This window comes from Carassius auratus, chromosome 41 (assembly GCF_003368295.1).
Source record: "Carassius auratus strain Wakin chromosome 41, ASM336829v1, whole genome shotgun sequence".
In the NCBI taxonomy this organism is placed as follows: Eukaryota; Metazoa; Chordata; class Actinopteri; order Cypriniformes; family Cyprinidae; genus Carassius; species Carassius auratus.
Window position 1 is genome coordinate 9,140,798 of NC_039283.1, and position 144,179 is coordinate 9,284,976.

General features: G+C 38.1%; 3 protein-coding genes and 2 long non-coding RNA genes across 9 annotated transcripts; 1 reads left to right on the forward strand and 4 right to left on the reverse strand.

Moving 5' to 3' along the window:
* Nucleotides 1–32,789: 32,789 nt before the first annotated feature.
* LOC113060043 (E3 ubiquitin-protein ligase HACE1-like) lies at nucleotides 32,790–58,587 on the reverse strand. Of its 3 annotated transcripts, XM_026228831.1 has the most exons (25): nucleotides 58,284–58,587; nucleotides 57,333–57,387; nucleotides 56,954–57,043; nucleotides 56,654–56,758; nucleotides 54,831–54,906; nucleotides 54,054–54,185; nucleotides 53,869–53,951; nucleotides 51,999–52,112; nucleotides 51,737–51,833; nucleotides 51,558–51,659; nucleotides 51,367–51,473; nucleotides 51,131–51,281; nucleotides 49,572–49,879; nucleotides 49,023–49,091; nucleotides 47,019–47,106; nucleotides 45,716–45,827; nucleotides 45,529–45,626; nucleotides 44,079–44,166; nucleotides 42,976–43,125; nucleotides 42,412–42,608; nucleotides 39,712–39,843; nucleotides 36,709–36,807; nucleotides 36,433–36,503; nucleotides 34,380–34,493; nucleotides 32,790–34,168 (listed from the first exon to the last, which is right to left on the reverse strand). In XM_026228831.1, exons 1-25 carry the CDS (start codon nucleotides 58,372–58,374, stop codon nucleotides 34,066–34,068), a joined length of 2,832 nt encoding a protein of 943 aa, XP_026084616.1. In that variant the 5' UTR covers nucleotides 58,375–58,587; the 3' UTR covers nucleotides 32,790–34,065. The 3 variants fall into 3 exon arrangements, with proteins under 3 accessions (XP_026084616.1, XP_026084617.1, XP_026084618.1); XM_026228832.1 differs by lacking the exon at nucleotides 51,999–52,112 and having other exon boundaries at nucleotides 58,284–58,586; XM_026228833.1 differs by lacking the exons at nucleotides 51,999–52,112; nucleotides 53,869–53,951; nucleotides 54,831–54,906; ... (2 more) ...; nucleotides 57,333–57,387; nucleotides 58,284–58,587 and having other exon boundaries at nucleotides 54,054–54,166.
* A 1,436-nt stretch (nucleotides 58,588–60,023) lies between these two features.
* On the forward strand, nucleotides 60,024–64,487 carry LOC113059634 (uncharacterized). The gene is made up of 3 exons (XR_003278113.1): nucleotides 60,024–60,303; nucleotides 63,717–63,862; nucleotides 64,355–64,487. It is a non-coding gene; the product is annotated as an uncharacterized LOC113059634 (long non-coding RNA).
* Nucleotides 63,845–64,832, reverse strand: LOC113059635 (uncharacterized). The gene is made up of 3 exons (XR_003278114.1): nucleotides 64,753–64,832; nucleotides 64,084–64,496; nucleotides 63,845–63,930 (listed from the first exon to the last, which is right to left on the reverse strand). It is a non-coding gene; the product is annotated as an uncharacterized LOC113059635 (long non-coding RNA).
* A 7,332-nt stretch (nucleotides 64,833–72,164) lies between these two features.
* Nucleotides 72,165–79,306, reverse strand: LOC113059497 (major histocompatibility complex class I-related gene protein-like). The gene is made up of 7 exons (XM_026228021.1): nucleotides 78,580–79,306; nucleotides 76,575–76,832; nucleotides 75,094–75,366; nucleotides 72,703–72,993; nucleotides 72,476–72,604; nucleotides 72,266–72,310; nucleotides 72,165–72,178 (listed from the first exon to the last, which is right to left on the reverse strand). The coding sequence occupies exons 1-7, from the start codon at nucleotides 78,626–78,628 to the stop codon at nucleotides 72,165–72,167; spliced, it is 1,059 nt and encodes a 352-aa protein (XP_026083806.1). The 5' UTR covers nucleotides 78,629–79,306.
* Nucleotides 79,307–94,533: 15,227 nt separating this feature from the next.
* LOC113060044 (granulocyte colony-stimulating factor receptor) lies at nucleotides 94,534–109,505 on the reverse strand. 3 transcript variants are annotated; one of them, XM_026228834.1, is made up of 16 exons: nucleotides 109,288–109,505; nucleotides 108,785–108,853; nucleotides 108,126–108,431; nucleotides 107,646–107,775; nucleotides 107,130–107,299; nucleotides 105,652–105,806; nucleotides 105,389–105,545; nucleotides 104,591–104,655; nucleotides 103,316–103,514; nucleotides 103,025–103,213; nucleotides 101,610–101,708; nucleotides 101,328–101,474; nucleotides 101,087–101,221; nucleotides 96,297–96,393; nucleotides 96,135–96,216; nucleotides 94,534–95,996 (listed from the first exon to the last, which is right to left on the reverse strand). In XM_026228834.1, exons 2-16 carry the CDS (start codon nucleotides 108,840–108,842, stop codon nucleotides 95,514–95,516), a joined length of 2,472 nt encoding a protein of 823 aa, XP_026084619.1. In that variant the 5' UTR covers nucleotides 108,843–108,853; nucleotides 109,288–109,505; the 3' UTR covers nucleotides 94,534–95,513. The 3 variants fall into 3 exon arrangements, with proteins under 3 accessions (XP_026084619.1, XP_026084620.1, XP_026084621.1); XM_026228835.1 differs by having other exon boundaries at nucleotides 109,275–109,505; XM_026228836.1 differs by lacking the exon at nucleotides 108,126–108,431 and having other exon boundaries at nucleotides 109,288–109,504.
* Nucleotides 109,506–144,179: the final 34,674 nt, after the last annotated feature.

Genomic DNA, 144,179 nt, shown 5'->3' on the forward strand with positions numbered 1-144,179 from the left:
CGTTGTTAATTACTACCATAGTTGTGGTAATTGACGATCAGATTTAATTTATCCCTTGCCTGAGCTGCAGGCGTAAATCAGAAACCAGTCGTAAACTTATTTTGCATATTTCAACAATCACTTTATACTTTATATTAAGTTGTTCCTTGTGTAGAAGGGCTGCATTTCTCAAAAGCATTATGAGATAAATTGATTGTAGAGACCATTGGTGGCAATTGATCTAAGAACAATTTAGGCTTATGCTTTTGGGAAATGCAGCCAAGATATGTTCTGAAGGATGGTAGTGAATTTGATGAAGAGCAATGGCTAGCACCAATAAAGCCTTTTTAAGACCGTTTAGTCCATATTCGGGTTTTGTGCATATCTGATTGAAATCCGTATTTAGCAAGTGTGGATAGAAAAAAGAAAAATCACATGAAATTTGCTTTAAGCTGCATTTTGAAAGCCTGTAAAGCCTATATAGTCTATATGTCTGTGCAATAGTCTAATTCCAGCTATATAAAAAGTGTCCATCATTTGCTTAAGATTTCAATTTTTCTTAGAGAACTTAAAAAAAAAAAAAAAAAAATATATATATATATATATATATATATATATATATATATATATATATATATATATATATATATATATATAATTTATTAATCTTATAATATATTTTATCATATTAGTACCTCTTTTCTTACAGTGTCTGGAATGATTAGTTCATGGATCCATTCTATCTAAATCCTTCTTTTCTAAGAGCCTAATCTGCTCTGATTGGTCAGATGTGGCACTCATGGCTTAATGGTTAGAGAGTTGGATTTGTAATCCAAAGGTCACAGGTTTGAGTCTCATTACCAGCAGGAATTGTAGGTGAGGGAGTGAACCACGTCTGAGTTGAGACCCTTGAGCAAGGCACCAAGCCCCCAACTGCTCCCTGGGCACCACAGCAAAAAATGGCCGCCCAGTGCTCTAGGTGTGTGTTCACTACTACTTTCAACAGAATTCAGAGCTTGGTGTCAATTTTTTTTTTAGGTAATGAATTATTTGGTAATAATGGGCCCACAGGTAATATGCGAAAAAGCATAATAGGGGCACTTTAAGTCAGCTTGTAGATTCCATGTGGACCAGCTACAACAAAATGACTGACTGTTAATTTGTTGGTGCATTAGCAAGTGATGTGTGCATAACTAACTTACATAGAGCACATACTATCAGTGTTAGTAAAAACCCATTTAACCCATTTTATATGCAATAAATTTGTTACTGAATATATCCTATTATCATTTGATAATCCATTGCCTGCTACATGGCCTGTGGAAATGCCTCTGGTCAGAGGGGGTCAAAGTGGTGTAAACTATCACTGTGAATTCAATCATTCTCTGCAGTTTGCTGAGCTACATGGCAACTTAATTAAAAGAACAGATTCAGATCCTCTGTAGAAAAACATGTTTACAGAATTGATCTCCTTACAAGGGCAGCACTAGGGCTTACAAAGACATCGCTCTAATAAAAACCTGACTATCTGGGGAAAGGAAAAAGCACTGAAATGGCGAGACTTATTGACGGTGTATTGATGACCTGGGTTATGAGGTCACAATGATTTCCACATGGGAAGACAGAGCTAAAGGTTAAACTATTCCTATTAATTGCTCTATCGGGGCATTTATCGAGCTGTGTAAATAAAGGTGTTTATATGGACGTGTGAAGAGGAAGGTATTATGATGGCGGTGGGAGTTACTAGAACAAAGAACTTGTTTGGCACTACTGTGCAGCTGAAAGGTCCATGAATATCCCAGAAGGCAGAGAGAGGCAACAGCCGGTAGAAACCTCAGTAGATTTGGTTCTCAAAGAATAATATCACTGTGGGACTTTGCAATAGCATAAGCAATGCATTTGCACATAAATGCACATCTCTTATGAGAACCCTTACACAACCCAGCAAGTGTAAGGCATCCTGAGTTTGTTTACTTCCAAAGATAGATGACCACCTACGGCCAGTGATCATGGAATTATATATATATATATATATATATATACACAGACCACACACATAATTGTGCATGTGTAATATCCCTGCAGAGACATAGAGGTAGATATATAGGTGTATGAGGAAAACAGATAGAGCAGATGAGAAATTCCTGCTCCCCAGGTAGAGCACGACCTTCAATTTATACACTTATAAAGATAATGGGGATTGTGTGTGTGTGTGTGTGTGAAGATAATAAAACACACAATCAAGGGTAAAATATTTTTTATAACAAGTAGTAGTCAAGAAATGCAGAAAACTATGTAAGTGTTTAATTAAAAAGAAAGATTTAGTATATTATTTGTAAAATGCTATATTGCTGATTAATTTTGTGTATATCCATAAATTAAAATTTTTTAGTTTGAAAATTAAAAATGTTGACCAAAAGCAGGCAATTCATTAATCAGAAACACATTTATTTAATTGCTTACTTATTTTATGTAGTTTAGTCGACATGAAAAATCACATTTTATCTTTGTGTGCAATTTAAATGCATATTACAATTCTTTAGCCACAACTTTGAAGTCAACTCCGATTATTTTCAAACACAATGGAGCATATATATATATATATATATATATATATATATATATATATATATATATATATATATATATATATATATATATATGCTCCATTGTGTTTGAAAATAATGTACCAGCTAAAATAAGCATTGTCCTATACCTAACCGAAAAGGTGTTAACAAAAGCAAAGTGAAATTTAAAAAAAGAAATTTTTGCCAAAGCAGTCCTTCAATTTTAGCTTAGTCCTGTGAAGAATGACTCGAATTTTCGAAGTTTTCCACATTGTAAATGCAGTGCTGTACCAGGTGAGCTACCAAACAAGTTTACTACATTAAATAAATAAATAAATACAAAAAAGCCATACCTATGGAGCTGGTTTTGGGATGCAAATGTTACAATTCATTATTTTACTAGTCATACACTGTGGTAAAATAGTTTCATAATAAGTCATAATAGGTCATAATAAGTATTGTACAAGGAACTTTGTGAAAATAAGTTTTAAGATGATAATCTGACCCTGTAATTATAATTTGTGGGAAAGGGAATAAAAGTCATTGCCATTTTACTGCTTATACTGTAGTGTTAATTTCATGTGAAAACTGTAGTGAATTGTACATACAAATTTATTTTCTTTTTATTTTGTTTTTTACATGACCGTAAAACTGTAATGGGTTACAATTAAATAATGTATTTGACAAATCACTGTAAAAGTTTTGCATGATCTAGTACCCATAAGCCATGAATGCACATGAATGCTTTGTTTATGCTTGCTCAGTGCATTTAGGACTACATCTAGTTCAGTTTCCTCAAAAAGTTTTGTAATCCCATTAAACAAGACACATATGTATTAGGGTTGAGGTATTGGGCCTGGGCTTATAAATGGAATACTAATGGGTAGCTCCCTCCAGGTATTTTAATACTTTACTAATAAACACCTCCATGGCTCATGCCTCAGTGGTTGGTCCCTCTGTGCCTGGTCCCTCCATGGCTCGTGTCTCAGTGAATGGTCCCTCCAAGTAAGTGCTTATGCTAACCAATCAAACCTTGACCTTCTTGATAGGTATTAATTATACACCTTAGGCCTTATTCATAAAACACAAGCAGGTCCAGTTCCTGTGTAAGTTAACCAAAATCTGACCTTGAAGTAGTGATGGCCTCTACTGTACGCTGTACTGTACTGTACTTTGTACATTTTCAATATCAGACAAAACTGCCACATACTGTATATTGGCTTCACAGTCAATTAGGTATTTATCTTGCTGCGTTTGTGTCGAAACCTATTTGTTTGACGCCCCTCACCTCTTGTATCCTTCCTTTCCTCTAACCTCTCCTTCACTATTATCAGTCTGTTTCACTCTGTATTTTACTACTAAGCACATGCAAGTCCTTGACTATTTTCTATGGGAATAATACGTTTTCAAATTCAGAACAAATTTCTTTCATTTCCCTCTCAAGGACGAGGCACAATCTGCCACTGGCTCCATACCCTCCCTTCTCTGTGTTTCTGAAAGCAGCTCATGTTTGCTGCTTTACTCAATCTTGTGTTTGATTGTCAACAGCGGCAGGTCTATTCTCCATTCTCAGATGTAAGACATCAAAAACAAATCTGTGCTCATTCATATGCTTCCAGTCTGCTACCATTTTGTTAGCCATGTGGTACAAATGTGAAAAGAATACCAAAAGGCTGCAGAGTTTCTCAGTAGTGTGTTTCTCAGAGCAGATTTACATTTAGACACTTATTTGGACAAGTGGTAGAGCATTGCGTTAGCAAGCGCAAGGTTGGGGGTTTGAATCCCAGGAATCCCTAACACATGTTAGGAAATATTGTTAGACTGAATGTGATGTAAGTCGCTTTGGACAAAAGAGTCTGCTAAATGCATACATTTAATTTAAAATTTATTTCACAGTATGTTCTTACTGTAACTGCAAAAAAAAAAAAAAAATTCTCACATCAAACTAACAATAAAATCTAATTATATCCTGCCATTTATTCCTAAATGTATTTTTGCTAAAATTCAAACGTCACCACCAGAAATGGTTGATGGAGAAAATCCTCCTTGATTCTGCCACCTTATCATGTTGGAGGTGTTTGAGTTCCCAAATGATCCTAAGAGCTATGTTGTCCGGGACTATATGCCCCCGGTAGTGTCTTCCAAAACAAACAGGTCCTAGGTGATTAGTCAAACTAAGAGCGGCTCAGAAGCCCTTTATGAAGCCTTTAAAAACAAGGACTGTGACATCGCCTGGCATGGTGTAGCTGGGGCCCCACCGTGAAGCCAGGTCCAGGGTTTGGGCTCGAATGCGAGCACCTATTGGCTGACCTCTCCTCACGGGGCCCGACCGGGCTTAGTTTGAAAGAGCAACCAAACGAACTACTGTGGACACACCATCTGCGGGAAGAACTGTAAGGGTCTGGTGATTTGTGGATCGAAGGAAGGGGCCCCAACGACCTGATCTCTGGACACGGAAACTGGCCTTAGGGACATGTAATGTCACCTCGCTGGCAGGGAAGGAGCCTGAGCTTGTGTGGGAGCTTGAGAGGTACCGACTGGAGATAGTCGGGTTCACCTCCACGCACAGCTTAGATTCTGGAACCACGGCCCTTGAGAGAGTGTCTATTTCCTCCCTAGCGGGCTGGTGTGGAGTTGCTCATAGCTCCATAGCTCAGCCGCCATGTGTTGGAGTTTACCCCAGTGAAAGAGAGTCACTTCCCTGCACCTTTGGGTCGGGGATAGGTCTCTCATTGTCACCTGTGCTTACGGGCCAAATGGCAGTGTAGAGTACCCGGCCTTCTTGGGGTCTCTGGGAGGGGTGCTGGAAAGTGCTCCAAACCGGGGACTCTGTCATTCTACTGGAGCAACACTCACGTGGGCAATGACAGTGACACCTGGAGGAGCGTGATTGGGAGCCCCCTGATCTGAACCAGAGTGGTGTTATGTTATTGGACTTCTATGCAAGTCACAGTTTGTCCATAACGAACACCATGTTCAAGCATAAGCATGTCCATCAGTGCACGAGGCTCCAGCACATTCTAAGCCAGAGGTCGATGATTGACTTTGTGGTCGTTTCGTCTGACCTCTGACCATATGTCTTGGACACTTGGGTAAAGAGAGGGGCAGAGCTGCCAACTGATCACCACCTGGTGATGAGTTAGATTCAATAGCGGTGCAGGAAGCTGGACAGACTTGGTGGACCCAAACATATTGTGAGTGTCTGTCCGGAACGTTTGGCTGAGTCCCCTGTCAGAGAGATCTTCAACTCCCACATGCAGCAGAGCTCGACCAGATCCCGAGGGAGGCTGGAGACATTGAGTCCGAGTGGACCATGTTCTCCACCATGGTCTCCGGTGCCTATCTAGATGGCACACCCTAAACCCGGTGGTGGACACCGAAAGTAAAGCATGCCGTCAAGCTGAAGAAGGAGTCCTACCAGGCCTGGCTGGCTTGTGGGACTCCTGAGGAAGCTGACGGGTACCAGGTGATTGTTGAGGCAAAAAACTTGTGTCTGGGAGGAGTTTGGTGAGTCCATGGAGAAAGACTGTCGGTTTCCCTCGAAGAGATTCTGGCAACCGTACGGCGCCTCAGGAGGGGGAAGTAATGCCCTGGCAACACTTTTTACATTGGAGGTGGGCAGCTGTTGACCTCAACATATTGTTGGATGGTGGAAGGAATACTTAGAGGATTTATGTCCATCACCCAAGCTGAAGTCACCAAGGAAGTTAAGAAGCTTCACAGTGGCAAGGCACCAGGGGTGGATGAGATCTGCCCTGAGTGCCTCAAGTCCCTGGATGTTGTGGGGCTGCTTTGGTTGACATGCTTCTGCAGCATCGCGTGGGAGTCCGGGACAGTGCCTCTGGAATGGTAGACCGGGGTGGTTGCCCCTCTTTTCAAAAGAGAGACCGGAGTGTGTGTTCCAACTACCGGGGGATTACACTCCTCAGCCTCCCTGGGAAAGTCTATGCCAGGTTACTGGAAAGGAAAATGTGTCCGATAGTCAAACCTTGGATTCAGGAGGAACAATGTGGTTTTCGCCCCGGTCGTGGAACACTGGACCAGCTCTATACCCTCTCCAGGGTGCTGAAGGGGGTTAATAGGAGTTTGCCCAACCAATCCACATGTGCTTTGTGGATTTGGTTCACATTGCCGGCAGTAAGTCAGACTTGTTCCCGGTGCATGTTGGACTTCACCAGGGCTGCCCTTTATCATCAGTCCTGTTCATTATTTTTATGGACATAATTTTTAGATGCAGCCAGGGGCCAGGGGTATCCGGTTTGGGTGATTTCATCTTTGATTTTGCAGATGATGTTGTCATGATGGCTTCATTAAGCCAGGACCTTCAGCATTCGCTGGGACGGTTTGAAGTGTGAAGCAGCTGGGATTAGAATCAGCCCCTCCAATCCAAAGCCATGGTTCTCAGCTGGAAAAGTGTGGTTTGTCCTCTTCAGGTTGGTGAAGAGCTCCTGCTTCAAGTGGAGGAGTTTAAGTATCTTGGGGTCTTGTGCTCTTGTGCTAATTAATTCCCTTGTATTTATCTCCCACGATTTAACTAAAATGAGGGAATTAATTGATAAAACATGACCATGAATTAACAAGCCTATGTATAAAAATGTGTGTGTGTTTCTTCCACATTTTCCTTGTTGGGCTCTGTATATAGTGCTAGAAACAGGACATTAGGAAAAACAAGGGATGTTTTTTTTTTTTTTACCATCTGGCCCTCTTCGGTCATTTTTCACCTAAGAAGATTATATTTTTGTCACATTAGCAATATGAACAAAAATAAATTTAACAGATATGTTAAAGTGTCAAAAAATTAAATAGTCACACTTGACTTCTTCGCGGTCAGAAATTACAGACATAGGAAATGAATGGGGAATACGAAAAATGTGAATCCTTTGGTGGTACAAACTACAAATCAGCCATTGTTCAGAATAGAAGTATGCAGCAAGCAAGGGGTGACCCTCTTGGTCCCTCTCCACGACTCGTGCCTCAATTGCTGGTCCCTCCATGGCTCGTGCCTAAACGGCTGGTCCCTCCATGGCTCGTGACTCAATGGGTGGTCCCTTCACGGCTCATTATGTTTGCTCATGTCTTACCCATAATGCTTATGTCTTACCCAAGAGGGCCCCATATTAGTGATTGGAAGTTTGGATAATTTTACTGACTCTCTCCTTTGATCTCGTTCATCAAAATAAACAAATCTTCAAGTTTATTTCCATCATTTAAGTGGCATTAAACATGGTTGCTGTGTGGGCATGGGCTTTGACTGGATGAAATCAGCAGGTCCCATGTAGGTTTGTATTATGAGTCCCGCATAGGAAGCCCATATGAGCTGATTACATGGGCCCCATAAAGGACAGGCATGGGTCAACTAGGCATGGGTTTGAACTGATAACACATATATGGGTCCTGCATAGCATATTTATGAGCCAAGTGGGCATGGGTTTGATCTGGGAACACATATATGGGTCTTGAATGGCATATTAATGGTCCAAATGGGCATGTGTTTGAACTGGGAATGCATATATGGGTCCTGCATAGAATTTTTATGGGCCAAGTGGCCATGTGTTTGAACTGGGAACACATATATGGGTTCTGCATGGCATATTTATGGTCCAAGTGGGCATTTGTTTGAACTGGGAAAGCATTTTTTTTTTTTTTTTTTTTTTTTTTTTTTTTTTTTTAACGCTGGCGCCGATACAGGATGGCTGCCTCCGTGACGAGCTCCGCATATGTTTTTGTGTTTTTGTTAGTTTGTCCTGTCTTTAGTTATATTCCTGCCATCAGTTACTGCTGAACATTCGGCAGAACACACCACAGGATATTTTACCGGATTTCAATTATTCAGACGTTTTACTGAACGTTGTTATCGGAGGAGCGGCGGCGCTGATCAAGCGCTTCAGGACGCGCAGACGGGGGAAGCGAGCGGGAGCGCTCGTCAGACTCAGGAAGCGCGGATTTCGAACGCCGTTGCCTAGCATCCATCTGGCAAATCTCCGCTCTCTACCCAACAAAACGGACGAACTCCTTCTGCTTTCTCGGACAAATAAGGATTTCACACACTCTGCTGCTCTGTGTTTCACGGAAACCTGGCTGAATGACACCATACCGGACAGCGCGCTCCATCTGCCGGGCTTTCAGCTGTTTAGAGCGGATCGTGACACAGAATCAACGGGGAAATCGCGTGGTGGCGGGACATGCTTTTACATCAATGAACGGTGGTGTACAGATGTAACTGTGTTAAAGAAGACGTGCTGCTCAAATCTCGAAACACTCTTCATTAACTGCAAGCCGTTCTATTCGCCGCGGGAGTTTCACTCGTTCATTCTGGTCAGTGTTTACATCCCTCCGCAAGCTCATGTGAGCTCAGCTTTACAGAAACTCGCTGATCAGATCACAGAGACAGAACAACAACACCCGGACTCTGTTTTAATCATTCTCGGGGACTTTAATAAAGCCAATCTGTCCCGTGAACTGCCAAAATACAGACAGCATGTTACTTGTCCCACAAGAGACAGTAATATATTGGATCACTGTTACACCACAATAAAGGATGCATTTCACTCTGTTCCACGAGCAGCTTTGGGACGCTCTGATCACCTTCTGGTTCATCTTATACCATCCTACAGGCAGAAACTAAAATCAGCTAAACCTGTATCAAGGACTGTTAAAAGATGGACTAATGAAGCAGAGCAGGATTTACAATCTTGTTTTGACCTCACTGATTGGAGTGTTTTTGAAGCTGCTGCCACCGATCTGGATGAACTCACAGAGACCGTAACATCATATATCAGTTTCTGTGAGGATATGTGTATTCCTACAAAGACTCAACTAATTTACAATAATGACAAACCGTGGTTCACTGCAAAACTCAGACAGCTCCGTCAGGCCAAAGAAGATGCTTACGTGAAGGGGGACAATGTCTTGTATAAACAGGCTAAATACACACTGGAAAAAGAGATCAAAGTGGCAAAGAGGAATTATTCTGAAAAAATAAGGACTCAGTTCACTTCCAACGACTCCGCATCAGTGTGGAAAAGTCTAAAGAAGATCACCAATTACAAGACACCACCCCCCAGCACTGTAGAGAATCAACGACTGGCAGACGATCTGAACGAGTTTTACTGCAGGTTTGAAAGAACACCCATCACCTGCCCTGAACGCCTCCCCACACAACCATTCACACCCTTCACAACTCCTGCAACCAGCCCTGAATGCCTCTCCAAACTACCGTTCACACCATTAACAGCTCCTGCAACCCATCCTGAACACCTCTCCAATCAAGCACTCTCACCATTCTCACCTCCTGCATCCCCCCTCTCCCCCACACCTGCAATTCAGATCAGCGAGGATGCGGTGCGCCAGGTCTTCCGGAAGCAGAAAAGGAAAAAAGCACCAGGCCCAGATTGTGTTACACCAGCCTGTCTGAAATCCTGTGCTGACCAGCTGGCCCCCATCTTCACACGGATCTTCAACAGATCGCTGGAGCTGTGCGAAGTCCCTTCATGCCTCAAACGTTCCACCATCATCCCCATCCCTAAGAAACCCAAAATTACAGGACTAAATGACTACAGGCCTGTGGCTCTAACGTCTGTAGTCATGAAGTCATTTGAAAAACTGGTGCTGGGCCACCTGAAGGACATCACTGGACACTTGCTGGATCCTCTTCAGTTTGCCTACAGAGCAAACAGGTCTGTGGACGATGCAGTAAACATTGGACTGCATTATGTTCTGCAACACCTAGACAGACCGGGGACTTATGTGAGGATCCTGTTTGTGGACTTCAGCTCGGCCTTCAACACGATCATCCCAAACCTCCTCCTGCCCAAACTAAATCAGCTCTCCGTGCCCACCTCCGTCTGTCAGTGGATCAACAGCTTCCTGACAGACAGGCAGCAGCTAGTGAGGCTGGGAAAATACACATCCAGCACCCGTACAATCAGCACCGGAGCTCCCCAGGGCTGCGTTCTCTCCCCACTGCTCTTCTCCCTGTACACTAATGATTGCACATCTAAGGACTCCTCTGTCAAGCTCCTGAAGTTTGCAGACGACACCACACTCATCGGCCTCATTCAGGACGGTGACGAGTCTGCTTACAGACAGGAGGTAAAAGAGCTGGCTGTCTGGTGCACTCTCAACAACCTGGAGCTTAACACGCTCAAAACAGTGGAGATGATCGTGGACTTCAGGAGAAACCCCCTTGCACTCCCCCCACTCACCATCATGAACAGCACTGTGACTGCAGTGGAGTCATTCAGGTTCCTGGGCACCACTATCTCTCAGGACCTGAAGTGGGACATTCACATTGACTCCATTGTGAAAAAGGCCCAGCAGAGGTTGTACTTTCTTCGCCAGCTGAGGAAGTTTAACCTGCCACAGGAGCTGCTGAAACAGTTCTACTCCACCATCATTGAATCCATCCTCTGCACTTCAGTAACTGTCTGGTTCAGCTCAGCTTCTAAATCTGACCTCAGAAGACTACAGAGGGTAGTCCGGACTGCTGAGCGAATCATCGGTTCAACTCTCCCTTCTATTCAAGAACTGTACTTATCCAGAGTGAGAAAAAGGGCTGTCAAAATCACTCTGGACCCCTCACACCCAGCACACTCCCTCTTTGAACTGTTGCCATCTGGTCGACGCTACAGAGCACTGAGCACTAGAACGACCAGACACAGGACCAGTTTCTTCCCTCAGGCAATCCATCTTATGAACAGCTTATAATAACGGCGGACACACTACACTTTATATTTATATACACACACACTTTATTTATCTAACACACATACTTAGTATACACTTACATTTTGCACACAATATATATGTACATACATAACTTCATTTTGTAATATACCTGCCTACAATTGTCATTTGTATATTGTTATTCACTATCTACTTATTTGTATTTTTTATTCTTTTATTATGTGTTTTATGTTCTGTCGCTGTCATTCTGTTGTACTGCGGAGCTTTTGTCACGAAAACAAATTCCTCGTATGTGTAAACATACCTGGCAATAAAGCTCATTCTGATTCTGATTCTGATTCTGATATATGGGCCAAGTGGCCATGGGTTTGAACCATAAACATTCCATAAACATTCCATATATGTACATCTTTTGCCAAAACAATCCACCAGTCATTTGTGTTAGTCGTGCAGAAAATGAAAAAATGTAATTTCCCAAAAATGTAAACAAAACAAAAACATCAAAATAGGTCAAAGTTTATGCTGTGTTGAATTATGCTAATTAATGGACTCTCAGAAAGGTTGCAGGCCTACCGTAACACTTCAAATAATAGTCCAGTTCCAGACACCTGTCCCTTGGGGCAGAAACACATATTTAGACAACTAGGGATGCTCGATATTATCGGCCGATATTGGCTTTAAGATTCAAGAAGTCGTGGTCTAGTGGTTAGAGAGTTTGACTCCTAACCCTAGGGTTGTGGTTTTCGAATCTCAGGCTGGCAATACCACAACTTAGATACCCTTGAGCAAAGCATCGAATGCCCAACTGCTCCCCGCGCGCTGCAGCATAAATGGGGCAGCAAAAACAGTGTGTGTGTTCACTGCTCTGTGTGTGTGCACTTTGGATGGGTTAAATGCAGAGCATGAATTCTGAGTATGGGTCACCATACTTGGCTGAATGTCACTTCACTTTTTTTTATCAGTTTAAAGTTCCTTACAGAGCCCACTTTAAGCCCATAGGGACATTCACGGTTGAATTCTGGTGCAAGCCCACTTTAAACCCATTTAGGCAGGTAGGGCCCAAATTGGTCTGACATGAATTGCCCAATTAAGACCCATGCAGTACCCTTACAGGTCCCACTTTTAGTACGTCTGGGCTTCCACGGCTTGCCCCAATATGGATCCTGGATGCAAGCCCATAATGGGGCCCACATTTGTCGCCCATGAAGCCCTCATATGGGCCCCACATGTCATTGCTGGCTGGGATAATAATGCAGCCAAAAATAATTTATAGGGAACACAAATAATTACTTTACCTTTATAGTCTTTCATTCATTTGTCACGTGACAGATGCAATGAATAGATCATTCATGAATGACCCATCACTACCTCATATGTATTTTCCCATTCACAAACCATACAGAGATTACCCATGTGGGTACTACCACTTTGACCAAGAGGGACCCAAATGTGTTTCCCCATTTCAAACCCATATAGAGGTTGCCTTTGTGTGTACTAACTTGGGCCAGTGTAGGCAGCCCATATCTGCAGTTCTGGAGGGAACATGACACCGTACTCATTGAGAGTGACCCCTGCAGGCCAGGATGAAAACTGCAATGCAGATACGATGCATTACACTAAAAGTGAGCTTTGAGCTAAAATTATTTGAAAGTCTTTAAAGGTCACATTTTTCGTGTTTTTTTAAGCTTTGATTGTGTTTACAGTGTGCAATATAACGTGTTTATGTTTCGTGTGTAAAAAAACAGTATTTTTCACACAATTCACCTATCTGTATACTGCTGTTTTCACTGTCATAAAAATGGGCTGATGTCTTCCTTGTTCTATAAAGTCCCTCCTTCAGAAATAGGTAACGAGTTCTGATTGTGCCAGCAGTTCCTGTGTTGTGATTCGACACCAGCTTAGCACAGGCTGCCCTCCTGGAAACGCGACTGGCATCCTGATCTGAACGCACGTGCTGGAGATGTACTTATAATCACAGGAGCGTTTTTACAGACGAGATGCGCATGAAAATAACAGCGTTTCCTGTGGGCGGAGGTAAGTCAAAAAATGGTTCTAGTGACGTCATTAATGAAGGAAGTAGAGGGATGTAGTTCGTTCGATGTAGGCGAATTCTGTTAAATAAAATATCTCGCTTGGCATTCACTTTAGAATTAATTTTAAATAAAGAATTTTAAATTCTTTAGAATTTAGAGCTTTAGAATTTTACAGATATTATTTATACTCTAACAAAAACAATACACACTAACTAAAGTTTGAGACATGGGATCATGAAGAATGGGAGTCTTTGGGACCTTTAATGCTGATGTTGGGAAGCACCAATGAGGCACGATCAAGCCCTGGAAGTGACAGTGGAAATGTAACTGGCCATGGAATTCACAAGCACGCATGCGAATGCGAAACTGTAGAGGGTGGAAGGAGTCGGGTGAGCCCAGGTAAAGCAGCTGTACAGACTGCTGATGGCTGGAGGTTTAAATCTCCATTAGGGAGCATAATGCCTCCATTCAGGGTTGATTTGATTTGACGTGCTTAATGACTTACTCCTTCCTGCATCAGTCCCCTGCCCACATCCAGAGGTGAGCGGTGACATTACCCCCTGCCATTTTTAAACTATAATTTACTATAAATCTGTAATAATGCCTTTCTGCTGTCAAAAGCACAATGCAGTGAACTCAACAAGAGGTCTTCTCAAATCTGGAGGAGATATTTCTTTATCATTATATACTAGCAGAAATATTTATTACCTGTGTTTACCTGAGTAGTCTTTCATATTTGTATTATTTCATGCATCATCCACTAAGCATTAAACGGATTCTTTTAGCTGAGACTTGAATTGTTAATTTATTTTAATATAAAATTTTTGTAAAAAAAATTTGCAATGTGATTTGCTAAGGGTCGGTGGGTGCCCAAACTCGGTCCTGGAGGGCCAGTGTCCTGCAGAGTTTAGATCTATCTCCAATTAGACCCACCTGAACCAGCTAATCAAGCTCTTACTAGGCATACCAGAAACCTCCAGGCAGGTGTGCTGAGTCAGGCTGGAGCTAAACTCTAAAGGACACTGGCCCTCCAGGACCGAGTTTGGGCACCCACTGACCCTTGACAAATCATAATGCAAAAAAAAAAAAGAAGAATTCATATAAAAATAAATAAACAAATATTCATAATGTAATAATTTTCTCAAAACTAATAAAATATTATATTTTTTTTAATATTTTTTTCAATGTAATATTTTTTACATAAAGTAATAGGCATTTATTACATTATAAAAACACTGTGGCAACTAATAATGTATTATCCCGGCACAAAATGTGCAACATAATTGTTTACAATAATGTAAATATCTTTAAATAAAAAAATAAAAATAAAAAAGAGAGCAAAATGTAAAAATACATTTATGTAAAAACAAGATAATCCATTAAAAGAAAATTAGGCTTATTAACATACATTGGGAACCCAACATTTTTATAAAAATCGTACTAATTGTACGATTATGATGTGCTCCATCATTATGAGTTTCTTTAACCCAGAAACATATTGTAAGTTTTAAGTAAAAAAAAAAAAAAGATTTCCACTAGTTATGTGTATATATATTTGTTCTTTTTCTGTTCTGAATACAATTACATTAAAATGGTTTGTTGTGGAGTGAGGGGAACTAAAATAGCTTATGTTTACAGTTTTTATAACATTTGTACATTACCTGACTTTTTTTTCCCCTCTCTCTTTCAAAAACTGTATTGTAATTATTATTTGGTTATAATGCATATAATACATTTCTCACAATGTAAAAATGAATATTACATTATTTTATTAAATATTTTATGTTTTGACAAAATTATAAGATTATGAACCTTTAATTGCATTAATAATGCAATACTTATTACATTACATGCAGTTATTACAGTATGTGCTTAGTTATTACAGTACATTAGAAGTTGCTACATTTGCCCTTTTTATAAGAATACAAAACTGTAATGCCATGTGCTCATATGTGTGCTTTTCTACTTTAGGACATTAATTATACATTGCGCTGAGTCAAAAATAATGCTCTTAAGGAGCTGTATTTTGTCAACCCGCATTTTGTGTCCTCTGTCAGGTGAAATCATCATCAGAGTTCTACCTGCAGTTCTAGAAGGGGGAGATGTGAATAATAATGAGAAGTCTACAGAAACTGCTTGCTGGTTTCTGTCAAAACCAGCAGCAACCCCAGCAGAAGACTGGATTGCACTGACAGCACATGCTGGTGCAGGCTTTACTTTCTCTAGATATGTGCACAGACTGGAAAATATGTTTTGCTGAATTATAGTGGCCAGCATGTTTGCTGCATTGTGATCTGCTGGGAGGGGATTTACACAAGTCCATGTATTACCAAGACAATGATTTGATGTAGCTACAGTATGTTCTCATGAAGCAGTAGAGGAACAGATTTATATAAGAGGGCATTTTCTAAAAATGAAATACAAATTCTAACTCATTTTGAATACTGTGAGTTACTGTGAGGTCTGTTCACACCAGAAATGATAACTACAAGGACAGCTAAGACAATAACTATATTAGTGCCCATACCAAAGCACGATACATTCTATTTAATTTAAGTTTGCACTGCAGTTGTTTTATTCCGCTTTAAATGCTCAAGTGCTTTAAAGTCAGATGGATTCTGATTGACATTTAGGTGTTCATTTAGCACTTAATCATTTTGCAAGAAAAACAAAATCTCCATTGTCATATTCCCAATATTCATTCTGTAAACCTTGACATATGAATTGTAATAATTTTTTTTTTTTTATTAAATGGAACAATTTATTGAACTTTTAGACAAAATGTAAAATAAATAGAAAAAAATAAATAAAGTTTGCATATGTTTTGTAGGATATACTATTTGATACATTAGGCTTCTATGGCTCACGATATAGGGGAGCTCACACACAAGAGGAAAAAAACAAACAAGCAATGCAATGGGTCCTAGTTGGGTCACAAATGGGAAATGAGTGCATGGGTTTTAAATGGGCGACACAAATGGGGCCCATATTGGTTTAACAAATGGGTAAGACGGAGAAAATAAAGTTAATCCAATATAGGCTTCCTACACTGCCACAAGGAAGTACCCACATAGGCAACCTCTATATGGGTTCTGAATGGGGAAACATGTACATGACCCACTTTGCCAAACCATACTGGCTCAACATGGGCAAACAGAATCAGTCCTTGCCCTATGAACTCTAGCCCTATGGTCTCTCCGCTCCTCCAGAGGGCGTCATCGCCCCGTACCATGTTCAGTGCTCTGCTCGTCAGTGTTGATTCCTCAAACCTGTGTTTAACCCTTTATAAGTCTGTTTGTTCCCTGCTATTGTGTTCAGGCTTGAGCCTATGCTTCCTGTGTATCCAGTTGCTAAGTTAAGTTTGATTCTTCTTGTGTCTTTTTTTTTGTTTAATGGTAGCTAAGTTTGCTACGTTTATTTTGTACTTTGTTTTCTCTAGTAAAGATTATTGTTACTTTTTGAAGATTCAAGCCCCTTGGCCTTTTTGCTCTTCCGCTCTTGGGTTTAACTCCGTGAGTGAATTCACCCTCTTAGAGCACCAGAGACCCGGGTTCAATCCCAGCTTGAGGCAGCCTCGTTACATTTAGACAGCAATGAGTGTTTAAAATAATTCTGTTTGAAATGTGGATCACCATACAAGGCAGAAATATATATATATATATATATATATATATATATATATAAGCGGTGCAAGGGAGTATGCACACGGCATTACCATATAAACATAGTTAATATGACTGCTTAAAGAAATCAAACATCAGCCTCTCGTTCTCTATCACAATCGTGCATTTATTTAGTAGCACATTTTATCTGTCATGAGTCTCGTCTTGAGACTTAAGCTCTGCGTGTGTCATATTATATATAATGTTTTTTGTTCGGGAGCACTTTGTTGGTGAAATGATGGGGTTGTGTGATGTTGTTCCATAGAAGCATGTAAAAGTTTGGGCTTTAGTGAAGCACAGCTGAGCTTCTGGCCCGATGTTGGAAACGCATTGTGACTTTGGGCTTGGTGCTACAGATCCGAGGCTATTAGCCCCGTCCAGTCCGTTTAAAGCACTGGCTCGCACTGGCCCAACAATGGAATAGTGGCTAATAAGGTTCTGCTCTAGTGCCCTGCACCTCCCTCAAATACCCACATTTGTTTATTTAGTGTTTTTCAGTCTGTACCAACTCTCCTAGCTAAAAAGAAAACAATTGTTCTGAAAGAAAATAATTTGCCCTTTTGATAGATCATACTTTGAACTGATGATTTAAGGAATTGTTTTCTTGATAATCTTATCATGAACCTCAAATGTTTAGCATCCCCAAAGAATCCACTTCTAAACCTCTGTAGATCAAACTATTCATTGTCTTCTAAAAAAACATGAACAAAGCTAATATTCTTACTTTTCAATAATTTGTTTGCGAATGTGGCATGTTAAAATATTAATAAGATACAAAGAGCCAAGCAAGCAGTTGTTTTAAAGAGTCTGTATTGTGTCTTATTGGAAGCTCATCAGAATGGTAATTTAGCACGTGTTTGGAATATCATTACATAAGAGGGCATAACAAACTAAAACTCTTCCTAGAGACTCATATAACCATCAGTTTTTTTTTTTTTTAGTCAAACCAAGCTCATTGCTATGCATAAATCTAAAAACAAAATCTAATCCAGTTTATTGATTTGTTCTTTTTTCTTTAAATTTTCCTCTGTTGTCATAGTCCCTTATTCTAATCATCATCACCTTCATCTGCCTTGGATTGACAATTGAAAGCTCTCTAATTATCACACTGTGCCACGCATCAATCATGTTTCCCACAGATCTTGTGAAGCTACTGTAATGACGATGAGGAGAATCCATTTGACCTGTCTAAGAGAGAATTAATTATCCAATTACTTTTCTCTATCCGACTGCGCTGCCTTGATAACTTCAAAGCTGTTTACACCTGACTATCTCCTCCAAGATAACAAAAGACCTCTCTGCTTCATAATCACCCAGCAGACTGGCCAGCCTGCTTCAGATCTTTTGCTTTTTTCAGAGTAGTACTCTGGGCATCAAAGATGAAAGAGAAATTGCAGACATTTTTTAAAGGAATAGTTTACCCCAAAAAATGTAATGCCTGTCATCATTTACTCACTGTGATGTTGCTGAAATGTAAGACTTTCTCTCTCTTATTTGAAATTGAAAAGGACTTTTAGCAGGGTGTTCCGGTTATTTTTGTGTTCAGTGAAAGTGAGAGGGTATTAAGACTACTGGACTCCAACAATCACCATAGAAATAGTATAAGTAGTTTGTACTGCACATGTGCTGTTCATTTCAAGTCTTCTGATAGATTGGAGAAACAGATGCAATTTAAACTGTTTCTTGTGTACAGAACTTTGCCTCTACAAATCTAATGCAAGATCACACAAACCGCTTAAAATGCATTGGTCAATCATTCATGTCGCTTTTTTTCTTATTTCTTCTTATTTTTTAGTTTACAAAAGTATACTATAAGCACAACAAATGTAAACTCTGATTACACATCTAGCTTATATCTTTTGTATTGCTACTATATTTTGCTTACCTTCGTTTGCACTATATCAAGCCTGAATTGGACGGGACTAGTTTTCTAAGGAGAAACACAACATGTAAGATTCATAAACTTTTGTCGGCAACGGAGCTTTTTTTCCGCAATAATACAAAAGACAACTGATAAAAACTATTTGGTTTTTGAGGGGAAACTAAGGTGATGAACTTTCAGTTTGGCCAACGAAAAATATGTTGGTCTACAAAAATGCAGCACTCTATTGACAGGGGCGCGCCAAGGGGTGGCCATGGCCACAACTGAATAAAGTCTGGCCACCCCTGTGGCCAACCCAGGATGATTTGCAGTGGGTACTATTCATTTTAATGCAGAATGTAAATTCACAATAGTTCAAGAAGTGAAAAAAAATAAAAATGCCGCACCAGCTGCAGCCACCAAAAAAGACTGCAGATTGGCTCCACCAGAGGAGCTGCCTTTATAGTGTTTCGTTCCTGAGTGAATCAACGTTTAAATGATTCAGTTCAATCGGAATAACTACTTTTTAACAATGACTCACTGCCACCTACTGGTGGTTTTAGTTTCACATTTAAGGTACCACATTTAAGGATTTCAATTTTTTATCCAATAGTATGTTCCTGCACAACCGGAGGCTGCAGATTCAGGACCGCAGATCTAAGACCGCAGTTCTAGGACCCTAGTTTTCCGTGACAGTGCCACCTACCGTACTGGACGATATAGCGATGGCTGCAGTTTCAGGATAGCAGTTCTAGTACCCTGTTGGTTTAGTTTGCAGTCACGTTACTTTGTATATAGCATTAATAAATTAATCTCAGTAGTATTTGTTTTTAAATGTGATTTTTGATTTAAAATGCAGCAGAGGTTAATTACTAAGTGTGTTTTGAGTCACAATTTTAAATTTAAACATGAATTTACACAAAATATAAATGAAATATCAATTTTGTCAAATTTATCTATATCAATTTTAAAACAATTGTAAAAAAAAAATAAGAACCTTAGTCTTAGTCTCTTGAATTATACAGTATATTGATTAACCTCCTTAAGGTGAATTAGCTCATTATCAGGTAAGTTAAAGTTGGAATCAGCGTATGGAGTCACTAAATTACAGCCGATATTTTAAAAGTTGTTGAGAGGGAAGACGAGACAAGAATGATTCAAGAATGTTTATTTATATATAAATATACAGTACAGACCAAAAGTTTCGGCACACCTTCTCATTCAAAGAGTTTTCTTTATTTTAATGACTATGAAAATTGTAGAGTCACACTGAAGGCATCAAGGGCTATTTGACAAAGAAGGAGAGTGATGGGGTGCTGCGCCAGATGACCTGCCCTCCACAGTCACCGGACCTGAACCCAATAGAGATGGTTTAGGGGTGAGCTGGACCGCAGAGTGAAGGCAAAATGGCCAAGAATATATATATAGGGCTATATATATATTGTGACGAGTCAGCTGCCTCCTCCCTGATTGTCACCGGCATCCCGTCCTAAATCGCCGCCCTTCACCAGGCTCCCGACTGGAGTGGGTGTGTGGGAGGAGGGGGCTGGCGGCGTGTGATGGGGCACACCTGAAGGAAATGGAGCCTCATCACAGCTGCTGTTTAAAAGCCCAACGCACCTCTCCTCGAGAGAGCGGTCTCTTCCCCGTGCATGCACACTGGTTTCCTCGTGGGTCCAGGAAGGGTGCGTATTGAGAATGAGAAGTTGTCGTCATAGCACAAAGCCCCTCCCTCGATATCACAGTCTCCGCCATGTTGGAAGTTAAAAACTGCTGCAGTACCTCACACGATACATATGGAAAACATAGGAACAATGGAATACAGTTTTTTTAGGTTAAACCACGCGCAAAACAGCGGTATTTGGAGAAGCTCTCAAGCGGCACAGAGACCTGGACCATTTACCTCCATGCACACATATGGACATTGGGAATTATATATTTTTTTTGGTTTAGGTTACTACACAATGCAGGAGTTTAAAAGCCACAAGTCTTTGGAAAGTTACGAGGCTTTCTGCTGTGGCTGAGTCCAGTTTTTTTTTTTTTGTTGGGGGCTGCAAAGTGGACAAACCAGTTCTGGGTTAGCTAGGGTAGTTAAATGTGTGATTGCGAGATGTAAATGTCCGGGTTAGATTAAAGCCATTAACAGTGTGAATGCAAAGTGACTTACATTGTAAAAAATATAATTCCCAATGTCTATATGTGTGCACTGAGGTAAATTGTTCAGGTCTCTGTGCCGCTGCAGGGAGCTGCCTGAGAGCTTCTCCAAACACCGCTGTTTTGCGCTTGGTGTGAGCTTGTTCCTTTAAGGTCCCCTTTCTTTCGCCTTATGTTCTAGGAGGAGAACTGCACCCGCTTTAACGGCCGACGGGCCAGGACGCCGGGCCGTCCATCCCCTTCCGGCACCGCAGCCAACGAGAGTGATGCGGCTGCTCGAGTAAGCCGCCGCCCCTCGCTCCCCAGACAGAAGAGGGGAGCGCATGCGGCTGCCGGACTCCGCCCCTTACCTGGACCCTTTCTCCATGAACACTGCCCGACCCACATGAACCCTGCAGCACGACGAGGACACCAGATCCCCTGTTTGTTTTGGACACTCTTCCGCCTTGGCCACCTTTATCCCCTGTTTTATATTTTCTGTTAATAAAAGCCTCTCCGAGGCCTGACGCCACGCCCACTGTGTCTGTCTTGTGCTCCTGCCGTGACTATATATATATATATATATATATATATATATATATATATATATATATATATATATATATATATATATATATATATGTGTGTGTCATTTTTGCGACAACATCTCAACAGCACCAAAGTGAACCCCTTTTCCATCAGTTGCTGCATGGATAGAATGGCTGTAGGCTTCAACTATAGAGAAATAGAGCGCGAGAGACAGAGAGAGATAATTAAGAAACATTTGTTTAACATATTCAACTGGAATATATATATATATATATATATATATATATATATATATATATATATATATATATATATATATATATAAAAAGTGAAAGTCCTTGCAGCATGTGGTGCATCTCTTCAATTCGGCAGGGATCTCCCCTTTTGGATTGTTATATGTATCTTGAAAAAGAGAGAACCTACTTGTTAGAATATATCACTCTATATGGGCAGAACAACAAGCTGAAGCTTCCCATGAGCAGCCTGAGCGAGGAGTTCATGGTGACGCGGTCCAGGGAGGTTCTACAGTATCTGGATTCCAGTGATCCAAAGGTTGCCCAGGCTGGGATTGAGGTCAAGACAGGGCGGAAGTGGAGGGCTACCATGGCAGTGGATGACGCAGAGTCAAGGCTACGGCAAAAGGTGTTGGTGGGCTCAGTAGCACAGGGGAGAGCTGGCCTGGGCAGCAGAAGAACTCCTCGCTATGACAAGGCGGAAGGGAAAGAGAGGAGGTCTCTGATTCTGAAGGAGGTGCGTGCAGGAGTTGAGGAGAAGCGAGCTTGCCAGATGGCTGGGATGCGGCAACAGGGCACCTGGACAAGATGGGAGCAAACAGTGGAGCGCAAAGTCACATGGACTAAGCTTTGGAAGGCTGAACCCTACAGGATAAAATTCCTGATCCAGGCAGTCTATGACGTGTTGCCAAGTCCATCCAACCTCTTCTCCTGGGGAAAGGTGGATACACCAGCATGCTCCCTCTGCCAGAAGAGAGGAACGTTGGAACACATCTTGAGGTGCTGTCCAAAAGCCCTGGTTGAAGGGCGTTACCGCTGGCGGCATGACCAGGTCCTAAAAGCCGTAGCGGATTCTATCTGCAGTGGAATTAGCCACAGCAAGAGCCTCCACCCAGTGAAGACCACAGCTTTTGTCAGAGCTGGGGAGAAGTCAACACCAGCTGCCCGGGGCACCTCCTCTGGCCTGTTGGCAACAGCGCGTGACTGGGAGCTGTCAGTTGATCTGGGCAAGCAGCTGAAGTTCCTTGAGGCAGTTGCCATAACAACATTAAGGCCAGACGTTGTGCTTACCTCAGAAGCCTCCAAGCAGGTAATTCTCTTGGAGCTCAAAGGGCCTTGGGAGGACCGTATGGAGGAGGCCAATGAAAGAAAGAGGGCAAAGTACTCCCAGCTTGTGGAGGATTGCCAGAGCAATGGGTGGCGGGCAATATGCCAACCTGTCGAAGTGGGATGTTGTGGATTTGTGGGCCAATCCCTTTGCAGGGCCTTGCAGGGCCTTGGCATCACAGGGGCGAGCCAGCGAAGGGCCATCAAGTTGGCCACTGATGCTGCAGAAGTAGCATCAAGGTGGCTGTGGATCAGGAGAGGAGAGGCATGGCGTGTAGGGTAGTAGCGCTGCCTGGACATAAGCTGGGACCTGATCACCCCGCCTGGGTCGCCTAGGGGAGGGGGTCTGATTGTTGAAAGACCCGAAACCCCCCGTGATCCTAGGTTACATCACTGATGATATGTCCAGGTGCACCAGACGGTGTATCTAAAATCTTGAGATCATGAAAATATCCCTAGTGCCTTTTTTAATCATCTGTCCTACAATGAGCCTAACCAAATCCATAAAATCACTTAATATTGGCCATGCAGAACATGTAAGAAACTAACACATGATATCAATGGACTGTATGTGGAGTAGACCTGCAGATCAGGCCAAATTGTAACAAGCTATTAAAATTGCCAAATGCCTCATTTATCATTGCAAAACAATGCAAAAACAACAGACTAACACATACTGCAACTAGGCAGTCAGTGCAGTTTAATTTTGAAAGATATTTTATACATAAATATGGTAAAACAATGACTATTGAACCAGTATTCACACTAATACATTAAGCTGAAGGTAAATCTTACAAACCTTACATCAACCATGCTCTTGTCATCTGATAAGTTTAATTAATGTGCAGGCTAGATTCACTTATAATACTTTGTCATTAAAACATGAAATCATGGCCACGAATTAACGTCGTAGTAATTAATAAAACTAGCTCACAAATTCTTAATTTGGTGGGAATTATTAATCCATAGTTAGCAGTTCTCATTATGTAAACTTTGCACCGTTTAACCGTTATAAAATAAAACTTAATTAAATATCGATACTCACCGTCTGAATGCTGTCCACGTTGTCCATCTTTAATTAGTGTTGATCCAGTACGGTAGCTGGCGCTGTCACAAAAAAACTAGGGTCCTAAAGCTGCGGCCCAAGAGTTGCGGTCCTGAAACTGCAGCCTCTTGTTGTGCAGGAATACCCTTCTCGTTTTATCTTTAAAATATCAAAACATTATTTATTCATTTGTAACTGCAGGTTAAAATATTCCACGTCCCACAGAGGTGCATTAACAGTGTGTAAAAACATCTAAATGGCACTTCAGATGTAGCTTCTGTTTTCTCTGCATTGCAAGATCAATTTTGTTGATACTGACTGCATTTGCTTGTTAACAGCCCAAATGCAAGTATTTGACCTAAAAGATGGTGCACACTTTCAGAAAAAAAATGCCATAAAGGTAAAAATATAAATATCTGGAGTCAGCTGTCAGCACAATTAGAAATAAGATGTCAGCACAATAACCCACTCAGCAAAATATTGTCTAATTATCATTATTGATAAAATCCCAGAAATTACAGAGATTTCATTTTTGTCAATATTGCAAACACTTTTTTATTTTATTTGTATTTATTTTTTAATTTTTTTATATGCCACCCCAAGATTTACTGTCTCCTCATCTGGCCAACCCTGTGTAAATATTCAGGGGGCACCACTGTCTATTGAAAGAAATTATGATAGAAAATAGATGATAGAAATAGAAATAAATGGCATCAAGTAAAAAGATTAAAGACACTTTAAACCAGTTTTTACATGTTAGGGTTATCAGTCATACAAAATAATAATAATAATAATATATTTATATATGTTGCTGCACTGTGGGATAATAGGGAAAAGGTGCTTTCATTTAAAGTTATCGAATCATGATTTGTGTTCTATTTGACAGACAACTTGGACCTTATTTGTTGTTAATTCATTTTATAGCCAATGTAATACTGAAGAAAATAAGGTAAGCATAAAAACAAGTTACTTACGATTTATGAAACGCGTTATAAAAATGCTATGCTGTTTAGTTCAGAAATTCAACAATATTTTATGAATAATTAAAAGATTGTTGGAATAAACCTGCTGTAGGGTGTGTGTCCTCTTCAATCGCAATTTACTATAATGCTTCTCTGACCCATTCTGCTTCTCTGGCTGCTGTGTGACCCTTGACCTCAATACAGTCGAAGTGTTCAGGCAGACATATCTTTCAGTGGTTTATTTCAGTGCATCAGTGTCTTTCATACAACATTTTGTCTGCACAGCACAACTCTCTGTTTCTCTGTAAAAATGGCAAGAGAGAAAGTAAATGTTTTATAAGAATACAATGCATATTTTGACACCGCTTTATGGACAGCAACAATAGAACATTTTGAGGAATATTCATACAGATTATACAATGCAAGATTAGTGGCCACATCTGTCAATTGCTCTCTCTCAAATTAAAATGAACGGATGTTCTTCTGCTTCATAGAGGTTTGTATCTAGTCAGCTATAGGGATGACATAGGTAAAAGTTCCCTTTCAAGGGAACTTCAAACTGCGTCCTCTAGGGGTTGATATGGGGAACACCTCATCGTGACTCGTGTCTGAAGCATACATTGAAAAAACTGCAACAAGCTGGCCGGCAACAGACCCTGAAGTCACTGCCGGCGCGACTATGGATAAATAGGCGCCGGTCATTCTCGTCTTCGTCTTCACTGTTCTGTTTGAAGCGTGCATCTGAAAGAACCGGTAACAGCGATCTTTCTCTGTCTATCGTGGCAACTACTAGCAAGCGTTTAGACAACGTTTGCATCCGTGTCTGCATTATTTGACACCTGATGACACACACAATCTTTGCGTCATTTGTTTGGATGAAGAGCATGCACACAATGACTTTGAGGAGGCAATCTGTGTGCATTGTGAGCGTTTTTAACCAGGAAGAGCAGGAGATGTTTGAGGATGGTGAAGAAACTGAGGCTGAGCCTTCTCAATCCTCCTGCCCTGCGTATGTGGGGCTGTTGGAGGTTATGGATCGCGCCACGGCAAAGTTGGACTTGCCATGGAAGTGCTCTAACAAGGTGACACTGTGAGGCCCCCTCAATGAGCATTATCTTTCTGACCGCAGCCCTCCAGCTAAGGTGAGCCTTCCATTTCTGCCTAATCTCCATACAGAGATAAAAAATGAATGGAAGAGGCCGTTTTCTTCTCACATCCATTGGTTTCAGCATAAAAGTTATGCCGACATTGAGGCGGCTTATGAGAGGATGCATCCTGTAGAAAGAGCTCTCTTTCTGTAGGGGAGACGTCCTCTCTTAATCTCCCTCCTTGCCATCTAAGCTCTTTCAGGAAATACATCTCGCTTAAATGGCAAGGCATACCCAGCAGCAGGTCAGGCTGTGGCTTCATTACAGTTGAAGGAGTTGGTCTCACTTTATTATTTTAAATGCTTGTTAAAGGATCTTGCAGAAAGGCAATCTGACTGTCATTGTTTTAGGACCCAGGTATGTGTGTGTATATATATATATATATATATATATATATATATTTATGTTACAAATTAAAACTCCATGATCACGGGAAGAAGGAGGCGGGAACCGGCGGACAATCAAATATAAACTTTAATTACAAAATAAAGACTAAACAGCGCGTTAGCCCCTCATGGACGACTGATGTGCACAAATAAAAACCAAACACAGACTAAAACCCAGGCCTGGTCCTCCCTCGTCCTTCACTGTCGTCGCTCCAGTTTTATATCCTTCCATCTCCTCCGTGGGACTCGAGACTCGTAGGTCGAGCAGGTGTCGCTCATTTCCAATCACTCCACCGGCCTCGCTCCTGATCCCACGGCTCTCGGCCACGCCCCACTCGTCACAATATTGTTGTTTGAATATGATGAGTGTGTTTATGTATGTATTTACTTGTTATTATCTTTATTTTTGTACCATGCTGTTGCCACTTGGCACGACACTCTTGTAAAAGATATTTTTAATCTCAATGAGTTTTTTTATTCTATTTAAATAAAGGTTTGAAAATTAAACACGATGACGGTGCTTCAAGCATATCAGGCTGATCTGCTAAAAGATTGGATAAAGGTGAGGGCCTTTCTACTGATCAGGTAAGCGAGCTGCGCTGCAGCACAGATACATCTGTGTGTGAACCTGGGAGACATGGGGAAGAAAGAAAAGGCTTTCTTCTCGATGATCAGGTTTTGTCTTCAAACTTTTCGGTATCTCCATTGAGACGGTAATCGAGAAGTCCAGGGAGGCGAACTTTGGATAAATAGGCGCCGGAAGAACACGTCATTCTCTTCTTTGTCTTCACTGTTCTGTTTGAAGAGTGCATCTGAAAGAACCAGTAAGAGCGATCTTTCTCTGTCTATCTTGGCAACTACTAACAAGCGTTTAGACAACGTTTGCATCCGTGTCTGCGTTATTTGACACCCGATAACACACACAATCTTTGCATCTGTTGTTTGGGTGAAGAGCATGCACACAATGTCTTTGAGCAGGCAATCTGTGTGCATTGTGAGCATTTTTAACCAGGAAGAGAAGGAGATGTTTAAGGATGGTGAAGAAGCTGAGGCTGTGAGGCGCCATCAATGAGCATTATCTTTCTGACCGCAGTCCTTCAGCTCAGGTGAGCCTTCCATTTCTGCCTAATCTCCATACAGAGATAAAAAAATGAATGGAAGAGGCCGTTTTCTTCTCACATCCATTGATTTCGGCATAAAAGTTATGCCGACATTGGGGCGGCTATAAGAGGATGCACCCTGTAGAAAGAGCTCTCTTTCTGTAGGGGAGACGTCCTCTCTTAATCTCCCTTGTGAGATTGAGTTCTCTGTTCTTTCCACAGAGCACTCCAGCATTATTTCCACAGGTCGAGTTGATGACTCTCATACATATTGTTTTGGGATGCACCAATCCATCTATGAGCTACTCTATGAGAGTGCCATGAGAGCCCCCTCCTTAGAACACTATTTAAAACCCATGTTACCGAAGTGTGCATGTGAAGTCTTTGCATACTTTCTGAAATCCACACAGTAGTAAGTTCGCACACGAGTTCTTTGTGTTCTTTCTAAAATCCTATATGGTAAAGGGACTTCACATAGTTGTTTCATGACCTTTCTTGAGTTGGTAAAAGCCCCATTCATCTTGGCCGCCACTCCACCTATGTATCCTCGGATACCTATCTAAACAGGGTGTTGCTACTAGGGATGTGTTGAGACAGCTCCTTCAGCAAGCTTATGCAAGAGCAAGCTGTAGCCCCTGTGTGACAGGAAAGACTTAGTATAAAATGCTAGGTTCTTAGCCATATCCCTTTAAAGGAATCTTTCTTGATTCCAAGCCTTCAGCTCTTCCCCGGGCTGATGCCCTAACAAATAAGTTGGGTATGCAGCCTATGCCTTTGGCCGTAAGGGGTAATGTTATGGACAGCAGTCTAAAATTCCCAGGGGCAACTCCCATGGAAATGGCAAAGTTGGTACTTAGTGTATCAGAATCTTCAGCTGTTGTGGCCACCATGCCACAGTCTCCAGCTATCATGTCTATAACGTTAGAGTCTCCCGCCATCAGGACTGTCATGTCAGAGTCTCCTGTTGTTACTGTCATCATGCCAGAACCTGTAACCATTATGGTCGATACTCTGGACCTGGGGGAAACTATCCATGGGTGTTTGGGGCTGATTACCAGTTTGGCAGACCTTCTGCTAAAGTCAGTATGGGTGACTAGCATCCCCAGCTAGACAGTCTCAAGTGAAGTGGTTTCATAGCTTTCAAGTCATGCCGTCTCAATCCTGCCAAGTCCTGTGGTTTCATTGCTCCTTTTTTCCAGTGGTCCCAAGTTTATGGATCCCAGAGATCCTGCTGCTATTGGCTGTGCTTCCTGTGATGGACACTGCCATCCTGTGTGTTTGGGCCACAGATCATCCCAAGGTGGTGGCGTCCACTCTGGATATTCCTGAGGTGACAGTGTTCATTCCAGATCGTTCTGAACCCTCCTGTCATGACCTCAAAGGATGACCATGAATTTTCAGTCTGTCTTGTTACAACCACAGAGGTAATCCTTAAACCCCTGAATACTCAGACACATCCACAGAGTGCTTTCCCAAATTTAGACCCTGTCCTGTAATGGCTATCGATGCCATCAAAGTCTCTGTGTTCATTGTCCCAGCTCTGTCCTGGTGGTTTCCAGGCTCAGCTGGCTCCAGCGTGACTTTCTGCTCTACCTTGGTGGTCTCCACCTCCGCTTGCTCTGCCGTAGTGTTTGTCAACTCCATCTGTTCTGCCATGGTGGTCTTCAGCTTTGACTACTCAGCCATGATCATCTTCAACTCCATATGCTTCGCTATTGAGGAATTCAGTCCCATCTGCTCTAGCTCAGTGGTCTAAAGCTCTGTGTTTGTCTTTAGATCTGCCTGCTCTGTTGAGGGGGTCTTCAGTCCCATCTGCATCGCGCTGGGGGATCCCAGCTCTGCCCTGGGTTCTGCTGTCTTTCCTTTGTTTCCAGACTCACCTCTCGCACTTGGCGTCCCTCCCCTGTTTTGCCTCCACCTCCCTCCTGCTTTGTGTTTGGAGCGTCAGGAAGCTGCTCCTTTGAGGAGAGGGCACCAAATCAGCACATAAGAATGTTTCTGAAGGATAATGTGACACTGAGGACTGACAACTGTTTTTTTTTTCACAATTTAATTTTACTGTATTTATGACACAAAAAAAGAGTAATAAAGACATATAAAAAAAAAATCTGAATTATTCCAGACTTTGGACCTGTTCCTTATAGCTAATATTATATTTGTAACTAATCACACAGTGTAACATAGGCTTCTGCAACAACAAAATGTATATTTGTACAGGGATTCATGCATCATTGCCCTTTATTTCAAATATGTTTACAGTGATATATGTTTGTAAAAAAAGTAAATGTTAGTAAATGGTTGCAGAATTTTCATTTTTGGGTAACATATTCCTTTAAACTTTAAAAGTCCCAGAACATTCATTCTACACAATACAATTCAAAACAGTTGTAACACTGAGAGTTCAAAGGGAAGCAAGATTCTTTGACATCGGGTTGGAGGTATGGACTGACATGATCAATATGTGGAGCAAACGGCAAAGCACTTCAGAGGAATTCACAGCACAATATAAAGTCCAGTGCATCTAAGCCAATGTCAAACAGAGGTGAAGCGAATTCATACTCGCAAACACATTTAACTCTTTGACATGATGACCTGTAGACTCTGTGAAGCACTGATGTGTATTTATGAGTGATAGCAAGCAAGAGTTAGGATAGCTAGGAGAAAAATATAACACGTGTACATATATATATATATATATATATATATATATATATATATGCTCGCAAACATGGAGACTGAAATAGCAGTGAACAATTTCAATCATTTTATTGAAGTAGAAGAAAAATATGTAAATTTCTACACACAGACAATAAACACTTTTTAAATGTACATATTAAGAGCATATGTTCATTTACATCACTGTTAACTTATTTTGCGTGGGTTGATTGTGAATCTCTGCCCTCGGCTCTGCATTTTACTTTGATCTAAAGCCCACTGGTCAACATGAATACAGTATACACCCACAGAAAATCTCACCTCTGCTTTTCAGTGGCATCTAAACCAGTGGTTTTCAAATGGTTTTGGTATGAAGTGGTCACCCAACACAGTACCCATATGATTATCATATAAAATGTTCTACTTTCATCCTCTTGGCTGCCAATGTTTATAACCACTGAAAGTGCACCAGTGTGGGAGTTGGGGACAATCTGATACCTTGGTAGGGATTTTTTTTTCTTTCGTTCACGTGGAGCATAATGTCAGCTTTACTGAGTTTGGCAAGATGAATATAAGCATATTTAAAAATGCATATTAGCATAATTTGTCCCTTTTAATAGTTAGTGTGAGGGGTATGCTCCAAATCCTAAGTATGAGAAATAACAACATTGATTTTTGTTTTAGTGCAAAACTTAAACATTCACAAAAATAAGCGGCAGTTTTTTTAGGATTGGGAGTATTGAATATTACAGGCATATAGACAGCTTTGTTTTTTATATATATATATATATATATATATATATATATATTTGAATAATATCATAAAATATGAAAGTTGAAGCCTTACCGTTAACTGAATATTAAAATGGTAATTTTCTCACATGGGCTTAGCCTCCCACAGTAAAGTAAGGTCATGGACAAATCTTTCAGCGTGACTGATATAAACCTGATCAAATAGAATATAGCTGTGAAATTTTGTTGTGTGAAGTGACCCTTGTTCAATTAAAAGTCTGATCATGTAAATTACTGGATGGCAGCAGAAGTATGACTAAACAGTCTAACAGCATGTCAAAAGCAATTCATATAAGAGAACACACTCTGCATAATTAACGTTCTTTAAAACTATACAATCTGGCAATGCTTACTCACGGCACCCATTATCCTCCCAGCCGCATACGGGGAGCAGGCAAGAAAAATATAAAGAGCGAGAGCAGCTCCTTTAACAAGAATACCAGAACATGTTAAGACTGTTGTCTGATCATGGTAAGCGTCTGGGAGCACTGCAGTATGTGTCCTTTGGGGCGTCTACATAAGGGGAGCTTGTGTACCTGCTGGCTTCTTGATTGTGGATATTTGCTTTTGCATGAACATTACAAATCAAGTGGCAACCTTAATATGTAACTGATGCAGACGCTTTTATCCAAAGCGACTTACAGTGCATTCAGACTAACATTTTTTACCTAACATGTGTTCCCTGGGAATCAAACATAACCTAGTGCTGCTAATGCAATACTCTATCTAGTATGTGTATTGTGCACTAATGACTAGGGCAATATTAAGCACAGAGTGTCAGCTGTCACCAAAAGGGTTTCATTGAAGTGCTCTCCATTCCAGTGAAATCACAAAATGAAATGCAAACAAATACGCTACTGACAAAAAGATACTATTTTGATTTGGTAATAAAAACAAATAAAAAAAAAGTGTGACATCTGTCAGTCAAGAGTTCCTTCCCCTGTATTCGTCAGCGTGAAAGTGCCATTCTGGTGTGATCCAGGACCGCGATTTGTACCGAGGGGTCACACAAGAGGGTATGGAGAGCCAGAATTTTTTTGAAAAGCACAATAACATGAAAAGTACAATCTTTTTCTGTTCCATCTGTCCATTGGGGCACATGATGAATCGCACGCTTATACACCGTAAGTCTGAATATATACTCTATTTTGTCAAGCTTATTCTAGTTCCCCCTGCTTTTCTGAGTCTTTCAATCTTGTTTTTGCTTGGCTGTCATGGTGACATATGTTTAGTTCGCATCTGTCCCAGCTTCGGACGAGCCCCCATGCTGATTCGCTCTAGCTCTGGATGCTGCGTTGCCATGGAGAGCAGCTTGCAATTACAATAGCACTGTGGTAATGGGCAGGTGATATCAAAACTGCACTTTCGGCCAAGGGCCAAGGGCCTCATGCACACTGGTAATATTGGGCAGAAAGTGATGCGCAGCATATTGTAACATGCTTGGTCGCGTTCGTCTCCCGATAAAATGCTGAGCTTAAGCAGAATAAATGAAATCTGGAATTTTTGAGTGAAATCAGTGTAATATGTACTTATTAAAGAGAGCTGTTTATTATAGTGGCATTGATTATGTACCACTGCAATGGAGTGCTGTATGTTTGTAGGCCAAAACATTTTCGGTTCCATTGTCCTGAAGTCATTGGCTTTTCATTTTATCATTTACCCATTGTTTTTTTAATGGGTTTTTACTAATTGCCTGAAATAAGGTCTGTGGAAAACAAAAGATATTTTCTCTTTTTATTCTACAACATAAAATACATCACTATTACGTGAAGTAAAATTTTGAATAAATGTTTATATATATGTGTGTGTGTGTGTGTAAAATTTGTCAGAAGCTTAATGGTGGTCATGTTTAATTCATGTGACCGTGGCAACACAAAACAACAACAGTTAGCTTTGTTTGAAATAAAAAGCATTCTTTAATATTTATGTCCACCTGTGAAATCCAAAGATTGTGCAGTGTGCAGTTTACTCTGTTATTACAAGTACAAAAAAAAATCTGAATCAAAAATCATAATGATAAATCAGAATAAATTGATTTAAAGATCTACATTTGGACCTCAACCATTAGTAAAGATATGGTACATTCCTAAAATGATGTGTCTTCCCTTTTCAAAATCATTTCATGACATGTCCTTGTTTTACAAGAAATTATATGATTTGTTGGTGAGAATTTTTGGCACACCTATAACATTTCATACTTTATACTGAATAACTACACATAAACAATTTAGACAAATATGAAATCAATAATTATTTGACTATACTGACAACCCCATATAAAACTAAATACATCCAAGTACATGAATATATATATTGCACAGTAGTCATGAGAGATTAAGGAACTTTCTAGACAACAAAAAGTGTGCCACAAGAGATCAATACAACAGTGTAACAGAAAAAAAAAAATATTTAATTTAATTAAACTGCTCAAAATGACCATTTTCAATAATGTGTTGACAGTTGTGTTATGATAAAAGCTCTCTCTCTCTCTCTCTATATATAGAAAAGTCTCACATGCATCTGCACACACATACAGTTCAAACACAGTGTGAATTGAACAGCATCAAATAGTTTACATAATACAGCCTGGAGTACACTTATTAATGTCAAAGAAGACTAACATTTATAACAGGCCATTTGGATTCAGTCATTGTCCAATTTATTATTAAGAGTGAACCACAAGAGACCAGTCAAGGTAATATTTCACCCCCCCCCCCCCCCCCAAAAAAGTAAATATTTTAATGCGTAATCTATTTTTATGATGAATTAGAAAACAAAATAATTTTATTTTAGTAAATAATAATAATAATAATTAGAACATTTACTGTAAAATAGTAGTGTACTTGATGTAATACAGAAAAAAAGAGACTACTGTAGCAATGGAAATAACAAGCAAAATAAATAAATTCTTTAAGCAAAATAATCATTCTTATTTTGACTTTATTGTTTAATGTGACCTGGATATAATTTTCACATATGCAGAACCGCTTCAGTGCCTGAAGTATCTTTAATTCATTACATTATTCACTGATGTCCTTGTCATAGATTTCATGTGAAAAAAAATAAAATAAAGGCTTTTGAATTGAAGTGTTGAAGAATGCCTGAACTGAGCCATGTGTGCGTCGTGTGTCCACAGAGCAGAATTCTCAGCAAACGCAAAAGCCAGTGTCATGCCATGGTGTATCCGTAACTCCCACAATGCAGTGCAACCAGCAAACGATCACGCAGGACATCCTTGCTGGGATATTCTGGTAGTTTCAGCATGTTGATACTAGGAGAGCAAAGAGATCAATGATGCTACACTGTGAGAGTCAAACCAGTTTCAATACATGCACTTTTTTTTCTATTTGTTATTCTTAGTCACTCTTTCAATTCTTCAATGCTATGTTCTAAAGCTCTTTGTTTACAGCTCAGAAATATCAGAAGAGCCACATTGCCCTCTAGTGCTTCTATCTGAACAACACTATCCATAAGTCTCTCACCATGTGCTAGAGGTAGGCAGTAGGTTTGATGTGTAGGGCACAGCGGCAATAGTAAACTTTTGCAGACCACTGCCGCCCATCAGAAAAGCAAATCCTCCATGAGGAACTCTTGAACTGTTCGAAAAAAAGATATTACTAAAAAGAGAGGCACAAATCTCATTTTTGGCAGTGACAAATATAAGACATGGCAGATAATTTCCGTAACAGAAACACTAAACCAGGGTTTCTCTGTGTTTTAAAAATTATCTAAAATGTTCTCAATAAAAAAATAAAAAAATAAAAATAAATAAATAAATAAATATATATATATATTTATTTAAATATATATTTATTCCTATAAGGAAAAAGAAATGGAGAGGGGAAAAAAATAGGGAAAAGTTTCAAAGGAAAAAATATCAGGATGATATTGAAGCCGGTTTCACTGTGAAATAAATAAATGGGTACATGTGACTTTTTGTCACAATTTAGACTATTCCTTGCAATTCTGAGAAGCTTTAATCTGATTGGCTGACAAACTTTCTAAGATTTGCAAGTATTTTACACACGGCCAAAGCAGTTCCAAACATATCGCAACCACATTACAGTTCCATATCACTACTCCAAACGATTTCAGTCATTTCAAATGTCCTTACAGCCTAAAACAGCAAAAACCAAACCCCACAATGATACTGATGCAATAATGACACTGCTTTTGAGGAAAATTTACTTGTAGTTTTGATATTAGTAAAGACACACAAAAAAAAAAAAAAAAAAAAAAAAAAATATATATAATTGTGACAAAAGATACTAATTCATTTTCTTCACCTTCAATCTGTATTTTCATGTTACAGTTCAGGATTTGTGTATTAAATATTTATTTTTTAAAGAAAAAGGCATGTTTTTAGAAAAACGAAAATATAATTAAAAGGTACAAATTTGTAAGATATTTGCAGTAAAATATCCAAAAACCACTAGGCTAGTGTTATATATTTTGTTCCAGCTGATTACGAAGAATATCTCTAATATTTTCAACTACTTGTAAATCATGAGAAAATACCCATTCTAAACAGTGGCACGGGGCAGTGCGGTCGCCTGTCAATGACGTCAGTTACTCTTTGTTACCACCTTTACTGACGTAGAAACCACATGACAACAGTGTCGTGGACAAATACGGAAGTAGTGTCTAGCGTCAAGCAAAACACTAGCTTGCATCAAGCAGTTCCTTATTTACTACTACTTGCACGTTTCATGGTGGAGTGTGTTACTTATTTATGGAACATAATTACTGTTTACCGTCTGTCGCTGGTTCTGTCAACAAGGACAGCTCCTATAAACATAAGCGTATGGGCGAACCAAACGAACCAAGAAGAGTTTGGGACAAGAGGAGAAAGACCGAGGATCAATATCAGTGTTGCATTTTCTAGATGGAGAGAGCTTTGCGACAAACTTCAACTAGAAAGAGATGCCGATCTCGCGTGTGTTTTAGTCTGCAGGAGAGTTGTTTTGATTTGTATCTTTACAGAAAACGTATGCTATTATAATGATCAACAAGATTAGTATTATGGGGCTTACACGCCAAACGCAGGGCATCGCATCACTAGACCCGCGCGAAGACACGTCTGATCCATAGTCTGATCGCGTCTTTGCATTGACTTTGTATGTAATCTACTTGCGCAAGTCGTTAAACTCGCGCTTGCTATGTATGCACAATTATTGTGTTTGAATGTGCACAAGTATATGTATTTGTTGAAAAAATATGTATTTGTTGAACAAGTGGTAATCGTTTTCATATTGTCTGATTGATGGCCGTCAGCGGTTAGGTAGAAGACAACAAATCCCATCATTTCATGCTCCTCCTTAGCATCATCAAACCACGCGATTGTTATTGTTTTGTTAGTGCGCCCTCTAGTGGCAGGTCCTACAATCTGTACCTTTAATTTTACTTTTTTTTAAAAGCCTATTTTGTACCTTGTCATAAAAATATAAATGGTCAGTAGGTCATTTCTTACATTATTTATACAGCAATTAAAGTGATAGAGAATACAGAAAAAGGAAACAACTACAGTATACATACCTTCCTGTAACAAACTGTAAAAGAAGGACTCTTTCTTCTTGAGTGAGATTTTCAACCACTTCCCAAAACCACTGCGAGAAATATACACAGAAGTCTCTAATCACAGCTTGGTAGATACATGTAAACTGGTATATATTTTCCTGTATTATTTGAATCACCATTATAACAAACACTGCAGCCGTCGTGCAGTTTACTCCTGCTAAGCTACTGTTCTTAACCGTCTCTGTTAAGCAGGATAATTGTTTTGTATGTGCTGGAGCTGATGAGATACTGTACCTGTATAACAGGCTCCTGCAGGTCGTAGCCACTAGTGTACTCTGTGTTCTTCTTCCAGTCCATCACATCAATTTCAGGCATACCTGACAACAGCAGTTCCTGCTCACAGAAACATAAAAACATACCATGCCATTAAAACACTCATGCCAAGGTTCCAACATTCTTAAAATGTCACATACTCACACGTGCATGCGTGCGTGTATATATAAATATATATATATATACACATTATATATATATATATATATATATACATACACACACACACATATATATATATATATATATATATATATATATATATATATATACACAGTGGGGATCGAAAGTTTGGGCACCCCTTGCAGAATCTGTGAAAATATGAGTAATTTTCAAAAAATAAGAGAGATCATACTAAATGCATGTTATTTTTTATTTAGTACTGTCCTGAGTAAGATATTGTACATAAAATATTTTAACATTTATTCCACAAGACAAAAAAAATGCTGAAATTATTAAAATAACCACACTCAAAAGTTTGGAACCCTTGGTTCTTAGTACTGTGTTCTGTTACCTGATGATCCTTTTAATAGTTGTGTTTGAGTCCCTCAAATGTCCTCAGTCTGAAAAAATGCTTCTCAGAATCATACAGTCACTGCTGGAAAGGGTTCAAATATGCAAAGATGCTGGAAAACTGAAGAATCTGCAGGACCTTAAAGATTTTTCTGAAGAACGCTGCTCAGCTTAACTGTTCAGAACAAACAAGGGACTCATGCACAACCATCACAAAACAGAAAGACAGTCGAGGATCATCAGGTAACAGAACACAGTATTAAGAACCAAGGATTCCCAAACTTTTGAGTGGGGTTATTTTAATAATTTCAGCAATTCTTTTGTCTTGTGGACTAAATGTTAATATCTTTTATGCACAATATCTTACTCAGGACAGTACTAAATAAAATATAACATGCATTTAGAATGATCTCTCTTATTTTTTTTTAATTACTCATATTTTCACAGATTCTGCAAGGGGTGCCCAAACTTTCGATCCCCACTGTGTATATATATATATATATCTCGCCAAGCGTCAAATGCAAGTAAAAATAATTGTTGGCGAGGCAATGCAACAGTGTCAGCCACCAGTTGGCAGGTAACACTTTTATGAATTATAACAATGCAATAAAAGCAACAGCCAGTTTTTAAAGAGATTCACTGTTTCTGACATAAGCTAATAAAATTATATTTTCTGAAGACAAGATCATTGTGATTAGCTGTTCCGTCATAAGCGAAAAGAGCGAATCAAATAACAGTAGGATAAAAATGGACTGAAAATGTCAGAGAAGTGATGGCCAGCTTGTCCCAAGACACGCTTCAAGTAACTTGTACCTGATAAGATATTGATGCTTCATTTCGGAAGATTAACTTTTCCCTTCTTTACTCTTTATAAACAGATAATGGGCGACACATATATGGGGTTACGCCTCCTAAATGGTGGAGTGAAGTATAATTTGAAAGGCTGTGCATTGGGCTGTATTCTGAGCCGCTTCAACAGACGAAAACACACACAATTATATCAAAATGCGCGGTTTTGGCGAGTTACCTTGCCCTGCCTTAAATTAGTTATAAAGTCTTAAATGACGGATGTGTGTCAGATCTGTGTCTGTGTGATCTGTGTATGTTTCAGGTTTTAAAGAGACAGCGCTGATTGCTGAAGTGGAACCTGCTGTATCATTGATGTAAATTAAAGAACAAAAGAAGAAGGGAAATCCTTGGACTGTTCTAGTTGCTGATTATTTGTTTAGCTTGAATAAATATCAATATGTATAGTTTATATATTTATGTAGAATATACATATATATATATTTTTTTTTTTTTTTTTTTTTTTTAAGGGTGTGACGAGACAAGACGTATCCCACGAGACTAGACAGGCATCACAAGAACAAGACAAGATTTTTTTTTTTTTGAAATCCTCAATGATGAAATAGTTAGTGGAAAAGAGTCTTCTAATCAACTGAAAAACACAAAATGCAAAAAATGTAGGAGCATTTTGAAATCAACTTGTGCTTTATGAAAATAAACGTCTATTATATGTATATATATATATATATATATATATATATATATATATATATATATATATATATATATATATATATATATATATAACCTTTCTAATCTTTTTGTATTCCATTTTCTTTTCATTTATTATGCAATTGTATATGTATGTGTGTGTGTGTGTGTGTGTGTGTGTGTATAAAGACCTCTAACTAGCTTGCTCTATTCTTTTATATTCTGTTTTCTTTTTATTTATTATATTAGTTAAAATCCCATGCTACGTAAACTGTGTTAACCTAACTGAGACTTGTTATAGCACTTATATATCATTGCTCTTTTTGTTGCTTTTGGTTGCTTCCACTGTCTTCATCTGTAAGTCGCTTTGGATAAAAGCGTCTGCTAAATGAATAAATGTAAATGTAAATATATATATATTGAATTGGAGAATCATGATTATTGGAGATCATGATTATCTCACAATTCTTAAGAAATTCTTAAGCCACAGCCGCTCCCAAACTGTTGGTATTGAAATTGTTTGAATTCGTGCACACATTCTTTTTAGCTTTCGATTTTGCGAGGACCAGTGGTGTTGAGCGTGCATTGCATTTTTACAGGATTTGTCAGACACTTACAGTGTGTGTCCACAAACGCTTTTAATTCATTTATATGGAAGTACAGCATCAGAGAACACTCAGCTCTGTTGTTGCCATCTCCACCATCATCTCGCCTTAAGGTCACACTACAGTTCGGACACTGCAACGATTGCTAATTAAGAGTGATCTCATTATTATGGTCTTCAGGTCTTCATATATACTATGTTTTTTTTTTCGCCCCACAATTCAATTTTTTCTTCTTCAGTGAGCACAGGAGAGAAAATAGTAGCGTGAAACTCCAAATGAAAAATGCAACATAAGAGCATAAAGAGAGAGAAGGAGTCTCATGCAGAGATGAGAGGAGGAATCTACTGACCAGCTCATATTCATCAAAGAGCTGGATGAGCGAGGGGAGGATGAAAGTGTGGAAGCCCTGCAGGAAGGCATTGATCTGCGGCTGAATCGCTCGGGTCATCCTGAGCTCCGTCACCAGCTGTACGTACTCGGCCTGTTACACACAGAAACATGACAAATCAGACAAAAAACCCACCATCATTCACTTCTTCACAATCATGGAGAGAATGCTTTGAACTCAGTAGTCTGAGTGACTAAAATGAAGGTAATTTTCCCAAATAAAACGATACTTCATTCCATGCTAGTGTAAATGTTTAAAAAAAAAATATAATACTGAATGTACTTGTACTTGATTTCATGAGTAAATTATTATTTAATTTTTTTTTACATTTTGTTTAAAATACTACTTTGATTTCAAATGTATACATTTTATTCTATTTTAATAATAAATTAATAAATAAATAAATACAGTAAATACTAGTGGTGGGCATAGATTAATTTTTAAAATCTAGATTAATCTCACTGTTGAAATTAATCTAGATTAATCCAGATTAAATTCAGAATATGTGTGTTACCCAAATAAAATTGACAAACAGTAAGTCTTTGAGAAGGGGTTTATCAAGCTAGGTGGTGCATTAGAAAAGAGGCTCATCTCCTGTTTCCAAAATGCATCACAAAGGGCTTGAAAAAGCTGTAAACTAATTCCATAATTGTACAAGGTGCAAACAACCTTACGCCTGTTTCACACATACTCCGTCTGCAGTGTGTATGCGTTTGCATATTTTTTTACGCACCCATGTTAACGGATTCCAGTTGCGTTCCAGTTGCGTTGCGTGTGCAGCAGTGCAGCAATCATTTACGTACTGAGTAGTGGACTGCAAGGCATCCTGTGTGAAAGCACATCGAGTCCATGCTGCACCACATACGTAACGCACATGGACTGCATACGCACTGCAGACGGAGTATGTGTGAAACAACCGTGAGCAGGGCCGTAGCTGGGGTCAGCGGGGCCCCGGTGAAGGTTGTACCAGTGGGCCCTGTTTGAAATTGTTTTATGTGTATGTTCGTTTATTTTTATTTGTGCCATTTACACAATGTTTAAGTTTTTTCAAGTTTGTAGGTGTCAAGGTACAGAAACCAAATAATTAAATAAAGTAAATAAAGTAAAATAGCACTGGATAGTCTTCAATGTAAAAATGAAATATACAATCAAACCTACATTTATTCAGACACCTTCAACATTTCTCACATTATTACAGTTTTGCTATATATATATATATATATATATATATATATATATATATATATAAAATTATATCTGGTGTCTGAATAATTTTTGGTTTGACTGTTAAAACTACAAAGTAATTTCAGTCGAGAGCAGTGAGTGATTTATATTTTCATTTTCTTGGATTAACATTACAGCAGCCAGTAGCTAAATTAGGCGCGGTCACTTTAAGAGACGATGAACACATCCAATATAATACACATCACATTTTTTGTTAACTTACAGCATAAATTCCAAGGTGGATATTTTGACATATTTTGTATGTATTTGTCGGTACAAGAGCAAAAATAAGCAAATTCGATGTTCAAGTGTTTTGAGACTCCTTTCTCTGCGTGAGCCCTGAACACCAGAACACCGCGAGTACTGAATTGGGCTCTTTCACATCTTTTTTTTTGTTCAAACGGCGATTTGTATTTGTTCGTTCAGGTGCTGGAGGTACTTCAAGGGGAACTTTGCAGAAGAGAGCTCGGTTTAGTGTCGCTGTCCGTGATATGCGGCTCTCGGTCTCTCTCATTCGCACCGAACACAGCACGCGAGTAACCAGCTGCTCTGTTCAGCTTTTCCGCGTCTTGTGTTTGGATGCTTTAATGTTTAAATCGACAAGCGGTAAGGCTTAAAAACACATGAAAAAGATAAGCTTTCATGACGATGCGCAGCAGTGGCCCGTCAACTGTCCTGAGCATCTTTTTAGGCTGGCCTCAGTCAGTCGGTTAAAATATCAAGGTGAAAGTCATCATAGCTTGCTTAGTATAGACCCAGCTCTCAACCCAACTTTGAGAATAGATTAACGGCAATTTTTTTTTTTTTAATCACCCGATAAGAGTCTCCCGTTAACGCAGCACGTTAACGCTGATGACGGCCCACCACTAGTAAATACATAAATTAAGTAACTGGCTCATTTAACCTAGGTTTTCTGTAAAGTTGATTCCAATACTGTGATTTTAGAATGTTGCTAAATTAATATTGAAATAAAACCACAAAAATAAAGTATAACTTCAGAAAGATTTTTTAAATGTTACAAATCTCTTATGCTCACCGATGTTTTAGCTAATTATTTATTGATATATTTATTCATTTAAAATACAACAAAACCAGTAATACAGTGTAATGTTATTACAGTGAAAAAGTTCTATTTGACTTTTTTGAATTTTAAAAAAAAATTTTTTTTTTTTATTATTTCATCATTACTCCTTCAGTGTTACCCGATCTTTCAGAAATCTGCAGATGTGCTGCTCAAGAAACATTCCTTATTTATCAGTGTTGAAAACAATTGTGCTGCTCAGAAGTTTTGTGGAAATCGTGACCGTTTTTCCTGGAATCTTTCATGAGTAGAATCCCACTGTTGCCTACTGTTTGCATTACATGAAGAAAAAAAAAACTGAAACACGTCTAAATATAAGTAAATAAACAAACAAAAACAAAACATCTATAAGTCACCTTGTTGTCTTGGGTGACCTGAATGGCAGTTCCTCCTGGTTTGAGAGGAACCTCTTCCATGGTTCCAAACACATCTGTTTCTACAGAGAACGTGAGCTCAAGGCCAAGGTCACTGATGTCATTGTCCAGAATCCACTGCAGATTTTTTGCATACTCTGGGTCAATGGATGACACATCCTGATAGCTCACTGGGATGCCTGAAACACAGAAACACACTTTTACACATAAAGCATGTAGCAGACTCTACTGTTGATGACTGTGTTTACCAGAATATGGCTTTAATCAAGTTGTTACAGTTGGGTTAACATGTTGACATGATGCATATGAGATTTTCTGATTTACAAATGACTTTACTATTCTTGTGATTGCAAACATGATCAGTGATACCAATTTTATGGACTACACTTAATTAAAACATCAACTGTGCGTCTTTACAAGTTGTAATCAGTATGAATGCATGCAAAAAGTAGTATTACAAACAGATGTAATCAATGTAAATTAAAAAAATAAAATAAAATGCAGATACAGAATTAATATAAACACAATGTGAATGGAGTGGGTTACCCAGTATGTGCTTGTAAAAGGAGCGTGTGAAGTAGATGTTCACCAGCTGTCGGTGATAGAGAGCCAGACCCAGGATTTGACCAGCAAATCCAAAGTAGTTCAGATGATCTGGGTTTACAGAAGAATTGCTGTTGGGTTGAAACGTGGTACCTGTTATAAAAACAAAAAGAAAAATAATGCACACATAAGCATGCAAAACATAAATATAAACACTTCAAAAACACAGTGTAGCTGCATTAATGTATTAATCCCAGAGGAGATGTTTTATCTAAAGGCAGAGACCCACTATTTGATTTATTTCCAACTTTTCAGTCATGAGCTTCATTTACATAGTCAAGAGTCAGATGCAATGAGCACATCTCTCAGCAGGAGGATGTTAATAGCCCAGGCGACTCCATGTTGAGCTCATAGCCCTGCAGCCCCTCAGCCAACATCAAGCTTCCCCTTGGCAGTGACCAAAGAGCTTCATTACACACTGATCATTTGAAAAGCCATTGTCTGGCTCAGATTGTCACATGGAAAAAGCGTTCCATGGTGGGCTCTCCTGCACTTCTGTTGTTAAAAAAAAAAAGTAGATTTTTTTTCCTGTTAAATATGCACATGTAATTTGCATTGTAATGGTAAAATTACATTTACTGTTGTTCAGCGACTTTTCATGTGTGAAATCCAGTCACTTCAATAGGGAATCACAGAACTTTGTGTGGGAGTGAAAAGATTTCCCCACGCAGATTTCCAAATGGGATCAAGTTCACCACAAAATGGTTTAAATGTGATTGCACCTATAGTATGTAAACACTTTGAAACAATGCGACTTTTAAAGGCATGGACACATTAACGCTGTTCAGGAAATTTTCAGCTTAATATGAATCCACAAGATCAGGAATTTCATGGTAGGGTTAACATTCCCAGAAAGACACACACACACACACCCACCCACACAAAAAACACCTACTCAGGGCATTACATGAATTATATCCTTATCTGTCCATTTCCATATTAACCGATGAGTGTGACAGATCATTAACAGAAAAGAGAGGCATTTTAATAAGGAAATCTGATAGGTGCAGCACCACGACCCGTATTGTACATGAAATTGAATTTACCATCAGCTGATTGTGTAAACAGTGCATAGTCCGGGTTGATGATCTCATTGGACAGAATGTCAAACCACTCTCTGACCACCCCCTGACCCTAAGAAAAGAACAGAATAAAGGCAATCATGGCATTAGTCCTAGATCTACTCCACTGCAGCAAAATCTAAAAAAAAAAACCTGGTAAAATAGCCATTATATGCATAGTATGCACAAATATGAAGCTATCACAAATACACTCTAGACACAAAGGCACTTGGTGCCTTCTAAGATACCTCCTTTTGGTCAGATGATAGCCAAAGTTACTGGTTTAGATTTTAAAATATTTCCCTGTAGAAAATATTCTTATATTTTATTGAATAGTAGAGTTTTATTTAAAAAAACGAAAAAAAAAAACGTTTTGCATCATTGCTCTGCATCAGCCGCGCCACGTTCAAATCCAAGCACAAACAACGTAGAAAACGTATCCCCGTGGCGCAACTGACACCGAACAACATACGCTTTTTGCGATCAGAGGCAATTATTATTTTACTTCTTTTGTGAACAAAAAGTTTGAACCTCTGATGTCACATGGATTATTTTACCGATCTTGTTGCTACATTTCTGGACATTGATCGTGGTAATACCCTTGCTGTCTATAGAAGGGTCCGAGAGCTTTCAGAATGCATCATAAATCTCTTAATTTGTGTTCCGAAGATAAACAGAGGCTTACAGTAATTGATGACATAATTTTCAATGTTGGGTGAACTAACCAATTAACAGTTGATTTGGATCACATGTGCCTCACAAACCACATTATAGTCTTTATGGAAATCTTTTGAGGTAATGAAGCTGTTTTCTGATAGCACAGAACCAGTTCTGTAAACTACCTTACAGTCAGATTGTCAATTCATTAAGCAATAAGCTGCTTCCTCACAAAAGTAGTTCATGCAGTATACTGAAGCCTCTACTCCATTGACATCCATTCATAAACCGTTTGTCTCCTTGCTAGTGTACTGCTGTATTGCTACTTTTATTTATTTTTTATCTATTTCTTTTTATATCTTATTTATTTCTTGACGACTTTCATGATGTTGTTCATGTGTGGTTTATTAGGGTTGGAACTAATATCTGTGGGAGGCGCCTTAAAATATGATACATCCAAAATCGAACTCTTCCCTACTACATATAGCAGCTGAAAACAGGCTGCAAAAACAGTAATGTCCAAATTCATAGTTTTCGAAAAACAGTAGGCGAAAACTTCCATCCGGACTCTTAAGTGTGGCGTCGTTGGACACTTTACTATCCCATGAGGCCACAGGAGAGGATTTATGAATGACAGATAACTGACAATGGTAGGTCACACGAAAGAAACAACTTGGCAGATGCAGTACATCCTAATTTCATTCATACTACTTATATTCATATACCATACAGAATGTACTTTTTTGAAGAGATTCCCGGGTGAAATATTCAAGCTTACCATTCCCTCTTCACCATGGAACCGCACTGCAATGCCCTGTTTGAGTTTCTTATTGGAGGACTTGGATACAACCTCACAGCTGCTTCGGAATAATGAGTCTGAAAGGCAATGATTAAAAAATAAACGAAGGGTGTGAAGGCTGAAAGATGAAGGCTCTTTTAAACAGATAATCCAGAAAATGTCCTACCTCTGTGAACAAGAAGAATATCATTTTCATTAACTGGCCGGTGCACCATATCTGAGTCCAGCTGTCCAGCCAGAAGATGTTCATAAAACCACTCACACCTGTCTTTAAATGGCTGAGAAAAGGGAGGTAAACAAAGATCTATTAAAACATAATTACATTGATTAAACCCTGTTGCACAGCACTTACATCCCAGATGAACAGGCCAGAAACATATTTTAGACAAGGAGGCTGAATGCTCACAAGCACACAGCCCCAATGATCTTCAACTACAGTAGCTCAATCTAAATATTATACCAGCCATTTTCTTTTCTTTTATGAGGTTTGCAATTTATGCGATCATATTAGCATGTCAGCAGTTTTTACACACTGATTTGTGTGATTTTGTGATTTCTTTCAAATGAAAATTACATACATTATTAAAACTAATACATAAAATCACTTCACCAGGGTTGAAAACTGAATTCACATTTTGAGCAATACAAAAGTTATTAGTAATATTATTGTTCATAATAAAATACTTTTTGTAATAAGTGAAAAATTATCTGGCAACAGAGCTGTGCAAAAAAAAACAAAAACAAAAAAAATTGGTGGGGGCTTAAATATTTCATTTCTGACAAAATATTTTGACAGTATTACTAATCAATTCTGTTAGCATGTCTACTGATTTTTATCAAATAAAAATGTAATTTACAACATTAATAAATAAAATAAAACCTACACTAATATTGTTTTTAATAATGTTGTTCATATAAATAATAATAATAACAGATGGGGAAAAATCTAACAACAGAGCTGTGCTCTGTTTTAACTAAATATTATATTTTTGACAATTAAGTTCAGTTAAACAAACATTTTATACTCTTTTTATTTTTATATTTTAAATATAAATATTTAACATTTTAAATATACATTTAAAATTGTACAGCAGTGCCATAATTTGAATTGATAAAACCTTGAAAACATAAGAGATGGGACAGCAGAACCAGGACCACCATTTAAAGAAGAGGGATGCAGATGTGTTGTATTAAAAAATAATTGAAAATATTATTTTCATGCAATGTTAATTTTAAGTTAGATGCCAGTTTATCAGACACACAGTATACATACATCTTATATATTTAGATGAAATATTATGAAGACAAATATTCTACTCCTGAAAATAACATGTGATTTTCAATTCCATCGAGACTCCTTGTTTTTATGGGCCATGTGGAAACTGTGGGGCCCTGATGATGTCCACATCTGTGACAGGATCTAATGAGCAAACTGTACATCAGCTATTTCAGTGTCTCGTCATGCTTACCTGTCCTTTAATAATATGCATGAAGCGGGACATGAGCTCAGGGCACTCCAGCAGGAAGTGGAAATGGTTGAAGATGATTGTGGGATTCCTGGGAACAATAAATTATTTTGAGAAACTGTTTTGTAAGCAAAGGCCTAAACATGTATATGTGCATAGCACCCATACATACACACCACAAGCCTTAAACTTAAAGAGGTCTTATTATGCTCTTTTACAAAGTCTTGATTTTGTTTTGGGGGTGTACTAGAACAGGCTGTCAGACTAAGTTACTAAAAAACCTTATTACAACACCTCTCTCCCCAGTCTGACATGAACAGCTTGAATAGTTCCTGTATTAAATGAAGGCTCTCCTTCTGAAATACGAAATGTGCTGTGATTGGTTAGCTGGGCCAGAGTGTGTTGTGATTGGCAGCACTCTGTGCCCTTACCATAGGCACCTGCGAGCTTCAGGGTGCTTTCACACTAGCACTTTTGGTGCGCGTGGGTTCGATTGACGTCAGAGTTTGGTTTGTTTGGATGATGTGAACGCCGTCTTCCAAACTCAGGTGCGCACCCGCAAACTGTACCTGAGTCTGCTTAAAAAGGGTGAGGTTCATGTGAACTCCAGAACGATTCGCTGCTGATGTGAATGTAATCGTACCAAATCGCGCAAGTGAACTACAATTAATGACATTGATTTATAAAAATGTGTTTCACTCACTGTTCTCACAAGCGTGACTGATGTGCTGCAAGCAGAAAGCTATAAGTCTCATTTCTGTTCCCCTTCAACGTTCTTTAGAGCATTTGCAGTACATTCGCAAGACACAATTAAGTGCCGTTATGTACCAAAGCTTTGTAAACTAAACAAACGGTTCAAAATTGTGAAGAGAGCAACATTATACATTTGCCACCTTCTCCTGCACCGTCATTACTAACCAACGGGGTAAACAGCTGCTAGCTTGATGACATAAACAACCACAGTTCAGACCCAAATAAAATAATATGAACGCAGTCTAGCGGAGGCAGGAGGAAGGGGAGCAATTGAACTCGGACAAGGTAAGCGAACCAAGTGTGAAAGAACACTCAGTGTAAATATTGCGTCAGAGGATATAAACCCGGATGATTGTAACAGCTCTAAGTTTCTTTCTCTAGTGCAGCTCAGCCAGGTCTACACCAATTCGTCGATATTTGTGAGATCACAAATCCCGGACAATATGTGTGTAATCCAAACAAGTAATTCGTTGTGGTTTTTAAAAGTGATTTCTGTTAAGTAAAATATCACCTTTTGAAGTGGTCTTCGAGCTTTGTAACTTTGTTTTTATTTTCAAACAGCAACATAACAGACTAACTAAAGTTGAAAAAGTGAAAAAGCATAATAGGACCCCTTTAAGATTATAGAAGAGGTCTACTTGAAATTTCAACTCTATCATTATCTACTATTGTACTATTACTAATCCTTGTGTCATTCCAAAACGCATGCATGTTTTGTCATTTTTAGTAGACATTTTAAAATAATTTGAATGCAGCTCTTTCGTGGTGCATCTCGTCCAGAATTGGTGTGTTTCGTTACTATGGGATTATGAGATGCCATAAAAATAAAAATAAAAATTGCACATGAACACCTAAGCTTCCATGGAGGAGAATATTTAAGTTAATAAAATTTATTTTAGGTTAATTTTGTTTATCACATACACTGCTGTTCAAACGTTTGGAGTCATGAAGACTTTTTGGCAACACTTTAGAATAGGGAACACATATTCACTATTAACTAAGAGTTCTACCTGAACAAACTCCATAACTGCTGCATATTAATAATTAATAAGCTAGTTGTTAAGTTTAGGTATGGAGTCGGATTAAGGGATCTAAAACATGCAGAAAAATGCATTAATATGTTTAATATCTTACTGACCCAAAAACTTCTCAGTGCTAGTGTACATCATGTACATCTACAGCTAACGTACAGATAGTATCCTTTTTTACTCTCTTAATAAATAAATGCATTGAAATAAATCGCTCTCGACTTACCTCGTCACAAAACACTTGAGCACTTCATCATGTTTACAGACAAACTCAATGAATCGAGGGGAGGTCATGCTAGATATCAGGGAAGAAAAAAGAAAAGTCATGACAGTCTATTTATCATGCATTAATTAAAGAGTGATTAAATGGTCTAATAACATTATCATTAGAAAGGCAGAGGGGTCAGGGTAAGGAGACATTATGAACACTCACACCGAATGAGCTCATGAGCAGATGTCTATTAAAACACTATTCTTGGATCTCCTGTACTTCCCATAAACTTTACAGGGCAAGTGAAGCCACTTCACCACTTTTAAAGTTCACATACTTTTATTGATGCTTTTATCCAAAGTGGCCCACAGTGCATTTAAACTATACATTTTGTCACTATGCATGTTCCCGCTGGGAATCAAACCCATGACATTAGCAATGCCAGCACCATGGACAAGATCTCATTACTATTGAGATGTACGAACAAGCTGTTCTCTGCAGTTTAGTTTCTAAAATTGTCCGTGTGAAGTGGAAAGAAACTTTAAAGTTTGAGGTCAGTCTTACCCATGTGGCATCTGACAGGAACAGCACATGTAGAAGGCCTGGATCACAGCACTCAGGCGATTGGCTATCATAGAGATGACATCCTGACCATCAGCACAACCCTCCGGAGTCTTCATCATCGACTTGGCCTCCAGCAACAGTGGGGGATTTTCGCTGGCAACGGAGGGGTCGACCTCCTGGTTTTTCAGGAAGAGTGACGCAATGTCATTTCCCGAGGATGAGGTTGTTGCGTCTGTGCTCTCCTTATCCATCTCAGTGGAGATGAGGACCAGCCATTCTTCAAGAGAGTGCCACAGCAGCTCCAGAGGCTAGACAGCAACACGAGAGAACATCACTTCAACAAAGATGTGCTGTACAAGACCAGAGCAGGAGAGACAGCTTTGGTATTTCCAATTGTGAGAAACGATTTCATTCTACAGCAGCCTGCATGTTCATCTATGCAGTTTTCGATGATAGGGTGATGTGATATATTGATATTTACAGTATATGCTATATGACACTGTGAATATCGGTCTGATCTTATTAGAATTCTTGTGTTGGGACTTCCATGAAAACATTAAGACAGATATTTGGTAACACTTTAGAATAAGGTTCCATTAGTTAATGTTAGTTAACTACTTTCGTTAACATGAACTAAGCAAGAACAATCCTTCTACAGCATTTATAAATCTTAGTTCATGTTAATTTCAACATTTACTAATGCATTATTTAAATCAAAAGTTGTGCTTGTTAACATTAGTTAATGCACTGTGAATTACCATGAATAACTGTATTTTCATTAACTAACATTAACGAAGATGAATAAATACAGTAATAAATGTATTATTCATTGTTTGTTCATGTTAATTAATACATTAACTAACATTAACTAATGGAACCTTATTCTAAAGTGTTACCAGATATTTTAATAATATCTCAGGCTAAAACATCAACTTTAAATATGTCAACAAATTCGGCAGTTTTGATTCATTTTTATGAATCAATTCTTATATATAGTCTCTTTTTGACACGGACTCAGTCAAAAATGTTCACTGAAGTCTCTGCATGGTAGTTGTTTTAAAACGGTTTAGTAAATATGAGAGATGAGAGAAAGGCGCAGCCGCGGGGCGACCCTCCTGCCTATGACTGTGCCCCGTGCGAGCCTCTTCACACGGGTCGTGGCAAGCGGCGGAACTGAGACGGTGCCAGCGCCAAAGTCCCGTTTAAAGTAAGACATTACCACAAAAGCCCAGTTGAAGGCAAACTTCAGCTTTGTACACTGAAACATAAACTGTGACAGCCTCTTTCAGCCTCCATTACTAGCAACGAACTACATTAACGCTAACATTAGTGGCGTGCTCTAATGCTAGTATTTTCTGTCACTCAGGATTTGTTCAGAGATGAACACCGCCATCTAGCAGTCGGGAAATAAACTCAAAATGAAACAACTGCCATTAATCTTATATGATTATTCATTGTTTTTTTATAAATATCGATATACCATTTTTGAGAATCGATATTATATCGCCAAACTAAATATTGTGATACTCGCGTGTATCGATATTTTCTTGCACCCCTACCTTAAACACCTGGTTACGTGGTGTCTTGTTTCCGTTGTAACCCATGTCTTTCCCGTTGTTTGGGGAGGACGGCCCAAGACAGAACACATGACAGAAGATCCGGATAATTCGGAGCAAACTCTTTGTTTGGACCTCAAAGTTACTGGACAAGCTGAATGGAAACAGAGTGAGAAATACATTTGCTTAAAGGAAGTACTTAGTAATAAAATTCCTCAAGAATTGTGGATAACACACACCTCAGAAGTTTGTGTCCATTTGTGGTTGCCACCTCAGCCAAGCTGGTCAACATCATTTGGTAGCTGGAGTCACTCTGCTGTGAAACATGTTCTAGGACCTGCCTTAACTTAAAAATCATATTCAAAATGTAAAAAGACACTTATGTACATAAACTCATCAAGAAACATAGATGGGGGGAAAAGAGACATACCATGTTCTCTTTAATGTCATCATCCTGGGTCATCTGTATCAGTGTCTGAAACAGTCTGCTATGGTGCTGGATGAGAATTTCACATGTTTCACCATATCCACCCTAAAAGTAGTTACACATTAGTAACCTGCGTATGAATACCTGAGTGTGTGGATATTATGTACACATGCTGCATTCACCTGCACACACAGGTCAAGTGGTGTAACCCCATTCTTGTCTGGCAAATACTTGGCTCCCCTGAGGAGCAGTATCTGTGCGGTGTCCCTCTGACCATGACTGCAATACAATGACAAAATCTTGTAAATTGCATGAATATCAATATCTTTCATCCCGGGGAACAAGTTTATATCCTAGTTCTTGAGTGCATCAAGAACACGGCAGATTTGAATGAATGAAGTGAATGATGACTATGTTAATGACAAACTTTCTTCTGATCCTCACATAAAGCTATCAAAATGGCTTGGAAGACTTGAGTTCGAGGTCTGGCTCAAGGTCTTTCCACAGTCTGGTGTCCCTCTATACTCTTCTGTTGCTTCCTGCCTCTCTCCATTATTCCTATTAAGGCAAGAGTGCTGAAAGAACTAAAATTGGTCCTGGATGTAGCACATAAGTCATATGGATTAATGCCAGAAAGTATGCAAATATGCATAACATGCACTCATCTATGGAGTAGGTGAAGAGCTACCTTACCTAGCTGTAAACATGTTAAGAGTTAACCAACTAGCTCAGCAACATTCTCTTTATATCAGCAGTTGTCAATGTTTCTAACTACAATAGCCAAAGAACCCCTAGACCTAGTTTTGTCTTATCTGTCGAAACACAACACTTGAATTAGGGATGCACAATATTATATTTTTACAGATATCCAATATATTTCAACTAATATATATGTCACATTTTATTATTAGGTCTTTCGACACATATATTTTTTACCAAATAAAAAGGACCGCACTTTTAGAGTTCATCCCACTATCTGATGTGAGAATAAGTATTGGAACAGTTGAATTTAAGGCAGATGCAAAAGATTAAAGCTAATATTTAGTTTCAGATCCCTTGCATGCAATCAGAGCAGTGAGTCTGCAACACATAGACATCACCAGACTCTTGGTCTTATGCTTTGAAATGCTTTTCTCCAGCCTTTATTGCAGCCAATTCCAACTTTTGCTTGTTTGGCGGGAGGTTCTGTCTTTAGTGTCCTCTTCAGATGGTGAAATTAATGTTTAATCAGATTTAAATTGGGAGCTTGATTTGGGGAATCTAAGACTTTACATTTATTTGCCCTGATAAAGTCCTTGACTGCACTGGTAGGGTGCTTTGGGTCATTGTCCCAATCCAATTTGAAGTGCTTTCTAATGAGTTTGATGCCATTTCTTGAATATTGGTAGCCAAGATGATTTTGTACCCTTCCAAATTCATTCTGCAACTGCCATCATTCATTAAGTCATCATTCAAATAAAGAGGTCATGTTCTAGAGACAGCCAAGCATGCTTATGCCATGACACCACCTCCACCAAGCTTTACAGATGAGGTTGTGTGCCAAGGATCATTTGCAGTTCCCTTTGTTTCCACACTTTTGTTCTGTTCCAATACTTCTGCTCACATCAGATAGGGAGATGAAACTCTAAAAGTGCTGATCTTCTTAGCTGCTAAAACACCTTTGTGGTGAATCACCCAATAATAAATGTGACATTCTGTAGTTTTGTATCATATTCATATTTTGACTCCACAGCAAACAGAACAATTCTGTCTTTACTGTTCCAATACATATGAAGCATCCTTAACGTGAAACAAATATGCATAGCTAGACATATTGCACTTATATATTTGCATACTTCTTAGGTCAGAACAAGCCCAGATTTCCTGTTTTAAAAACCTATTAAGCTCATGTTTAATTACTCTATTTAATTATCTGTTGTGAGGCATGTTAGTGTTGATCATCATCATCAGTCTTGAGTGGACTGATATCAGTGGCAAAATGCTAAATTCTCATTAGCCTGTCCTTTCAGCAAAGAAAGTTGAATTTCCTTGTTATTCTCGTCAAACTCACAAGAAAGCTTTGTGTTTAAAGGATATAAGCTAAAAAAAAACATCTGTACAAACCCCTAATTTTCCTAATTATGCTTCTTGTGTAGTCAGAAAGCATCCAGATTCAGTCACTGAATGGAAGTTAATTTTCTTAAAGGGTCACATTCTAATTGTTGACCACACACTTCCAGTTCAGGCGGCTTGAAATAAACAGTAATCATGGTAAACATTATACATTTGCATTGGCAGCTGGTAGTGCTGGGGTTGAAGATGCTTAGCTGCTCACCTGCAGGCGAAATAGAGTGGAGTCGCTCCAGAGACATTGGGCCTGTTGATGTCCGCTCCACTGTCCAGGAGACACTGCACTGTCTATGAGAAACACAAATCATCACATTAACCTTCTTTTGAACTTCTCTGGCTGGAAATCCTGTAATCAAGTCTGCAAGTTATGTAGTCAGAGAGTTTCCGTACAGTCTTGTGTCCGTTCTGGCAGGCCACATGTAAGGCTGTCTGGCCCATGGCGTCCTCCACGTCCACATTAGACACATGCTGCACCAGGTCATGAAGAAGCTCTGTCCTTCCATTCACTGCCAGCCAATGAATCTAATGGCATGAGATAATGAGATAATTAAATTTTAGTAAAAACAGTACTACATTAATACAAAAAAATAAAAATACTTATAATATATATTAGAGATTTGGTTGTACCTGGTGTAATAATGAACATAATCCACATATGTATTCTAATTTATTTATTTATTTGCAGTAGCCATTGCTGTGCTGTAACCCAAATACTTGAATTAAGTTTAATTAGAATAATTTAGTTTATACCTTTATATTAGTTTCTTTATTAAAATGATTAATAAATGTCAATAAAAAAAAAGTTTTAAAATGGGTTCAGCAGGAGTGAATAAAAAGCTGGTTTCCAGAATACATATCTGTAATAATTGTTTACAAATAAAATGAACTGGCAACTTTTGTGTGTGTGTTATTTCACAGCTTTGATGACTTTACTATTATTTTAAAATACAGACAAAATGCAGTATAAAAAAAAAAACATTAGAAAAAAAAAATAATTAAAATAATAATAATAATAATAATAATTATTATTATTATTATTATTATTACTATTATTGTTATTTTATATATACACATATATACATACATACATGCACACACATATATAAACCAATTTCAGAATCATAACTATGCAAATGTGTTGTTATTATTATAGTACAGCATACTCACAGCAGTGAGACCTTCATTATTACAAATATTAACATCAGCATTGTACTCTAACAGTCTGCCCATACACTTCTTCTGTCTGTGAAAATATAAGACAACATGGGATCATGGGACATCATGGGACTCAGCACAGATGCATTTCTAGGTTACAATTTTTGCATGCAATACACACAAATGCTTAGGCTATGTAAACAAAGCATGCATAGGGAAGTCCTAAGAGTTTTGTTAGGTAAATTTTTTTTTTTTTAAATAAAAAAAAAAATTTTTTTTTTTACAATGATTGTTTGATTTTTAAAACACAATGTGACGTGAGTCTTCTGTTTCTATAATACGAACACAAGTTTGACGCGTATTAGATCGACAGATATACCATGCGCTCTTATACTGTATTCTGTCGATATTTTAGCTAAATCTGCTTCAGTAAGTAATAACGTCTACATTCAATAAAGTGAAGTGAGTGAAGTGACATTCAGCCAAGTATGGTGACCCATACTCAGAATTTGTGCTCTGCATTTAACCCATCCGAAATGCACACACACAGAGCAGTGAACACACACACACTGTGAACACACACCTGGAGCAGTGGGCAGCCATTTATGCTGCGGCGCCCGGGGAGCATTTGGGGGTTCGATGCCTTGCTCAAGGGCACCTAAGTCATGGTATTGAAGGTGGAGAGAGAGCTGTTCATGCACTACCCCCACCCACAATTCCGTCCGGCCCGAGACTAGAACTCACAACCCTTCGATTGGGAGTCTGACTCTCTAACCATTAGGCCACGACTTCCCCTGATAATATATAAATAGATATAATAGATAAATACTGGATAACAAATCACTGAAGATTTATTTATTATTTATTTTCAAGAGACAGTACGTTTAACATGTTGTTTGTGTAATTAACATGCTTAAATGGTCTAACAACAAAGCATTCAACACTACAAACACGGGCCTTCAGAAGGATGCCAAGAACTAAAATCTTTAAGAGCTGCTTGGATTCAACTCACTGTATTTTCCTCATTTGCTTGAAATAAAATTATATATAATTCGTTATTTTTAGCCATGTAGGATATGCTGTGATATGCTGTAGCCATATCTTCAAATGTGTGTGTGTGTGTGTGGTCTACAAAGAAATGTAGAAAATACAAAAGATTACAACACTGTAGAACATCACCTAATTAAATTAGCCTATATATACACATAATATATAAATACATGCATACATATATATATATATATATATATATACACACACACACACACACATTATAGCTCAGATAATGTAACATATATATAATATAACAGAACTAAAATTCATGCAGAAACAAAGATATAAGTGCAAACTGAAAACTATACAGTGACGTCAACCTTGGTTTTACTAAGAAATAAGTTTAGTATCACAGCGAATGCTACAGCGTCATCTAGCCATAAGAACGTAACCATAACAGATACGCTTTCAAGTAAAATAATCATATGCCTTTAAGCATTTAATAAGTTAATTAGATGTCAGTAATGAACAATAAGGCACAAATTATAGCGATCATGAGTAAGGTCTTTATTCTGTTTCAAAGTGTAGAGTGAAGTGGATATACAGTATACAACACCCAATCAGTTATATTAAGGTGTATACTGCCACCTGTTGGCGCAGTTGTGTAACTTGGAGAACAACTTTAATGCCAAGATCATAAGAAAAAAAAAAGTCATGATAACGAGAAAACAAGAATGAAAAATTTGAATAATCCATAACCTCTAGGACTTCCGTACACGCGGGATTAGGACTAAGAAATGTGGTCTGTTATGCTCCCAGCAGGTGGTAGCACTGGAGTTTACCCGTTTCTTGCAGCCAGATGCAGAGGTGTGCAGCCGGAGATATCCTGATAGTTTGGATTTGCTCCACGCCTCAGCAGCAGGACGAGACACTCTATTGATCCACAGCTGAAACAACAACGACATCTTCAGAGAACCGGGTCATCAGAATATTACAAATGATCTGTTTATTTAGGAAACACCAGGAAAACACTTTATCAGGAGTTTAGGAATCTTAAAAGAACAATTAGGGAATAGATTTCAAAAGAGGAATGCACCATTTCTGTAGTTTTGTGAGAATGTGAAAAGAACTAATTCTCTTACTTGGCAGCGATATGTAGAAGGCTTCTTTTAACACGTCCAAATGCGTAGTTGACATCAAACTTCGAGTTTAAAAGCAATTCAGAAACTGATCTATGAGCAAAAAAAAAAAAAAATTATAAAATGCCAGTAAACATAACACACTTATTACATTTAGCTGTGTGGCCCAAGAGAAGTTTAAAGCAGTCGACCGCCACCAAACGTTACATCCTCTTCTTTAGCTTGCATTAAATTTACAGCTGTTGATCAGTGAGCCGCAAACACATTCTGTACTGGAATTGTTGTACTGAGGAAGCTGCAGGAGTGGGTGGTGTTTTGTGTTTTACTGTGTGTCTGCTTCTCTTGGCCGTCTGTTATGTCACAGGACAACGGTGACACTCACCTGTGCTGGTCAGCCATGACCATTGGCATGAGGGTGTACACGGCTGTTTCACTGTCTAGAAGAAAACAAAAATACACATATTATATAACATTTTCTTCCAAACTACTTGCAAACTGCTTTGGAAAATGGAAAATCTTGTTTTTAATGTGAAATATAGCACAATAGTATGTATACCAGATAATAATAAATAAAAATGACAAGTTTTACAATAAAGAAAATTAATCGAGAATCACGATAGCGACAAAAGTACAATTTCCAGATATATTAAAGCCATTCATGAGTGTCATTCTACAATTCTGGCCATTGATGTTAATTATATTACTTAGTTCTGACACTTTTCTTCAGAAATAGTATCATACATCCACTAAGAGAACATAAACAATCTTACACAAATAATTGCACACCCTATTGTTCAATTTGTTTGAAATTACCTTATAATTATACCTAATAACCATATCTGCAAAGCAAATATTACTCTTAAAATTGATTTAAAACAAACATTGTATATTATATTTAAATAATAATACAATACACTAAAATGTAGCACGTCAGTCTGTAGTGACACACAGTAGCAATAAACATTTTATTTGGAAACCCCCTTTATTTTTTGTAATTTAAAAACGTCACTATTGTTTTTCTTTATCTATGACCTGACCGGAAGTGACTTCATGCGAATCAGAGAAATACAACAAAGTCCTTTCTCTGAATACAATCTCAAGAATTAAGTAGTCATTGACCATATATGGATAGAACGGGATGAACGTGTATGGCCGTTGACAGAAATTTTTCTCGGAAAACGACATGATTAGAATGTAACAAGAGTCTCCCTGACAACCTGAGTAGTCCTCAGAAACAAGGATTTGAGATAGATAGATAGATAGATAGATAGATAGATAGATAGATAGATAGATAGATAGATAGATAGATAGATAGTTTGGCGTGACGTCTCACCTTCGGGGAGTTCCACAGTCCTCGCACGGCGCAGGGACCGCGTCAGTCGACTCAGCTGTACGTTTAATTGCTCCATCGCCCGTTCCATCATATGGGATTCAGCTCATTGAAAACACGTACTCACTCTTTCTCTCTCTATGAAAAGACAAATCCTCGTTCTCTTCCATCTGCTGTTGGCTAATGCGCCATGATCACGACTCATTCCACCGCACAATATCCCTCCATCGCGCTCTGATTCATTTTGGGAAAATATTTCCTCCTGGTGTCTTTCTTCCTGTTTTCATTGCAATGCCGTATGGGAAGTGTATTCTTTGGACAGATACACATGTAGGAGTCCGTGACGTGACGCCAGAGACGTGACGCCAACCGGTCACAAAAGTGACCTTAATTTTATTTATTTTATTTATTTTTTCATTTATAAAGCTCTAAAAAACCTTACTGCCTGATGTTTAAGTGCACTTCCTTCAAATTTGGGTTTAAATTCTACATGTGCAGTTTCACATGATTAGTGCAAATTGTCACATGACCAGAGCACCTTATTTCCCGTTTGCACTTTGAGAGGATCAAAGCTGCGTCAAGGCTCCAAAACTAGAGGCTAGTGAAGTGTCTTAACATAAATATATGACAAAGATTTTTGGTGCACATAAACTTTAGGGTGTATAGTATAAAAATATGCATTCGCATATATTTAGTTTTGTTTGGTGTGGTCAGTGCTTAATTTGTAATATGTAAGGTCCTGGAACATATGGCAAATGTCTTTATGGTCTTTTATGACTCTTAAAATGTTTTTTTTTTTTTTTTTTACTTCTAAAATGCTTGTTAAAACAGTTTAAATAAGAAAACTAAATAAGAAATGTTGTACTGAGAACGGTACTGTAGGACATTTAATGAAAACCAAGGCTATTTTCCGCAATTTACAATTATTATATAATTATTATTATAACCATAATTCAGGATTACACCAACTTGTTCCCTCCTATTTTTTTTTTTTTTTTTTAGCCCAGTAGAAAATAATGAAAACACAAATTAACAATGTATTTAACACTGCAGAGACACAGAAAAGTAGTATAATGTCATTCTTACCATTAAAGTTGTTTAAAATGGACCATAAAACAGGCATCAATTTCCCCTCGGTCTCTCTAGATTGTTCTTTGCTTCTGGAGTCATTTGCAGTCCTGTGTCCCTTTTGAAATCCATGACCTCACTTATGGAATGGGGTTAAACTGAGGTAATGGTGGTCCAACAAGGCAGAGAAATAAAAGCAACTAAATTGTGGAGGTGTGGAAGTTATTATCGGTTGGCACTGCAAATTAAGTTAAGTGAGAAAAACCCATCTCACACTCTGCACTTGAAATTGGAACCGTGGTAACAGCAGTCAAAAAGTCTTTTGATCCTGCTGGGATGAGCTGACCACCGTTCTCTCGATATTCTCTCAAAGCCCAAATGGCATTTCGAGGGCTGTCACTGCCAAACTGTTTGCTAAGAGATTAATTTTCTTTATCACCATACGTTGCTCTGGCATCCTGAGGCCAGTATTCAGGAAAAATCACTTTTGAAACCTATCTTTCGAGTTGAAAATCCCAGTGAATGAACATGTAGATAAATAGTGTAGGAGCTCAATTTGCGTGAATAAATTAATCATAAATGTGCATTAAAAACGTTTTTTAAAAGAAATTGTGAGTAAAATTATTTCCGCTGTCAAAAAACAAACAATACAGTGGAATATCAGCCAACAGGACATGCAATATTTACAACTGGAATTGTTTACTATGAAAAAATGGTATGATCAAAATGTAATTATGTCCCAATCTCCACCACAGGCAGTTCCGATACACATCATACAGGCAGGTTGTCCGCTGGGCGTACGGAATACTAGGCAGGAACATTAGGAAAGCCATATCTTCAAATGTTGTGTCAGCAATAAGGAGGCAGTTTGCAAAGGAGGGACAAACATACAAAGGTTTCCAGTGGCCCCGCTTGGAAGACAATTAAGAAATCCATAGTGAAACAAACTGTACTGGTAAGATTTATTTTATTACTGTTAAAACGTGAGTGTCGTGCGAGATAGAGGCTGACTGCCTCATCCTTGGCAACCTTCTGGTGGGAAGAGGTGGGGGGCGGGTGTAGTAGAGGACAAGACAGCATAGATTTATTGTAGGGCCTGTGGTGACTTGCAGTATTCCTCTACCAGCGAGACCATACGATCTGTTGCGGATCCTTGAGGAGAGAAATGTTTAGAACACATTTAGTAACATGGTTGACTCACATAAAAAAAGATAGATTCACATAAAAAAAGATATTGAAAAACTAAGTGAAACCACTAACCGTAAGATGGTTTCTCCTTGATGGGGGTGGACTACCCAGCCACCTTTCCGAAACCAGGGGTAGCGAACGGCGTAGCGTGCCTCACCCTCACTGGTTCGAGCTACATCTCTGTTGCCATTACTATTGAGATATAGGGCCGCCAAGAGAAGTCTGTAGGAGATAAGTAGATAGAACATTAGGTCTCCAAAGCTAACCCAATGCAGTGAAATGCAACAGAAATACATGACATTAATGTTTTCAGTTCAAATGGGTCTAAGACAGTGACTCATCTTTGCAATTATTTTTTTTGCAAACAATATGTAATGCTGTTATCTATCAATAACATTTGTCTGCTATACAAGACTGCATTAGTTTCTAGCCATATTCATTCTGTCATCATTTACCTGCTACAAAAGTATAAAGGTATTGCAATATCCTGAAATTGAAAAAAAAAGACCTAATTTTATTAGTATCGATACTTTTAAGTGATAACACAAAGAAAAGAAAAGCCAGCGTGTTTGGGAGCAAAGTGCAGAATGAGGGAATGGTAGGCCTCCAGGGAGAATGTCTGATGCTGAGGTGACAATTGTCGAATATCATTTAACAGTGCTTTCCTGGCAGCTACACTGCTGGTGATCCTGAATAAAACATATTCTGTCATATAGTCTGTCGCATTTCATAACACAAGTAATTATTAGTACACATGGGGCTATGTATTGATAAAACTAAACTTAACAAGCACTGAAAAAAGTTTAGCCTCATAACATTTGACATTTTTTAACATAGGCTACTATGTTGTACCTGGTTCCAGCCACTCCTTTTTTCTTGCCTCTCCTTCCAACGGTGGATGTGTGCAGCTGGTAAATGCAGGAGTGCTGTGTTCATGTATGTCCTGTACATGATTTATTATACTCTGCCATTTTTTCCTGCATCTCATCTGGATCTCCTGTAGGGGTGGAAGCTGCGGTCCAGTAGAGATGGTTGATGATGGCTGGCCTCCACAGCTTCAGATCCTCACAGTCCCTCTCTTTTGCAGCAGCATCCAGTGCTTTCTGTACACCTGTTCCAGAACAAACCAACAGAGGAGAGCAAACTAATTATTAGGAAAGTGAATTTAACTACAAAAAAAGTCTGTTATATAGAACTACCAACATCAGAATACATACTTTTCCCAATATGCCAGACGTCAAAGAAATGCCTTGTTCCTTCTGAACACATTTTCTCACGTGTACCCACTTGGCCACCTTAAACACAAATTGATTTTATAGAATTTAGAATTTATTTTGAGTGATACTGTGCCTGTCAATTGTGTTCAGCTTGAGCACCTGCCCCTTTGCCCTTTGGTGCCCAAAGTGCCCTTTTGTCAAAGCAAAATTTCCTCTAATTTTTTTTTTTTTTTTTTTTTTTGGTCATAACGTTTCCTTTTGTGAATGCCTGTTCATGCCCAATCTAAATATTAGTAAAATTTTGAATAATAATTTAGCCGTCAATAAGATGACCAACATGATGACCTTTGACCTGACGACGACGACCTCCTCATCCAACCGGGACGATTTGTCACGCCGCACGCGCATTTTTTAATTGTCAGAGGATATTTTCATTACCGCGGAAGCTGGTAAGTGGTGTTTCATTCTCAGCGAAGTGATTTTGATATGTATTTACTTATTATTATTTTACAAGAACGACGTGATGTGAGAACATGCAGATATGTTGTTTATATTGCGGTGTGTAGCCTGTAGTGTAGAGTAACGTTAGCGTGCTGTTTGAGGGAGAAACGTTTCACAGGCAAGGGGCAGAGGCGTCATGCCCCTTCAAAGATTTCTGAGCAAAGTTGATTTTAAATGCAGCTTCCAAACGACAAAAAAAAAAAAAAAAAAAACAGCAGAATAATATTTTTATATATTTCATATAATCACACTGTTGTGATTAGATTGTTCAGTGCACAGCATCAGCTGCTAAATTCAAATCTGTGTTCGCTGGCTGGCGCTGAGCCAGAGACGTTCGTACAACGATTCATGATAACCAATCATCGGTTCTGTTGCGCGAATGCAATGGCCAATCGGAGACGTGCAGAAGAGTCATCATGAAACGCGGTGTTTTTGTTCACTTGCTTGCTGACTGAATTATTTAGCGAATTCTTTCTTCAGAGAGAGAGAGTAAAAACTAAAAACAATCCTGATGTGCATAATGTAATATAAAGTGCTTCAGTGATTTTAATGGGAGTTTTTGAGAGTGCCTGAACTCTGGCTAAACTGAATGAAAATGTTATTTGATATTGTAAATGTTCTTTACTCTCTGCAAAATGAAAGAGTTAAAATAAGTAACTTACAATATTGTTATTAAAATTTACATTAAATGCAAATTCAGTCGTATTTAAAATATTTTATGGCATGATATGGCACTTAAGTAAAAAGTCGGGGTTTTATGTGTAGTTAATAGATTACACTACCTTTCCATTTATTGATCAAATAACAATCTATTAAGGTGCAAAACGCGTTTACTTACACGTTTGAGAATCGAGATATTTCCTGATATATTAAGCATGTTTGGAATTGTTTTGAATAAAAAGGAAAAATAAATAAGACATAAGCCTATATAAGTTATACAGTGCTTTCATTGCATGACTCAGTTGTTTATTGTTTTGCATCAATATTTAAGGTGGACTTATTGATTAAGTGCAAAAATAGTATTGATGGTTAAAATAATAGATTGATAATGAAATAGTAGATTGTGCCTTGTTCCTAGATGGACAGAGAGTGGAAAGTAATAGATCAGATGAGGAGATGGAGATAGAGGAAGAAAAAGAGGCAAATGTAGACTTTTTTACTTTTAAACTTAAAATTGTCTCTTCTAATCTTTTTCTTTTTCAAAACTGCATCACAGCATTGGCTGCCGTATCAATACATAATCATCCATATCAGTACGCAAATTGGCAAGGAATGCATCACAATATATTGCTGTATTGATATTTTGAACCGCGCTTTTTAAAGCCTTGTTCCATGTGCCCCTTTTATACTTTGAGCACCTGCCCCTCCAAAGGTCTCTGCACGGCCCTGGTCACCAGACAGGATCAGTCCACCCCCAGTCTCCTTCAACTCTCTGATGATCCCCCTCTGCTCATTCCTCCAGGCCTGCACGATGCTAGGGATAGTGTAATAGCGCTGATGGTGAAAAAAAGTGCCGGGACTTATGCACTGCAGTCCAAACAGCTTCAGCATCCTGATTGTCTGAGTAGCCATGCAACCTGAGAAGTGGATAGCACCGCTGAGTTGCAGGTAGGCATGTTTTGATGCACCTTCGCTTGGTTTTGCCAGTAACGCTTATAACCAAAAGTTCTGCAGGCCTGAAAGATGAGAGAAGATTTGATACGCAAGCAGCTTTAAGATGAGGTAGTGAAATACCTGTAGGGTTAAGACACAAATAATTAATATACTGTACTGTACATTCACAGACTATAATTCAGCTCCTCACAGACATTTGACAAATAAGACATTACCTGCTTGACTTTTATGAAAGTTCCTTCCGGGTGCATTATGTGTCCCTGTGTTTCCCCACAGCAAGCAGGGCAAACCATGAACAAGGACAGCAACTGCCTCTGGCAAACAATGAACTTGTAAACAGCACTGAAAACAAGAAAAGGAAAAAAAAAAACATTAATTCTGACTATGACATTTTCCAATACACAATCAGAAAAAAGTTTCCATTAATAAGAAGGTTTTTACTTTGGGTCACTGAGAGATTCCAGCTCTTCTGTTTCCTCCTCATAGGACTCGCTCAGCATCTCCTCCCCTGGACTCCATGACATATCACCAGAATGGTTGATGATATCAGAAAATGTCCATTCATCATCACTTTGTTCTCAAGCCGTTTGAGTCTCCACATCCACCATCTGAGTCTTTACCTGAACAGCTTAAATGAAAGAGATTCATCTTAATAATTGTTCACCATTGTACATTCATTGGTAACAACACATGCACTATCAAATGCAACACAGTACAAAATATATTTTTCTAACATTGTGAAGTTCATAATTTGTAATGTTTACTGTCTGAAAAGTGTAAATTACAAAATGGTAACCATGGAGACCCTGAAAAATATTGACATGTAATCCTTATTTGTGACTGTATATGGCATGTATGGTGAATGCTAGATATAAGCTAACTACCTAATGAACGATGTAAACATCTTATGTTGCACTGTGATCCACGATCGACCACTTCTGGCTCAGGGTCCATTGTAGAGATGTCTCCATCTAAATCATCTTCAGGATCTGAAGTGGCAGTTGCACCCGTCCCGTCTTTGCTGGCAGCACTCTCTCCCAAAATAAGAAAACAGACCAAAATCACAACTTTGAACTTTAAAAAATGTAGTCTTTCATGAAAATCCCCCATTCATGCATTATTTAAAAGACTGCTAATCTTTTCAAAATCTTTTAAAAGATTCCCAAGCTGCATTCCCTTGCATGTGCCCTGTTGATACCAGCTTCATTAGTCAAAGAAAACCAAGGCAACTTCGATTTAACTCTGTAAACTAATATTGTAAAGCATTACTTGGATGCGTTTTGGAGAAGGTGAAGTCTTGTTTACACTTTAGCCTGGCTCCGAAGAGAAAGAGTGCGTGCGCACGACCGACTGACTCTCTAGGTGTTTCTCAATGTCAAGGAAAGATCCTCGGAAGCCAGTATTTCGAGGATGCTACGTCATCGACATCCGTCGAAGGACTGTTCCAATGTCAAGGATCCTCGGAATTTCAACCAAGGACTGAGTCCTTCGTTCGAAGAATATCCCATACACAGGAAAGGATGCATATGTGTATCCTTCGCGCTCTCAAATCACCCACAATCCTATGCGCGCAGCTTTGCTATCTAGTTCAAAAATGTGGAACGTTAACGTAGTCGGAGCGTTAGCGGTTTTTATTTACGTTACCAAACATTTGTTATAACTGTAGTAAATAAGTAAAGTTTGAAGTTTAAATGCCAGTACAAATTACTACTGTATTGATATTGTAAATTATACAAGTGGTTAACTGAACCAGACCTGTCATTTAACAATTGGTTGCGTCATCGGCATTCCTTTTATAAATAACTAGTTAAGTTGTCCAAAGTAATTTAATGATACCATTCACAGCGTTATTCAAACTGACCTTTTCACTGGCGTAATGACGCAATTACGTGCACTTGCTAGCCTGTTCCATTTACGTGTTCTCCGTATGCTAAAGAGGAGTCTCACCTAGCCTCTGAAGGAGGTGACTTGGAAGGATCAGTCCTACCAAGGAAGTATCCTTGACATTGAGAAACGCCTTCTTTCTCTGCTCATTCTTTCAGTTAAACATGCGCCCTGTCACAAGCGCAACAGTTCATCTACATTACTCACCGATCAAATAAGACTTTGGCGGGACAAAAAAATCACTTTGGCGGGCGCTAAAATAAGTTAAATGCAAAAATTAATGCGTGAATTTAACCGAGTAGTAGACTACATGACCATGCACTCGCATAAATGTGACCACATAAAATTTTAACTCGCACATTCCCAGAAAATGGTCGCAGTCTGGAACCCTGTCTTATTAGCTCAATAAAATAAGTGTCAGGAGGCTCATGTGCAGCCTCACGTGGTGTAACAAGAGTAAGCTGACGGCAGCTTTCATGCCTTCATGTTGCTAATATTAACTTATCAAAGTCATGCCAAGACTAATCCATTATAATGTCAAGAGAAATACATTTGCAGAAATTACATGCAGAGCTACATTTCGATGCAACACTTTGTATAAGGTATTATAAGACTTACTGTGCAAAGCTCCCATTTTCGACACGCAGATTCTCTGCTAGACTCTTCACTCCCGCCAGATTTTGCTGCATGCACCGATGGCACAGCTCCATTTGCGAGGCTTACCCACTCTTTTCGTCAAAATCCCATGCGAAATTCCATAAGATCTCCTTGGTTGTAGCTGTCCGAAGTGAAGTGTCAACGAGAAGGCAGCGAAATTGCTTCTCTTTACCTGAACGAAATGTATCCAAGCATGGAAATCTTTGTTTCTTGTTTGGAAATCGGTGGACCCAATGGCAAGACATTGGAGTTGTTGCATCCAAAACAAACACAAGAATTCACCATTGTGACAACTCAAACCTACTATAACTATAATAACGATAACAACAGTCTCTTTTCTGTTCTCTCAGACTACGTAAACCCACAGTGAGAACCAGGGCGGCAGCACCTATGTTTGCCTGTCGTTATGTCATATGACACATTCTCTGGGATATGGCGTTTTTTTGGAGCGTAGCTTAGAATAGGTACACTTTTTTTCTTAATTTCTGCCCGTGGGTGTTGTAAAACATATGTATCCTCATGTATGTCTTTTTAAATTGCCATTTTCATACAAGATTCTGTATAAATTAATTTATACAATTAAATTGAAAGATGGCCTTTAACTCTTTGATGAATTTGTTGTACCCCGCCCGGTCCCCTTCTGCCCTTACGTACGATAGCATGGCTTTTTGCCAGACTACTAATAAACACCTTGCGTGTCTTCGTCCTGGATGCAGAGGAATGCCTTGGAAGATGCTGTCATTTACAGCATTTTGACTGATTTGGCTATGAAGTCCAGGTCTCTCAGACATTGCCTCAAACACCCTTGCCCCGCGACAAATAGCTCTATGAGCTGCTATAATTGTACAGCCTTGCTTTTGGAGCTCCAAGGACAGCTCAGGCAGTTCTTGAAGTGCATCGCACATGAGGCTGAGATTTTGGACAAAACTGTATAAGGACAAACGCTTAGCTAGGCCACTGTAAATAGCACGGGTAATGCTGTCGCGGGAGGAATCTTCTGCTGTCTGACTGAAATGATTGTAGAGGGCAGGATCATTTTTCCATACAGCTTCGACAAACCCATTGGTTGCCCAAGTCCCGGCCAATTATGCACAACTGAATGTGCAATTCATCAGCACATTTTTTTTAAGCTCAATTCTGTTTTTGTATGATGTGCAATTCAATGTGTATAGTCTATCCATGAAAATCCTAAAGTGATTTACTTCCCCTAATTCCTTCATCGTATCGCCGACTGTGAGCTCCAGTCGATGTGCTGAGCAGTGCCACACCAACATATTTGGGAAAAGTGATTTAAGTCTGACCACTCCAGACTTGCGGCCGAGCATAACTGATGCTCCATTGCACGAGAGACCTATTTGGGTTTTAGACAAAAAATCCTGTGTAAAATTAACACCACATAACAGTTTATGGACAATTCCTTGGGCACTTTGGTCTTCTAGTTCAACAAAAATATTCTATGGCGACTCCATGCCGGGCAGCTGTAATCTGACGTAAATGATTAAAGCACTCTTTCTGCTTAAACTAGTTGCTTCATTAAGCATCAGACCAATTTTAGGAGCACAAGCAACAATCTTTTCAAATAATTTATTTTTAATTTCAAGTGAAATATGACTCTGTATGTTGCCCGTTATTTGGCTTTCTCCATCTTTGGTGCTTGTTTTCTCACCTCCACATGCTTCTTCCCCCGGCTTGCCAGAACTCTCTGTAGTTGTCGACTCACTCTGTTCATCGCAGGTGGTTTCATCTTCCTTTGTGTTAACATCTCAGCTGGTGAACTTAAACCTTTGCTATCAGTATCGATAATAATTCTGGCCTGTTTGGTTTTAGACGTTGGGCCCTGTCTAAAATAATTACGTAAATGAAGCTGTCTTTTTACCATTGTTCCACATTTCCAATTAAGCACTGAAGCCCCCCTCCCCCTCAGACACAGACAAGTTTATTAACATGAAAATAAAACCTCTAAATCCTGACATGGATAGTACTTGCATCTTTTTTTTTCTTCTTTTTACATTTATTATCATTTTATATTTTTAGAGGAGATAACGCTATTGTGTTTGTGTGTGTGTTATATATATGTATTCAACACTCTGCAGACTTGCTCAATGTCCCTCCCACGGCGTCATCTGCTTGGTTACACCTTATGAGTAATAGCCTATCAACACGAGACGGCTAAAGCCGGTCTGCTGGGCAGTGGAGTTGCTAACTTGGCGACTTTGTCTCTAGATTTAGCGACTTTTTCCCAAAAAAGCGACTAGCAGCTTTTGGGACAATCATTATTTAATCTCTGAGACTCCCTGATGCTGCTGCACGAGCGCGAGGTCTCTCTATCTGCTTCTGCTGTGTTCAGCGAACGCAGAGAGGAGCAGCACTCTCAGTAAAAAAAAAAAAAAAAAAAAAAAAAAAAAAAATATATATATATATATATATATATATATATATATATATATTCTGTTGCTTCTAACTCTATTTTACAAGCAAGTATAGCCGACATCAGTCACAGCACAACCACTGACTTTATTGTATGTATATTTGATTTCATTAGTGCAGATTAATATTTGAGAGCTGGTTATGTAATCTTAATGGACCGCGTTTCAGTCATTATAATATTCCTTCTGTTGTCTGACAACCGAAACATTAAAATATAGTAATAAAAACAGTTTTATTGAGAATTACAGTACAGACCAAAAGTTTGGACACACCTTCTCATTCAAATAATTTTCTTTATTTTTATGACTATGAAAATTGTAGATTCACACTGAAGGCATCAAAACTATGAATTAACACATGTGGAATTATATATAGAATTATATACATAACAAAAAAGTGTGAAACAACTGAAAATATGTCATATTCTAGGTTCCTCAAAGTAGCCACCGTTTGCGTTGATTACTGCTTTGCACACTCTTGGGGTTCTCTTGATGAGCTTCAAGAGGTAGTCACCTGAAATGGTCTTCCAACAATCCTGAAGGAGTTCCCAGAGAGATGCTTAGCACTTGTTGACCCTTTTGCCTTCTGTCTGCGGTCCAGCTCACCCCTAAACCATCTCGATTGGGTTCAGGTCCAGTGACTGTGGAGGCCAGGTCATCTGGCGCAGCACCCCATCACTCTCCTTCTTGGTCAAATAGCCCTTGGTGCCTTCAGTGTGACTCTACAATTTACATAGTCATGAAAATAAAGAAAACTCTTTGAATGAGCTAAATTAAATTGCAGTATATATTTTTATAAATTAAAATGTTCAAAACACCCCCCCCCCCCGTTTATTTTTTATTTTTCACAAATCACACCCTGTGTATATATATATATATATATATATATATATATATATATATATATATATATATATATACATACATACACACACACACACACACTCACTGGCCACTTTATTAGGTACACCTGTTCAATTGCTTGGTAACACAAACTGCTAATCAGCCAATCACATGGCTGCAACTCAATGCATTTAGGCATCTAGATGTGGTGAAGACAACTTGCTGTAGTACAAACTGAGCATCAGAATGGGGAAGAAAGGGGATTTAAGTGACTTTGAACATGGAATAGTTGTTGGTGCCAGACGGGCTGGTCTGAGTATTTCAAAAAATGCTGATCTACTGGGATTTTCACCCACAACCATCTCTAGGGTTTACAGAGAATGGTATGAAAAGGAGAAAATATTCAGTTAGCGGCAGTTGTGTGGATGAAAATGCTGTGTTGATGTCAGATGAGAATGGGAGACGATGATAGAAAGGCAACAGTAACTAAAAAAACACTTGTTACAACCAAGGTATGGTGAATCCCATCTCTGAACAAACAACAGGTCAAACTCTGAAACAGATGGCCTACAGCAGCAGAAAACCACACCGGGTGCCGCTCCAGTCAGTCAAGAACGGGAACAAGAGGCTACAATTCGCACGGGCTCACCAAAATTGGACAATAAAAGATTGGAGATACGTTGCCTGGTCTGACGAGTCTCGATTTCTGCTGTGACATTCAGATGGTAGAGTCAGAATTTGGCATAAAGAATACAAAAGCTGATCCATCCTGCCTTGTCTCAACGGTTTAGGCTGCTGGTGGTGGTGTAAAGGTCTGGGGGATATTTTCTTGGCACACTTTGGACACCTTAGTACCAATTGAGCATTGTTTAAATGCCACGGCCTACCTGAGTATTGTTGCTGACCATGTCCATCCCTCTAGGACTACACCTATACTTTTCTTCTGATGGCTACTTCCAGCTGGAAAATGCACAATGTCACAATGCTCAGATCATCTCAGACTGGGTTCTTGAACATGACAATGAGTACACTTTACTCAAATGGCCTCCACAGTCACCAGATCTCAATCCAATAGAGCAGCTTTGGGATGAGGTGGAACAGGAGATTCACATCATGGATTTGCAGTGGACATGTCACGTTCGGGAACACAGGAGACGGAAGATTCAAGTGCAGTGTGAGTTTAATAGGGTAATCCAAAATCAGAGTTAAAACAAGCAGGGGTCATAACCAAACATCAGTCCAACACAAACAAACAGGGAACAAGAAACTAGAACACAAGGAAACTTGGTGACGGAAAGTAGGACTCCATGAAAACAAATGGAAACAGACCGGATTATATAGGCAGGGTAATGACTATCAAGTGAAGATACAGGAGTGCAATTACTGTGATGAAGGGACAAGGCTTTGTGGGAATTGTAGTGCCTGTGGTGAGGTGCCTATGGGGAAGTGAGACCACTGTGGACAGCCAGGGAAACAGAGACCAGACACCGTGACAACAAATCTGCTGTAACTGCGTGCTGCTATCATGTCAATATGGACCAACATGTATCCAACACCTTGTTGAATCTATGCAACAAAGAATTAAGGTAGTTCTGAAGGCAAAAGGGGTTCCAACCTGGCACTATCAAGGTGTAAGTGGCCAGTGAGTGTGTGTATAAAAGCAATACTTTCACATTAAAGCAGTTTAGTAACAGATAAAACATTGCATCCACATCCAGCGTCAAAAGGACTGAATTCTTATTTTGAGTTTTCACTCAACTATCCCTTTAACTTAGATGATACATAAAATATATTTGTAATAAGGAAATAGGCAAGAATAAGCATGCAGATGTAAGGTTTTAAATGCAGGGTATTTAATAATGTGCCAAAGTAAGCAAATAATGAGGAACACTGGGAACAAAGTACAGAAACAAGAGCAGAATTTTAACTATCACATTCAACAACTGCCAAAGTAACAAGGGAAACACAAGGGCTATATGCACTGTATACACAAGGGGTAACCAGCTTAAAAAGATAGCTAGTTCACAAGACACACCTGGGTAGACGAATCAAGCAAAACATCTAAAAACTGACTACAAACATGTCAGGGAAACACTTCAGCTCTGTACAAAATAATTTTTATAACACCCAAGAGTATCCCATCGCAAAACTCAAATATTCTACACACGCTTGTGGTCTTCAGACCCACTTGAACACTTGGGTCAAATACTGAAAATATGTCATGAAGTAGACAAATTATCAAAGACTATAAGTGTGGGTGATGGGACAGGTCCAAATTTCCTGGTGCCTGGTTATTGCAGAGTCATTTTTGCCCAGTGATCCCTTATCTTGATTTTAAAAAGGGTGCAATGGGCATAAATATTAACAAGGGTAAGAGGAGGACTTTACATTATTTTCTTCATATAGAAGGAAATATATGAAGATGTTAAGTATTAACATCCCAGTGTTAAGCATGTTGTCATTTGAGACCATATGTATGCTAATTTTCATGTATCTTGTGCTGGAAAAGAGAGTGTCATTATTAAATTATAATATAAGATAAACAAGTGTTTTTATTTGTACTTGTACTGCTGTAATGTATACTCACTTGGAGTAGGGGAGTAATCACTCTGTGATGTTCTGAAGTCTGGTCCTGAGTAAGACAGAATTCACATCTTACACAGAATTTTATATCTTATTATTTATTCACCAATTTGTTTTCTTAAAAACTGGCAGAATATGTTAAAGATTGAACATTATTTGTTATAATACCCTTAAAGTATACGGTTATTTCCATTTAAACAGCAGCTAAATTTACCAGCAGCATGTCTCTTCCTCTTCCATATGATCAGAGCAGTTATTATAAGAGGCACCCATATAAACACCACCAAACAGGAACTGGTAACCACGGACAAAGTTGATAATCCCAGGCCAGTTTCTTCCAGATCTAAAATAGAAAGATTAATCATTAACTGAGATTAAAAACAGAACTTCACTATACTGAAGGTGAGCATCATAAGACCAGGATGAATGTTTTTTCTGTACCAAACATAATGTCCAGTGTGTTGTCCAGACTTGAGTGATTTATTGCACAGCTGTAATTATGTCTGTCATGTAGTTCCTTAACACTCATCACCAAACTCTTCCTTATCTGGTAAGTTCCATCTCCATTGGGAAGAGGATTGCCTCCTGTGATTTTTCCATTATCAGCAGTCTGACCATCTCTGACAAGAGTCACGTTAATGTCGCGGGGATAAAAACCTGTTACCAGGCATGTGATTTGATACTCATGAGATGCTGCAAGCACCTTTTTTAGGAGTCTGACTCTGGGTTTCACTTGAAAAAAGGATAAAAAAAAAAATAATAATTAGGTAACACTTTATTTTATGGTGTCCTTGTTACACAGGTAACATGTAATTACTCTAGTAATAACAAAAACACATTCATAATTACATGCAACTAATACTAAAATCAAACCCTCACCCTAACCCTTACCACACAGTTAGTACATGTAGTTAATCGATATTACGCAGTACTTAAATGTATAATTACACTGTAACAATGACACCATAAATTAAAGTGTAACCAAAATTTTTTATTAATTGCATCATTCATTAATGTATGTAACCATAAATTAAATAGCAAGATTACAAGATAATCTGTTTGGTCATTTCAATTAGCTAGGTCTCAAAAAGAGATTCTGACTCAAAATATTTTCCAGAAAGTGGTGATTGAAAGTTAGTGATCATTTGATTATTTTTGCATAAGTAAGAGTTATGAATCAAAATGTAAGGATCACAAAACTTTACGGAATACATTGTTGAAATATTATAACATTAAACATTGATTTTAAAGATCAAATTAGGTCAATAAGGTGGGAAAATGTTTATTATATAAAAATATTTATTATATAAGAAGCTTTGATGTAATTTAAGAATGTGTTTCTTAAAGTTGTAGATAGTAACTCCCCTCAAAGTGATTATCAAACAAAAAGCCAGTCCTTGGGTGAATCAATGAAAATGTGTGTTGCCAAATTCATTTTCACTTTTAAGGTTAAGTTTCAGTAGACAGTATTAAGGTCATTTTAGAGCAATAATTAAACGTGTCTAAATCAACTGGATTGGATGAAATTGGAAAAAATGGAGCTAGTATTATTGCACACTAGTATTATACTCTCACAAATATCACAAATCTTTTATTGGAGAAAGGTATAGTAACAGTAGCAAATAATTTTATTTTTTTTAAGGAGGAGTGCAGACAGGATCCAGGAAACTATCTATTAGTTTTTATATTGAGTGTTGTTTCTAAAATAAAAGAAAAAGTGGTGATCAAGCAGACTGCTGAGTATTTTAGTAAAAATTAATTAATATATGATTTTCAGTCAGGTTTTAGAAAGTCAGATTCATCGTATCTTATTATTTTTGACAGAATTGATTAGGAAAGAGATTGATAGAGAAAACATTTTGAATGGTTCTGCTGGATCTACAGAAAGCCTTTGATAATGTCAACCATTCAATATCATCAGACAAAGTAAGTACTTTGGTTTTTTTATGTACAGCAAAATCTTGGTTGGCTTCTAGGTTGGCAGAAGTGGGAGGAATACTTTCAGAGGATAAGATTGTGTATAATGGGGTTCTGCAGGGTTTTATACTTGGTCCGCTATTGTTTTTATTATATATAAATTATATTCAGGCTGTATGTGAGGGAAATATGTTTTTATATGCTGATGATTCTGTTCTTTTAGTTGCAGATATAGAGGCAGAAACAAATTGTTATGTTTAAGATATGTGATTTACAATTTTTGTAGTTTACAAATGTGCAATTTTCAGATGCTGTGTTTGAACGTGCCAGCTATAATGGACAATGTATAATCTTCTCAGCACTCCTGACTGTCTCTTGATATTCTGATTTGGTAGCTGAACCAAACCAGAGACTTATGGATGAACACGGGATGGACTCAGTGATGGCCAAGTAGTACTGTTTCAGCAGGTCCTGTGAAAGGTTGAATTTCCTTAGTTAGCGAAGGAAGTACAGTCTCTGCTGGGCCTTTTTAGCAATGGAGTCCATTTGAGTGTCCAACTTCAGGTCCTGAGAAATGGTGGTGCCAGGAACCTGACTGACTCTACCGCAGCCATAGCACTGTCCAAGATAATAAGTGGGCGAAGTGCAGGTTAAGAAGTGAGAAGCGAGTCATGGATTCTCAGTTTGTTTTATTATTATTATTATTATTATTATTATTATTATTATTAGTCTATCAGTTTGTGTATTTGTGGACCAAATGTGCTAGGCAGTATCGCCTTGAGAGGGCAATAGGCCAATCACAGAGACAGGGAAACCTTGCCCCCCTCATGTGATGTTATGCCTTACTCAAAAAACAATTTACTGTAATGCAATGCACTTCTTGTACTGTACTTAATCAGACAAGTTTCTCTATACCTTTTTGCAGAATGCTGCTTTTCTTCATGTTCCTCCTCAAAATCTTCAGGCAAATAGGATGATAAATATTTTCATAAAGAAAATTTACATAAATACGTTTGTGCTGGTCCCATGCACGTATTAATGACAAGTTAATCTCTAATATTTTTGTCTCAGCATCAAATATACCCCACTCTTTCATTTGACCATTAAATGCATCCCATGTGTAAATTGGACCCGGTTTGTCATTTTCCAACAATTCACATCCAGCAAGCCTCTGATGTACATGTACACCTTCAAATGGAGAGAAATAGAGTTTATTTAGATACTTTTGTGGTCCCATTATGTAAGCAATTATGTAAGAACATATTTCCTTAAACAGCAAAATTTCCACAAATTGGTAAAATCAGTATCTGGGATAAAATGAGGTGAGATACTGTGCAACTAACATACATACAGGGGTTGGATAATGAAACTGAAACACTATACAGCCAGTAGAGCATCAACTGGAATTTGGAATGACAGATATTTCAGCTATTTCTCTTGCATAAGTGTGGCCAGATGAAATCAGCCATTTTTGAAGCCTGACATCTCTTTTTTTTTTTTTTTTAAACCAGATCCCAGAGTGGATAAATCTGGAAACGATGAACTTCACGTGTGTATATTTTGTGAAACAATAATGTTATCACCCCACGTCTCGACCCTAGTCAGACGCGGCTACTAACAACAACAATGGCGGACAATATGATGGTGACAATATGAGCCTTTTAGCTTTTTTAAAGCAAAATCATAAATTACTAAAGCAAAAATGTTTGTATACAGCGTGCAAGGTTTATGCACACGCTCCAAGTCTTATTCCCATTTTTAGTGTATCTCTGTGGCATAATTTACAGCGCCTAACTCTCTCGGATGTGGGAAAGACAGTGAAGTTGGACATTTACAATACCATGATTTGAAACCAGTGTTTGCTATTAGCATGAGTTTGCCAAAGGTTTGGCTATAGCAACCTAACCATGAATATTGAACCTGTTGAGCTCCTGATGATCAGTCATGGTGGAAAAAGGAGAGTCAATGTATACAATTTATTCTGCAATGAGTGGGCTAGCTGTGGATTTATGTCCCTTTCAGACAATCTCTTACATCAACAGTTACTCTTGCAGGATGTGGTTCATATGGCTGTTTTTCCCTGGATACCAAGACACTCACCAAAATGTATTTATTAATTTTTTCCTCTTCTGAACTGTCTCTCAATAAGTTGTGTGGATTGCACTATTTTAACCTGCTAACCTTCATACTCTGCTCTTACTGACGGAATATGAAATTAGTGAAGTTTGGCAACTAGTTTAAGCATTTGTAAGTGTGTATCCTCCAACACTATATCGACTATTGTTTGAGTTTCATTGTCCTATTTTTGTACATACTGTATTCTTTTTTCTTTCTTTTCCAAACCTTCAAAGAAATCTTCAAACAATATAATTTAAGTATATAGACAGGGAACTCACCATCAGAGAGATTTAGATTGTCCTTCAGATAATATGCTCGATCTTTCAAGTTGTAGTACATATCACGGAATATAACAATGTCATCAGTTTGCTCTTCATCATAGTGTTTGGTATCATTGTGAGAGTGACTTACAGCTCTCTGTGTAACTGAGTCATAGTACCTTACTTGTACATCATCAAGCATTCCCACAACAGTGAATTCTGGAAAAGGTGTCTGTCCAATTATATATGTTGCGAAATACATCAGTAAGTGAGAGCCTGTGGGTACACAAGGACAGATAACATTCAGTACAGTGTCATATGAGACTAATAGGTAATAAGGAATTTTTCTGTGTTTTCATATTTATGCACAGTAGGTAATCAGATTACTTTTTGAAAGTAAGAATGCAAGAGTAGAAATTACGTAACAGTAAGCATTATTTCATTTTATAGAACAATAGTTTGATTTATTAGGCAGTAAAGTAAATATATATAAATGCAGTTGAATCCCAAACATGAACAGACTCAAAGGGATGGGGATGGAGGGCCAGGCCTTTGTAGGGGAACAGGAGCTGGACCATTGCATGGACCAGGGGTAGGCAAGTTCGATCCTAGAGAGAGAGACCTGCAGAGTTCAGCTTCAACCTTAATCAAATACACCTGAACAAGTTTATCAATCCACACATGATTACTAAGGTACAGAGAGGTGAGGGTTTTTTTCAGGGTTGGAGCTGAACTGTGCAGGACTGCGGCTCTCTAGGACCGAACTTGCCTACCCCTGGCATGGATTGTGGACAGTGACGCGCCTGGTGCGTGGAGCAGAGGGCAGACCATGGGCCATGGTGCAGAGGTGAACCTGGACTGTTAAACAGGTCTAGAACATGGAGGCAACGCTGAAAACCACCAGTGGGGAGATGAGGAGGCCATCGCGGAGCAGAGACATGGACAGACCATGATAGAACAGTAACTATAAACAATCTCAGTGGTTGTTACATGACAGGCAGAGAGTTTGTGAATGGCCTCAGTGGCCAAATGACAATATGAATATACTTGAACAGCCTTAATGGCTTTAACATGACAAGTGAGAGTTCATGAGCTGCCTCCGTAGCCATGACATGACAGGCAGAATGTTAAGAGACGGCCTACTTAGCCATGACAGGACAGGCAATGGGTTCAATAATGACCTCCTTGGACGTGGCAGGACTGGCAGAGAGATCAGGGATGGCCTCCGTGGCCATGACGGCAGACTGTGAGTTTAGAGATGGCATCTTTAGCCATGACAGAACTGGCAGAGGGTTCACAAGTGAACACTGTGGTCAAAACCGGAAAGGCATGAAACTCACAGGTTGGTGCCAACACAGGACTGAGCGCTAGGGCTTGAGCGGGCTCTGGAGCGGGTTCTTGGGACTGGAGCAGACTCTGAAGTAGACTCAAGGACTGGAAAGCAGTATACAGTCCATACACACAATATAGCAACTGCCATCATTGGCAGTCCAGCTGACGGAGGGTGGACTACCGTGGCCCAGTAGCACACAACACAGCAAATGTCCACAACAAATCGAAATCACCACACCACATTGTACACAAGCCGCAACACAACAAAATTAGAATAGAAACACAATGGAAACAAGACACAACAAAACTAAACTGGCACAACACAACGGAAATTGTCTTATGCATACTAACATATATATTTGCTACTTTTTAATGTGTGAGCTCTTCTTTAATAATAAATGGCGCATCTTCTTTTTAAGTGCTGTTACAATGGATTTAATGCAGGATCTAATGATCTAATGAAATCCAAATTCCAAACCAACGGCCTGTCTCCACCTCTGCATAATGTATCGAAGTAGACTATTTTAAACAGCTACTTATAATGTGTCTTCTATTACTTTAATGTAACTTGGTTATACATTGAACGCCGTCTAACATGTTCTGCTTTTAGAAAGGTCCTTGTTTAAACTAAACGCCACATGTGCTGCAGTAGCAGTAAAGACATTAAAGAGTAACAATAAAAAAGACTTACCTGCATTGACAGCTTTCAAACATGACAACAGATACAAAAGAATAACCATTTTTCTTGTTTAATTCATTTGTGTTAGAGACAAAAAGTGTCATGCATGTTTAGCAGCTGATTGTTGTGATCGTTCCTCCTTCAATGCAAACCACAGAAGTGGATGTGATATACTTGTTTTACCGGTTTTGGTTCATATATAGTACTGTTCAGTAATACAAGCATGCCAGTCATTGGTAATGTGAGTGTTGACATGAAAATAGATTGGTCAGCTACAGAGAGAAACTAGTAGCCAGACAACAGACAAGATAAGATTATCTGTCAGATACCAGATAGTACTTAGATTCCCTGTTTCTCTTCGTCAGAAGTGGTTTATCTGACCTGTATAGAACTGTTTGTTGGATTCATTGTGATCGACAGCCCTCATCAAACCAGTTGTCATCCTCTGTGTGAAGACAATGGCATTTCGTAAATATGGCTCTGAGTAAGGACATGCATGAGTTAAGAGTTAAGTTCTTCGGCTATCATCACACTCAAGCGATGCTTAATGGCTTATCAGTCTGCAGTTTTTGCAAAACTTAATTACAGTAATGATCTTAGTGGGGAAAGTACAGTAGTGTATAGTGTAATGAGTTTGTAATGGACAGCAGGCAAAATGGCAACCACATTCCACACCATGGAAAGTTTCATTTCAATGTGATCAGGCGTGTGCGAGACTACAAAAACAGATGCCTTTTGTCTTTAGACAAATATGTGGAAAACGAGAAAGTTCACATTAACGTGCAATGACAACTACACAGAAACTCTTGTTCTGTTTGAATGATCGTAAATTCATTAGAACCAACAGAAACAACAAAGTTTTCTGTGTGGTTTAAAGCCACAAATGAGTGATTTTCAGACTACACAAATAAATATATTATGCAAAATGCACTGTAAAAAGTTAATTTATTAAGTTAACTTAATTAAATCATGCAAACTTGTTGTCTTGATTTAATTTAGTAATCTTAAAAGGTTAGTTCACCCAAATAGCAAAATTATCTCATTAATAACTTACCCTCATGTTGTTCCAAAGCAGTGAGACCTCCGTTCATCTTTGGAAACACAGTTTAAGATATTTTAGATTTAGTCCAAGAGCTCTCAGTCCCTCCATTGAAGCTGTGTGTACGGTCTACTGTCCATGTCCAGAAAGGTAAGAAAAAGATCATCAAAGTAGTCCATGTGACATCAGAGGGTCGGTTAAAGGGGGTTGAAATGCTCGTTTTCACTCAATATCCTGTTAATCTTGAGTACCTATAGAGTAGTACTGCATCCTTCATAGCTCCAAAAAGTCTTTAGTTTTATTATATTCATAAGAGAAAGATAGTCTGTACCGATTTTTCCCGGAAAAACACGGGTGGCTGGAGGCGTGACGTGTGGGCGGAGCTAAAGAATCACGAGCGCCACTAGGCTTTTGCGTTGAGAGCGCTTGGAAGCTGTGACATTGTCATGAGGAAAAAAACATCATCCAAAACAAACCATGGCTAACAGTCAGATTCAGCTTATATTTATGATCCAGAATCAGATCCAGCGGCTGAAATTTAATAAGAGCAGCATCAGCAACGATATATATATTGTATATATTTGCTTAGCGGTTTTGGAAACGGACTAATTTCCACTTTATGTCGCTGTACATGTGGAAAGTGCAGTTTGATGACAACATCGCATGTTGTTTACTTGATGTGCTTACGCGCCGATAGCTAAGTTAACAACACAGAGATATTTGAAGCAGTTTTACTCACCGCCTGCAGTTCCAACACACGATCGTGACCCTTTTTCGTTGGGATTGCATTATCCTTAAGAAATAAACGATGTGCAAATCCGGCGTCAAACTGGGCCTTGTTTGTAAAACAAGCATCTTCGAAATGCAGGTAACAAACAAAAACACTTGCACAACTTCGTTGATGCTCTGTAAAAATAAACTCTGTCCACTGGTCCCTTAATGCTGTTTTTTTTTTTTGTGGTAATCTGTGCAGGGTTGTCTTGCCCTGGCAACCAAAAACACACTTCTTTTGTGACAATTCGGTCTCTCGCTCAACCCCCCCCCCCCCCCCCTTTAAAATATTTTAAAGCATTGAAAATACATTTTGGTCCAAAAATAGCAAAAACTACAACTTTATTCAGCATTGTCTTCTCTTCCGGATCTGTTTCGAGAGAGTTCAAAACAACGCAGTTTGTCATATCCGGTTCATGAACGAATCATTTGATGTAACCGGATCTTTTTGAACCAGTTCACCAAATCGAACTGAATCATTTAAAACAGTTCTCGTCTCCAATAAGCATTAATCCACAAATGACTTAAGCTGTTAATTTTTTTAATGTGGCTGACACTCCCTCTGAGTTCAAACAAACCAATATCCCTGAGTAATTCATGTACTCAAACAGTACACTGACTGAACTACTGTGGAGAGAGAACTGAACACCGAGCCGAGCCAGATAACGAACAAAAGACTGACTCGTTCATGTCAAGAGTCAAGAACTGGTTGCATTGGTTTTCGGATCACCAGTAGTTCTTTCAGACAGTTTGATTCAATATACCGGTTGAAGAAAATAGTTCACCGTTTTTTTTGCGCTCTACGTAATCAGAATCAGAATCAGAATCAGAAAGAATCAGAATCAGAAAGAGCTTTATTGCCAAGTATGTTTGCGCATACAAGGAATTTGTTTTAGTGACATAAGCTTCCAGTACACAGAGACACCAACACACAGACAAAAAAAAAAAAAAAAAAAAAAAAGGTAGTCAAATAAATAAGTGTATAAACAATTGTGCTATAAATGATAATGGAATAGGATTGAAAAAGATGCAGGGATGTACTAGGATGGAGGGGTAACAAATAAATATAAGGATGTTGCACTTTTGTTTGCATAAGCATAATAATGGTGTTATTGTCAATGATTGCAAGCCTTCGGTTTACCTGGGCTCATAACATTAGCACAGAATCAGTTCAGAATCAATCACCAAAAGAATCAGTTCGGTTCAGACACTCTGTGTGTCAGTCTGCTTCACGCTGAATCACACATGCGCAGTATCATCAGCTCCTCGGTTCTCGAATCGGACGCATCTGACAGAAACGGTTCTTGACTTGCGAACGAGTCATTATCTGGCTCGGCTCGGTGTTCTTTTTTTTTCTGTTTTATTTTTATTATATTATTTAAAATCCCATGCTACGTGTACTGTGTTAACCTAACTGAGACTTATAGCACTTATATATCATTACTCTTTTTATTGTTTTTGATTGCTTCTACTGTCCTCATCTGTAAGTCGCTTTGGATAAAAGCGTCTGCTAAATGAATAAATGTAAATTTAATTCAAATTATTAAATGTATGCCAGAATATTAGGACATTAAAACCCTCCCTCAAAACTGTTTGATTATTTCCTTCGTTTTTATTTAATATAAATATAAATGCTTTTCTGATGTGATTTGAAATTGGAAAAGGTAGGGGGAAAAGGCAGATTCGGACAGGATCGATTGCATCAAATTGTGAACAACACACGTTTGACCATCTGCACTATTAGAGCCGATGACTGTACATTATCCGTTGTAATTTTGACTAAATTAAAGTGTAAAATTACAATATACACAGTGAAGTAAAGTGCAAAAGAATGTTTATATATTACTACACAGATATTACAGAATAAACTTTAATTCCGTATAATTCTACCTCAGATGAAACATGGTTAAACATGGTTGTTTTTCCCGTCTTTTTTTATACCTTAATGTTCTTTAATACTTTAACATTTTATTAGAGTTTTCTTTTAAGTATGCGCATCATTTTAATGCACGCACGACGCGAAAACAACTAACATCATCAGGCAATGCAAATTATAAGCGCATGCGCGGTAAACACATACGTGACGTACATACGTGACATACATACGTGACGTACGTTCGTGACGTCACCGCGCTACAATCTGCAGCCAGGGGTGTCTCGTGTGATGGGGTGTCTCTTCCCCGTGCATGCACAGTGGTGTCCTCGTGGGTCCAGGAAGGGTGTGTTGAGGGACTCCCGTGCCACCAGAGACATGAACTGCTGGACCCGAGATCCAGATGAGAACTGCACCTGTTTACACAGCCGACGGGCCAGGATGCCAGGCCGTCCATCCCCTGCCAGTGCCGTGGCCAACGAAAGTGATGCGGCTGCTGGACTCCACCCCTTACCTGGACCCTTACCTGGCTTTATTGGGTGGTTGTTCTGCACACTTAGTAAACAAACTACAGCTTGTCCAAAATGCAGCAGCAAGAGTTCTTACTAGAACCAGGAATTATGACCATATTAGCCCGGTCCTGTCATCGCTGCACTGGCTCCCTATCAAACATCGTATAGATTTTAAAATATTGCTTATTACTTATAAAGCCCTGAATGGTTTAGCACCTCAGTATTTGAATGAGCTCCTTTTACATTATACTCCTCTACGTCCGCTATGTTCTCAAAACTCAGGCAATTTGATAATACCTAGAATATAAAAATCAACTGCGGGCGGCAGATCCTTTTCCTATTTGGCGCCTAAACTCTGGAATAACCTACCTAACATTGTTCGGGAGGCAGACACACACTAACTTGATATTTAGCCCCTAAAATGTGAATTTTACCAAGGCAACCCTCCCAATAAACTTATATTTTATCCTGGAAACGCGTTTGTGTTAGTTTTGGACTCGTTTTGAGAAGCAACTGGTCAGGATTTGTTGTGAAAACCTGGCAACCCTGATCTGAATGCACGTGCTGTAGATATACTTCTAATTACAGGAGCATCTTTACTGATGAGATGAGCAGACTTCCAACTCTCACTGGTAGCCATGTTGTCGCTTGCTGTTTCGTGTGTGCTATGATGTTGTTGTTGTCGCTTGCCATACTGCCATGTGAAACTAACGCTACAGAAGCTCTGGGGAGCCAAAAATGCGCCATTACGCAAAAACTCGATTTACTTATTTTTTAAATCGCCTGTAACAAAAAATTCGAATTAATTCATTCAATCGATTTTTCGCCCAGGCCTAGCTTTCACACAGAAGTAATGTAGTCGGAGCACCCGGGCGCACTTCCGAAAAAATTGACCAAAAAAAAATCAAAAGACCGGCCGATTACCAATCGCATATTTTAAGCAAAAACCGTCCGGTTTCCGATTTATGGCCGGTCAATTGGTGCACCCCTAATATTTTTATGAAAATGCGAGAGATTTCTGAACCTCCATAAAGGCTGCAATGCAACTGAAATGTTCCCAGAGTTATAGTAAGGACATCAGTAAAATAGTCCATGTGGCATCAATGCTTCAGCCACACTTTTACAAATTTACAAGAATACATTTTGTGCAAAGAAAACAAAAATAGCGACTTTATTCAATAATTCTTCTCCAAATCACATATGCCGCCATTATGGAGAGTAACAACAGGGATGAAAATTGCTTTCCTCTGCGTGTAATCAAGGTTCAGCGCATGCGTGTTGTAGGTCAGCAGCACCATGCGCATGATTTATTTACTTGCTGTTGATAATGGTTGAAGATGCGATTTGGAGAAGAATTGTTGAATAAAGTCGCTGTTTTGGTTTTGTTTGCTCAAAAAAATATTTTTGTTTACTTTGTAAAATTATGGTTGAACCACTGGTGTCACATGGACTGTTTTACTGATGTCCTTACTATGTTTCCGGGTCTGGGAACATCCAGTTCTGTTAATCACCATACAGGGTCCAGATGTGTGTACCATTTTCCACTGTTTGTTAGAATCCCATCTTGACTGTTTGCCTGTATTTCCCATAAGAAGATGAATGACTGACTTTTTTTGTTTCATGTAATTTTAGAAAAAAAAACCAAAGTCTAAATTTTGTTGTTTTCATATTCAGACTAATGAAATTGAAGTATCCAATGAAGACCCTAGCAGTATGGAGTATATGGTGATTTTTTTTTCAAGGTTAATAAATGATTTGTTAAAGTTAATACACAAGAATTTGAGTTCTCCATGCTTTTAAATACTTCTAGGATACAGAGGTTGCCAGTAATCAGGAGGTGATCCGGAATACTCGTGGGAATCTATTTGAAGCTGCAGTCACTGAAGACAGTCCAGCAGATGTTGGAGTTTTAAAGGAAACAGTTCTTCAGGACCTATAGCAGTTTACAGTCCGCAAAACCATGTTGCTGGGACTGAAATATGGACTGAACTTGAGCAACCCTCCTGAATTCAGGTACACATTTGGAATACTGAAGAAGTTCTTTCTGGAGCCAGTTCCTGTTCCTGGAATAAGGTTTGATTGGTTACCCATGAATGCCAATTAGAATTTTATTTGCTATTTTGTGTAATTCTGTAATGTGGTTTAAACTGTATTTTACTGTGTGTAATTATTTATTGCTTGTTTAACAAATACACTTTGATCATTTGTGACATCTTGTCTTTTGTCTCATTACAAGACAAATCACACAAAAAATCCTTTGTTGAAGGGAGTAACTTTAAATAGAAAATATTGTGTTAAAGTAACTAGAACTAATTGTGTGGAACCACTGTCCATAATTGAAATGAGTAATTTGAAACAAACCTCCTTATGTTGATAGAGTGAAACAAATTTGGCTAGATTGTAATAAACCAAAACATGTTGAGTTAACTTAACTGGTTTAAGTTGAAGCAAAGTGAATAAATTGAGTTGGTTGGACATTACTATTTCACATAGATTCTACCTTATTCAATTGTATTGTCACAACACAAGGAGTTTGCATAGATTCAAAAAAATCCATTAATGTTATCAAAACACAATTTGGTTGTGTGGAACCACTGTCCATAATTGACTTAAGTAAGTTTAAAGAGTAATTTTTTTGAGTGCAGGCAGGATCTAAACCATCTTAGAGCCTGCCCTTGAATACCTGTATGGTTTTGTAATCGATCTATGAGTATGTCATGATCTATGGTGTCGAACGCAGCACTAAGATCAAGTAAGATTAGAAATGAGATGCAGCCTTGGTCTGACGCAAGGAGCAGGTCATTTGTAATTTTAACAAGTGCAGTTTCTGTGCTATGGTGGGGCCTAAAACCTGACTGAAATTCTTCATACAGATCATTTTTATGCAGGAAGGTGCTCAATTGAGCAGACACAACTTTTTCTAAAATTTTAGACATAAATGGAAGATTTGAAATAGGCCTATAATTTGCCAGTACACTAGGATCTAGTTTTGGTTTCTTAATAAGAGGCTTTAACCGCCAGCTTTAATGGTTTTGGGACGTGTCCTAAAGATAACGACGACTTAATGATATTGAGAAGCGGTTCTTCGGCTACAGGTAACAGCTCTTTCAGTAATTTAGTGGGTACAGGATCTAATAAACATGTTGTTGGTTTAGATACAGTGATAAGTTTATTTAGCTCTTCCTGTCCTATGGTTGTAAAGCGCTGCAGTTTATCTTTGGGTGCGATGGATGAAACTGAAGTGTTAGACGCTGTAGAATCTACATTTGCTATTTTATTTCTAATGTTATCTAAGAAATTCATAAAGTCATTACTATTTAACGTTGGTGGAATATTTGAATCGGGTGGCGTCTGGTAATTTGCCACTGTGCTAAATAAAAACCTAGGATTGTTTTGGTTATTTTCAATGAGTTTGTGTATATGCTCTGCCCTAGCAGTTTTTAGAGCCTGTCTATAGCTGGACTTAACTGTTTTTCCATGCAATCCTAAAAACTTCCAAGTTAGTTTTTCTCCATTTGCGTTCAAGACTACGAGTTACTTTCTTGAGAGAGTGAGTATTACTGTTATACCATGGTACATTATGTTTTTCTCTAACCTTTTTCAATGTGATGGGGGCAACAGCTTCTAATGTATTAGAGAAAATAGTGCCCATGTTGTCAGTCATTTCGTCTAATTCATGTGTATTTTTGGGTACAAATAGCAGTTGAGATAGATCGGGCAGGTTATTTGCAAATCTTTCTTTGGTGGCTGGAACAATAGTTCTGCCCAGACGGTATCGCTGAGACATATAGTTAATATCAGTTATACGCAGCATGCACGATACAAGTAAATGGTCTGTAATATCATCACTTTGAGGTACAATATCTATAGCAGTAAGATCGATTCCATGCGATATAATTAAATCTAGTGTATGATTAAAACGATGAGTGGGCCCGGTGACATTTTGTTTGACTCCAAAGGAGTTTATTAGGTCAGTAAATGCAAGTCCTAATGCATCATTTGTATTATCAAAGTGAATATTAAAATCTCCCATGATTAGCGCCTTATCAACTGTAACTAGAAGGTCTGAGAGGAAATCTGCTAATTCTTTTAGGAATTCTGTATACGGCCCTGGTGGTCTATACACAGTAGCCAGAGCAAGAGATACATTAGATTTCTTTTGCATGTCTGACAGTGAAACATTTAGCAGAAGTATTTCAAAAGAGTTAAACCTGCATCCTGTTTTCTGGGTAACATTGAGAATATCACTATTGTTGCAACACCCCCGCCACGACCAGTCTGACAAGGCTCATGCTTATGACAGTACTTTGGTGGAGTAGTATATATATATATATATATATATATATATATATATATATATATATATATATATACAGTACAGACCAAAAGTTTGGACACACCTTTTTATTCAAAGACTTTTCTTTATTTTCATGACTATGAAAAGCGTAGATTCACACTGAAGGCATCAAAACTATGAATTAACACATGTGGAATTATATACATAACAAAAAAAGTGTGAAACAACTGAAAATATGTCATATTCTAGGTTCTTCAAGGTAGCCACCTTTTGCGTTGATTACTGCTTTGCACACTCTTGGCATTCTCTTGATGAGCTTCAAGAGGTAGTCACCTGAAATGGTCTTCCAACAGTCTTGAAGGAGTTCCCCGAGAGTTGCTTAGCACTTGTTGGCCCTTTTGCCTTCTGTCTGCGGTCCAGCTCACCCCTAAACCATCTCGATTGGGTTCAGGTCAGGTGACTGTGGAGGCCAGGTCATCTGGAGCAGCACCCCATCACTCTCCTTCTTGGTCAAATAGCCCTCAATGCCATATTCATAGTCATGAAAATAAAGAAAACTCTTTGAATGAGAAGATGTGTCCAAACCTTTGGTCTGTACTGTATGTATATATGTATATATAAAAGCCCAATCTAAAAACGTATGTACACAATAGGTGCATTGTACCAAATTTAAAGGATTAGTTTACCCAAATATTAAAATTATGTCATTAATGACTCACCCTCATGTCGTTCCAAACCCATAAGACCTCCGTTCATCTTCGGGACACAGATATTTTAGATTTAGTCTGAGAGCTTTCTTTCCCTCCATTGAAAACCTATATACTGTATAATGTCCATGTCCAGAAAAGCAATAAAAAGATCATCAAAGTAGTCCATGTGACATCAGAGGGTCAGTTAGAATTTGTTGAAGCATCGAAAATACATTTTGGTCCAAAAAAAAACTTTATTCAGCATTGTCTTCTCTTCCGGGTCTGTTGTGAGCGCAACTACTGTGACTGTTAACGTACGATGCTGCTGACATGTTATCTTTGTTATTGGGTACACCAGAAAACACGTCAGCAGCGTTGTACATCAACAGTCACAGTAGTCGTGCTCACAACAAACCCGGAAGAGAAGACAATGAAGAGTCATTAATGACATAATTTTAATATTTGGGTAAACTAATCCTTTAAATTTGGTACAATGCACCTATTGTGTACATACGTCTTTAGATTGGGCTTTTATATATACATATATACATACAGTACAGACCAAAGGTTTGTATATAAGTATATAGTAAGGCCACTTAATATAAAGTGGGAGCCAAATTAGTTTTCAAGATCAGCAGGAGTTTCAAGAAATGGCTACCTACAACAGGTGGGGTCTCCCACAGTGTATTTGTAGTATTGATTGATCACACATACCCATCATAGTACCACAGGACTATCGCTGACCGTTTTAACTTTAAAGGCTGGCAGTCCATCACCCTTGATGGTGTTGTAGAGTCAGACTTTTCTGGACTGTTTACACAGGATGCCTGCATGATGCTCGGGAACATCTATTTCATCAGAGATTAGACTCCGTACGGATCAATAATTGATGCTTCTCATCACCAATATAACATATAAAAACCTACACCTAGGTACAGGTTAGCACCTGATGATATTTCTTTTGGGCTATTGAGTTACAATAAATATGTTTCAGAAACACATGGTTATAACAGCCAGAGAAAAGATTAAGACAGAAGTCAAGGATCAAGAGCCCAACTAAACCAAACACTGATCTCTAACATGGTTACTTCAAATGAAACAATAAATCAACATCTAAACCTTAGTTCATTCTCAATAAGATCTTCTGTAGACGTCTGACAGAAATTAAGTCAGTCTGGTTATTAATAAGTGGAGCTGGTGATGCTGTTTGTGGGGTTGTTTAATCAGATCTTGAGAAATTCCATGTATTTTATTTCAGTTTATTTCATCTAAGGCTGTGTCTGAAGTCAGTTGTAGTAGTTCTTGTGTTTCTCTTTTCTTTAGTGATTCTGTTAGTTAACAGCAACTGTTCATCACTAATTCTCAATCAGCACTTAGTTAATAACTTAATTACTTAAATGCAAAGTTTTAAAACTTACATGGTTTAAATCAAGGCAATCTATTTACTCAAACGGTTTGAGTAAAGTTTACTTATCGTGTTTTACAGTGCAATTTCTTTTGTCTGTTTTCTTAATTGCAGAATATTTATCACGTGAATCCAGTCCTTCGTGCTGTCTTTGCTGTAAACTGGTTTAAAGGGACAGGAGTGAGAGACTTATTTACCCTCATTTGATAAAACTGTTTAGAAAAAAATAATTTTACATTTAGAAATTTCTAGAATCTCAGGTTTTTTATTAGTGTAAAAACTTTTCCAAATTCCCTTTTTCCAAAATAAAAAAGTAAGTTAAATTTGCTCTTATTTTTCACAAAATCTTGAAGTGTTCCTGTAGTTCAGTGGCAGAATATTGCATTAGAAAGTGCAAGGTTATGTTTGATTCCCCGGGAACACATGATAGGTGAAAATTGTCAGCCTGAATGCACTGTAAGTCGCTTTGGATAAAAGTGTCTGCTAATTACTTTAATATAAATTTACTCAATAAAATTTAACATGTCAAGTTACATGTAACATGTACAAGTTACTAACTTAGTTAAGTAGATTTACTTAATTTCCAAATGTGTAAATTTACTTGAAAAATGTTTGTGCAAAAACTTGCCAAATAAAAATTAAGTAAATTTACTTTTTTTCAGTGTAGCTGCAGTAGATGAGAATTGTGAAAATGTAAAATCTCACTACAATACGTTCTAAAAAACAGCATAATTAACACACAGGCATTAGCATCATGTATGCACTGTCAGTGCAACAGGTTAAAAAACATTTGTTAGATGAATATAAAAATAAGTTTTAACATAATTAGAATTCACTGAGAGGCTGGGATGTCACACTAAGCTGTTAGTGAATAATAATAATAATAAAAAAAAATGTTTTCAGACTGCTTGATTACATTAAATGTGTTAGATTCTTACAGAATAAACCTAAACTTTTAGGGCCATATCTTAACTATTTAAGCACATAGTCTAAAACGCACGGCACACAAAATCATTTTTGCTAGTTCCCTTAATAATTAATGGGTGTATTTTGGGAATAATATGCCATAAACCAATCAGAGTCTCATTTCCCCTTACCTTTAAAAGCCAGTTGCGCTCACGCCACGGCGGATTCACTATTTACATGGTGGAATTTTCAAAAGCAAAGACTGAACTCTTCTCCAGAGAGGAACCTTTCATCTATGGGGCACAATAATAATCGTTTACATTGTAATCCTTATAATTTGAAATATTTGGCATGTTTTTTGCACTATTGAGCGTCATTGTGTGTGTAATAAGCAGAGTGTATAATATGCTCATTGTTCACCCACCTATAAGTACATATCATTAACGAAATCTTTAATAAAAAAAAAAAAAAAAAAAAAAATTATATATATATATATATATATATATATATATATATATATATATAATTAAATAATTGCGTCATTGGTTTTAGACCAGGTTTCAGTTGGTCAATGGAGCAGTCTATTTCAGTTGCCTCAAAATTTCAACATGCCAACAATGTGCCTAAACACACCTCATATTAATACCAGCATGCCCATGGGCGCACAAATGCAAGTAGGGTGCAAATGCATTTGCTATTTAAACAATGTGGAGCAGGACATGAAAATTATAACTGTCATGCTGAAAATAGCAAAAACACTTGCTGCATGCCTGTTGCCACATTGCACTGGGTGTATGGTGATCATCAAGGGCCCTTGATGTTTTATGCTCATTTCTGCAGTCTTGTAGTCTGAAACAATTCTTCTCACCTAAGACAGTAATGTTTTTAACAGTGGCAAATAAAACAGGACAATTTATTTCAATCAGGGAAATCCTGGAAAATGTGCAATAAAATTTGTCTCAGACCATTTGAGAAGTAGATGAGTTTGCTTCTGAACAGATTTTAAATGTGGCAATGCATCACATGCTAACCAATGGAGATATATATATATATATTTTTTTTCTTTTTTTTATGAAATGGTTTATTAATGAATAATTCAAGATTACTGAAAAACTCACATCAGTCTGATGAATCATTCACTAAATGAACTGAATCCATAAGGGCTGTACTTACTAAAAGTACTGAAAAGAGAGAAAATCGTAGAGACAATTGGTGCCATTCTACGTAGGTTTATGATGCTCTTGGGAAATGCAGCCCAGAGCGATTACAGAATCTGCATGTTAGGATGTCTGTTTCAAAATAATGTTGTGTAATTAAGTTTTGTGAAACGTAGGGGTAATTGCTGATTGTTAGTTTATATGTTTAAAACACACATTTATATATATATATTCATTGTTTTATGGTTTCCTTGTTACAGTGCAATTATATCTTAAGTATTAAGTATTTCTTATTTAAATATACTGACTTCCAGAAGTGCTGATATAGGACCTCTGGTTCAATAGCATTGGGACATTCCACTGTTTGTATAGTTCCTTTTGTGTTCCAGACAAGAGTGTCAGTATGTGCATTGGTGGGAAATTTTCAGATTTTTGTAAGAAAGTTATTGAATCATTAATTCAACCCATTTGTTCAAACTGCTGATTCATTCAGCAACAAATCAAGTGACTGAATGAGTAATTGAACCAGTCACACAACCAATTTGTTTAAAACACATAAACATTCAGCAATAATATATACATATATATATATATATATATATATATATATATATATATATATATATATATATATATATATATATATATATATATATATTAGTGGTGGGCAGTTATCGGCGTGAACGTGCTGCGTCAACGTGAGACTTTTATCGGGCAATAAAAAAAAATATTGCCGTTAATCTATTCTCAAAGTTGGGTTGAGAGCTGGGTCTATACTTAACAAGCTATGATGATTTTCACCTTGATATTTTATATAGCCGATTGGCTAAGGCAAGCCTAAAAAGATGCTCAGGACAGTTGACGGGCCATTGCTGTGCATCGTCACGAAAGCTTATCTTTTTCACGTGTTTTTAAGCCTTACCGCTTGTCGATTTAAACATTAAATCATCCAAACACAAGACGCGGAAAAGCTGAACAGAGTAGCTGGTTATTCGCGCACACGAGAGAGATTGAGAGCCGCGTATCACGGACAACGACACTGAACTGAGCTCTCTTCTGCAAAGTTCTCCTCAAAGTCCCTCCTGCACCTGAACGAACAAATACAAATCGCAGTTTGAACAAACAAAAAGATGTGAAAGAGCCCAATTCAGTACTCGCGGTGTTCAGGGTTCACGCAGAGAAAGCATAGAGAGTAAAAGAAATGGACACAGCGACCCTATTGGATTCAACGGAGACAAGTGAAGTCTCCGAAGCAGAAGCACTTACTTCCTGGGGGTCGGGCGTACTGCGCAGACTCAAACTGAGCTTGATGACGTAGATGTCACGTGAGCAACCTGTAAATCTTCTAATCGCTGTGCCAAGAGAAATCTGTATCACCCACCGAATCTTCCAGAGAAGGCGAGCTTGAACAGGAGCAAATTTTGTTAAGTATTCTGATTAATTATTTCCCCTAACTTCATGCCTCCACGTGCCCCCGATTGCCTCATAGACAGTAAAAGATTGCCTGCAAGCTTCTCCTCCTGTCCATACGGTAATTTCTCTATTGTGCAACAGAGAGTCGCTGGTTATGACGCAATCGTTAGCCCATTTTTTTTTACAAAAACTGCTTTTACGGACCATAACGTAAGATACAAGGTAATGGAGCCTTTTATTCATTTTCGTGTTTTTTTTTAAATAATTATTGGACAAATGGAGTCTTTAAACACCTGAGATGTAAAGTTATTCGCTGCCAAAGTGACTCAAAAATGAGTGGGAGTCAATGGAAGGCTAACAGCAGGTGAGGGTCCGCTAGCAAATGGTGGCGCCCAGGGGTGCTTCAAAAAAATATGAAACCCTGCCCCCCTGAGAGAAAGGCGTCTTAAAACACTTGAACATCGAATTTGCGTATTTTTGCTCTTTTGCCGACAAATACATACAAAATGTGTCAAAATATCCACCTTGGAAATTATACTCGAAAAAACTGTCAGTTAGTAAACAGTAAACAGTTGAGGAAAAAATTGGGATGTATTATTATATTGGATGTGTTCATTGTCTCTTAAAGTGACCGCACCTAATTTAGCTACTGGCTGCTGTAATGTTAATCCAAGAAAATGAAAATCACTCAATGCTCTTGATTGAATTACTTTGTAGTTTTAACAGTAAAAAAAAAAAATTACTAAATAAATGTAGGTTTGATGGTATATTTCATTTTTACATTGAAGACTATCCAGTGCTATTTTACATTTAATTATTTGGTTTCTGTACCTTGACACCTACAAACTTGAAAAAAAAACTTAAAAATTGTAAATGGCACAAATAAATAAAAATAAACGCTCCTGGAACGCAACTGGAATCCGTTAACATGGGTGCGTAAAAAAATGCAACGCATACGCACTGCAGACGGAGTATGTGTGAAACAGGCGTAAGGTTGTTTGCACCTTGTACAATGTGGAATTAGTTTACAGCTTTTTCAAGCACTTTGTAATGCATTTTTGAAACAGGAGATGAGTACCTTTTCTAATGCACCACCTAGCTTGATATACCCCTTCTCAAAGACTTACTGTTTTACTGTTTTACTGCTTACAATTTTATTTTGGTAACACATATATTCTGAATGCCTTCGGCAGAATTCGAATGAGCCATTTAATATATTAATATATATTTAATATATATATATATATATATATATATATATATCTGTGATGAAACGGCGGAGTCAGTTAGATCCATCTGCAGCAGTTTATTAATACAGGTGAATAAGCAGAGAACAGCTGACATAAACTTAAGCAGACATTCGTAGAGAACTCGGATAATCTAATCAATCGGGTTTCAAGGTCCAGAGATAATAACAATACAGACCAGGGGTAAATCAAAACTTCACAAAATATCAAAGGGGAGAGCAGTCCATATAAAGGGGAGAACACAAGGTGCAGGTGAAAATACTAAAAGGTAATCAAGATAATTAAGCAGGGTTAGACGAGGATGATTGGGGAGAGGGACACTGGGAAATGCAGTCCTAATATTCAGGAAAGAGGGATCTGATGCCCGCCAGAGGAGGGCGTAGCAGACCGTTCCATGACAATATATATATATATATATATATATATATATATATATATATATATATATCAATACCCATTGGCATAAATTCCAGCGTTAACTGGCATTGCCTTGAAACATCTGCAAAACATATAATTCTTAATATGTAATAATGTGCTAAATTCTGTGGACTGCACTTTCATGCTGATTTGTTACCCAGCATCACCTTTATATAGCTCTGAACATTTGAAAAGCTTCAAGAAAATAATGTTTTCCAACAAACTTTGCACCGTCACACATTCCAGTATAAAATTTTTAATGGAGAAATCATTTATTTTGTCCTTTCCAGAGAAAGTGTTGTAACATTTCCAGATGTCTCCACAAACGTTATTATTTTAAAATGTTTCAAGAATAAAAAACAAATTACTGAATGCAAAGCACCATACTGTACAAGAGATGAATGTATAGCATGTGGAGAATTTAAGGTAATAATAAGAAGTAAATGAACATGTAACATTTACCACAATGCTAAAATATTTTGAATTAAAAGTACAGCAAAAATGTAACATACATTATTGTTGGCCAGCATTTTTGTCTTATATACACTCACAGCCCCAACAATAATAACAAACCAGAAATGTGCTCCTTTAAACCTATAATATACAAAATCATGGAGCATTATCCTTAATATTATTATTTTTGAAATGCTGCAGAAATTTGCCAAAGTTTCTCACTGCTAAGAACACATGAATGTATTTATGACATTCTCTTCAGCTACAATGAAAGAATGAACTTGGAAGGGCAGGATAACATAAAATGCAACTATGTGATTTCTTAAGACAAGTTTTATATACACACCAGGAAGTGATTTTGTTGACTGGCTCTTCTACTTGGAAAAGGTGGGGTATTGTTTATTAGAGCTGCCATTTTGGGAGTTCCATTTTCTCCCATTCACTGTAATTCCAGTGGTCTGGTCTGTTCTACTATAAGTTAGCTGTTTAATCTATATGTAGTCTCTGGTGATAAGTTAATAATGAAACAAAAGCAAACAGAAAATGAGTGGGCCTATTAGTTACAGACAGATTATATTTCACTTCCAAAAACAGATCTGTATTATGAGCCAAATCAATCAGATTTGGGACACATTCAGATGTGATTTGAATGTATCCTTCTTGGGGCCACTTCTCTCTCTCTCTCTCTCTCTCTCTCTACTCAAGTTCATATTGTGACACACACATCCTAAAAAAGACACATAAACAGGAACTTGATGAATTTGTCTTTAGATATGATCAGTATTTCTAATCTCTAAGGATCTGAGCATAGGAAAGTCATCCCAAAGTTCTTCATTCTCCTCACTTTCAGTGAATTTCTGAGCTAATGCAGTGAAGTGTTGTACTTGAGAAACACTTGTGCTTGGTAACAAATTCTCATACGGTGGGGGGCTGCCAGGGTCGTCTGGCCTTAAAAGAGGCTGTGTGGACTCAGAGCGAACGTAGGCTGGTGGAGAGGATGAATGGTTTTGATACGGACCACCAAAAACAACTGTGGCATAAGGGATAGAATCCTTGTCATGCTCCGTATCATATATGACACGGGTCTGGAATGAGCGATGACTCTCGTCATGGCTATCGATATTATGTGACCACTGGTTCTCCTTAACATAGTCACTCTTGAATGGCGCGTTCTCTGCCAGATCAATGAGACTGAAATCGGACAGATATGCCAACACAGGCTCCATGTCTTCTTTAAAGTGAGGCATTCCCTTAGACAAAAACATGTTAAGATATGAATTTATTAAGCAATTTCTTTGACTTCTGGAGCCATTTGATTATTATATATTGAAATTGATTTCAGATATTGAGCTATCTATGATAATTATATATAAGCCAGGCTATCATACCTGCGATGAGTCACTGTCGGTCCACCCCTTAATACTGCTGTTGGCAGGATCAGGAATTATAGGCCATAAACACATCTTCACACTATTAAAAAAACAGACATAAATTAAATTATAAGAGTACTGGCCTTAGTACACAAAAATACGAAGCCTGTGGATGCTTACCGTTCATTTTTCCCAACACAGGCAAACACAACAATGATGACGAGAAGTGATAACCCAATGCATGCTGGGATAATAAACAGCACCATTTCAATTCCATCTGAAAAACATTTTCAATACTGAAAAGACATTCACTGTGTCTGAATATTCATACTCTCTCTCTCTCTCAAATAAAAGTCAAAATAATTTGTCTGGTGAACTGCATTCACTGAGATTCTGGTATGCAATCAATGGAAACCAATTGAATCAATGGAAACATACTCGGTTACTAAACTTAACCTCAGTTCCCTGAGATACAAAAACGAGTACTGCATCTTGCTCTGACCCATATGAAAAAAACATAAAATAAAATAAAAACAATTTTCTCTTGAACTGAAGTTTTTTTTTTTTTTTTTATTCAAACCATTGTTTTGTGCAGTGTATCAAAAATGAACCACTGGTTAGGCAGTGGAGCTGCACGAGCCTATGGCGACGAACCCTGACAACTCTCTCATCTCGTCACTTCCTGTTTGTTGTTGGTGTCTGTACTGCATTTGAGCTCCGTCACTATATTCTTTTTATCGACTATTTTTAACTTAAAAATCAATTGTATACACCATCGTTTCCGTTTATATAACGTATGAATATATCCTCTATTGTATTCTACAACAAAAACAATGAGAGCGCCTCGCTATCACTAGTTTTATTTTGATCTTCCAGGTCCGCTATTAGCTTATAGCCCGTTAGCATCAGCGGTGTGGTTGCAGCTAACTGCGCTTGCATTGCTAATACTCTATTCACACACATTACCACTGCTGTATTCACTGTTACTTGATTTAATGGCGGGTGAATGTCTACCTTTAAATGCAGCTGGGGACACGTTCAAGCTGCATTCTGTGCAGCTCGAGCTCGAGGCCATGGAAAAGCAGATTCGTGACCTGGAGGTGAGGCAGGCCCAGCTGAGAGAGCGGAGAGCCACGCTGGAATCATCCCGGGCTGACGCTCACAAATCCGAGGTAAGTATACAGCGTGCTGTTAACAGCCCACCATGTCTACTCCGTGTGTTTCTCTGCACAGGCCTGGTGCACCCAGGATGCGATCTTCCCAGATGTCCTTCACCCCGACGCTGGGACACCACGGACCCTGGGTGCATCAACAGCGGAGAACACGAGTCGGGCCCCGGGCGATGACTTCTCCTCCTCCTTTCTTCGAGATCTCCATCCGGAACCGCTTCGCTCCCCTCAGGAGACAGGACGCGACGCTGTGAACATCTAAGACTCCATTGTCCAACACGTCCGTGCTACGTTAGCTGAAGGTAAAGTGCACACTCATTGTTTCCCTGGTGCTCATGTTCTCGATGTTTCTGCGCAGATACCCGTGATCCTGAAGGTCGACGAGAGCCCCAGAGCGGTCGTGCTTCACGGCGGGGTTAACGACACCACGCTGCGGCAGACGGAGACGCTGAAGAGGGACTTCAGGAGCCTGATCGAGACGATTCACAGCACGATGCCCACGGCGACGATCATCGTGTCAGGACCACTGCCAACGTATGAACGAGGACACGAAAGGTTCAGTAGACTTTTTGCTTTAAATGAATGGTTGTTGTCATTGTGTAAAGAACAGAAACTGCTATTTGTTAATAACTGGAATCTTTTCTGAGAGTGTCCTAGGCTGTTTCGCGCTGATGGATTGCATCCCTGCAGAATCGGAGCGGAGCTGCTCTCTGACAACATCTCCAGGACACTTCGCTCCATGTGACTAGTAAGACAATTCTCAAATAACTATTATGATGAGTTTTGTTCCACCCGCTTAAATGATAAAAGTACTTGCGCTGTAAAAACTATTAAGACTGTTGTGTCTGTTCCCCGAATAGTGAGGTCAAAATATAAGTATAATGTAGGATCTAGAAAAAATCTTATCGTGATTAAACCAGAAACATGTTAAGTAAATGAACAAAAACAGTTTTTAAAGTTTGGGCTCATAAATATTAGATCACTCACACCCAAAGCAGTTATTGTAAATGAAATGATCACAGATAATAGTTTTGATTTACTCTGCTTGACTGAAACCTGGTTAAAACCAAATGATTATTTTGGTCTAAATGAGTCTACTCCACCAAAATACTGTCATAAGCATGAGCCTCGTCAGACTGGTCGTGGCGGAGGTGTTGCAACAATATATAGTGATATTCTCAATGTTACCCAGAAAACAGGATACAGGTTTAACTCTTTTGAAATACTTCTGCTAAATGTTACTCTGTCAGACATGCAAAAGAAATCTAATGTATCTCTTGCTCTGGCTACTGTGTATAGACCAACAGGGCCATGGAATTCCTAAAAGAATTTGCAGATTTCCTCTCAGACCTTCTAGTTACAGTTGATAAGGCGCTAATCATGTAAGATTTTAATATTCACGTTGATAATACAAATGATGCATTAGGACTTGCGTTTACTGACCTAATAAACTCTTTTGGAGTCGAGCAAAATGTCACCGGGCCCACTCATCGTTTTAATCACACACTAGATTTAATTATATCGCATGGAATCGATTTTACTGCTATAGATATTGTACATCAAAGTGATTATATTACAGACCATTTACTTGTATCGTGCATGCTGCGTATAACTGATATTAACTATATGTTTTAGCGATACCGTCTGGGCAGAACTATTGTTCCAGCCACCAAAGAAAGATTCGCAAATAACCTGCCCGATCTATCTCAACTGCTATTTGTACCCCAAAATACACATGAATTAGACGAAATGACTGACAACATGGGCACTATTTTCTCTAATACATTAGAAACTGTTGCCCCCATCAAATTGAAAAAGGTTAGAGAAAATCGTACTGTACCATGGTATAACAGGAATACTCACTCTCTCAAGAAAGTAACTCGTAGTCTTGAACGCAAATTGAGAAAAACTAACTTGGAATTGCATGGAAAAACAGTATGTCCAGCTATAGACGGATGAACTGTTACTTCCTCTACAGTCAGAAATCTGGGTGTTATATTAGACAGCAATTTTGACATGTATAAGTTTATATATATATATATATATTAGTGGTGGGCCGTTATCGGCGTTAACGTGCTGCATTAAAGTGAGACTCTTATCGGGCGCTAAAAAAAATATTGCCGTTAATCTATTCTCAAAGTTGGGTTGAGAGCTGGGTCTATACTAAGCAAGCTATGATGACTTTCACCTTGATATTTTATATAACCGACTGACTGAGGCCAGCCTAAAAAGATGCTCAGGACAGTTGACGGGCCACTGCTGCGCATCGTCATGAAAGCTTATCTTTTTCATGTGTTTTTAAGCCTTACCGCTTGTCGATTTAAACATTAAAGCATCCAAAAACAATACGCGGAAAAGCTGAACAGAGTAGCTGGTTACTCGCGCGCTGTGTTCGGTGCGAATGAGAGAGACCGAGAGCCGCATATCACGGACAGCGACACTAAACCGAGCTCTCTTCTGCAAAGTTCTCCTTGAAGTACCTCCAGCACCTGAACGAACAAATACAAATCGCAGTTTGAACAAACAAAAAGATGTGAAAGAGCCCAATTCAGTACTTGCTGTGTTCTGGTGTTCAGGGCTCACGCAGAGAAAGGCGTCTAAAAACACTAGAACATCGAATTTGCTTATTTTTGCTCTTGTGCCGACAAATACATAAATATCCACCTTGGGAATTATGCTCGAAAAGACTGTCAGTTATTTCTCAACTGAAAGTAAACAGTTGAGAAAAAAATGGGATGTGTATTATATTGGATGCGTTCATCGTCTCTTAAAGTGACCGTGGCTAATTTAGCTACTGGCTGCTGTAATGTTACTCCAAGAAAATGAAAATGAAAATCACTCACTGCTCTTGACTGAATTACTTTATAGTTTTACGAGTCAAACCAAAAATTATTCAGACACCAGATATAATTTTTGATATATAAAGCAAAATTGTAATAATTTAAGAAATGTTGAAGGTGTCTGAATAAATGTAGGTTTGATTGTATATTTCATTTTTACATTGAAGACTATCCAGTGCTATTTTACATTTAATTATTTGGTTTCTGTACCTTGACACCTACAAACTTGAAAATAACTTAAACATTGTGTAAATAGCACAAATAAATAAAAATAAATGAACATACAAATTAAACAATTTCAAACAGGGCCCACTGGTACAACCTTCACCGGGTCCCCGCTGACCCCAGCTTCAGCCCTGCTCACGTCTGTTTCACACATACTCCGTCTGCAGTGCGTATGCAGTCCATGTGCGTTACGTATGTGGTGCAGCATGAACTCGATGTGCTTTCACACAGGACGTGTTTGCAGTTCGCTACTCAGTACGTAAACGATCGCTGCACTGCTGCAGAGGCAACGCTCCTGGAACGCAACTGGAATCCTTTAACATGTGTGCATAAAAAATATGCAACGCATACGCACTGCAAACGGAGTATGTGTGAAAAAGGCGTAAGGTTGTTTGCACCTTGTGCAAAGTGGAATTAGTTTACAGCTTTTTCAACACTTTGTGATGCATTTTGGAAACAGGAGATGAGCCCCTTTTCTAATGCACCACCTAGTTTGATAAACCCCCTTCTCAATTTATTTGGGTAACACACATATTCTGAATGCCTTCGGCAGAATTCGAATGAGCCATTTTAATCTAGATTAATCATCTAGATTAATTTCAAGATCACAGTGAGATTAATCTAGATTAAAACAATTAATCTATGCCCACCACTATTATATATACACACACACACACACACACACACACACATTTAAACAGTTTGCGATCAGTATGGTTATAAAAACTATATTCACCAATTTTTCCTGTTGCTAGGGTCACAAATGATCCGTTTAAACTTCCTCCCATCGTATGAACAGTTAAAAGGGCATGATATGTGGTAAGTGGTTGAAGATCTCTCACCTCAATGCTGGTCTGCTCGGTCGTTATGACTTGAAACAGCATAGAAACATTATGGTTAATGATAATAATAATAATCATAAAAACGTTAAAATCTTCCATCCAAAAATCTGTTATCAACTTTGAATCCTTGAATACCTTTGATTTTGTCCCTCTCGTTCCAAAAGAATATGGTATATCCTTGAATGATCCCGTTTCTCTGCTCAAGGGGAATTTCATCCCAGTGAAGTTTGATATATGAATGACTTATTTCCGTAACATTCAAATATGGGGCCACAGAGGGTGCTGTAATATATGAAAATTCAGGTCTGAGCCCACTAGATGGAAGTATTGTATTATTATTCAGCTTTATTGCACATCACTCCCCCAATTTACATGAAGCCCTGAGATATTCATTATTGATTTCCAAGCATTACGCACCTTTCTGACTGCTGTATGCCATTAAGGTTTGAGGATGTCCTATGCCATCAACATATTTGGGATAAATAGAGATCTCATAGGGCTTGTAAGGCCTCAACCCTGAAATTTTAAAGCAGCCATAATTAGATCTGCATTATAGTCGATTATTATTATTTTTTATCATTATGCGCTAAAGATGTAATTTGACACTTGGATACAGTATCTTCTGCTCACCAAGGCTGCATTTTTTGATCATAGAGTAAAAACAGTATAATACTGTGAAATATTTTTGCTAACTCAAATAACTATTTTCTATTTGAATAATATTTTTTTATGAAATTTGTTCCTGTAAAGCAAGGCTGAATTTTCAGCATCATTACTCCAGTATTCAGTGTCACATGATCCTTCAGAAATGATTAAATGCTAATTTGGTTTTGCTTATATTACAAATGTTGCTAACTGCTGGCTTAATTTAAAAAACAAAACAAAAACAAATTATTTTTATTTTTATTTTTGTGCAGCCCATAACACATTGAACATTTTGGGGCAAGGTTACATAAACAGACATATGTATGTATGTGTATATATTTACATTACATTTACATTTATTAATTTAGTAGACACTTTTATCCAAAGCAACTTACAAATGAGGACAGAGGAAGCAATCAAAAAGAGCAATGATATATAAGTGCTATAACAAGTCTCAGTTAGCTTAAGCACAGTATGCATAGCAAGGGCATAATAAATTAAAAATAAAATAGAATACAAAAAGATTAGAAAGGTAGTTCGATTTTTTTAAGAGAATAGAATTAGAATAGTGAGTGTTAAAGTTAGAGGGTCAAATGTGCTTCTTTGGGATGGATATGTGCGTGCGTGCGGGTTTGTTTTTGTTTATTCTTCATAATAAAATCTAATTCAAAATATTAACAAAAACTATAATACTGTCCCAATGATACTAAGATAACACTGGTTTGGGCCAAGTAACATTTAAAAAATAGAAGAAGAAAATAATCATACTTTTATTCTGCATTGACATATTAAATGGTCGATTAATATATTCATATTGTTTTAAAACAACTATGATGACATTAACAAAATTTTTATTTTTAAAAATAAATGCTGTTATTATGAGCTTTCCATTCATCAATAATTCTCAATAATTAATCAATAATATTAAGCAGCAAGAAATGAGCAGCAAATCAGAATATTAGAATGATTTCTGAAGGTTCATGTGACACTGAAGACTAGAATAATAATGCTTAAAATTCAGCTTTGATCATAGCAATACATTACATTTTAATATATATTTACATTTAATATAAATTTGCTTTGTTTTTGATAAATGCACGGTGAGTGTAAGGCACTTCTTTCAAAAAAGTCATTATTCCAAACCAGTAGCGTTTATAATAATAATTATTATTTATTATAAAAATCACCTGTTACTGTGGTACTGAAGTTGTTTTTGTCCATCAGAGTAAAGGACAAGAGAGCTTCCGGTGTCTCACACAGAAGTCTCCACTCTAGCACGTATCCTGTGACACGGGGGGACACTGGTCGTCCCCACGTGATGCGCACTGACGTCTCAGACTGGGGATGAACACTGAAATTAGAGACAGAGCCCAGCCCTAAAACAACATAATAAAAGTCATCAAACATCAGCATTTCATTGGTAATACCCTGTGAATAGAACATCTCTCTGAAATATCACATGTCCAGCAATCAAATACCTCTCTCCCGATACACTCGTACTTTGGTATGATTCGAGCTCCCCATTGCATTAGTGGCTCTCAGGTAAACCTCTTGAACCAACTTGTTGAGATTGAAGAAGCAGTGTTTTTTTTGTGTAAAACATAAAGTCTTTTTTAGTTGCTTTGATTCGACAGTATATGACAAATTCCAGCCATTGGCACTGAAATCTTCTGAGGGCTGAAATAAGACGACAGAGAGACAGAGAGGTGAAAGGGAACTCACAGGTTTAAAAAGAGTTAGGCTCAGACAGCACTATCTGACATGCTGTCATTTTTTTTCACATAAAAAAAAAAGTTTTTGACTCTGCCCTGAAATTTGCAGAAACTAACAAATATTTTTAAATATAAGTTTTGCCCCATGACACTTCTTGGTATCCGTGCATCCATCCATCCATCTATCTATCTACTGTATCTATGTTAAGCTACTTGCCATATAAGTAAATAATTAGATGTGATTAAGTAAATAAATGTTGATCTGAGTTGAAATATTTAAATGCAACGCTTCCGTGAAGACAGTAGTTGCTAGCAAGCGGAAAATTCAAACTAGACGGACATTTAAGGGTAAACGGTGCAGTCAAACCACTTATTACACAACATTTCACCACAAAAAGAATTAAGGCAATAAAATATTTAAGATGAAAATGTTTTAAAACCTCTCTTAAAAAATCTCTTATAATCCATTTACAGCGTACACAACAATCATAGCTGCGTTTGAATGATACGAGAGCAAGTCCGCAATACTAGGATGATATAATTAATTATGTATTATACCATTTTGAATTGAGCTTTAATATTGTATTAGCTAAACAAACGCAAAGCTTCTACCAAGAAAAAAATTGTTCAAGCAAGAGTACAGCGCCAACTGCTGTTACCCAGATGAGCCTGTGTTATTAGCTTTTACCGATTGTTATCTAGGAATAATAACATACCACAGAATATTAACTGAAATAAAATATAATGATAAATATATTTGTATATATATTTATTTCAGCTAGTTTTCAAGGCAACATATCTCATCTTCATTTAGTTTAACAAAAAAAAAAAAAGATATACATAGATATATTTAATAAAACAAAACATGACAAAAACAACAGAAAAAAACATAACAATTAAAAAATCTAATTGAATTCAATAGTTACAAAACCTATAATAGCATAAATTATACTAAAATAACACTAACTGGTAGGCCTAGCCTCTTAATTTTAAAATTAAACTTTTTCCAAATTGTGTCAGGACTGTCAGAAGGACCCTCACCTTCCAGTAGAGCTGTGCGGTCTGATCATTCACTTTAAGCCATGTGTCCAAGCTGCCAGTTGGAGCTGAAAAGCATAACAATTTATATTTTATAGTTAAAAGAGTAACAACACTAAAAAGTTTTACATTTTTGACTTTTGAATGTTAAACTCTCAAGCTTTTATTTTGGCGGAACTTTGCAGGGAGATATCTGAGGTTTAGTTGACAACAGATTCATATGCTGTTTGTTACAAATCTAATACAATGATGAAAATCAAGACACCGGAACACAGTATAACTGAACACAGTTGCATGAGACTTGATCACAACCATTTGAGATCTGTTGACATACCACAGTATCAATTATTTATTTTTTTGTTAGACATTTTATCATTACATTATTAGCTTTCAATGAACTCATGAAGCCCCTGCATTTCCTTTGCAAATCCGTTTGGGAAACCATGACCTATATTATTTAAATTACATCTGCAAACTCTTTAAACAATTTTAAACATCAAAAAAAGTTAAATCATTTAAAGTTAAACATCAAAGTTTGGTAACTCTTTATTTTGATAGTCCTCTAGTGTTAAATTCAACTTACTACAAGTGTCGTTGCAACTACATGTCAGCTAGCAGTCATTAGAGTATTAGAAGAATGTCTGCTTAACTATCCTTTTAAGTTTATTATGGGGTTGGATTCATTCTAAAATATGGTCATGCAGAATAAGGCATTAATATGTGCTGTATAAGTACTACCAAACAGGCAATATTCTATTAAAATATTGCCTGTTATTTTATTGTAAGACAGTAACTCATTACCCTTCATAAGTGTGGTGGCTTTTTTCAGATCACTCCATTCACTCCATTTACTCCATTTACTCGATGCACTATACTTCACTCGCATTGTGGTGATGTAAATCGTCCCATGGGAAAGGTCACATACATTTATTTTGTCTTGTTGTTTACAGGGCAAAACCTGTAACAGAATTAATATTTGAGCCATAAATTAAAATAAAATAAAAAAAACCTCACATACAGTGCAGTTTTTAAACAAACATTTATCGTAAAAAGCAGTCACTTACCAGATCTTTGATTAGCTGGTTGTTCACTGTTTTCACTCGCAACTCTACACATAAAGACTCCATCAACCATCCTAGAGATTCAATACCCCAGCTATAATTTAAGCAGCCAACCACATCTGCTTCAATGTTCTTAATCTCTGGAGGGTTGAACATTGCTGAAATACAATAGATCAGTAGTAAAAAACAAAACAAAAACAACAACAACACAGATTATGAAAAAATTATACACCTAAAATTGAATTGAATTAGACCCAATACACAAGTTAATGAAATGGAATTTGAAATGGAATGACATGAAGAGGAATTTACTGATCTGTAATTCAAAAAAGTTCAGATATCATTGGTGTAATTAATTTATTGACTAATTATAATTTAACATGTTAGGAAAATATCAGTATTACTATTATTTTTAAATAAATACTTGAATAAACATTTAGACATTTTTTATAAAAAAAAATTGACTATTCATTCATTATGACACACATAATGAAAAAAAAAAAAAAAAAAAATTTTATATATATATATATATATATATGTGTGTGTGTGTGTGTGTATGTGTGAAATATATATATACATTTTTTAACGCATTTTACGCATGCGCAGTGTGACAAATTAGTCAGGTCAGGAAAGTCTCGTCGATCTCTGAATTCTCAAGATAGTAAAAAACAGCGCCGCGACGAAAACACCGAAGAAGCTTAAGGTTTTACCCCAGTTACTCTCAAATACATTCATGCCAAGCTCGATAAACAGAGACGACTTTGGTACGCTGGAGCTTCTCCCTGTTATAGCGTCCTGTTTTTCACACTGCGCATGCGCAGAACGCCTACATGCAATGCAGCGAAAATTACAGCTGTTTGGAAAAGCATATGCATTTTTACTTGGTTTTACTGGCACTTGAAGCCTTCAGAACGTGAAAATATCGAGTTCATTCTTTCGAGTTTCTCTATGCATACTTTCATAGATATGTGGCTATATTTAACCACTGGTAAACCTAAAACTCTTACACTATCTGTAGTTAAATGGCATTATCTTTTGGTATGCATTTCAGAAAAAAAAATTGTTAGGATTTAAGTGTAATTGCAAATAGTGATTAATCCTGATTAATCCACTGAAAACTCTGATTAATTTGATTAAAAATTGTAATCATTTGACAGCCCTAATATATATATATTCTTTTCTGGAAATGCATGCCCCATATTTATGTTTATGATAGCAAGCTTTATGTTTATGTTTAGTTTGTTTACTTTCTTTCCAAATGTATTTCATTCAATACATTCCGTTGTATTGCTTTTTATTCATGTTCAAATAATTAAACATCCTATACAATAATTAATATTTACACTTTCAGCAGTTCAATAAACTGATTCAAACAATTTCTAAATTGAATTTTGCACGGAGCACAGCCTTGCTATAAAGCCACTAAATTCACATTAGTTCTTAATTCTTGATCGATGAATAAAGCTCATTGCACTTTTTACCTGTGTCCATAGGCTTCAGCTTCAGGGTTTCAGAGGTGGTGTTCCCAAATACATTCATTGCTGTCACATTAATCTCCATCTCTGAATATAAACCATAATATTCCACTGGAATGGGGTAGAAATGGTTTATAGATGGGATCACATATTGATCATATTGATCATCTTCTGGCCTGGAGAAATGGTACATTTATCAAGCATGTCACCAATCAAATTGAATTGACTAAAAATGATATATATATATAGTATTTTGTAACTATTTTGTAAAATTTCGAATGACTTTATTCTGATTTAATAATGATAATAATACTAAGTGAGAGTGTATTGAGAATCAGCATTTAGACAAAAAACTCAAAATTAAAATATCTAGACACACTAATCATCAAAGCAAAAACTACTAATAATACTTAAAATAATTTTGTTTTCTTTATACAAAAATAATAATAATTTTTCCTCTTTGTTTTGATTTTTAAGGGAAATTAAGCTGGCAGTTCTGAAAATTTTAGCAGAAATTAGTACCTAAATATGTTGAGAGTATAAGTTGTCTGAAGATTTGGCATTTCTTGGACAGGATCCCACTGACACATGAATCTTCTCGGGTATGTTAGATTCAAAGAGAACCTCAGGTTTTTAGGAATAGATGGAGGCTCTTAAAAGAAAGGAAAATTTGAAATCAGGTTAACTTTGGCTTGAAATGACAATAGTCTACATTATTACATTTTTGAGAATGCATATTTTATAGATAAAACATGAATGTAAAATTGACCTTATTCAGAGCTGCTACCATATTTAATTTGGTGTAAATGGAAACAAGGATATGAATGATGGAAATATGGTGTGTTAAATATATATGTTTGCTGGTTGAATGATCAGAAGCAAAGACTTGTTTTCATTTACTTATTAAATATGGACCCTGATTAAGCTCTATGACTGTAGCTAGTAATTTAGTAGTTAGTCATGTAGTTAGTACTGAATCAAAAACATTAAAAATATCCTCACTTCCCACTTTAACGATAACTCCATTGACAATTTGGCAATTTTCCAAAAGTTCTTCACACACAGCACAAGCAATAAATGAGTCTGCAACTGGTAGACTAGGGATGATTACACCATACGTCCTGTTACTCTGCTGGTAAGAGAGATTGCTGGGGGCAAAATGGTTGTTAATCTTCCATGCCACATGAAAGTTTTTGCCTTTAGTCAGCAAGCAGTCATCCTCGATGGAGCAGGACACTGATACGGGTGAGCCAGCGAGTACCTTTGTGGCAGGAGTGTGAATTTTAGCACATGATGATGCTTGGTTCACTGCAGATTTTAAAATCAAGAATCAGTGTTTTAAATCATACTCATAGGTGAATTTATGGAAAGAAATGTGGCTTCAGTAATAAACTAGCTAGCAACACACCAATCTATTACACAAGTCTTAACATTGCGTGACAATTCCTGACAACATTCTCCAACAAACAAAATGTGTGGGTAGCATGACATCAGAAAAAAAAGGTGGGGGGCTGCATATAGATAGATAGATAGATAGATAGATAGATAGATAGATAGATAGATAGATAGATAGATAGATAGATAGATAGTAATAAAAGTAATAAAAAACAACAAAAATTGTTCCATGATTATGTAATGATATGATCATGCTTTTTTTTTACCTTTTATCATGTCATTAACATATATCCACAGCACAAACACGAGCCAGATTGATGCCATTGTTATGAGGACTGAAAATAAAAGTGAAATCTTGTTACCATTTCAGAGAAATTGCAAGTATTTAAATGACAAAACATTTTGAAGAACTAATATACAATCTAAACCTCTGAAAAAAAGAAAGAAAAAAAAGACAAAACTAAAAAGAAAATTAATTTCAAGTCCATTTTTTAGCAAAAAAATTATAATGACAATAAAACATAACAACATAACAAATTAAAAATAATTAATAACAAAATCTAATTTAATCAATATATTAATAAATACATAGAGAGATATATTAAACAGTGACATGTTATAATACATTATATACATACATATACACATACATACATACATAAAGTGTTTAAAGCAGTATATAATGTTTATAAATTACTTATTAATAAAAGTTAATGTAAAGTGTTACCAATTATTGAATTTAAGGAAGAAACAAACCTGAACTACATACTTTAAAGTGTAGGATTTCTGGGGGTCACATTTAAACTCCTGTGTAGTTACTGCCCAACCAGATCTGGCAAACAGTTTAACTTTTCTATGAAAACAATTAAAGTATAAAGTAAAGTCTTTGAAATAATCTAACTGCTGTTCCGAGAAAGATCTCAGCACTCTGACTAAAGAGTCAATGTTGTCAGTCCTTCCGTGACATATCGTTCTTACTATCCTGAACCACAAGTACAAACTGAAGCAGGAAACTCTTGTGAAACCATCTACACTTGTGTCCGTTACTGCTCCCACATTTTATACTTACTTACAAGGCAACTTTAAAAATTTTAGTCTATTGAATACAATTATTTGTGAAAAAATAAAAAACAATAATAAGCATGGATTCATTAATCACAGAATTCACTTCAATTTTAGTTTATCTGTATAGCCCTTTTTATAATAAAAATCGTAGCAAAGCAACTTTGCAGAAAATTAAAGGGAAACTGAAAATGAACATTTTGTCATTAATCACTTACCACCATATTGTTCCAATCTCGTAAAAGCTTCGTCCATCTTCGGAACACAATGTATTTTATTTTGGATGAAAACCGGGAGGCTTGAGACTATCCCATAGATTGCCAAAATCCAGAAAAGTATGAAAGACATCGTCAAATATCCATCGTCAATCCAGCTGCCATCAGTGTTTCAACTAGGTGTGTCCCGACTAAGGATTTTCATAGTCAAATCGGAATTTTCGAATCTTGCCAATATTCAACTAATAGTCAAATCATATGTTTGGGGGTGGGGCAAAATGCATTAACAAGAGTCAAGTCAGACATTCGACTAACATAATTACTGATGTTAACACACAGGGAAAATGTGTAACAAACACATTGCAGATATAAATGGGGTAATTAATGTTTTATGTTTTGAGGAACAGATAGCTAACACTTAAAGTCGGCGAAACCATAACAATTAACTTTTTTTTTTTTTACAATAATGCTCTAATTGAAACGTTAGTCTAAAATGTTAGCAGTTAATGTTAACTATGTGCTGAAGAGATATCACCGCAGTACTACAATGGAGCGCTTGACTCAAAACCAAATCATCTTATATCAGTTAAATAATATATCCACAATATATATACACAGCTGAAATGTTTTGAAATCACTTGTACCCTACCTGTTCGAAAACATCCAGTCTCTGTCTGTGTCAGTTCGAGTCTTGGTAAAGTTTTAAATCCCTGCCGCCAAGATGCTCCTCTGTCGGTCACGGATTATGGAAAGTGAAACATAAATCTATAGGGGTGGTTGGATTTATTCATGAACTTTAAAATATTAATTTGAAGCTTCTTTCTTTTCAGATTCTTAAAGCTTTATCATAATAGGCTGTATATTCACTTATTGGGAGAAAACCAGTCATTCTATGTGAAATCAGACATTTGAGCTCCCCAATATATTCAAAATGGCATAATCAATAACACCACATGAATATTCGACTGTTAGATTGGTGGTCGAATCAGGCTCCTCGAATCAAAGCATCGATTCGTCGACTATTCGGGGTCACCCCTAGTTTCAACCGTAATGTAATGAAGCAACAAGAATAGTTTTTGTACACGAATAAAACTAAACTAACGACTTTATATAATAATAATAATAATGTTTATTTGATCAGATTTAACTGCAGTCCAATATTAGGCCAAAGAGATGTGTCTTTAATCTAGAATTAAACAGAGTGAGTGTACCTGAACCCTGAATATTATCAGGATGGCTATTCCAGAGTTTTGGGAGCCAAATATTTTTTGTAATTTATGCAGAACTTAATAGGTAGCCAGTGCAGGGACTGTACAATTGGGGTAATATGATCATAATTTCTTGACCTGGTAAGGACTCTATTTGATTTCTTATTCATATCTAAAAGTGTAACATTAAGCAGAAGCATTTCAAATGGTTTAAACCTGTATCCTTTTTTATGAGTAACATTGAGAATATCACTATATATTGATGCAACACCTCCTCCACGACCAGTCTGACGGGGCTCATGCTTATAACCGTAGTTTGGTGGAGTAGACTTTTTTTAGACCAATATAATAATTTGGTTTTAGCCAGGTTTCAATCAAGCAGACTACATCAAAAATATTATCTGTGATCATTTTATTTACAATAACTTCTTTGGGTGTGATCTCAATACACTTTTTATTTTTGGACAAACCACCTTAAAACCATGGCTCTCATGATTTTGAGATAATAATGGATATGTACATAGATTAATTTAAAATAAAATAACAGATAGTCTGAACATGTTTTATGAGAAGATACCATAAATCCACCTCAGACAGACTGACAAACCTGAATGCAAAATGGATTGCTGTGCAAGTTGCAACTGATGGACATATGAGCAATGATATGGAAACTATACAAACTAAACAAACTATATACTGATATACTGACAGTTACTTTATGTAATGTCTACTCAGTGTTTTACTCAGTTGCCCCAATCTTCATTTGAGGGTTCATATGATGTTTCTGAGCTCATCCCATATAATAATTCACATGATATTACATTGATTAAAGACATAGTTTCCTGAAAAAAAAAAATGCTGAAAGTATAATCAACCTCAGGCCATTCAAAATGTAGATGGGTTTGTTTATCTGAACAGATTGTGAGAAATTTAGGCAAGGCAAGTTTATTTATATAGCACATTTCGTACACAATGGTAATTCAAAGTGCTTTACATAAAAGAAAGTAAAATAATCATGAAGAAAAAAATAACAAAAATAAAACAAGCAATTTAAAAACTTTTAAAATGATTAAAACATTTAAAAACAGTTCGAAAATGATAAAAATAAATAAAATTAAAATAAAACAGTGAAAATATAGTGCAATCTGTTCGGACATTGCACGGTGCTCATTCAATAAATGCACAGCTAAACAGATGAGTATTGAGTCTACATTTAAATGTGAGTAGTGTTTTAGCACATCTGATCTCTTCTGGAAGCTGATTCCAACTGCGGGCAGCATAGTAACTAAAGGCGGACTCCCCTTGTTTTTTGTGAACCCTTGGTATTTCTAACTGACTTGATCCTAATGATCTGAGTGCTCTGTTAGGTTTATATTCAGTGAACATATCTGCAATATATTTCGGTCCTAGGTCATTTAGTGACTTATATACGAGTAAAAGTACTTTAAAATCAATCCTATATGTAACTGGAAGCCAGTGTAAGGACCTGAGGACTGGTGTGATATGCTCAGATTTTTTGGTTCTAGTCAGAATCCTGGCAGCAGCGTTCTGGATGAGCTGCAGCTGTCTAATGGTCTTTTTGGGAAGGCCGGTGAGGAGCCCATTACAATAGTCCACCCTGCTGGTGATAAAGGCATGAACACGTTTCTCCAAGTCTTGGCTGGAAACAAAAAATCTAACATCTATTTAGAATACCAAAATTTGCTCACCAATTGATCCTCTGCAGTGAATGGGTGCCATCAGAAAGAGAGTCCTCTCACATCAAAATCAACCAACATATTTGTACAGAATGTTTTATATTGTAAACTATGCTTGATCTATACATATTTCTCTCCTGATTCAGATGAAATTATATATATATATATATATATATATATATATATATATATATATATATATATATATATATATATATATATATATATATATATATTATTGGAGAAAGCAATATTATCCATAAAGGACCTTAAAAAATGTCCCAATGATGAATTTTTCACAATATGTTAATTGATGGACTGGAGTCTTGTGAATTAATCCAATGTTTTTATCAGCTGTTTGGATTCTTATTCCAATGGCACGCATTCACTGCAGAGGATCCATTGGTGAAGTAACGTAATGCTATATTTCTCCAAATCTGTTGTGTTGAAGAAACAAAATACGTACATATATATCTACATATACATCTCTGGTGGCCTGAAGATGATTACATTTTAAGCAAAGTTTAATTTTCAGTTGAACTATTCCTTGAATTAGTAAGCTTATCATGCAATTAATTTGAAGAATTTGATAAATGCCAGACCAACTCAACTCAACTACAAAGAGAAACTCAGTGACTGCACCCTACTGCATTAGGCCCTATGTTAATGTAATCATAGTAATATGGTAACAGGCCTATATTTGATTTCTGCAGTGTTGGCTAGTTAATTCAGAGCGCACACCAAACACAAGCAAACCCACAGTATTAAAGTTCTGCTCCATTCTCTCCTTATCAGTGGCTCACATAAAGGCCTTCTTTTCTATGTGATTGCGCTCAGCATTTCTGCTTCTCACAGGGACTAATTGCCTGTGGTTCTTCGCATTCGCCTGCTAGAGACCAGTTATAATATTTATAATGATTAGCTGTCTGGCATGTTGCTTCAGCTGCTCGATTTAATATGCCTGTGAACACAAACGAGGTTGCCAATTTCTCCTTATTTCTACGTTTTTTTGCCTCCTCTCAAATTGCTTCCAGTTACTTGATGCAGTAGCTGATTGCTTTTTTATTATTATTATATATATATATATATATATATATATATATTTTTTTTTTTTTTTTTTTGAGAATTGTTGGTGTCATTTCTATCTTGGTGGTTTGTGTCCTTGTGATAACTTATAATATCTTTTTAACTTCTCATGTGCCCCATCCTTTCCTCAAATCCCACACTGGTACACATCATACATTTTGTTAAGTAATCCTTGTTTATTTATCTTTAATTGTGTTCTTTTGATATTGAATTATTTGTTGAAAGTTGTTAAAAATGATAAATGGTTCCAAAATCACCTCTCATCCTCCATTATTGTGAAATCTACTGTGTCGTTGCACAATTTCAAAAGAGGAAGGGGAAGATTTCCTCAATCTTTCATGTCCTCTTTAAAAGACAACATCAAACATTTAAGAAACCTTCAAAACAAACCTAAAGAACTGTGATATTCATTTATATTATAATTTAGAGATTTATATATTTTCTCTAAAACTTAAAACATAATTTTACTCATTACTCAAAACATAATTTTCTCCTGTTACCATAAAAAAAAAAAAAAAAATCGTTTGGTTAAGACTTCTTTGGTAATCATGTTCCAATAACTCAGCTAAAGAGACGTGTGACCACGATATCTTGTGAAAATTTTTTGTGGTAAACTAGTATTGGTCAGATCATAATCACATGATTTTCATGAAAAAGCAACAAAAGTAGACTAAAACAAGCATATGATTCTTTCATAGGGCCTGGTGCTTTGAACACATACTGTGATGATATTTTATCAAATTTAATACATGTAGTAGTATAAGCAACAGTTGTGATCCTTGATCATTTTCTACCTGTAAGGGTGAATGAAACGGTGAAATGGTGTGGAATCCATCCTCATTTTCAATATTAACACATCTGACTCAACAGCAAAATAATTACGCTTTTCCGACAATTGCTTGGACTGATTAAGATAGTATCAGTTCCTTGAACATTAAGCATTTTCTGAACATTTTTCAGAAAGGAAGCTGAAGACAGATGTGAGTATGTAACAGGAAGTGGTAAAAGAGATGGGGTCCTTATGTGCTAATACAGTAATGGGTGTGTGATATTGTGTTAAAGGTAAAGTAGTGCACTATGCTCTCAGAAAGAAAAAAAAATACACACACACAGACACACACACACACACATATATATGTACAAAAGCTGTCACTGCGGTGGTACATATTAAAGGGTTCCACCCCAGCGACAGTTTTTTTTTCTATCACCATTTCCCCTTAGTGGCCAATAAATAAATGATTTATAAATAAATTAATTAAATAAATCATTTAAATGTCAGAGTATTTTATTATTATTATTATTATTTTTTTTTTTTTTTTTTATCAAAATATATTATTAGCCACAAAGTACATGGTAATTCAGATCATCTCAAGACCATCCCATATCTGTGAGTGAACAGTTAGTATGAGAAACTGGAAAGTAGCTCTGTGTGCTTGAAAGCCGTCTTGATGCGAACAGACAGAGACAGGGGAGAAGGAGGAGGGGTCAGATAAGCTCAGACTTACACTCTTGCTACTTACAAGCATCCACTCCTATCTATTAGCTGTCAGAAACAGGCCAGCAAATGGAATTTACTATTGATCTCCTGCTTAGCACAGGTCAGTTGCAATGGCAGGGCAACAAATGTGGAAGGGCGCAAGGCAAGGGACAGCCAGCAAAGAACACAGAGGACTGAGAGTGAGGAAATAACAGAGTTTTATTAACCATGGCAGATCTGCAAAGCACTAGCAAAGAGAGAAAGAGAAAGAGAGCTGAGGGACATTGGGTGAGAGGGCTCCGCAAAGATCACTGGGAGTTCCGGAGTATGGCCACAGTTTACTTCAGGGTGAACAGACTGAATATGTCCATGATTTTAGCAAATATATATATATTTCCACAAAGAAAAAAAAAAAAAGAAAACTTGAATTTATTATTCAAGTGGTATACAGTGGGAATTCAATAAGCATGAATTTTTAATTATTTGCACATTTGTGTTGTTTCAAGCACTCCATTTACCAATCACCTGGAACTGAACAGCATTGCAGGTCAATATTTGTGTCAATATAAAACTACAGTTCTCTAGCCAAGAGCACTGAGTGGTTTTCTGGTCAATAGTGTTGTTTTATTAAATTAACCAATTACAAAATTTAAAATTGTTTCACTTAAATGTTTTATGATTCTTCTTTAAATCCATGGTGATTAGTATTTCACTATTTTCACACAGCTTCAATATTTTGGTATATATTTAGGCCAGGTCAATTTTAGAACTTCTATAATTACGAAACATCGGTTTAGTACATACAGGTACTTGGTTTAGTACATACAGGTACTTACAGTAGTTTATCTCACTGAAACGTCCTGATTATGTATGGGGTGGTGGATAAGACGCATGCCATTGGTCGGAGAGACCTGGGTTCGAATCCACTGTGAGACACCAATGTGTCCCTGAGCAAGACACTTAACCCCTAGTTGCTCCAGTGGCGTGCAACCTCTGACATATATAGCAATTGTAAGTCGCTTTGGATAAAAGCGTCAGCTAAATGTAATGTAAATGTAATGTATGTATGTATGTATGTAACCCTCGTTCCCTGAAGGAGGGAATGCAGGCGTTGCGTCAGAAGAGACTGACGAGGATCGTCTCCGTTCCCTCCTTCAGGCGAGGGTAACATACGTAACCGAGATGTTCCCTTTCAGTTGGTCACATTCATCGTTACGTCAGAAGAGACTGACGAATGGGGTTCCTTACAAAACACCACATGGCTGTCTTCCAGTGACCCGTGTGAGTGATGTCGTGAGCAGGCTGCCTGCTCATAGGAGGACTTACAAAGGCAGGTATCAACCAAAAGATGGAGATACACATGAACTTCGAGGTTACCAGCCCACAGGGTGGAAGTTTCACCGACAGAGTTGGCAAGGTGCTTGAAGACACATGCTTCGAAAGAGACTTCTATGGAAATACATACTTGGGATTGCCCAGAAATGGGAATCACAACACATGGAAGCACCTAGTCCCACACAGGGCTAAACGTTAGGGCATGCACACAAGTGCTGGACATCAACATCAACAATAGCATCCACTATCCAGTGGGATAACCTCTGCTTGGTGACAGTCTTTCCCTTCTGCTGGCCTCCATAACAAACAAAGAGCTGGTCTGAGGTCCTAAGGCTGTTCTGTCACACACTGGACAGACTAGTGCCAGGGCTGGGTCTACCACCTCCAGGGACAGCGCTTGCAAGTTCTCCACCTGATCTCTAAAGGGAGTGGTGGGAACTTTGGGCACACCCCAGGCCGGGGTCTCAAGATAACATGAGAGTTTGTCGGCCTGAATTCCAGGAACGTTTCGTCAACTGAAACATGATGATCAGATCATGCTTCCCAAGAGACTTATCTTCAACAAGGTCATCGTGAGCCGAAATGGCAGCCACATAGACTTTAAGGTTGGAAGGAGACAGCTGATTAGCATTCTGACAATGTCTGTGCAAGAAGGCTCACTGGGGGAAATGCATATTTGCTCAGGCCCAGCGGCCAGCTGTGCGCCTGAGCGTCTGTGCCAAGGGTGCTCTCGGTCAGGGAGTAAAACCACTGGCAGTGGAAGCTTTCTGGAGAAGCAAACAGGTCTACCTGAATGTATCTCCAAAGTGTTCACAAATCAGCTGAACCAACTGGGGGTGGAGTCTCTATTCCCCCGGGACAAGACTGCTGCCATGAGAGCTCGTCGGCTGCACAATTGAGCCTGCCCGGGATGTGAATGGCACAAAGCGACCTCAGATGCTTCTGACTTTACAAGAGGAGATAGCGAGCGAGTTGTGTCAGGAGCATAGACCGCCCTGATGGTTGTTGTATGATACGGTCGCAATGTTGCCCGTATGGACCAGAACGTGTTTGTCCTTCAGGAGGGCCCTGAAAGCGGTGCAGAGCAAGCCATACTGCAAGTAACTAGAGGCAATTGACATGCCAATGAAGTCGGGGTCATGTCCAGGAGCCTGACGCAGCATGTCCGTTGCACATGGCACCCCAGCTACATGTCAGAGGCAACTGTTGACACCACAACATATCTGGACAAAGGTTCTAGAGGAACGCCCGCTCGTAGAAACGAGAGGTCCAACCACGGGGTGAATGTTCAGAGGCAGGCCGGAGTGACAGTCACTTGGATTGTGCCCTGTTGCCATGCCCATCTTGAGACTCGTTCGTGAAGCCAGTGCTGAAGCAGTCTCATATGGAGCAACCCGAGCGGTATGACTGCTGCTGCAGATGCCTCAGGAGCCTCTGAAACAGTTTCAGTGAAACCGCTCTCTTGCCCTCGAATTGTCTCAGGCAATTCATTGGTGACCGAGTCTATTTCCATACCGAGAAAAAAGATCCTCTGCACAGTGGAGAGTTTGCTCTTTTCCCAGTTGACCCGAAGACCCAGCCGGGTGAGGTGTCTGAGCACCAGATCCCTGTGCTTCCACAACCACGCTCGAGGGTGAGCTAGAATCAGCCAGTCGTCAAGGTAGTTGAGGATATGGACAGGGCTCTCTCCGTGACTTTGAGTATGCGTCCTTCAGGTCGATAGCTGCAAACCAATCCAACAGACTAATACATTTGAAAATGCGCTTAGGCATTAGCATCTTGAACAGAAGTCTGTGAAGAGCTCGGATCAAGGCATGCAAGTCCAGGATTGGCCATAACCCACCTGTTTTCTTGGGTACTATGAAGTACGGGCTGTAAAAGCTGGACTTCATGGTGGCTGGAGTGACCGGCTCTATCACGCCCTTTGCCACCAGGGTCAAGGGAACTACAGGCGTACCCACGGTGAGGCACCGAGGTGAAGTAGACAGCCCCGGAATGGGAGGCATAGCATCCCTTAGCGGGGCCGGAGTGCGAGCACTTGTCTGACTTCAACTGGCAAAGAGGGCATGAGAAGGCAATGCGTTCTTGAGCTGGCTCTGCATGGAAACTGGCAAGGGGAGAGGAGAACCGCGGCCGTCTCCTCGCTGTGGCTGGGGGACAAGGCTGCTGCTGTGGCCGAGCAGGAGTGGAGGAGACTGTGGTTTCGGGCTGGGCCTGCGGCAGAGTGGATGCAGCAGCGGGCTGCCGGGGCAGGATGTATCTGATGGCCTCTGACTGCTTCTTGGTGGCAGAGAACTGCTGGGCAAAATTCTCTACTGCTTCGCCAAAGAGGCCAACCTGGGAGACCAGGAGTTGAGGAGCTGAGTCCGATCAGACTCCCTCATGTCTGCCAGGTTCAGGTGGCTCTCCTGGAACACCAAAGTGGACATCACCTGACCCAAGGAGTGCACAGTAACCTTCGCTGCCCAGAGAGCAAGGTCGGTAGCAGTGCACGCCTCCTGCAAAACCCCTGGGTCAGCTCTGCTCCAGTGCAGCCCTTTGAGCACCTTGGCCTGGTAGACCTGAATGGAGGCCAGGGTGTGCAGGGCAGAAGCGGCCTGACAAGCAACTTTGTAAGCCTTGGCCACAAGTGTGGATGAGAACTTATAGGCCTTAGAGGAAAGCTTGGGACCACCACACCATGCGTAGGTGCTTTTCGGACACAGTTGCATCGTAACAGAACTCTCCACTGGGGGAATCCCTGCATACCCCTTGGCCGCTCCGCCATCAAGGGCAGTGAAGGCGGAGGAAGCACCAGAATGGTTTCAGGCAGTTAAAGGTGACTTCCATGAACTGGTCACTTCCTGGTGCACCTCCGGAAACAAAGGAACCAGTGGTGGGTGCTGGCGATCAGCATGAGCAGCCCCCAGGAACCAATCATCCAGTCTCGACCGCTCGGGACAGGGTGGAGGATTCCACTCATGCCCGATGCTCTCAGCTGCCCGGCAAAAAGCATGGCTGTCAGCTCGGGATTGGACTTGGGCAACGCTGGCACTCCCTAGGGAGGCAATGCAGCTAAATCCTCATCTCCCGAGGACTCAAGCCCGCCTTGTGATGCGGCGGTTGACATAAGGTCTTCCTCTAAAGCCCTGAATGAGATGTCAGGAGCCTAAGAGGGTTAAGCAAACTCATCCGGAAAACGCAACCGGCTGCAGCATTTGTGAGGGGGGTGTGGCCTGAGGAGGCTGGCTTGTCGGGGAAGCCCACATGGTAACCCTCAGATCACCCTGGCCACCAGCCAAAGCAGCCCTCTTACGAGAAGAGGAGCTAGAACAGGGTGTGAAATAGGGGACTCTATACCTTTTAAGATAATCGAGCCTCGATCTTAAAGCCGAGATAGTCATGTTCACGCAATGAGAACATGAGTCATCCACAAATGCACTCTCAGTGTGCTAAAAAGCCCAGACACCTGACACAGCGATTGTGGCCATCATGAAGAGCAATATATCAACCACACCCAGAAACACACGAGTGAAATGACATCTTTAAAAATATGCAAATTCAACCCGTTTACTCTTTTAGTGAGAGAAACAGCTCTCTCAGTGGTGCTGAAGCGCTCAGGGGAATGCGGGAGCTGCTGCAGGAAACCCAGACGAACTGCTGAATCGCGCTGTCACACCAACACCAGCTGATTCGCTTGTAAACACTCCAGTGAAAGCAGCAAGTGATGTGCTCGGCTCCGAAGCAAAAGCTTGAGTGCGAGTTGCTGTTGCTGCTCCCTATATACCCGCTCTGTAGGGCGGAGCTCATGATGTAAATTCCGCAGACCAAGATACTCTGTGTACCATTGGCTCGTTTTGTAACTACTCAAAGGTGATTGGGCTCTCAGGTGAGATCCCATTCCTCAGTCTCTTCTGACGTAACGTAGAACGTGACTGACTGAAAGGGAACAAGAGCTCACTCCTTTCATTAACTGTCACAGCCAAATAAAACACCAAGGTTGCTGATAATATGGACATGCCGTTCTATATTCACTCCTTTAAGAAAAAAGTTAATTGCCTCACTTTTTTCTGTCAATGGGCTAGTTGCATATCTCCGCCATCTTGGATTTCCGGTCTTGCGAGTGTGTGCGTAGGTATTTCCGGCTGTGCTTAAAGTCAGTGCAGAGAACCAGAGAAGTCCAAATATTACCTTCTATATGTTTACGGGATTTATAATATCACTTCATATGCAAATAAGATATACACTGCTATTATCACTATACTACAAATGTTAACTGAGCCAGTGGATTTGAAACCGGTGTATGTTTCGGTCCTGTTGAATTAAATACATTAATGTTCACTATTGTTCACGAGATGAAAGTTTAACTCATGGTGTGTATACACAGCTATATGATGAATTTTATCTTACCAAATATGTAAATGTACAAATTACTTATTTCTTGAAGATGTTTGCATTGTTATTATTATTTTTATATGAAATATTTACCTCGTGAGACGTGGGCTGCGATTTATCTTCAGAAGTATCCATTTCTCAATTGTACACATACATCAGTCCGTTTTATCGTTATTTTCACAAGATTATTTTACACAGTAAAAAATACGTGACTTTTAATATCTGTTTAATCTGATAATTAATGCAAAACAATAACAATGGCTACTCCTAGACATATAATGATTTATGCTGCAGATCTTTCACAAAACAAATAACCAGATAAAAACACATGAATGCAAACAGCGATCTTTTATTTAAGGCAAACCTACCATAATTATACTACGTTTAATTGTACAGTTAGTTATAAATTGTTATCAAATAAAGTTAATAAAACGCTTTATCAGAAATCTCTGTGCGTCTTGTTTGACAGTCAGAAACAATTATCTTACATAACAGAACAAAACCAGCTCTTCGAAAATGAAAAGTATTGCATATTTGAGAGGTTTGTGTTTGAAAAAAGAAATCCCTGTGGACCTGAACTGATGCTGATCCACATAATCAACAGAAGAATAACGCAATCTCCGCGTTATCTTGATGAATTTCCACACAGAGGTACGCAAAATATAGGGAGGATGTTTCCCCATGTTTTTGATATACCACTATGGGCTGTTAAATTTGAAAATCTTTAATTATATACATCTAGCCAAGTTTCATATGTAAGTTTCCCTTACAGTCAGTGCGAGCGTCGCAAGACCGGAAATAAGTACGCACACACTCGCGTCGCTGAAGCTCACTATCTTGTGCAACTAGCCCATTACTGTTCCATTCGGGTTCAGGAGAAATGTTTAAAACCAGCTCCCTTTTCAAGGCAATTGATTTATGAACTGCTCACCATAACCTTTCTTATGCATATATATATATATATATATATATATATATATATATATATATATATATATATATATATATATATATATATATATATATATATATATACATATATATATATATATACATACACACACACACACACGATCAGTTTGTGGCACTGCTGGGGCATTATTAAAGAACAGGTTTTCTTTGATAGCGGTCTTCAGCTTCTCTGTATTGTTTGTCAGATGTTACTTATCTTCCTCTTCATAATACCCAATAGATTCTTTGTGAGGTTCAGGTCAGGTGAGTTGGCTGCCCAAGGAATATAATGGTCATCAAACCAATTGGAAGTGGTTTTGGCACTGTAGGCAAGTGCTAAAGTCCTGCTGCAAAATGAAATCAGCATCTCCATAAAGCTTGTCAGCAGATAGAAGCATAAAGTGCTCCAAAATCTCCTGGTAGATGGCTGCATTGACTTTGGACCTGGTAAAACACAATGGAGCAACACCAGCAGACATCACATTCATTGCATTCATTACACTGGACTTTGGATTATGTGCCTCTCCAGACCTTGATTTCCAAATAAAAGGCTAAATTTACTTTCATTTGAAATGAGGACTGTGGACCACTGAGCAACAGTCCAGTTATTTTTCTCCTTACCCCAGGTGAAATGCTTCTGAAGTTTTTTTGTCTGGTTCAGGAGTGGCTTAGTTCTAGGAATGACAGGAATGCCAGCTGTAGCCCTTTTCCTGAAGACGTCTGAGTGTGGTGACTCCAGCTTCAGTCCACTCCTTGTGAAGCTCTCCCAAGTTCTTGAGACAGCTTTTCCTGACAATCTTCCCAAGGCTGTAGTCATCCCTGTTGCTTGTGCACCGTTTCCTACCACACTTTGTCCTTCCAGTCAACTTTCTATGAATATAGTTTGATACAGCACTCTGTGAACAGCCAGCTCTTTCAGCAATGACCTTCTGTGCCAGTGATGATTGTCTTCTGGACATTGATTATGATCTTGTTTTGGACCTATTAATATTCTGTCACGTTGCCCTTATAGGAAGAATATGAGGCTGCAACCTTACTGGGTTATTTTATTAAATGTGTGTGACTTTTAATTAAACCAATCTTTTTAGGACAAAATAGTTTACCCAACAGACTACTCATTGAGTGTGTTGAGTTTGATGGTCTTTTATTCTTTTCTATTAATTTTATTGTAATAAAGAGTAATTGTGGTGAATTGAAACGTCCCTCAACCCGTTTCCCACAGACACCGGGATTGTTGTTGACTCTGTCTAGGACCTGACCAAGGCTGTCTCCATATAATCTGCGGACTGAGGCATCTAGAGAGAATCGCAACTCTCCAGGCCTACTAATACACAAACTCTTACACATATACAGATATGCACTTGAACATTTTCAGGCTTGAGTTTGTGGAGTGTTGTTTTCCACTGTTCCAACAAACCTGTGTTTAATAGTGAGTTCCTGGGGTCTCAGTTTCAACATAATTGCTTAAAACTTTATTATTGTAATTTTGACTTTATTCTCAAAATATTATAACTTTTTTTCTCATATTGCTACAACTTTAATCTTGTGATCTTCAATTTATTATTATTATTATTTTAACAAATGATTGCTTTATTTGCAATCTTGCTGTGGTTATTTCTTTCATTCATCTATCAAATCTTACAAGATTTAAATAATTTAAATATACACCTCAAATCGTATAATGTGTATATTGTAGGCTAGTATTTATTTGATTTCTTGTCAAGCTTTGATGTCTGAGATACACACAGACAGGCAACAGCAAATCGTTATTTGATATGCGCTCATTTTGTGTTTACACTCATTCACTTCACTCACTCATTATTGAGTAGTGATTTTAGGGTTAACATTTTGCTTTCCCCTGGAACACCTGTTATCCAACAAACACAACAATCTACATAATTATTTGTTATTCGTTTGAAAGTCATTATCCGTGCCCTTCCTAATAAGGTATTCGACTTTGGGCACATCCCTATTTGTCATAGTCTGTTTTAGGGAAATCAGATTTTTCTATCTATGAAAAAAAGAAAGTACTGTGCTTGTATTTGACCAGGGTAGAGAACCAGTGTGCTCAACATAAAGAGACACCTTACAGTTCCATTTTGGGAAGCAGTGGAACCATTTAATAATTCGCCAGAATAATTACTTTCAGCACTGGCAAGCAAAACAGCAACTTGATTTAATTTTGTAATTGGATGCTCAACTTTTATCCTGTTCCCATAGTTTACTAAATTAACTTGGCCTTCCATTATTCGAAAAAAATAAAAAAAATAAATTGCACACCAAGTAATGGATTTAAAATTGAAGGTGATGGGAAACTGAGGATGAACAGCCAGGCAGAGCCAGTCACCTATTAATGGAAATAAAAATAAAAATAAAAATAAATATGTCTCCAAACAGACACCTTCAGAATTTTTTTAGATGCTTATTTAACAGGCTAATGTTCTAGATCACAAATATCAAATTGGCATTAGAAGTTTCACTTGAAATGTCATATCCAAAATATATCACTTAACTATCAGGTAGCACTAATTAAAACTCTGCATACTGTAAAAATGTGGTAGTGCTTAGTAACATAGCAAAATGCTGAAAATAAGAGCAACAGAGCAGTGTGAGCAAGCAAAGCAGTGGGAGTGCTTAAGGAATGTAATTATGTAATCCCACTGCTTTTCTTTCTCACACTGCTCTGTTAAAACACTATGTACAAAGCTCATTTTTCAAACCTTATTCATGGAGAACCACATAGCCAGATAATTAAAAGACAACATTTGCACACAGCAGTGCATGTTCACTAAAGCAAGAACACTGAAAGCAGGTGTCTGAAAAAAAAAAAAACATATAATATATCAGTCTATGTGCAGAGATGTAGAGATGGGACAGGCAGAATGTCAGGATCACAGGCAGAGAATCAATGTCCAATAAACAAGCAAGGGTCGGTAGGTAGGCAGCAGAGGTACGTAAAGGATAACAGACAAGGGCCCCGTCATCATGGAGACACGTTTCTGTGAATACGCACAAATTTTTTATCGGATAGGCCTTTCGTCCACACGGATCCCGGGTCCCAGAGTGGATAAATTTGAAAAGGCCGTCATTGCGTTTTCGTCTAGACGGCTAATCCGTATATTTTCTGAAACGATGACGTCATCAGCCCACGTCTCCCCCCTAGTCAGACACCTCTACGTCACGTAACAGCAACAAAAACATGAACAAACACTGAACGATTGTCTTTTTATTAACTAACATTAACACTGATTAATAAATGTATTGTTCCATGTTCGTTTGTGTACCACGCGCAAGGTCTGGCGGTTTCGTGTGGACGCGGATATTTCTTGAGATGAGGACAAAAAAGATCGGATTGGGGTAAGCTCCGTCTCCATGTGGACGGGGCCAAGATCAGCAAAAGGAAAACAAAACCAGGTAATAACGCTCAAAAATGACAAACACAACAAATCAAGACTTCGCGTTGAACTGATGTGATAGTCCAGTTTATATTCACCAGTCCTGATGGGTTGCACCTGTGACGGTGATCAGAGTCCAAGGACGGGGCTTATGGGTAATGTAGTGTAGTCAGTGTAAATGAGTGGGTGGATGCGTGTGTGTCAATATTCAGGTAGCCAGCAGAGGAAATCACGGGGTTCGTCTCTGTGACATCCTTAAAACTAATTAAAAAATCAAAGGGTCACAGGGCTTTCTCAGTGGCTGAAAGTTTTGTTTGTGTGATGTATGTAATGATGCTGGAAAGCACTTTGTTCAATGACAGTTGCTTTAAATGTGTTATAGAAATATCATTTTTATTGAATTGTATTTTGTCAAGACTCCGCCCCATTCTGGAGTCAGGCAGGAAGTTGCCGCTCATTTTCATGTAAGGGAATACATACATGACACAGCACTTTTTAGACCCGCCCCCAAAATGACACTTTTCAACAAGTTATAATAAATGATCTTTATGGTATTTTGAGCTGAAACTTCACAGGCACATTCAGGAGAGACATAATATTAATAACACATCTCGTAAAAAGGCAGACAGTCTATCCTGAATGCCTTTGAACATTGAGACCATAATAAAAGAATGCACAGAGGAATTTCCATCTTAATGAGTCAAAGCGTCATCCAATCAGTAGGGGCAGTGCATTCCAACCTCTCCTGGACTGCAAAGGTTTCTCTTGACAGCACCATGGCATCTAAGCATATACTGTATGTGAGCTATTGCCTGTGGATGAGATCAGATATATTGAGCAGGGCGTCACACAAAGCAGTGATGATGGCTAGAGGGAGAATGAAATTACGCATTTAACACTGCCCAGCGGTGCAATATGCCATTTTTGGCAAATCATTTTCAGCACACTAGATTTTGATACATCCCTACAAAAATGTGCTATGAGTTATATGGAGTTAAGAAAAAGTATTTGTTGGTGAATTGTTTTTTTTTTTTTTACCTTTATTTGTAAAGTGCTTTTTACAATGCTGGTTGTGTCAAAGCAGCTTTACAAGAAAATATTTTGTCTGTGTACTGTAGTCTTGTGGTCAAAAAAATTTGACGGACTTAATTTGTTTTATCTGACACTTAAGTTTCACTGACTGTGATTACCTAAAAGCAGCTGTGACATTCCCATGTCTTGTGGTTATTGGTTATTAATATTATTATTTCATTCTCATCGGGCAGTGAGGAAGCTACATAAAACTGCTTTGTAATAATATGCATTATGATAAGTGCTATAGAAATAAAATAGGATTTAATTGAAAGCACACTGTAGGAAATATATGCAAAGTATCAAGAGGGTGATACTTTATTTATTTATTATAAATATACTTAATGGAAGGGAGCTTAACTCATGTTGAAACTCCCTTTTAGGGTGACATATCTTAAGATAATTTTTCATTTTTCTTCTGGTGCAGCTGGAACATGTGACGGATTACTCCCCATCTCTTATCTGCACTAGAGCAGATAAGAGCTGTATGCAGCTTGTCTTGTGATTTACTTTTATTATCTTCTGTTGTTTTGCTTGTTTGTCATTGAAAGGAGTCTTTTCATCAATCCAATTTTCTCATCATCAGTGTCTGTCTCACTGCTTTTGTCGGGAGCAGTGCAAGTTTGCAAGTCACTGAATTCTTAGTATGACCACTGGACATCTGCTTTACTCACTTACTTAAAAGTTGTGGCCTAATGGTTAAAGAGTCACACTCATAACCCACAGGTTGTTGGTTAGAGTATTAAGACCGGCAGTAATTGTCGATGGGGGGAGCGCTTTCTTCCTCCTTTAATACCACGACTGAAGTGAGACCCTTGAACAAGTCACCAAACTCCCAACTGCTTCCTGGACACTGCAGCACATGGCTGCCAACTGCTCCGGGTGTGTGTTCACAGTGTGTGTGCACTTGGATGGGTTAAATGCAGAGAACAAATTCTGAATATTGGTCACCATACTCGGCCATACGTCAATTCACTCACACTTCACATGCTTACTGTTCTTCTTGCCATGTATTACACCTTTATTGGCATTGGTGATTCCATAAAGAACCCTTAACATCCACTGAATTTTCCATTTCACAAAAGGTTGATTATAGTGGGAAAAGTTTATTTTACTTATTAAGTAAATGTACTTCAAACTAAGAAAAAAAATGCTTCTTTTAAAAAAATGTCTGCCATCCATAAACGTCCAGTATGATTGACTCCGAGCTTGATATAAATCACTTTTAACTTTCCTATCCAAGAAAAAAAAAAGTAACTTGGATTCTCAGGATTTTCTCAGTCATCGAATCTCTCAAACATGTGTATGCTGTTTTTATTTTTTTTTATTTTTTTTTGTCTGTCTTGGTTGATCTTTCTGACATCTGACATCAGACCTTTTCTGTTTCTTTGTAGTTCAGACAGGACCACTTTGGCAAGTTTACTTCACTTTACACAATTTATCTTTGACAGTATGGTTTCTTATGGGGGTTCTTGCTCCCAAAATAATTGATCATACAAGAGTTTTAAACATTAACCCCCCAGAACCATCAGCTTGGATATACATGACAATTAAGACTCTTAATAATGTCTTTAAAAGCAAACATTGGTAATCATGTAGATGTGGCAGTGGGACGTCTATCCTGTAGCCTGGTTATGAGGATGAGTGTCTCTCAGCAGTGAGGTCCATGCCTGCTAAGACTTGTAAGCCTTAGTGATCTGAAACAAGGAAGATGACAACCAGAAGGTGCATATTAATATGCTCATGCTTATAATGGGGAGGTAGAGAGGGAGCATGATGCAAGCCGTTTGAGCATGCTTACCAAACAGTGGTGCTACGTATATATGTCCCGTGTATAATAGGAGAATGGTAGTGATTGGAGCGATTTTACAGCTGACCGCATCAGCTGGTCACAGCTTATGCCTCCTTGGCCTGACTGAAATAATGCATTCTCCTCCTCATTCTTCTTCTCCTCGTTCTCATTCTCTATCTTCTTCTTCTCCATCTTCATATTATACTTTAGAGGTTTAATAAATGTTTAAATAAAGAGATGTAAAAGTCTTCTTCATCTTCTCCTTCTCCATCTCCTTCTTCTCATTCTCCTCCTCATTCTTCTTCTCCTCATTCTCCTCCTTATTCTCATTCTCCATCCCCTTCTCCATCTTCATATTATACTTAAGCGGTTTAGTAAATGTTTAAATAAAGAGTTGTAAAAGTATACTTCATCTTCTCCTTCTCCATCTTCTTCTCCACCTCCTCTATCTCCTCCTTCCCTTCTCGAGGGACTGATGGCTGGCAACGTGCACCAGTGGTGTTCTCTTCTGCGGGAGAACCACGTAGAGAGCTGCTCAAGGTTTTGCGCTAATATAACATCCAGAGTTGTAGGCCTCATGCATCGTTGATATGCTGATGATGTTCATCAACCCATTGCTTTGAGGTATGGAGTATGGAGACTGTTGAAGCTGCGGTGGTTGCTGCACCTATGTGGAATGAATAGCTGGTATAAAGTATGGGGTCCATACCACATGTCCTGAGTTGAAGAGGTCTAAGGCCCAAGAGATGCAGTGTGGGGAAAAAGATGGCTGTATCCCAATCTGAAAAAAGCTGCCTTCGGAGGATGCAACCCAAGGTTGGAAGGCATCAAGGCACGTTCAGCTGGACGTTTTTTTTTTTTTTAATCCAGCATAGATGTATCCTCGCTGCTTTTGATATCCCACAATCCTGTGCATTCGATTCTGTCACAGTAAAGCCAAAAATAAAAATGCTATCTGAAGTTGCGGTAGGTGTCATATTTTTACAATTATTTTTATATAAATGTACGTTTGTACTAATATCCATTTAGTAATCACCAAAACTTCTAATATTTAGCTGTATATTATGCTGTATTCCAAGGGTGCCCAACCCTGCTCCTGGCGATCGACTGTCCTGCAAGGTTTAGCTCCAATCCTAATCAAACACACCTGAAGCAACTAATTAAGGTCTTCAGGCAGGTGTGCTTGATTGATTGAGGTTGGAGCCAAACTTTGCAGGACAGTTGATCGCCAGGAGCAGGGTTGGGCAACCCTGCTGTATACCATTACTCTGCCTCAGAAGCCTGTCCAAAATCAGTTCATAAGGTGCCTTCTTACAAAAAATGCTGCCTGCAAGTCATTTCCTGATACGCAGTGAATCAGCTGCCTAAAGTTCAGAACTAGTGATTACGATGGTTTTGGAGGATGACTACTCCTCATCGCCCCCTGTTGTTCTGAGAATAGTACACCAGGGTTCTTACACCTTCAAAAGAAAAATCCAAGGACATTTAAATTTTCCAGCATTTTACAACTTTGGTAAATTTCCTTTAACTTAAATAATCTTACCTTAGTTAATGCACATGCACAGACAGACCTTACTTTGTAAATCATTTGGATTTTTGAGGCACATTAGCAATTGGCATTGTTCTAAACAAAAATCAGCAAATTGCCAGCAGGCGGAGCATTTGGATCAGTACAACAGTTTGTATGAATGTCCTAACATTTGAATGTCCTTAGATTTTGTCACGAAGACGATTAATCTTGATTATATTTTTTGGTGGGGTAATGACATTCATACATCCATCATTAGGTAATTTTAGTATCATAAAACAAGATGGTTAATCCATTCGGGATTTAAACGTACAGAACCGAGCAATAAACATTCCTGATAAATGACTGATGATTCCACTGTATCTTGCGGATTATGCCACAAATTAATTATTGTTTACGTCGTTTCCGCTGTTTATGATGATGATATTCAAGGGAGTCCAGTCCAGTGAGAGCATGATCTGAACACAACTGTAGCATTCAACGCCATGTGTGATTAATTATAATGCCAATTATACCTACCATGATGCTGGGGAACCCTGCATAAAGATTGTATGCATTGCAAGTCGATCTTAAATGTATACCACAATAACACTTTCCTTCATTTTAATTTTTCTTTTTACTCTCGACAGTCTTAAGATGTAGTTTAACTGAGCAGGGAAAATTAAGTTTACCTTTACATGCTCAAAGCCCACGCTCCCCCATGAAAAAAAACAAAAAAACAAGCAGACTTAACAGGGCTATACTCATATTTTGTTCTCGGTTTACCATAATTTATCATTTCGAGCTATCGCTGACTAAAGCAGCAACCTCTGGCAAGGTGATTTTATTTGGTGAGTTTTTTTTTTCCTTCCCTCTCTTCTTTTGGAGGGTGCGCATTAATAAAGAGCACACTACAGCCACACGCGCAGACTCGAGCAGAGCTGCTTATTTTATGAAACCATGATTAACCATTCAGTAAGAAGTAAATTATTATGACCCAATGCACTGCATTTTTAAGCACTTAACTAAATCCAAGCATTTTTAATTAAACCTTGAAAACAATGCATTAAATTTCAAGCATTTCCGAGGATTTCAAGCACCCGTTTGTCCCGTATGTACGATGGCGAACATGACAAGTAGCTATAAAGCCTTGACCGTTTGGTAAGGTGTGCGCACAGTCAGCGGAGGCTCGCGAGTGGAGCCAGCGAAAGCATAAATCCCACTTATGCAACGGCAGGACTAAGACATGATACTGGACACTTGATAAGCCTCAAAAAGCAAGCAGTCCCAGTACCCTGATAGCTTTAAGCAAAGACCTTCTTAGGTGCATAGAGCGGGGCAGGATCCCCTTACAGAAGAACAGAAGTAGCAAAGGGTGTTCTTTCATAACAGCTAAAGAGATCAGCATGCCCCTTTAATGCAGTACGGCATATGGTCAATACTCGAATTTAGGCAACAGCATAAGCCCTTCTTCGGATAACGTTTTAGCATTGATACGAGTTAAATTTACGATCTGTACATTTAGTATCAAGCACTTTATCGATACACTAACTTGAGCAACAGCAGATCATTGATTTAAACCCAGTGTGTTGGAAATAGTCGGATAAGTTTTATGAAAGCACCCCCAATAGATGAGCCTGAAGCAGCAGTCCGTTCATATCGACAGCCTTGACAACAGATTAACAAGGCTTGTGGGTATATTTAACTGGCAGTGTAACCGGTGTGGTAATATGATAGCATGCCTAGCAAACATAACTGAACACATAGTGATGGCGCACGAGCGGTGAGCCTTATGTCTTCACTAAACTTTGTCAGTTGTATCTGTTATATGGTTTGGACATTCAAGCGATTAGATGATCGGATGTGTATTATTATATCGAGCTCCCATGTTTGCACAGCTGCACTGTGGCATTATCACTCATATAAACAGCTGTGAAGATCGTGCGCACAAAGGAAAGCAAAAAAAGGTTGTCAGCGCTGTCCTGTGATTTATCACTAAAGTATCTTAGAATCTCAAATCTTATTATAGCATATTTTTCTACTTTTGCAGGCTATTTACAACCCACAGCTTCACAATAATATAGAGACAGTATGAGTAATTCACACACGCAATCACTCGTACTGGTACTGTGCTAATTTATCTTTATCTGATCTTTATTTATCTCTTACATCGAGCAATAATCATTGTAAATAAAATAACTGCTGATAGTGAGCTATGATGTCAGATTGCGCTTTCAATAGGAAAAAATATCCCACCTTTACTAGTCGAACTCAACCGTCTGGCTGAGGCCAGTCTAAAAAGACGCTCAGGACAGTTGACAGAACGCTGCTGCATGTCGTCATGAAAGCGTATCATTTTCACGTGTTATTAAACCTTGCCACCTGCCAATGTAACCATTCAAAGACAAGACTCGGAAAAGCTGAACTGAGCGGAGAGAGAGCCACCTCTCACAGAAAGTAACACTGAACTGAGATCTCCTTTGTGGAATTGCTAAGGCAACCTTTTCACACTGAACACAATTAATCATTGCTTGGTAATTGGCCAACAAAGTATTGACTGTTGTATGAAGTTTTGTTCAATAGAAAGATATGTAATGGATTACAAAGTTATCTGAATATGAATTTGTTCTGACAGTTCAGTTCTTGTCATATTTTATTACCATTTTCTAAACTATAGCAAATAAACTGATAATGTGAGAAATGTTGAAGGTGTCTGAATAAATTTTGGTTTGACTGTATGTTTAATTTTTACAGTGCTATTTTACATTTAATTATTCGGTTTCTGTACCTGGACACTTACAAACTTGAAAAAACTTAAACACTGTGTAAATAGCACAAACAAATAAACAGAACGAACATACAAATTAAACACTTTCAAACATGGCCCACTGGTACAACCTGTACCGGGGCCCTGCTATCCCCAGCTACGGCCCTGCTTACAGTACAAACTTTGTCAGTGAACTATGAGGGCAAAAAAACAAAACAAATAATCGTTCATTAATCGTAATCGAGGTAAAATGTTCAATTAATCGAGGTTTTGAATTTAGCCATAATCGTCCAGTCCTACTTTCAGTCCATCGCTTGACAAACAACGTGGTGAATTGCTTAAAGGGGGGGTGAAATGCTATTTCATGCATGAGTTTTTTTCCCTGTTAAAGAGTTGGATTCCCATGCTAAACATGGACAAAGTTTCAAAAATTAAGTTGTACGTTTGAAGGAGTATTTCTGTTCCAAAAATACTCCTTCCGGTTTGTCACAAGTTTCGGAATGTTTTTTTTCGAGTATGGGTCTGTGTGACGTTAGATGGAGCGGAATTTCCTTATATTGGTCCTGAGGGCACGTCTGCCGGAAGAGCGCGCGCTCCCGTATAGCACACCACTGAGAGCACAACAGACTTCACTGATCATAGCGAGAGCGTCGCAAAATGCCACAAAAGGAGTGTTTTTGGTTGCCAGGGCAAGACAACCCTGCACAGATTACCAAAAGAGAAACAGCATTAAGGGACCAGTGGATGGAGTTTATTTTTACAGAGCATCAACGGAGTTGTGCAAGTGTTTGTGTTTGTTCCCCTGCATTTCGAAGATGCTTGTTTTACAAACAAGGTCCAGTTTGATGGCGGATTTGCACATCATTTATTTCTTAAGGATAATGCAGTCCCAACAAAAAAGGGTCACAATCGTGTGTTGGAACCGCATGCGGTGAGTAAAACTGCTTCAAATATCTCTGTGTTATTGACTTAGCTTTCGGCGTGTAAGCACATCAAGTAAACAACATGCAATGTTGTCATCAAACTGCACTTTCCACATGTACAGCATAATTTTTTTTTTTTAAAAAGACGACAAAGTGGAACGTTGTTGCTGATGCTGCTCTTGTTAAATTTCAGCCTCTGGATCTGATTCTGGATCATATATATACGCTGAATCTGACTGTTAGCCATGGTTTGTTTTGGTTTGTTTTGTCCTCACGGTGTCACAGCTTCTAAATGCTCTCAACGCAAAAGCCTACTGGCACTCGTGATTATTTAGCTCCGCCCACACATCACGCCTCCAGCCGGTCATGTTTTTCCGGGAAAAATCGGTACAGACTATCTTACTCTTATGAATATAATAAAACTAAAGACTTTTTGGAGTTATGAAGGATGCAGTACTACTCTATAGGTACTCAAAATTAACAGGATATTGAGTGAAAACAAGCATTTCACCCCCCCTTTAAGTTCAGGACATCAAATACTCTGTGGGAATACCAGTTCAACCAACTGTTGAAGTTTGTGGATGATTGTCAAGGATTCTGACAGGTGAGAATTCTAGATTTTGTGATTTATTGTGCATGTAGATTATATTTCGAGATGTTAAGCTAAATCAATAATTTATTAGGCTGATTTATTCTTATACATGCAGAACATATCTGCATTGTACATTAATGTCTGTAAAGTGTGCTGTGTGAAACTTTTAGGAAACTTATCCAAGATGTAGGCTATGTGTCCAAAATTAAGGATCAGTGAATGAAACTGTGACATTTCGTTCACATGCTTGAGGTATTCGGCCAATCACAATGCACTGGATAGCTGGCCAATCAGAGCACACTTCGCTTTTCAGAATGATGAGCTTTGTAAAAATGTAAACATTTTAGAAAGGCAGGGCATATAGGAGAAACAATAATGTATATTATGTGGAAAATAAACACATTGCATTAAATCAAATACACAAAATAATATCGGATGCATCGGAATATCTTTTTTAGCAACATCATATGACCCCATTAAGAATTGCAGATTTCTGATTTTTTTGATAAACATATTTTCGTGAACTAGTCCTAGGTTTTTCATCCGTCCAGAACCACATTAGTGCAGAAAAATTATTTGGAAAGTGAACATCAATAATTATTAAAAAACTGCAAAGGGATGCCAAAAAAGTCTTAAATGACAATAACTTTTCAATAGAATAAGATACATACACAAACTTGATACACATATGTCAGTACTCTACTCTATCTGAAGTCATATGAGTTAAGACAAAATCATAAAAATGCCTATAACTATGCATCCATTAGTCTGATTGATTTGAAAATTCACATGCAGTGTCTGTGTCCAAAGTCTCACCTCTTGAAAAACATGGCTGCCATGTTTTGGTGTTTTGGCCGCCATGGGGTAATACAAACTGATTCCAAAAAAGTTGGGACACTGTACAAATTGTGAATAAAAAGGAAATGGAATAATTTACAAATCTCATGAACATATATTTTATTCACAATAAAATATAGATAACATATCAAATGTTGAAAATTAGACATTTTGAAATGTCATGCCAAATATGGGCTCATTTTGGATTTCATGAGAGCTACACATTCCAAAAAAGTTGGGAGAGGTAGCAATAAGAGGCCGGAAAAGTTAAATGTACATATAATGGACGGCTGGAGGACCAATTTGCAACTTATTAGCAATCACTTCAACATCACTTTAACGGGACACTGGGTGGGAGACTGCTCAAACCCCCTCTCGTATATCATTTCGCTGAACTTGCTAAACATATCTGCATTTTTTGCATCTTCTCCAGTAGTTGTGAGGTTAAGGGGGGGGGGGGGTACAATGGTGTTTCGTGTATTCAGAGTTGTTCACAGTGTTAAGAGTTTTCCCTCAGTATACTTCTAAAGTCAAACCTGTTATGCTTATTAACAGTTAGTAAGTTAGTTGTTGGTCTTAGGTATGGGTTAGATTTAAATGTGTCATACGACACAATTTTAATTTTTCCTTTCTCTTTGGAGTGTTACAAGCTCTCGGTGCATGAAAAAGATCTATAAAGTTGCAAAGACTATAGTCTCAAATCCAAAGAGGAGCAGCCATCTCAGGGTGATGCTGTGTATATCTAGTTGAAATCAAAAGCAGTTTATTTGGACTTCTGAAAGTATGCATTTAGGAATCTTTAAGATTAACTTTACTTACTGTACAACAGAACAGCAACGAGAGTCTGTTCCCCTTTCAGGCCTGAACTGATGGTAAAACGAAGGACATTATTTGCTGTCTTTACATTTATTTTAAAAGATAAAGCTTGTGATTATGGAAAGGGGCGTTACATTTCCAACGAGTGCTTGTTGTGTTCGGCCAGTCACAATGCACTGGTACAGTTGGCCCCTTTAAAGGATCTAGAATAAGCTATTAATATGTGTTTTATATATATTATAAAGCATCCTTTCTTCCATATGCTGATGATACTCAACTATTTTACTTTAAAGCACAATGATAAAAACAGCTTACAATCGCTGTTGGCCTGTCTAGAATAATTTAAGCTTTGGCTCTCAAGTAATTTTCTATATTTAAATTAAAATAAAAACCAAAATAATTATATTTGGGCATAAGCAAAATTGTATGTCAGATGTTGAATGTGGCTCTCTGGCCCCATACGAAACTCAGTACACTAGAAATCTGGGCATTCTGTTTGATCATAAATTAAAATTTGAGAAACGGATCAGTGCTGGTGTAAAATCATGTTTTTACCATCACCGTCAACTTTCTAAAGTAAAACCCAAAGATTAAGTAAAGTAAGAAACAGTGGTTCCCAAACTGTGGTATGTATACCACTGAACACATTTTATTTTATTTTATACCCCTTTTAAGTAAAACCTTTTTAATCTAGGACTGTGAGGGGTATTTGGTGTGAGATGTTTGTGAACAACTTGTGACACCGCCACAAAATAAAGGAATAAGGCCAATTTCAGATGTTTAAATCAATTTAAACAATTCTAATAATGTAGTGATAATTGTTTTGTTAAGGTTATTTACATGTCTATATTATTTGTTTTGTGGATGGAAAAAGGGGGTATATGGAGTTGGAATATGAGGGACTTTTTTTCTAAAAGGCCTGGTTGAAGGAAGAAAGGGGATGGCCATTTTGGGTTTTTTAAGGGGTGATGGCACATGGAGTAGAGGAAGGAGCTTGGAAAGGCAGGCAAACAAACATGCTGGAAAGCGGCTTGCTCTGACGAGGGCCAGCGCCAATGGTTGTAAGATATATCGGGACAGTGTTTGGAGGAATACTTGGATTGAGGAATTGAGGCCTAAATCTCAATGAACAATTATGTTTTCTCGGAATGGGATCGTTTGTGGATCATTTTTCCCTTTTCCTGGAACCTTGCAGGTGGGGTCTAGAGATCCTTAAGAAGAGAACGTGGGTGAGACTGAACCAGTTTTTTTGTCCTCTTTTACTCCTTCCTTTTCGTGGGGCTTATAATATCATTTTTGGACTATTGCTTTGTTGTGAACTCTGATTGATGGTATTTGGATATCTGCACCTTGATAAGACTCTTGGACTTATATGCCTTTTTGGATTCAAATCAGTCGTGTAGCTCTCATTGTAGTGCTTATTGGGCTGTAAGGTTTAACAATGTTTCTGGGAGAATATATGCTGAGTAATACATGCTTTGATCATCAGAAGTATTATGGTTTGCACATCCTTTATTGAATTGATTGTGATTTAAACTGTTTATATCAAGATTACCCCATAAAATAATTCTTTGGTAACAATTTGACTTAAAGGAAGACAGGTTTAATTTGTTACAAACTGCTGTAACATATTGCATATAACACAAAAATCCCAAATATAACTGACAAAGTTAACATCACTATATATGTACATATTAGGGGTGTAACGATAAGCGTATTCGTATTGAACCGTTCGGTATGAGGCTTTCGGTTAGGTACACGGTACGCATTATGTACTGAACGGTTCGTTGGACTAATTAATTATATAAAAAAAAAAAAAAAAGAGAAATATAATGATATGCGCTCAACAAGGTAGCCCAATAACCCAAACGACGTAACAGGCAACGCCCCTTACCAGTGGTGGACAGTAACGGAGTAGCTTTACTTCGTTACTGTACTTAAGTACATTTTCAAGTATCTGTACTTTACTGGAGTAGTTTTATTTTGAGTAACTTTTACTTTTACTTCACTACATTCCAAAGCATAAAATCGTACTTTTAACTTCACTACATTTCATAAAACATATCGTTACTCCCTATAATATATCACATGCTCCGACATGCAGAAGCGGTGTCTGATTCATCATGAACGAACTGAGTCTTTTCAAAATAAACTTTTAAAATCGGATCGTAAATCGCACCAAACGATTCGTTTACGAATTAGAATGATCAGATTGCAGCCTACTGTCTATGGATTGCAGCTGTTCTGGAGTCGACCACTCACTGATTCAAATGAACCGTTTAGTGTGAGTCTCCAGAAGTAAGAACCGGGAGATCTTGTGAGCGTGCGTGCGTCTGATGTTGCTAAAGTTATTAATGTCAAAATTTTGGATTAATTATTGTAACTGAAAAGCATATTTAGGTCAAAATTGTCAGTTGTTTGGGAACTAAATCCGTTGTAAAGAGAGATCTATTTAAGCCCACTGAAATGCTCAAGTGCAGACGATGCAGACACATCAATTTTAGGTAAAAAAAAATAATAAAAAACTTAAAATAACACTGATTAAATACAATAAATCATGCACGCTCTAATTCCCTGCTGCCTTAATGTTAACAGTTTTATTCAAATGTCCTATGTGACGTCTGTTTTTATATTGTTTATCAACAGTAACGTTATACATATGTATATTGTTTGGATTAACTAGATGAGTAGACAGACATGAATGTTTATTCATAACTGTACTGATAATAAGTCAATATTGATAGCTGATGCTAACTGTCTAGATAACAAGCTTGTTGGTGCTAAGTTAAGGTAATTTTTATAAATAATGTCCAAATATTTTTTATTCAACCACCTATATATAATATATACAACATCTGGGGAGAAAAGAAAGGATGTGATGTTCAGAACATGGTAACTACAGTAATTATCAAAGGGGGAAGAGATGCACCCTGTTTGGCCATAGGTGTTTTTAAACCACAGACAAGGTTTGAGAAGGAAAAAATCATTATGAAAATATAATTATATTTTCCATAAAATGTTCTTCCTAAGTTCAGGCCTTATTATCATGTCATATATACAGTACAGACCAAAAGTTTGGACACACCTTTTCTTTATTTTCATGATTATGAAAATTGTATATTCACACTGAATGCATCAAAACTGTGAATAAACACATGTGGAATTATATATGGAATTATATACATAACAAAAAAGTGTGAAACAACTGAAAATATGTCATATTGTAGGTTCTTCAAAGTAGCCACCTTTTGCTTTCATTACTGCTTTGCACACTCTTGGCATTCTCTTGATGAGCTTCAAGACGTAGTCACCTGAAATGGTCTTCCAACAGTCTTGAAGGAGTTCCCAGAGAGATGCTTAGCACTTTCGCCCTTTTGCCTTCTGTCTGCGGTCCAGCTCACCCCTAAACCATCTCGATTGGGTTCAGGTCCGGTGACTGTGGAGGCCAGGTCATCTGGCGCAGCACCCCATCACTCTCCTTCTTGGTCAAATAGCCCTTGATGCCTTCAGTGTGACTCTACAGTTTTCATAGTCATGAAAATAAAGAAAAACTCTTTGAAATAAGAAGGTGTGTCCAAACTTTTGGTCTGTACTGTAACTTTGATGTTCTGTAAAACAACAAACTTTAAATTACTTTGTTCTTACTGGTGAAAATCAGATGGTCATCTCTGTTTTCTCTCAGGTACATCACAGTGTAAGCTTCACAGTTAACATCACTTTCATCAGCGTAGTGCATATCAACAACAAAAATATATCTTGACTTCTAGTGGTTATTTTGGAAAAAATCCCAGGTATTTTGAGCAGTAGGATTATAAAAAATATGTGCTAATATAAAATTAAATTAAGTAGCCTATATAAAATTGAAAACCTCTATCTTTCAGTACTTTTTTACTTAAGTACATAAAACATTGAGTACTTTTGTACTTTCACTTGAGTAAAATTGAAAAAGAAGTACTTTTACTGGAGTAATATTTTATTATATGTATCTGTACTTTTACTCAAGTACTTGATCTGTGTACTTCGTCCACCACTGCCCCTGACACCCCCGAAGAAGAAAAAAACACCAACTTATATGTTTATGTTAGGCTACTCAGTCAGGCGCTCGCTCACTCAGTACGTGCTGAAGGCTCATTGCAAATTAGCCAATGCGTTTAACAGACCAGAAATAGAAGATCCTCCAATAACCAACAGGTCTGGTGTTTGGGTGCACTTTGGATTCCCTTTAAGCTATAATGGTGATGGCAAGAGAGTGGTGGATATAAAAACAACGGTATGTCGCATCTAGGGTACACCAGCGGGAATACAACAACAAAAAAACACCAGCAGGAATACTTGATACATGTCAACTCATTTATGCTGACATCACCTTATTGTGTCAGTATCTGGGAAAAGACGAAAAAAAGGAGAAAAATACACGCAACAAACTATCCCCGCAGCATTTAGACCGACATTTCCAACTGATTAAAACAGGACAAAAGACATGACCGCGGCGATCGGTAGGCTTCATTTACGTTATAGCCGCGGATATGAGACCTTACTATTTACCATTCATTCTGTCATCACCATTATAGCTTACAGGGAATCCAAAGTGCACTCAAATACCAGGCCTGTTGGTTATTGGAGGATCTTCTATTTCTGGTCTGTTAAATGCATTAGACATTTTGCAACGAGTCTTCATCGCATACTGAGTGAGCGAGCGCCTTAGGGACCGTTCACATATCGTGCCTAAAAACGCGTGGAAAACTCTAGTCGCGCGTCTTTCTCCTCCTTTCCAAAGCGCTCGGGCAGAAGTGCCCCTGAGGCGCCTGTCTTTGCTAAGCAACCATGACGTGCTCTCTCTCCATGAGAATCGGAAATTTCAGCAAAGGATAAATGGATTTGCAGCTCTAAAAATCGCTTGCAGTAGCTCTGCTACTAAATTTATTTCAAAATTGCAATCCATATACAACTATGATCAGCTGTTCCTTCATCTTGGCTGAGCTTTCAACGTTGTTACAAGAAAGGATGAAGCTGATTGGTTAGTTATTGTCACATGACCTGCGGTGCGCTTGCGGCATTCTGAAAAGTTGAGACGTTTTTACATTTTGCTATATCTAAAACGTACCGAACCGTGACATCAGTGTATCGTATCGAACTGAACCGTGAATTTTGTGAACCTCTATACCCCTAGTATATATATATATATATATATATATATATATATATATATATATATATATATATATATATATATATATATATACACACAAGTACATTCATATATATATACACATTTACATAACATGACACATGTCGATGCCAAAATCTGAAATGCCAGATAGACAAGTATTCTGAAAATGTGTTAATAAAGCAGTTCGGAACAGAGGAAAAAGATGTAAGTGAGCGAATGGATGCAGGAAGACTGTTCCAATCTCAAGGGGCTCTAACACAGAAAGCATATTTCCCAATTTCTCTCTTAACTCTAGGAAAAATAAAGATGATCTGTTCATTGTGACGAAGGATATATTGTGAACTGTAAGGCAATAAATATTGCGACTAAATAATACGGATATTGAAAGTAAATACTGTATATTTAAAAATGAGCTAAAGCCAATGATATTGTCTTCTGGCTGAAGGTGCAAGCTAGGACAGCTGTTCATACATCACACAATGATGTGTCCTATAGGGGCAGCGAAAGGCGAATCGGCACAGGCTGTTGTATACCACATCAAAAGAATGTAGACAAGTAGCAGTAGTATTAGCATATATAATATCTGCATAGTCCAGAATAGGTAGCAAGAACTGAGAGACTATTCTTCTCCTAACCTGAAAGTTAAAGCAGGCTATAGATTGATATAATGTTTTAAAATGAAAGCAAAGTTGGTTGTTAAGCGTGTGTACATGAGCTTTGAATGAAAGATCAGTTTTTAGCCAGACACCAAGATATTTAAACTTTTGGGTTGGCTCTAGAGGAGTAGAATCCAGAAAATGCAGGTTAAGATTATTTCTGTCTATCTTCTGGAAAAGCATACAGTAAGATTTGGATTTATTCAGAAGGAGTTTATTAAATGACAGCCACTGCTGTATAGAATCAAAGTCATGTTGTAAAGAATAATTTATGTCGGGAATATTTGGTTTTGAGCCATATATAATTGTATCATCTGCATAGATGAATGTCACATCCTGAACAGCAGAGCAGCAAGTCATTAATAAAAATGGAAAATAACAAAGGCCCAAGCGAAGAACCCTAGGGTATGCCTTTATCTACACTTGTAAAATTCGACTGACCACCTCTGAATGACACACACTGGCGTCGGTGATGGAAATATGAGTTAAACCAAAAAATGTATGAATGGGAAAGGCCAATAGAATATAATTTATCCAGGAGCAGCTAGTGATCAACTAAATCACATGCTTTTGTAAGATCTGAACAGTGTTGTGCAAGTTACTTCCAAACTGTAATACATTATATATTACTTGTTACTGTCATTTAAAAGTAATTCCCTACATTACAATATTACGGTCTCAGAATTGTAATACGTTACATTACCCCAGTATTACTTTTGAGTTACTTTCAGCAGAACCAACCTTGTAAAGTTTTGAGTACCATCAGCGTGGTGTGAGGGTTTATATATATATATATATTAAAGCATAAGTTAAAGTTAAAAATGAAAATTATTAAAAAGCACAGACTGAGTAAAAAGGCTATTTTGATTACCCCATTACAATTTACAGTTAGTGCTATCATACAATTACACTTATAGGTTTAAAATTCTACATGTTACATGTAATGTCCAACTATAAATGTTTCAGCAAAATGTATACATTAGAATTATTGCGCTCCTGTTTCATTGAGCTCATCTGTTTGGCGCGCATGCGCGGCTGCGCTCGACTAGCGGAGAATCGCTGAAGCAAAAGCGCATGCACTTCTGACAGCAAAATGGAAATATTTCCATTGTTTTTTTAACATTTACAGATGGAGAATATACCTGTGCAGTGTAAGTTATGCATTAAGGAAAAGAGCACATCTCAAACACGTCTCTCAGTCTCTGTCAGCCTCACACACAGCCTTTCTGTCAGAGCTTCTAACGGGGCGAGCGCGAGTCGCTTTGAACTGAAACTATAAACTATAGAATACTAGGAAAGAAATAAAACGCAAAAATTATTTAAATGCAAAACAAACACCACAAGCAGCTATTGACTGACGAACAGGAAATATGACTTATTTGCTTCATATTTTGATTCGTTAATGTCTTGCGGTCTTTAGGTTTTTTTTCTTCTTTTCTTTGAAAAATTAAAATCAAAATTTTGGGCTAAAAGTGCATTGTAATGCAAACATTACTGAACATGTACCGAGTAAAATATTACTGAAAATTGATTTGTAATGCCTTACACTACTGCGTTACAGCAAAAAGTAATATGTTACTGTAATGCATTACTTTTGTAATGCATTACTTTTGTAATGCGTTACTCCCATCACTGGATCTGAAAAGATGGCACCAGTGCACATATTGTTATCTAAACTAGAAAAAATATCATTTGTAAATTTAAAAAGAGCAGTGGTAGTTGAGAAGTGCTTCCTGAAGCCTGACTGGCATTGAGAGAGTAAATTGTTATGAGAGAGTTATGAGAGAGTTAGATAATTGATCGAAGATAATTTTCTCAACATTTTTCACAATACTATTAATTATTGATATAGGTCTGTAATTGTTCATGGTTTGAGTGTCCCCTCTTTTATACAAAGAATTACTTTGGTACATTTCCATGCCAGAGGCACGTCACAAGTTAAAAATGACAGATCAAAGAGCTCAGCCAATGGATAGGATAGGACATGTGAAGAGAGTTTGATAAACTTACCCTCATTTTAAAAAATACCCTTCATTATTAATTGTCATGCTACTTGTGGTACTGTTGGACTTACCAAGTAAGGTATTAATTTTTTTTCCAAAATTGTTTAGGATTACTGTCATTTGGCAATCTCTTTCTGTAGTAATTGGCCTTAGCATTTCTTGTTTGGGTGGTACGCGTGTTTTTTAGCCGTTTGTATTCCTCCCCCTCAGTAGGACGTTTTGTAAGTTGTAACTTACAGTTGTAACTGCACAGCACTACTCGCTGGCCTCCATTACACTCACCCCCCTAAACCTCACTCCCGTCCGGGTCACGGCACCAATGTAACCCCTCTCACCCGGGTCCTCTCTGACGCTCCTCGAACCCAGGTCTTCGGCATGGGAGGCGGACGCACTAACAAGGAGGCTAAATGGCTACAGCCACTAGCGTCTGTCGCTAGTGCGTCTCTTGAGATCGGGGAGTGAGGTTTACCTGCACAGCACTACTCGCTGGCCTCCGTTACACAAGCCCTATCCCTCTGCGTAAACAGCCTGATAAGATCCCCATTTACACAAGGTAGATGATGACCTTTGACCTTAATAATTGTCAAAGGGGTTAGCTTATCAATTACTTGCACAAATTCTGTATAAAAGAAATTCCAGGCAGCTTCCGCATTAGGAATTAGACTAAGTCTATTCCAATTTATCCTTCTCACATCATTTATAAATAAATCACTGTTAAATAATTTCA

Bases quoted from the DNA above. Each gene is read 5' to 3' on its own strand.
- LOC113060043 (XM_026228831.1), bottom strand. From the start codon at position 58,374: ATGATGGAACGGGCGATGGAGCAATTAAACGTACAGCTGAGTCGACTG. The intron at 53,952-54,053 runs GTACGGAAACTC...TGTTTCTCATAG, and splicing joins GCCAGAACGGACACAAGACT to ACAGTGCAGTGTCTCCTGGA. The intron at 43,126-44,078 runs GTAAATTCAATT...TTTTTATAACAG, and splicing joins GTTTACACAATCAGCTGATG to GTACCACGTTTCAACCCAAC.
- LOC113059497 (XM_026228021.1), bottom strand. From the start codon at position 78,628: ATGGTTATTCTTTTGTATCTGTTGTCATGTTTGAAAGCTGTCAATGCA. The intron at 76,833-78,579 runs GTAAGTCTTTTT...GTGTACCCACAG, and splicing joins TTTGAAAGCTGTCAATGCAG to GCTCTCACTTACTGATGTAT. The intron at 72,311-72,475 runs GTAAATTTAGCT...TGTCTTACTCAG, and splicing joins GAGGAAGAGACATGCTGCTG to GACCAGACTTCAGAACATCA.
- LOC113060044 (XM_026228834.1), bottom strand. From the start codon at position 108,842: ATGGCATCAATCTGGCTCGTGTTTGTGCTGTGGATATATGTTAATGAC. The intron at 107,300-107,645 runs GTACTAATTTCT...CCATTTCTCCAG, and splicing joins TATACTCTCAACATATTTAG to GCCAGAAGATGATCAATATG. The intron at 96,217-96,296 runs GTAAGCATCCAC...TTTTTTTAATAG, and splicing joins TGTGTTGGGAAAAATGAACG to TGTGAAGATGTGTTTATGGC.